At 38.8% G+C, this 144,179-nt stretch overlaps 3 pseudogenes; 2 read left to right on the forward strand and 1 right to left on the reverse strand.

The window, feature by feature from the left end:
* Nucleotides 1-19,089: 19,089 nt before the first annotated feature.
* On the reverse strand, nucleotides 19,090-19,491 carry LOC149229490 (cullin-3A pseudogene; annotated as a pseudogene).
* A 417-nt stretch (nucleotides 19,492-19,908) lies between these two features.
* Nucleotides 19,909-86,428, forward strand: LOC149229491 (protein disulfide-isomerase pseudogene; annotated as a pseudogene).
* A 3,456-nt stretch (nucleotides 86,429-89,884) lies between these two features.
* On the forward strand, nucleotides 89,885-91,886 carry LOC149229492 (ABC transporter G family member 14-like; annotated as a pseudogene).
* Nucleotides 91,887-144,179: the final 52,293 nt, after the last annotated feature.

Below are 144,179 nucleotides of genomic sequence, written 5' to 3' on the forward strand. Positions count from 1 at the left end.
GTCACACATCGCAAAAGCAGAGTTATGGTTCATTTCAAGGGGAAAATTTGGTGTTGATGGGTCCTATTTATCATATAGACATGTGTTAGACCCATTCCAAAAGTTTCACGCACTGTCACACAAGTGTCGTCACTGTCATCGCAAAGTGTATCATAAGTGTCGCACTTGGAGGAGTATGTTGTTTTGTCGTCACACTAAGGGGACCATTTTGTTTCTAAGTGTTGAGTGTTCGATGTTGTGTCATCATTTGTTCTAAGTGCATGAAAATGTTCAAGTCCACCCTTGGTTTCATATCGACTTCATCAATCCCACACTTAGACAAATCCTGGAAATCTTCCTGCCCGACCAACTTGACCAAGCTCAACCTCCTTAAACTGCACATTGCACAGTGGAAATCCTCAAGAATGCCCCCTTGCCTCATGAAAATACACAATGCACAGTTCCTGCCTCCAAGAAATACGCATTTTGCAGCCACAATGCTCAATCCTAGCCCCCCTGACCCCCAAAAATGTGCAATCAAGCCTCCATGTTAGTTCCCTTTTACACATTGCACAATCCCAATCTGCAGGCTGCCTCCCTGGATCCTTGAACCATGAAATCTACTAGCCTTTCTCTCTCTTGAATTGCACATTGCACAGTCTCAGTGAGAAAGTCTGCCCCACTAAGATCCTCAACTAAGCAAACTTACTGCCTAGGACTTTAGAACTAGACATTGCACAGTCACAAGTCCCATTCCTCCATTCCTGGCCTCTAGAACTGTGCATTGTGTAATCCCTTAGCCTTCCTCCCTATTTAGTACCCAGTTCTAGCTCCATCGGTGATTTTCATGAAGCATGTTAGATTAGGAGTTTTTTGGGCTAATGTCGTCTTATCATGAGTGATTTCCAATTGCAGGTACTACATCTTCACATGAAAGGATTATGATCAAGGAAAATATACTATACTAGAGGACACTTATGAAGCGACAAGGACAATTTTATCATTAAACGAGAAGATGAAGGGACACTAGATTGCAACAACAACTGAAGATCAAGATCATAGTGAAGACTCCCTACCTTCAAGCCTTATGGAGGAGGAAGAGGGAGAGCATGTACCATATTTCAAGGAGACACAAATATAGAAGCAAAAAGAGTGGCCTAACATTGCCACATTATCATCAAGTCCATGTCATCAATGTCATGTGGTGTTTTTTCAAGTTGTCACTTCAAGGTGTCATATGAGTCATCATTTTCCACATCATTTGTGGATGTAATTATGTAATTTCAATAATATGAGAAATGTAATGTAAAGTGGAAGTCCAAGAGTCACCTATAGAATCTGAAAATTCAAGTATAAGTCAAAGAGTCTCATGTAAATTTGAAAAGTTAGATGGAAGTTCAAGAGTCATGAGGGTAGTCCAAGGGTCACAAGGGAGGTGTAGAGTCATCTCATTTTTTATATATTTACCCTCATAGCTCAAGAAAATGTTATGAAACCAACTCAAAAAATAGAAGAAAAGATAGAGCAACGACTTCAAAATCAACCTCTTCGAGGGGGCAACCTCCTTTACATTACACAAATGAACAATCCTTGGATGATACAAATGACAAGACCTCCTTTCTATATATAGAAGTCTAAGGGGTCACAATATAGTCAAAGCCGACATAACAATAATAATGTAAGGGCACACAAATAAGAATAGTGGGCTTCTATGGGGCACAATAATAACAATATGGGTACAACATGGGCACAAAAATAACAATAAGGGGCTACAATGACAATAATAATAAGGGAATACACTAGTATTGTAGGGACCTAACATACCCTTCTCCTTCATAAAAGTGTTGTCTCAACGCTTGATTAGTTTTGGATGCTTCTATATAAAATTCTCATTCTCCCACGTGGAATCCTCAGCAGGGAAGTTCTTCCACTTGATGAGATACTCTGAAATTGATCAATTTCGTAGCTGTCAAGTTCTTGTTTCTGTGACTGCTTCACGTTCCAATATGATTTTTCCTTCCTCTTCAAGTTCTGGCAATATTGTTTGAACTGGGATCTTGTCACCTATAACCTTCTTTAAGCATGAAACATGGAAAACTGGGTGCACTTGGGAAGCTCCAATTTGTATGCCATAGTACCAATATTTTGCAACACCTTATATGGACCATAATATTTTGGCGATAATTTATTATCCTTCTTAGCTCGCTTGAGGGACATTTGTTTGTATGGTTGTAGCCGTAGAAATACCCAGTCACCTACATCAAAACTTCTTTCGCTGCGATGTTGATCTGCCTGTTGTTTCATTTTATTCTGTGCCAAAGTGAGGTTATCCTTTAAGAGTTGGAGAAATTGTTGTTGATTCTCAATGTGATCTTCCATTACTTGAACCTTAGAATTTTATCTTAAATATGATGTGATGGACGATGGATGATATCCATAAAGTTCCATAAATGAGGTCATTTTTGCTGCAGTATGGAAGGAAGTGTTATACCACAATTCAACCAGAGGCAACCATTTGAACCATTATGTCTGTTTATCAAATACAAAGCAACAAAGATATCCTTCCAAACATTTGTTCACTATCTCAATTTTCCCATCAGATTGAGGATGATAAGATGAGCTATGAGCTAACTAAGTACCCAGACAAGAAAATAATTATGTCCAAAAATTTCCAGTGAAAATGTGATCTCTGTTGCTTATAATAATCTTTGGGCTTCCATGTAGCTTTTGAATTATTTCCATAAATTTAGTAGCAACTGTATTGGCTTTAAAGGGATGAGATAATTCACAAAAGTGTGCATACTTGGTAAGTCTATCAACTACCACCATGATGGCACTTTTTCCTTCAGACTTGGGTAAACCTGTTGTTTGGTCAATTTAGAGTGTTCTAAATTGCTATATTAATTGTCAATCCGGGAGTCGTAAACTACTGAAGTGAGGTGCACTATATATGCAAGATAACCGATTTCTTACTTCTTGTTGTTTTTGATTTTTAGTTTGTTTTTGGGTTTATCTTTGTTGATTCCCTAATGTGAGATGGCAATTCTAAAAGTCAAGTATGGATATAAGTGTTCAAGGCAATGGTATCCTTTAAAATGATTTTCAAACTTCAAAATTTTCAAAAAGGTTTTAAAACTTGCAATGATGAAATCAATTCCTAAAAGAGAATGAAAATGTACCACTATTCTAGTTAAACAAACAGTGAGCTAGTGACCATGAAACCCAGTATCCTTGCTGCTGTGTAAATATAAAAGAAATTGAACTCAAAGAAATCCAAAAGTTGCAAGCAAAGAAAAGCTAAGATCGAACTACATCAACTCATATTCTGACCCCTCACCATTTGTCTCGCTCTGGTTTTAGGAGGTAATCATAAACAAATTGAGCAATCTGATATCTAATTTGTAGAAAATGAAACTAATATTAAACTACACACTCATACTCCAATCCCTCACCATTTGTCTCGCTCTAGCTTTAGGAGGTAACTGAAAATGACATGAGCAATTCAATAACTAACTTGCAGAAAAATAAACTAATATCAAACTACGCATTCATACTTCAATCCCTCACCATTTGACTCACTCTGGCTTTAGGAGGTAACTGAAAATGACATGAGTAATTTAATATCTATCTTGCAGAAAAGTAAATGAGCAAAACTGAAATAAATAAAACAGTGCTGGAACTAGAACTAAGAAAAATAATTCAGCAGAAGGACAAGAATAATTCCATGTCATTAGTCATTATAAAACCATGTGTGAATGCCCAGGCTGCCTATTGTAATCTGAAACAAAGACACTGATCAGTTAACAACATTAAAAAGCATAAAAACTATGGACAACAATCAACATGAATACCATAAGCAGTGCAATATATACAAGTAAACAATTATGGCCTCAGGAACGTAAAGGAATAAAGCATGAAATTATACAGCAATGAACAAAACCTTGGTGTGTACAGGAGCCCTTTGCACAACCGCGACCAATCAGCAATCAACCACGAATTGAGCTTATAAATAGTGTCTTCTCATGTATTAAAATGCAGTCATAACACAGAAATAAAGTTACGGCACAGTGGGCTCGTAAACAGTCAAAATTACATTCAAAAAGCTAGCTACTATGCGTATGAGAACACTTTATTTATAACAGAGGATGACATAACCACTTTCCTAAAATCTGCGCTGATAAAAAGACACGTGAATAACCACGTCCAGAAATCTAGCATTATGGTAGCCGTGAAGATTAAATCCGAGGAGGGTGGCTGTTAGATTCGGTTCATGGGGCAGTTCACAGGTGTTAACACATATCCTAAGATTTAGGAACGGCCACGCAAGTCCTCACATGGTGAAAAATAGAGTTCTGCCACCGTAGGACTCTTAGGTTGACCACCGCTTGACTATCTTTGACCACGGCCTTCTGTGAGGGATTCGACTGAACCAATAGGACACGGTCCATGTCCACATCATTTGCAACTTGCCCATGTGGCTGGATTCGCTTGAAGACACCTGTAACATAGACTTCAACAAAAAGGCTGCGGAAAGTTGAACTGGCTGCGGAAAGTGACAAGATTCCGCAGCTGAATGAGCAAAAATCTAGATCAAACAGCAGACACAAGACATAGTTAGGAAACCATTTTATATGCTCTTTTTAAACTAATATGCAATGATTTGACAACTTAGGAGGTCCAGGTAAATGGAAAAAGGCTAGAAAGGTGTATAGGGAAGATGCAAGTTTGGGACTCAACACCTGTGATAAAATCCATTGAAACCTCCTCCCAATGTTGACTTAGAATGGATAAAGTTTGTAATAGACCTCAAGTCTTAATTGTTTCAACTTTATTTTGTTGACAAACTAAACATTCTGCCGCAAACTTTTGAATATCAAATTTAAGGCCATCCAAAAAAAATTCCTTATTAACCCTGTGGTAAGCTTTTAAAAATCCTGAGTGCCCTCCTAAGGGAGAGGTGTGAAATTCCATAAGAATCTTTTGTTTGAGTTAGGAATTCTTACAAAGGTATAAGTGATCTTTGTACCATAACGAATCATTTTTCCAACTAAATGTATCAAATGTACTGGGGTCTTGTTGTAACTTTTGAATGAGTGCCCACACTTCCTCTTCATTCTTCCATTCATCCCTTGCTTCGTTTATCCAATCTGGTTGGATACTAGAAATGGCGCTAAGAAATGCTTCCACATCCTCATCCTTTCTTGAGAGTGTGTTTGCAACAACATTTTGCTTCCCTTTTTTGTAGATGATTTCAGAGTCATAACCCAACATCATTGTGACCCATTTTTGTTTCTCTTGTTACAAAATTATATATTACAGAGCAATGGAACACATAAAATATTGCAAAAATATAAACACAGAAAATGCATAGAACAAGAGAGACACAGATATATGTGGTTCACCCAATTCGGGCTACGTCCACGGAGAAATAGCCAGTCCTTCCTTTTCTATTATCTAGCAAAATGAAGAGATACAACCTACAAAAGACCCACTGTAATTCCCTCTTCACTCTCACACAATCTCCTCTCTCTTTCTCGCTTAGAATACAGATCTACATAGCGCAATGCAATTTGCTCATATATAGTGAGGGATTTCCATCTAGGGAAAAAAACCAAAATTAAACATAAATTCTACCATCATATTTCTTCCTAATGAATGGCCCAGGTTGACTACGTAATTACAACATTTTACAAGGCAATTTTACATCTATTTTTAGCTTCAAGGGCGCTACCCCCGATCCCTCGCCAATCAGCCCCTTGGCGGCACACATAAATGGGCAGCGTTGCCGCCACATTATGAAAATGGGGTCCAATGCGGTGATACCTCTGAACAAAGAAGATAATTAGGCTCCACACCCAACATCTCTTCTGAAGATAATCTTTGTTTGAAAAATTATTTAAGACTATCATGATCTGTTTTACCTTGAAGTGTTTTCCCATTAGGTAAGGTCGCCATTTCTTAAGTGCATGTAGTATTGCCAACATTTCCTTTTCATAAATAGCTATGTGTAAATACTTTCCTTTGATTGGATGAATTTAGAAAGCAATGGGTCTTTCTTCTTGCATTAAAACAACGCCAATTCCATTTCCTGAGGCATCACACTCCACAATGAAGGTTTTTGTAAAGTCTGGCATAGCTAAGACCAGTGCTTGGCACATTGCCTCTTTAAGATGTTCAAAGGCTTTTGCTGCTTCTAATGTCCAAGAAGATGCATCTTTCTTTAGTAATGTTGTTAGAGGTGCTGCTATTCTCCCATAATTCTTAACAAACTTGCGATAATACCCTGTCAACCCAAGAAATCCTCGCAGGTGCTTTATGGATGTGGGGATTTTCCATTCCTTAATGGCTTTAATTTTGCTAGGGTCTACCTTAACACCTTCATGAGATATAATATGACTCAAATATTCCACCTCTTGTACTCCAAAGAAACATTTGGAGGCTTTTGCATATAATTTTTTCTCCTCCAATAGTTTAAGCACTCTATCAACATGTTGAACATGATCCTTCCTAGACTTGCTGTAGATTAGTATATCATCAAAAAAGACTAACACAAATTTTCTAAGGAAGGGTTTTAAAATGGAACTCATCAAACCTTGAAACATAGAAGATGCATTGGCAAGGCCAAAAGGCATGACCAAAAATTCATAATGACCATCATGAGCTCTAAATGCTGTTTTCAGAATATTTTCAGTCTTCATTCTGATTTGATGATATCTTGAACGGAGGTCCAACTTGGTGAAGTAAATTGCTCCATGTAATTCATCCAATAATTCATCAATGACAGGAATGGGAAATTTATGTTTAATAGTGATCTTGTTGAGCTCCCTATAATCTGGACACATGTGCCATGATCCATCCTTCTTGTGCACCAATACTACTAGAGTAAAGAACATTAACTAGGTTGAATTATACCAGCCTCTAGCATTTCTGTAGCCATACGTTCAATTTCACTCTTTTAGGCATAGGGATATTTGTAAGGCCTGATGTTTGGAGGAACACTTCCTGGAAACAAATGAATAGCATGATCATGATCAAAAATAGGTGTGAGGCCTTTGGGAGTCTCAAGTACCTTGGAATGATTGTCCAAGACTGTTTGGAGATTTGGAGAAATATATGATTTTGACATGGGAACCCCTAGCGAACATAATTGTGAAATTATGCCACGTTGTTCTTTCTTTAGAAGATTTGTCATGCCATTAGAGATGATCGATAACCCTTATTCAACTTCCTTTTCTTCTGAAAAAAATTTCAAGAAAAGTTCTTGAAAATTAAAAGCTATTGTACCCAAATATTGTAGCCATTGGACTCCTAGTACAACATCAACACCACCCATTGGAATGTAAAGCATTGGACTATTCAACACATATTCTCCCATGGATAGCTTTATATTATGGCATTTTCCAGAGAAATTTATGGTTCTTCTAATTGCAACCATCACTTGACACTCTGGTGCTGGATATAGGAAGAAATTCAATTCCTTCACTATCTTACAATGAACAAAATTATGGGTACTGCCCAAATCAATTAACATTATTACCTTTTTCTTCTTGATATGTCCTTCTATCTTGACAGTTTGAGGAGTGGTTATTCTGGCCAATGCATTACAAGATATGGTTGGATTCATTTCTTCTTTCTCTAGGCTTTGTTCCTGGTGTGTATCCTCTTATTTTGATGTTTCTTGTTCCTTTTTTTCTTCCTCTTCACAATCTATGTAAAATAATTTCTTCTCAACACACTTACGACCTTTAGTGTATTTGCTATCACAACTGTAACAAATCCCCTTTTCTCTTTTTTCTTCCAATTGTTGTGGTGTCAAACTTGTAGGTTGTGGAAGGCTAGGAGCAACAACACTTCCATTTTTATAGTTGTGATTGGAAGGCTTCCTTGTTGCCATAATTTTGTTTTCAATTTTTCTTGCCAACCTGAATGCCTTCTCCAATGAATCAGGTTCCCAAAGGCGAACCTCATGTTGGATGTTATCCTTTAATTTCCCTATGAACACATCAATCCTATGCTCCTCTGGAATATCTTTTACCCTTATATTCAATTTTTGGAAGTCCTCAATGTGCTCCACCATTGAACCTTTTTGTTTGAGATTTATCAATTGGCTAAAAAATGTGTTGCTTTTTGTATCCTCATAATGTGCTATCATTTCTTCCGTAAAAATTGCCCAAGTGACAATTTTTTTACGAGAGAAAAGCCATTGATACCATACAAACTGATTGGGTTCCAAATATAAAGTTGCAATGCGTACCTTTTGTGTGTTTTGCACATTATGGAGATCGAAATATTGCTCCATCTGTAGTATCCATGTTACGGGATCCTTGCCATAAAACTTCTTCATATTGATCTTTGGAACATGGTGGGTCTTCAATCCAACGTTAGAGTCTATGAAATCATGACTAACATTTCTTTTGTTCTCATCATGAGTTTCCTCTACTACCTTTTCGCCATTAGGAAGCATTTCTTGTAGCAACTTTGCCAAACCTGCTTTCAAACCTTCCATGTATTTCTTCAAATCTTCAATATTTACTTCTAAACCATCCATCTTAGCTTCCACATCTTTCTTTAAAACATCCATATTAGCTTTTGTTACTTTTTGTGAGAGTGAAATTTGTTGCACTTGGTCTCCTAATTTTGATATATCATGTTGCATTTCTTCCTCTTCTTCACGAGTCATGCTATAACTTTCAGGTTGCTTACTAGGTGTTTCCATTTTCTTTCTTCGAGGCATCAATTAATGATAATTATGCTTCACTATGTCTTTTAATTCCTTCAAACTAATTTTTCAAACCAAACTTATGCACAATTTTAAAAAGACTACACACCTTTTTTGGCTTTATAGGAGCTCGATATTGAATCGGTTGTATCTCAGTAATTTCAGATCTCCAAGGTCTGAAATTTCGTCTTGTAGTATAAATTTGCGTCCTCGTTCTAACCCCACAAGTCTGATTATGATTGGATTCTCCAAGAAAGAGTTATTATGAATCTTCCATGATGACCTGATTATAGACTAGTTCAGTAGAACGAACTTGTATGAAGTTCCACGTGTCACTATTTCGACCTTCGTACCAGAAAATGATACACCAAAAACTAAAGTCCATCCTCTTTCTATGCATTTTTATGAAATTTCAATATGATTCTCATAGAGAAAGTTATGAAGATTTTCCCCAGGTCACCTGTTTGAGATATAATTCGAGAGCCTGCAAAAACCCTAACTTCCTTGGGTCATATCTATGAAAATATAGCGAGAAACGATTTGAAATTCTGACTCGACGTTCATCAAGATTTCAGGTCAAATGGGCTTTAATTTTAGCTTTTGAAATGTCGTAGAAAAAAAAAGTTATAGCGAAAATGCCACGATGACCTATTTGAAGCAACAAAACCCTAGAATCTAAAGCTCTGATACCAATTTTTATGCAACCAACTCACAAAATAGAAGAAAAGATAGAAAAACAACTTCAAAATTATCCTCTTCGAGGGGGAAACCTCCTTTAAATTACACAAATGAACAATCCTTGGATGATACAAATGACAAGACCTCCTTTCTATATATAGGAGTCTAAGGGGTCACAATATAGTCAAAGCTGACATAACAATAATAATGTAAGGGCACAACAATAACAATAGTGGGCTTCTATGGGGCACAATAATAACAATATGGGTACAGCATGGGCACAACAATAACAATAAGGGGCTACAATAACAATAATAATAAGTGAATACACTAGTATTATAGGGAACTAACAAAAAATGACTTCTCACCTTGGATCCTCTAACTAGGAATTAGAGAGGAAGATAATTATTTTGAGGAGAAATTGGTAGCTTTAATGCTCCTATATTAAATCTAGATATGTTCATTGCATCGATGTATCTTGGAACTTTTTCTTAATACTTGAAGCTCATTGAACCAACACACTTTCATTCATACGTCGTAAATGTTGTAAGACTATTCTTTGAATGTTTGCGATATATGTTGTTTTCATTTGTATAGAAATAAATTGAACTATTTTGGTGGCTTTGGTGCTTATCTTGTTGAAGGTGCGTTATATTTCTTTTAACGATCATTACTACTATGTGAAGCTACGTTATATATATATATATATATATATATATATATATATATATATATATATATATATATATATATATATATATATGCTTGTGTTCCTTTACTAGATTAGTACTATTACTCCTCTTAAAGACTCACTTTCTTCTCCCTTTAGTGAAAGAACCTTAACACATTATACAAGTGAACATTTCACAAGGTATACTCACTTGTTCATTCAAAAGTACATGTATAATACTCACTTGTGCTAACCATCGGAGCAAAGGCAAATCTCTAAGAAAAATCGTAGTCGGGGCTTATTTCTAGAAGGGCTCCTATACCAAATGGCGCGAAGTCTAATTGGGACTTTTCATCGGGGAGACCCCCTTGCATGTGGCAGGTTCTAGCATTGTCAAAATTATGGCACTAGAAGGAGGGAAACCATGTTTTTATGATTGATAACTCACCACATATTAACAAGAAAATTTCCACATAAGGTAGTAACATTCCCATTTCCACTCCAACTCATACTCCTGAGAGAGAGGACACTTCTCAGCCTAGTCTGGGATAAGCATTTGATTTTACTTACGATTAGCTCTGAATGATCCAACATGATATTACTCGTCAATTTGTGAGAGCTCTTGGTTTACTCCCTATTGTTTCTATTATACCTCATAATCCTGTAAAGAAAGAAACAACTCCTAGTGACATATTGGTTTCTTCAGTGGAATATTTGGTTATCACAAATGTTGAGGAGTTAGTTTATCCTACGAAAATAAAAAATCACCAAAGGGAACTTCCATCTGTTGAGGAGAATTTGGATACTGAAGGGGAATATTTTCAGTTTTCTAATGAGGAACATCCTGATTATAATGTTGAATTTAATGGTGAAGGCGAAGCCTGCTCAGACTTAGAAGAAGAGGAGGAGGAAGGAGACAAAGACATGACTGATGCAAACTTGGATTGGATGGCCCAAGGGCCACTCGCTGTTCTGAATAATCTTCATAGAATGCCAAAGCACCCAGAAAAGTTGTTTTGAAAGTTCAATCCCGATAAGAAGACCAAAGGGGAAGACCATAATGATGATTTATACATGCATTTACGAATGCTTGAGGTAAATTTTGATGACGTTGCTTGTAGACTCTTTTTGTACACTTTAGAAGGTAGAGCATCTGTATGGTACCACAATCTTTTAGCCAATTCAATCCATAGTTGGAGGGAGTTTAATAAGTTGTTTTTGGAAAAAATTGTTGACAATAAAACCCATGACATGTTATTAAAAGAACTTGGGAACCTAAAAATGGGGGACAAAGAAAGAGTTAAAGATTTCAACCAAAGATTTAATTGTTCATTGAACAAGTTCCCCACTAATGTACAACCGCATGATGACATTTTTAAAGATTATTATACAACTGCATTGCTGACTAACATTTCTGTGTTTGTTAAAAGAGTTCTAAAAGACACTATAGTTTTAAACTTTGTAGAAGCTCTTACTGTCAAAAAATATTTGGTTCTATTGGAGTCATTAAAGACACTAATGATTGCAAAGACTCCAAAGAAATTGGGAAGATGACCCAAGCCTATTCCAGCAAAGCTAAGGAGAAATATTCTTTCAATATGGAAAGCTTGACCAAGTCTTTGAAGTTTCTCATGAATGAAGTATTGGAATTAAAGAGGAGGTCAAGTGAGGCATCCACTACCAGTAGCAAGTATTTCAGGCCACCTTTCTTTAAAAAGAACAATAATTCTCAATCGGCTAAATATGCTCAAAGTTATAACGTGGTGTTCAATGTCAAAAGTTTGGTCTTAGAATTTTTTTGTACTTTTCACTAAGAGAAGAATTTAGAAAAAACATGCCCACATTGGAATCATAATATGAACTCTATGATGGCTAATCTGGTTGATACCTTGTTAGAGGAAGAACAGTCTGAGCAAAGTGAAGAAGTGAATGAACTTGTTGCGGCCAAATAAAGTTCAGGTGTTGGACACTCAATGAATATGTTTAATGTTATATACAACACTAATAAGCAAAGTGCTGATGAACCATCAGTGAGTGAAGCTCCTCCCCAGCAGTCAACCGACTATTATAATTTGAGGCACAAGGGACCTGTTTCTGAGTAGTAACTGAGGAAGCAATTTTTGCAAAGAATTATACCACCTTCTAATTCAGCTTAGAATTCACAGAACAAGTTTGGAAGTGCTCCTTCTTCCAAGAACACTTCCACAAACAGTAAGAACAATTCCATCGCTCCTAAAGCGCCAAATAAACTCACACCACCTGATTCGTTAGCACAACCTGTTAAGATGGAAAGTATTGATTACAATATTGTCAACGACATGAAATGAGATCGAGCCAACATTTTAATCTAGGAGCTCTCAAAGATAATGGGACAATGAGAATTGATGATCCAGGTACTCTCATCTCACTCTTTAGAAGGTAAATAATTTTTTGCTTCTCAGGTAATGTCGAGTAACTCTCACTATGTTATCGAATCTTTAGTTAATGCTGTCAATTTCAATTATAACACTCTTTGCCCTTCATTTCTTTTAACTTTTGAAATCTCTAAAAATAATGTCCATAATTTTTTAGTTGATTTTGGTGCATTCGCAAGTGTCATTCCATTATTTGTTGCCAAGGAAATTAATGCTAAATGGGATAAAATTGATCCACGAATCATACAACTGGACAGATCATTTGTCCAAGCCATTGGTGAACTCAACAATGTTATCATTTGTTTGTCATCAGACTATAGAGTTCACGAGTGCATAGCCATTGTGATTGTAGAAATTCCCAAAGCCTATGGATTAGTCTTGAGTAGAGACTAGTCCAACAAATTACAAGGGTACTTTTCAACTGACTGGACACATTTATGGCTTCCATATAAGGGAAAAAATAATTAGATTCGAATAGAAAGCGAGCCTTATATGAAACATACTGTGACACCTCTTGAGGGACATAATTAGCTAGTATGATTTGCAGACATCATTTTCAAAAATTTCTTTTTGGAAGTAGATCATGAATTTTATCTAACTCAACCTTCACCCGTCCCACTAGATACATAGTTGGATGTCCTTCCTCAAAATCCAACTAGTGCAAATGACCTTTGCAAATTAGATGTAAATAGTTGTAATATAGGACATAGTTCTAATACTGCTAACATTTGGACATTGTATTTTAATGGTTCGAAAACACACGAGGGATTTGGAGATGGTTGCATTTTAGTAGACCCGTGACAATAAAAACATCTGATCTCCTTTCGCTTGGAATTTTAGTGCACCAATAACGTTACCGAGTGTGAAGCACTCATTATGGGTTTAAATAAATCCATCGACATCAAAATTGAAGTGCTTAAAGCAATAGGTGATTCATAAATTGTCACACCACAGGTACACAATATGCTACATTGTGTGTCACTATTGACAGTGCTGGACCCGCCAACATGTCAAGGGGATCTCCCTGGTAAGAAGTCCCAATTAGACCTTAGACTGTTTCGTGTAGGAGTCCCAGCAGTGGGTCGTATGGTAATGCCTTGACCACGATTTCACATAGAGGCAAGCAAGATAAATCTGTTAGTAGCAAGGGTGTGACAATTGCAATGAGTCAAGGAAGGTGCATGAGAGGTTCTAACACCAGTGGATTGAGATGAGTGTGCCCCTTGGCAACCTATAACAGTACTCAGATGGAAAGGGAACACATGAGCGAAGATGCATCACAAGCTGGAAAGCAAGTCAGCTAGCAATCCAAAGTGATGGTTAAACCAATCAACACATTTCAAAAAGATTCATACATGCTCATACAGAACAATCCATACATGCGTGCATAAGAAAGCAAATACATATGCCATTTAGAGTAAACAAGACAGCTGGAATACAATACAACATATGCATGAAACGTGCTGGCTCTTATTATATAAAGAAGTGTAAGTTCCAGTCATACAATACATCCATGTACACCCACTAGCCCCAACAGTGGAACGTTACAGCCACATCCGCCTGCTCCTCCAAAGAGATGTACTAGCTCCGTGCAGTGGAGAAGCCAAGGCGTGTTACAATACTATCCAAGCTCTCTCCAAGATAGTCTTATCAGAAGATTGGCTGACCAAAAGCCTATACAATGAGTTATGAGATTCTATTTATAGAAAAGAGTGGGGTGATCCTTGACATTCCCCTTTGTGATAGTTCATCTACCCTCATGACTCTTCATCTACTCTATGACTGTTACATCTAACTATCGACACTTGACTTAAACTTGACATGACGTTACATTACAATGCACATGTACTCATGTGAGACAACATGTCTTGAGCAAGCGATGCAAGACATCATTGACACTCGATCCGTTGTGATGAGACCAACTCTATGAAATGCTTGTGATGGCGAAGGTGGTGAGCTAATGCCAAGCTTGGTCATTCATGATGGTGTGCATGCACCCCATGGTGACATCTTGCTGAAGTGAACTCTTGCCTCCGTTGCATCTGGTGCATTGGTATGGCTTCTTCATCCAACTCATCTGCTAACATGCGCATGGTCTTCTTGGGTGTGGCTGAACCGACAACACCCTGATGCATAGTGTCCGTGTTGATCTTCAAGTGTGTGTTGGTGGTCATGTGCATCAAATTGTCGAAATACATGTTCAGCTCTAGTTGGACTTGCTTCTTGTTTTCACCTTGGTGAGTGTGTTGAATGGGTTGGATCGCATGTGTGTGCATAATGACATGCATGCTGTTGAATCCCTTGCATGTGATCAACAACACTACTCACCATGTTTGCTTCATGTCGACTGCTGGGATAGATCTATAACTTGTATGGGCACAGTTTCATCCGTGAGTGCATGTTGCGACCACTGTTGTTCCTGTTTCTGCTGCAACTCATTCGTTTATCTGTGTAGCTTCATGTTCGTCCTTGAGTTGCTACTTCAACACATGAAACTCCTTATTTGTTCCATTCTAGGTCTTCGTACGATTTTTATGTCGCGCCATCACCTCATAGCCTGAGTCTCCAAAGTTTCTTTCATCATCAGTGGATCTACTTGAGCTTGCAACTTTGTTCCACCTCTGTGTTGTCAACAACCTTCCTTTTGCATTCATTGCATTTAGTATGCTATCATCAACGGTTGTTCATGATGATGCTCATTGTGATGCTGCTGCTATCATATCTTGATGTCCTTGTCTATGAACAACTTGATATCTTCGTAAGTAGGCAAGCTCATAGACATTTGATCGACTGCATCTCCAAGTGTGCTCTGAACAATGTCTTTGACTCTGCGTTCTTGGAAACCATTGTACCTACACTACTGAGAGGCAAATGAACACCTGTAATAACTGGAGACATGGCAACACTAATGGCAAAAAATCTGTTAGTCGAAAACCAAAATGAAGTTGAGAACTAACTTGCAACATATTTGTGTGACTGATCATGAAGGTTGCGCAATTTCAGCCGGGAGGTCGGGAGACTGACTACCAAGACTACAAAAGGTACAGTCTGGGCTGCTGGGAGACTGATTGACTACTGGAATTGCACAATGCACAGTCCAGTATGGCTGCTGAATGCTGGAATTGCACAATGCATAATCTCAGCTGGCAATGGCTGCAAGCTCAGTGACTGCATTGCACAATTTTCTAGGCCAACAGTCACTGTCCCTCAGAAATGCGCAAAACAGTCCTGGAGGATAGTTCCTGGGCAGAAATGCACATTTCTGGAGAGGAAGACAAAGCCTTCCTTCCCCGAATTGCACAATGTTGTCTCAGTGAACGCAGAGTTTGGGCCAAGGTTGGCCAGGCTCGCTGATGGGCAACTGAAAGCGAATATGACAGTGAATGCATCGCAACACTAAGTGTAAGAAAAAGTGATTGATTGTGCATGAAAACATTGAATGAAAGATTCAGTAAATAGATCAACATGCACGTGGGTGAAGCGAGTCGCCGAATCAACGACCGTTCATGCAAAACAATTTCATGCATGTGACAATAGTGAGATAGCAACGAAAACTAAAAAAGTGCAAGGACAAGCTAGTATACATGTAAACGAAAACAAGTGTTCGAAGAAATCTGGTGGGCTCCAGTATTGTAGCAATAATGCTACAACTCCTGGAGCTTCCTATCTCTAATTTTATCAACCCGGTAGTTCGTAACAAACTTGGAAGCGACGGTGCTGTATGCACAAGTACTAGCTCTTGTCGCAGCTGTCACTTGGTCAACTGGCACAAGTCTGCTAGGGCTCAAGCCAACTTCTATATGCTCTCAGAAGAAGCTTTCTAAATGATGGACGAAGGCTATCTCAAAGGAAATTAACCTACTTTGCAAGAATGAACTGAAAGCCAACCAAAACATGGAAACCCTAGTAAACCCTAATCTGACTAGCTTAATCTCTATGATGCAATGGTGGGAGTGCAAGTGTCTAGAAATGATGCCATTACTTCTAATGATGTGAAATGCATGAACTTAAACTACTTCTATTGAAAAGAACATGTTTTTATATTTTTGCTTAAGTGGTTGGAGTTATTATGATTTTGTTTCTTATTAGGTTTTGACTGTGCAGGGGTAGTGCGAAGGGAAAGAAAGCTTGGGAAAGGTCAGGAGGGCTAGGAGAGGTTCCAGGGGATCCCTAACATCATTCCACAGGAGTCCACAACGTTCAGATGCTCGGCAACCGAGTTTGCAGGCTTCTACAGGATGTCTGCAGGGGATCCTACAGGAAACTCGGGATTTCTACAGGAAGTCTGTTAACTTCTACAGGATGTGCTACAGTGGGAGTTTTGGGTGATGGAGGAGTGAAGGGGTTGTATGGGTGGATGGGTAAGATGAAAGAGGAGCTTGAGATGGCTCAGGGACAGAGATATGAGATGAGGAAAGAGTGGGTACAGTTGGTTGGTGGATAGAAGGGAGGAAGCAAGGGAAAGTTAAAAAGATGGAGCTACGTGAGAAGTAGAAGGGTTGGAAGGCTAATGAGCTGAACAGAGGTCGAGCAAGTGGCTTCAGGCGTGGTTGAGAAGAAGAAGAACACGATAAAGTGATGCTATGCAGTGTAAAAGAAACAAATCCTCTATATCTTGCACAAAACCGAGAATTCCATCAACCTATTCTAACTGTGTTATTAACCCAATGAACAACAATGTAAAGTGTGGAGAAAAATCGTGCATGGTGTTGGAACGAAGCAGTAGTGCTCAAGAGCAGAATGCATGGATGGATCTACAATTGAAATGACTGTGTGGCAGCTTGCATGAAAGCATAAGACTGCGTTTTTTTGGTGGTTGGTACAGCCCACACCCCCAATCTCTAAACAGAGATGGCAGTGAGTGCACTATCAACCTTTTTTGGGGCTCTAATGAATTGCAATCCTCCTACTCTAATCTAAGCAACTAAAAGCACTTTAACCATAAACTAATCCTATCAATCACATTAAAGAAATTAAATCAGCAGACTGTGTTTTTTCAAATGCATGTCAAATAAGGAAATAAAGTGCTGAAAGGAAATAAGTAACAATACAAGGAAGAGGAGGTCTATTGCTCTCAGGTTGGGCCCTAACCTGAGAGCTATAGCTCCCTTAAAAACTCAGAATTGAATCCAAAGCTGCCTGCCTTTATTGAATAATCATGAGTCTAACATCATGCCAAAACTGGCTTACACTGGCTAACCAAATTGACTAACTCAAATGAGGCCTTAAGCCTTCTTATTTATACAATTTGAGGACCCAACAGTCCTCCTAAAATTTAGGGACTCGGCTGCCCAAAACTTGGAGTTAACAGCAGTCCTACTTGACTTGCTTGGCTGCCCTTGTGTTGATTGATTCGGTGGCCCTTGAACTCCGAGCTGATGGTGGAGAATTCGAGGTAAGGGCCCATAAATGAAGGGGACACCTTCCTCCAAATCCTCTAGCTTGTTCTCCCACGAATTTGGCTGCCAAGTGCTCATTAAGACCTTCAATTTTGTCTCCAAGTTGACCAAAGAGGCTACACAAAGCACCCATTAGACTTGTTGGCATAATGACTAACCAAATTCACTCTATTAACATAAATATAATCAAAAACATGCAATAAACTAATGAGAATGGTGGATTAAGTCAACTTAGGAGGTTGAATGAGCCCAAATAATTGTCCATTTTTGGGGCTCATCATCACCCCCCTACTGAAAGTGTTGCTCATCCTCTGAGCAACCAATCTCTCTCCTCGTCTTTGATGGCCCTGGTGGCTTCTTTGGCTAACATCTCGGCTGATTTCTCCTTTGGCTTCCCTCTTTTCAACCTTCCTGTAGAAACAATTCTCTGTCTTCCTGTAGAAACAGTCTGCTAACAGTTCTCTGTCTTCCTGTAGAAACAGTCTGCTAACAGTTCTCTGTCTTCCTGTAGAAACAGTCGGCACTGTCTTAGCCTGCTTGGCTGAGGGTGCTTTTCCTTTCAGCTTGGCTGTGGCAGCCTTCGTCTTCTCGCCCTTCTGCTCTTCTTCCTCACTGTCTGCTGCTTTTCTTAGTGAATCCTCAACCTTGTTATGAGTGCACAAGTATATGCAATCATATGGAAGAAATGGTGCCCTTGGCATTTGTGTTATTTTACCACCCCCTGCTTTGGCCTCAACAGCTTGTCCTTTTCCCTCATTCCTCTACCTGTTCCTTCTGTGGTGGTCTTTCTTGTGTTTGTTACATCATCATTGAGACCCTCACTGTTGCTTCTTTATCATATCCATGAAGTCTACCTGAAGGTTAGATCTCCATGTGTGTCTAAACTGTGATTGCAACCGTGGAATTTTATTTCAAATACCCATTGAGAGATATCAAATTACAGTTCATACTGAGGTATGCAGGCCAATATAAATTGTATGCTGAGATCCTTGATCATAGGACATATCCTTCAACTGCATCTCTTTGATCTCCATCAAGTGGAGTCCAGTATTGCAAATTCGAACAGTTTTACTGAGTATGCAAGCACTGTTAAGTGCACCAAATCCAGATGACCCTCTTTCTGAAAACATTGCAAAACACTGGAAGACAAATGAAATTGAGGCTGTGGAAACATCAAAAGAATGGATAAGGCTGTATGCAAGTGGGGCTTGACATTCTACATCGATTCATTCAATAGCACCTTTTGAGGTCTGCAGCTAGGATATCTGTTGCCTGTTCAATTTCTTTATAGCTCAGACAATCTGCTGAATTAAACAGCATTAGAATACACATCTGATAAGTGGAAACATTAAGTTCATGTTTCCTAGATTTACCAAAGGTTGCTTTTAGGTCTGCAGTTCCCATGTTAGTCTGCCATGTCAATCTCCGACCAGTGTGTGTGTTGAGATAGTATCCCCTAAACCTTTCACACACAGCCCAGATTTCTGTGGGCAGGTTGCAACATGCACCTGGCTGTGTTGGCCATGAACCTGTTGTGAGAACTTGCACGGCCAAAGTAGGCTCTTCGCTGACTTCATTGGAGCCAGCCAGCAATGTATTGAAGCCTTGCATAGTGTCCCTGGAAGTCTTCATATCTGTAAACATACCTTCCAACTTCGAAGTGAACTGATAACCACATTCTGTCTTCAATTTCACAATTAGACTCCTCTCAGCATCATCTGAAACAATTTTCCCTTGTCAAGTATTACTTCTACATCCTCTTCGCTGACTCCTTTTAGACCCTTCCAAAGTTTATCATCAACAAACAAAGAAATATATTCTGGTGACATTGTATTCAAATTAATAAAGAATTCAAATGATGAATTCAAAGCATTTTGGAAATTTTTATCATTGCTAAATGCCATGCTAATAATTTTGTCATACTTATCAAGAAGGTGTTGCACAAAGTCAACTGAATCTTTCAGCGTCTATGGAGTTCCATGAGTACTTGTTCATTTTTCACTTTGTTGCACAGGTACTTGAAAAAAAAATTGTCAAAGCACACAGAGAATGCAGCATGCACGGATTGAAGCAGTTGAGAATTGGTGGTCTTTTTGGGATAACAAGAGAATGACAGTAGACTGGATGATGGAAGGCTTGTTTATGACTGCACCACAGAAAGTAGCCAAAACAAAAAGATCAAAGTTGCAGCGTCTCAGGGTTGGATGTATTGCATTGGTTGTTGTCAAGAACGTGGAAAAATTAATCAGTGGATGGTGAGAGTCAGCCAAGCAACTTTAATTGAGGCGTGATTCGTGGCGAGGTGGCAGAGACGTGTGCTGGCCCATGCAAACTGTTGGTCTCCACTGCAGTGTTTAACTTTTTGTTCTCTGCTTGTAATCTCATCCATCAAGCACGCTGAAGTTTAACTGTCCATCACTACCCGTTTTCAATTTCCTTCCTAAGATGGCTGAGCACGCGTGTCGATTGCACCCACCGAGCGCTGTTTGAACTGGACGAGGGTGGCCAGTTAGCTGGCCACCAATTTTTTTAATCCGACCATCTCATTCATTCATGCAATGCTTAGATTAGATTCATGCAAACAGAGGAACAAGTTTAGTCACGTACCTGCAAGTCGTGCGTGGTTGCTTTGCTGCACGCATGTGTTGATCTTCATTTGCTGCATGCATGTGCTGATGTAGTTGCATGGTGGCTTGATTGATGATTCATGGCTGTTTTTTTCTGTGCAGGTGTCCTCTGGACGGATCCAAGCATCAGACAATTGTTTCCACGTTCAAATCTGCACGTTCAAGCTGCTGCTGCTGCATTGTCACAGAACCAGAACTTGTTTTCGCCGTTTCTCCCAAACGGCAAAGCGGATCGATCTGAAACTTGTTGAGCATGTTTATATCATCATGATGCATCTCCCATAGAAAAATCGTGATCAATGGATGCACGGATTTCGAGAAAAATGGAAAATGGCTGAAGATTTCAGAGATCGATTTCTCGGAAACCGTGCATCGGAACCGGCTGAAACTGCTTGGGTAGGCTACTATCACTCATGTGCATCTCCCCATGAAACAGGTTTTGAAATGGATGCACGGTTATGGAGAAAATGCAAAAATGGCTGATGGTGATGGAGGCTGATTTCTTGGAAACCGTGCACCGGAATTGGCTAAAACTGCTCAAGCATGTTGCCATCACCCTTGTACAATTCCCCATAAAACGGTTTGTCAAATGGATGCATGGTTTTCAAGTTATGGCAAAAACAAATTTTGTTCTATGGATTTTTGCCTCAAGGCTTTTTGCAAGTGTTTGCATGGAAGGGAAAACTGAGCTTGGGCTGTGATGCAGGTATGGAGATGATGGAGGAGGAGTTGGAAGATTTCATGAGGGCTTCTGAACCCTTGAGGAAGCTACCATGTTCGCCAAACCACTTTTTGGAATCCATGTCTAGTTTCCCACAATTTCTACAGGAAGTTCCTGTAGAAGCACAATGAGAAGCACAAGGAGGTGGAAAAAAATGATGGATAAAGGCAAGGGATGGACACACAAGTGCTTGTAGGCCTAATCAACAGATTCCCACCATTAGATTCACTTTTGAAATTGGATTTGGCTCGTCCAAAGGTTCTACAGGATGTTTCCTGTAGAAATACAGAGCTTCCTGTAGAAGGCACAAGAAAAATTCCTTTGATCTTGATTTGAGTGCTCCTCCTGTCATGAAACGTCCTTCTTGCAACCTGCAATTAGCCAATGGAAATTAGTTTTATTTTTATTTTTCTTTTTCTCTTTTTTTTTTTGAAAAACAACTAGGGCGCCTCATGGAGGTTTTCACCCTAATTGCCTGCCTTGGGCGCCTCCAAGGGAGGTTTTCACCCAAAGATCTTATTGCCTTTTTATTTTCTCTTCTTTCCAACCCATTGACCGCCTCATGGAGGTTTTCAATCAATGAGCCAATCTAAGGCGCCTCCGAGGAGGTTTTCACCTGAGATTTTTAGTTTTCTCTTATTTTCATTTTTTTTTTTTTTCTACCCTACCCTACTTGAAAAACAAAATCATTTTCAAGTATAAGAATACTTCCAATGGAGCCATGTGCACATCGAGATTAGAGAAAAAATGATGTGAAGGCTCGAAATGCATGCTTGGATAGGCATCCAGATCTCAGAGACCAAATGTTCTGGCTTTGAAGGGATCAAACATAACTGAGGAAGAAAGTACTGCTGCAACTTAGTGACCTTCTGAAACCATATCTCAATATAGCTTTGATATCCTTGGTTCTTTTGCTGATCTGGATCATTCTTCATGTCACCTTCTATCATGACCTTCTGATCTTCCTCTTTTTGTTGATCTTTCTCTTGAACACATGGAGGATTTGATGATAACCATGAGGGAACTCTCTCGATCTCGGATTCTGATCTCTTCTCTTCATCAAGTGCAGCCCATGGTTCTTTGATCTCCTCTTTTGAATCTTGTTTTTCCAGATGTCGTCCTTCAATGCTTTCAAGATAATCTCTTTTCTGCAAGGCTCTTCCTGAGCTTTGGTAAACATCATTGAGCTCAAAAGGAGTCATTTGCACATGTTGTGCCTCAGCTTTGCAATTTGGTTGAGCTGCTCCATTGCATGGTTTTGGAAATGGTGCTACGGGTAGCTGAGTGGAGGGGTGTAATTGAGATGGAGGTGGATGGCATTGTGGTTGGGCAGGCATTTGGGGTTGCCTTGGTGGAGGAGGAGGCGATGGTTGTGGATGAGCAGGTGGTGGAGGAAACGAAGTGGGAGGAGTGTTGTACTGGGGCCTCCACCCCTGATGAGGTGCATTCCACTGAGGCTGTGGCTGAGCATAAGAGTGAAATGAATGAGCAACTGGTTGGGCATAATATGGATCTATGAAGGAACAAGGAGGAGGTGTGAACCATGAAGGATGAGCAGGGGGACCCCAAGAAGGCATGAAAGTGGCTTGGTAGGGGTCATAATAGGTCTTAGGTGTCCCTTGCAGTTCCTGCTGGTAAGATCTAGGTCCATGTGGCCTCCTTTGGTTCATGTAATAGAGTGATTCAGTGGCTCCTTTGGCTCTCTGATATGCAGCTTTGAATCTGGGTAAGGAAGGGCACTGATCTGTAGGATGGTATTCTTCACAGACAAAACACACTTCTATGGAGTACAATGGACATTCGTTCCTAGGATGCTTTCTAGTGCACCTAGGACAAAAAATGACCAAAGCCCTCTTGGCTTCCTCTTGCTTCTGTTGGATCCGCAAGGTATCCAGTTGCATGGCAAGAAACTGCCTCATATCACTCTTGAAATCTTCTATCTGATCTTCAAATTCATCTTTGGACAAGGGACTGCTCCCAACATTTCTGCTTGTAGCCATTTGCTCCAAAGGAATGTTTTCTTCTTCTTCTCCCCTAGAGGTTCTTTAAATATGCCTTGATGTCCACCCAGGGGTTCTTCTTCATCACAGCCATCGAAGAAGAGAGAACGTTGGCTGTGTGAAGCAGTGGGGGGTGTTGTGCAAATATTTTTCTAAATTATCTCTACTCCTACAAGACATGAAATGAAATCTTTTTGGTTGATTTTTGCTTTTTTCTACTTCTACTTGCAAAACTGAAATAGATTGAACTGCAACTAACTATCTTGCGAAAATGAAAATGCGGAATTGAAATGAAAGCAGGAAAGGACTAATCTATTTTGCTCAAATGAAATTGCAGGAATGAAATGCTAGTCTACGCTTGCGGAATTGAAATGCTAATCTACGCTTGCAGAATTGAAATGCTAATCTACGCTTGCGGAATTGAAATTGCGGAATTGAAATGCTAATCTATGAAAGCAGGAAATGCTAATCTACTTTTGCATAAATGAAATTGCATAATGGAAATGAAATAAACTATTTAGCAGAAGATTGTAGTGGAAAATAGAAGAAAAGCGGCAATCACCAATACTCTGACGCTTCCCCGGCAACGGTGCCAAAAAGATGGTGGGCTCCAGTATTGTAGCAATAATGCTACAACTCCTGGAGCTTCCTATCTCTAATTTTATCAACCCGGTAGTTCGTAACAAACTTGGAAGCGACGGTGCTGTATGCACAAGTACTAGCTCTTGTCGCAGCTGTCACTTGGTCAGCTGGCACAAGTCCGCTAGGGCTCAAGCCAACTTCTATATGCTCTTAGAAGAAGCTTTCTAAATGATGGACGAAGGCTATCTCAAAGGAAGTTAACCTACTTTGCAAGAATGAATTGAAAGCCAACCAAAACATGGAAACCCTAGTAAACCCTAATCTGACTAGCTTAATCTCTATGATGCAATGGTGGGAGTGCAAGTGTCTAGAAATGATGCCATTACTTCTAATGATGTGAAATGCATGAACTTAAACTACTTCTATTGAAAAGAACATGTTTTTATATTTTTGCTTAAGTGGTTGGAGTTATTATGATTTTGTTTCTTATTAGGTTTTGACTGTGCAGGGGTAGTGCGAAGGGAAAGAAAGCTTGGCAAAGGTCAGGAGGGCCAAGAGAGGTTCCAGGGGATCCCTAACATCATTCCACAGGAGTCCACAACGTTCAGATGCTCGGCAACCGAGTTTGCAGGCTTCTACAGGATGTCTGCAGGGGATCCTATAGGAAACTCGGGATTTCTACAGGAAGTCTGCTAACTTCTACAGGATGTGCTACAGTGGGAGTTTTGGGTGATGGAGGAGTGAAGGGGTTGTATGGGTGGATGGGTAAGATGAAAGAGGAGTTTGTGGTGGCTCAGGGACAGAGATATGAGATGAGGAAAGAGTGGGTACAGTTGGTTGGTGGATAGAAGGGAGGAAGCAAGGGAAAGTTAAAAAGATGGAGCTACGTGAGAAGTAGAAGGGTTGGAAGGCTAATGAGCTGAACAGAGGTCGAGCAAGTGGCTTCAGGCGTGGTTGAGAAGAAGAAGAACACGATAAAGTGATGCTATGCAGTGTAAAAGAAACAAATCCTCTATATCTTGCACAAAACCGAGAATTCCATCAACCTATTCTAACTGTGTTATTAACCCAATGAACAGCAATGTAAAGTGTGGAGAAAAATTGTGCATGGTGTTGGAACGAAGCAGTAGTGCTCAAGAGCAGAATGCATGGATGGATCTACAATTGAAATGACTGTGTGGCAGCTTGCATGAAAGCATAAGACTGCGTTTTTTTGGTGGTTGGTACAGCCCACACCCCCAATCTCTAAACAGAGATGGCAGCGAGTGCACTATCAACCTTTTTTGGAGCTCTAATGAATTACAATCCTCCTACTCTAATCTAAGCAACTAAAAGCACTTTAACCATAAACTAATCCTATCAATCACATTAAAGAAATTAAATCAACAGACTGTGTTTTTTCAAATGCATGTCAAATAAGGAAATAAAGTGCTGAAAGGAAATAAGTAACAATACAAGGAAGAGGAGGTCTATTGCTCTCAGGTTGGGCCCTAACCTGAGAGCTATAGCTCCCTTAAAAACTCAGAATTGAATCCAAAGCTGCCTGCCTTTATTGAATAATCATGAGTCTAACATCATGCCAAAACTGGCTTACACTGGCTAACCAAATTGACTAACTCAAATGAGGACTTAAGCCTTCTTATTTATACAATTTGAGGACCCAACAGTCCTCCTAAAATTTAGGGACTCGGCTGCCCAAAACTTGGAGTTAACAGCAGTCCTACTTGACTTGCTTGGTTGCCCTTGTGTTGATTGATTCGGTGGCCCTTGAACTCCGAGCTGATGGTGGAGAATTCGAGGTAAGGGCCCATAAATGAAGGGGACACCTTCCTACAAATCCTCTAGCTTGTTCTCCCACGAATTTGGCTGCCAAGTGCTCATTAAGACCTTCAATTTTGTCTCCAAGTTGACCAAAGAGGCTACACAAAGCACCCATTAGACTTGTTGGCATAATGACTAACCAAATTCACTCTATTAACATAAATATAATAAAAAACATGCAATAAACTAATGAGAATGGTGGATTAAGTCAACTTAGGAGGTTGAATGAGCCCAAATAATAGTCCATTTTTGGGGCTCATCAAAATCAAGCAAACAACACTCACACAAGTGAATACACAAAAAGCGACAGAAATGCAACACAAGGCATGGAAGGTTGGCTTACCCCAAAACAACTGAGTTGAATGTCCCGACAGTTCCTAGATATGATGCGGGACGTCAGAGCTGCAAGGTTGATGTGAGGAATGAGCTCTACGACATTCAAATGATGAGTTTTGATAACATCGAGTTTGTGACGCGCATGCCACAAATCTAGGGAAAGCGACACTTGGTGGGAGGTTTCTGAAATGATCCTTGCATGTAACCTAACACTGCTAAATATAGATCCCTGAAACAAGGGATGCCTTTGCATGACGCCTTGGGAGAAGTAACCCATGCATGAAAGCTAGTTTTGCTCTATCTCAGAGGGAATCGGTCAACTCAGCTGCACATGCAAGAGACTGCTCGACTGCTGGGAGAAAATTCACATTTCTAGCTGGGAGCTGGGCTGGCTGCCCAGGAGATTTGCGTAATTTCTGGGCAGAGCAGCTGATTGTTGCCCAGGTTTGTGCAAATATTTAGCTGAGCAGCCCTGCTCAGGAAAATTGCACAATTTTCACTGTGAGTGTTGACTGCCAGAATTGCACAATTCTAGAGCCCAACAGACTGCTAGTCAGGATTGCGCAATTTCTGGAGGGAAGGCTGGTTTCCCTCCAGAATTGTGCAATTTCTTGGGCGAGCTACTCAACATCCAGCTTTACCACCTGTGAGGGGAATGCATCAAGCTATGATCCAACGACTGCCTTTGTGCAAGAAAAACACTGAAGCTTGTGAACTTGACGAAGAAAGACAAGCTATTGTGAAAATTTGGTAGGGAGGCTCCAAAACAAAGTTAAGGAAAAATTTTGGAGGGTGGTTATAGCCACTACAACACTTGGAAACACACTGGTATAAATCCAACTCTGTGAATGGACCTTGTTCGTGAAAAGAAAGTCTAAAAGCTCCGAAAGTATTGTTCAGTTCTCAACTCATATTGGTTTCACACTAGTTTTATTGTAAGATGTAGCATCTGCCAAACTCTTGGTCGATTGACACACATTCCAAACCAAGGAAACACAGTTGTTTTGATTGGGGTTGAGGGGTATATTGTTGCACAAGCAGTATAGTCATCAGAGTATTAGTTTCATCTCTAGTGTTGCTCCGTTGCCAGCAGGCCTAGACAGGACCCCGATGGAGTCACATAGGAACACAAGCATGGCTCCGCTGCCAGTAAACTTGGTCAGTACCCCGGCGGAGTTACTTGCATCACCTCCCTGTGCAGGAAGCCTTTCTCTTCTTTTGGCTTATTCATTTTTTCAACTGTTCATAGCACTTATTCATTTCAGAGGCAGAAGAAGGATCTCGACTTATTGAGGGCAGAAGAGGTTGTTCTAGCAGAGAAGTAGTTTATTATATCTCTAACATTCCTGTTAAGGTTCCCCTCCCCACCTTACTCTACTTGAGTGAGTTGACAAGGGTTAACCCAAAAACAACCAACTAGAGAAGGTGACACTAGTTAGCGCGCAAGTGTTGTGTTTTCACCAAGGTTCACTTCGAACAATATGTATTTTCCTTTGACGTATCATGGACTAAAAGTAACAATCTCTTCATACAAAGGAAAGATGACAGATAACCAAGTAGTGATAGATGTACAAGCCCTCTTGTACTTCACCCAACTCGTTTCAAGAGTCATACGTGGTTTCATGCGAAACTAACCAACGAACAAAACGAGCAAACTAAATGAAACAAGCGAAGCAAGAGCAGAAGCAAAAGTGAAAGCAAAGAAAGTAAGCAAACAATCAAGCAAAAAACAAACAAACAAAGCATGTAAGCAAACAAGCATGCAAGCAGACAACTGAAAGTGAACACTACTCCTACTACTACACTAACGATGCATGGGCCTGATCATGTGAAGTGATATTTCCAATGCAGCCACCGATGCATTGGTTAACCCATGTTGGTGAAGGCTTGGTTCACGAGCAACCCAGTTGTGTGAACCAACAAGAAAGAAAGATATAACAATGAAGAAAACCACACTTCATGTTTCAAAGTTCCCATAGGACATAAGTGAGTACAAGTGCATGATGAGCAGTCCATGGACTTATCATAGTGTTGTGTGACACTATGTGCAACTTTGAAACATAAGCATACTCTTCACTGTGACATGGAAGCAAATGAAAGAAACATAGATAAATTACGTCACGAACGAGTGCTTGCAATGTAAGATTCCTCCAACGCATGAGCGATGGGATCGTGCGGTTTGAGTGGAGGAAGTATGATTTGTGTGTGAGATTGATCTTCAATGCATACAGATGAGTGATGATGAGCCTGAGGTGATTGAACAGTTTCATGATCAAAAGTGAGACTAACCCCAAGAGAGTGAGGACTTGACATAACCATCAGCTCGGGCTAAAGTGCCTCGACGGTCTTGGGTGTTTCAACTTCATCATCAGATAGATCATCATAAACCGGTGGCTTCAAAGGATCAACTGTGATAGAGTTATGATCGTGATAAAATATGGTAACAAATGGATCACGACTACCATGAATAGAAAAATCAATGAATTCATCGACATCCTCATGATCATATGAATCAAATAGAGGGGTAGATGAAAAGTGAACAAACTCATCCTTTGTGTTTCTAGAAAAGACAGATGAAAGATTGTTGAGTCTTGAAAATGTCATTCATTTCCATTACACTTTCACTATTATGTCCATTATATCACCTCCATTTCACCTCCATTTCACTACTATGTCACCACATTCATCCCACTTTCATTATCATTGGGCCACATTTATGTTTTTCCAATATTTATTAATTCTAAGCCTTTTAAGTGAATTTGTGGTTAAAAATTAGAAAATAATGTGCATATGCTTATACCTAACAAATGGGTTGAGATTGTTGACATGTGTAGGTTGAAAGGAGGCTTCTAGAAGACTCTTATGTGGCACTCTAAGGCCAAATTCGAATTTGAGTGGAAAGAATCATGGGATCATGAGGATATGTGTCACATCTCCTAATTGTATTGTAACTCTAAGAAGACATGTGTCTTATCAGTTCCTATTTTGATTAGGACGCTAGAGGTAGAGGGAGAAATTCATGGACTCTCATTAATGAGATGGCTTCTCATCTTTTTGTATAAATAGGAGATCTCTCTCCTTCATTTGTTAGTTCTTAAGTATTTTAGCTTGTGAGTTCTCTAGCTTGGAGTTTGTAGTTCTTCCTTGATGGCTTTTGAAAGCTTTGGAGAACTTTGTTGTACTTTGTAATTTTGAAGAATTTGAATAAAGCTTTGATGTTCTCAAAATGGAAGGAGATGTGAAGTAGATGTCATGGAGCATATTAGAATGTAAGGTAGAGTAGATTTCATTTTGTAAATTTTGCTTTGATTTCATTATGTCATTTGATTGCTTTCAAGTTTGATAGATTAGATTTTTCATTCATGAAATTTTAATTCATGCAAGTGTGTTCAACCGGTTGATTGTAGATTAGTAATGCGCATAGCTTTTTAATGACTAATGACATGATGGAATCATCTTGTCCTTCTGCTGATTTATTTTTAGAGTTCTAATTCCAACATTGTTATTTATTTCAGTTTTGTTTTGTTCATTTACTTTTCTGCAAGATAGATATTAGACTGCTAATGTCATTTTCAGTTACCTCCTATAGCCAGAGCGACTCAAATGGTGAGGGATTGAAGTATGAATGCGTAGTTTGATATTATTTTATTTTTCTGCAAGTTAGTTATTGAATTGCTCATGTCATTTTCAGTTACCTCCTATAGCGAGAGCGACTCAAATGGTGAGGGATTGAAGTATGAATGTGTAGTTTGATATTAGTTTATTTTTCTGCAAGTTAGTTATTGAATTTCTCATGTCATTTTCAGTTACCTCCTATAGCCAGAGCGAGTCGAATGGTGAGGGATTGAAGTATGAATGTGTAGTTTAATATTAGTTTCATTTTATGCAAATTAGATATCAGATTGCTCAATTTGTTTATGATTACCTCCTATAGCCAGAGCGAGTCGAATGGTGAGGGGTCAGAATATGAGTTGATGTAATATGATTTAGTTTACTTTGCTTACAGTTTTTGAATTGCTTTAAGTTCAGTTTTCTTTTTATACAGCAGCAAGGATACTGGGTTTCATAGTCACTAGCTCATTGATTGGTTGTTGCATTCTATTTTGATTGAAGTAGCTGCATATTTACACTTTTGTTTAAGTACTAATTCCATCAATAACATGTTTTAAGATCTTTTGAAGTGCTAAGTTTTGGAAGTTACCATTAGGGACATAGACTTTGTCTTGAAATCTACATCCATACTTGTCCTTTAAAAGTATTCTTAAGACCATAGAATAGGATTTCCATTTGCATTAGACACTTTAGGAAACCAAAAAAAACAAAACCCCAAAACAAAATAAAATCTATAAAACAACGAAGTAAGAAAAAGGTTAACTAAGCACATATGGTGCACAACACTTCATCAGTTTACGATACCTGGATTGATAATTTATGTAGAGCAATTTAAGACATTAAATTGACTAGACAAAGATCAAGTGGATTTTCAACGAATAACTTATGGACCAACATTCGGCGAGTCTTGCGAGTGATCAACATTCGGCGAGTCCTGCGAGTGATCAACAATGGGTGCATCCATGGACGAATACACATATGCGAAATCATGCATGGTAGGTTCACCAAAGATGTTAGGAAAGAACGAAGGGGGATCAAATGGAAGAGAGTCATCCTTTGCCAAGTGTTAATGGTCAAGCTCCCACTCATACTCTTCATGAATGAAAACACATGTTGGTTGTGCAACAACAACTCCGTTAGTGGCTTTTTCCTCATTCACAATAAGTGAGGAGTTTGGAATGGTCGAACACAAGACAGTATCATCCGGAGGAACACCCGAGTGCGAAGACGGAGGTCGTAGAACATAATGCATATGAGAACTTGAAGGACTCACAACCAAATCTGCACGAAAATTGAGTGAAGTGATTTTGGGAGGATGTGAAAGATGACCAAGTGTGTGAGCATGATCCTCGACATCACTTGGTAGTGGTAGAGCTGTTAAATGAAGGGGAGGCAGACAGTCAGTCGAGACAATGACTGCATCCACATGAGATTGCGCAGCTCCCTCAATAAAGAATGTTGAGAGAGGCTTGATCTCAAGCTTCTTCTTGGGACGAGATATTTCTTAATGAAATACCCGAATGATCCCAAAGATAGGCGAATTTCATCTGGCTCTTCAGAGCTTGAAATTGCAAGTCACAGAAGCGCTGCCAAAAATATATAACTGATTCATGCAGAGCCTTCCATTGCTATAACAATTTTCAGTCAAGATAGTTTGGATCAAAATGATAGAAAGTGTCTTCAATGAGATCACATAAGTGCTCAAGTGAGTGTACGCTGTTAGCCGGAAGACTGAGCAACCATTGGCGTGGAGATTCGTGAAGTGTGTGTGCAAGCAGCAAGCTGGCCTGTTTGTTAGAACACCCGTCTTCCTCATGAAGCATGGAAAGAAAGGCATGTAAGTACTCAATCTAGGCCACTTCGCCTTCACCATCATACGTGTAAGTGGACAAGAGATCGAAAAGCTCCCCCTTGATGGAGACATCTTCACAGTTTGAGAAACATCACGGAGGGAGAAGAGTGCAAGAATCCATGAAATGTATGCAAAGGCTCAAAACTGGATGAGAGGACACAACTTGTCATCAGGCCCTCCTTCTAGCACCATAAATGTTGACGGTGCTAGACCTGCCAACATGTCAAGGGGATCTCCCCGGTAAGAAGTCCCAATTAGACCTCAGACCGTTTGGTGTAGGAGTCCTAGCAGTGGGTTGTATGGTAATGCCTTGACCGCGATTTCACACAGAGGCAAGCAAGATAAGTCTGTTAGTAGCAAGGGTGTGACCGCTGTAATGAGTCAAGGAAGGTGCACGAGAGGTTCTAACACCAGTGTGTTGATATGAGTGCGCCCCTTGGCAACATGTAACAATACTTGGATGGAAAGGGAACACACGAGCTGATTTGAAAATGAGATCTTAAATCAATATTAAGGTATTACAGACTCATGTGCAGGAATGCCTATATTACTTAGTGTAACAGATCGAAAAGATTGCGAATAATATAGGAAATGAGCAGTTAGAAAACATAACAAACACACACATCAACACAACAAATAATGAAGGAGTTCACCAGACTTCGTGGCTACATCTCTTGGTCTAGCTTTCAGTGTCGACCTCTATATTATTTCTTCAAGAGAAGAGTTTATAGGTGTGAGCTCAATCAGAGCCATTACACAACAACAGTGATATTACACAGGGATTTCACTCGAAAAACCTCGAGTCTAAAGAGTACATAGACTCTCCCTCTTAGTGCCTTTGATCAATTGTTCGTAGCTGCGTTTTCCTTAACTCTTTGTCTCTGAGCAACTGGTTCCCCTCCTCTATCTCTGCCATTGAGTGGATTTTAAGCCCCTCGGCCTTGTCCGTTCACCTTCCTTTTCGGGCTCTCTGCCTCATGGCCTTTGTCCTTTCATCTCCTTGTCGAGCGTTAAACACTCATTGCAAAATGCTTAAGGTACAAGAACAATTTATTGTAGAAATGGAAGGATTGGCAGGCACAGTGAAACCAACCATTTGGTTTTCCTCCGCACAAATCCCCTGATATAATACATATTTGGGCCTTATTTCATTTTATCGGAAATATAAAGAAATACAAAGAATACATTGAAAAACCCGACAAAACGTTGCTTAGCGGATTTCAAATTTTATAGTGCCACATCTATAACCCCGTCGGCTCCATAAAATAGCTCGTTCATCGTCCACCGTCCGATCAGTGATCGATAATCCATGGCTGACAATCATTTCAGGCGGCCCACTTACACAGAGATTACCTGCCCGAAAAGGCAGTTTTCTCTCTCCTGCGGTGTGCTACGTGTCGGCCGTGTGTATGGAATCGGGTGGAGCCTCTCCAATACCGCTTACCACCTGAAGTCTGCCCGAAATACCATTTACCTCGAAACTAAAATAACATAAGGTCGCATTTATAAACCTTTCGAGTCCGCCATTCTATCGCAATATCGCATATCACTTGTGTCTATGGCCTGCGGTAAGTCCTTCCTTTTTAAATCTGTGATGCGATATACGTGGTCTCTGCCATTGATCTGTGCGCCGATCCGACGGTCCACGTTATATTGTTGGATCGCAGTCGCAACTCACTCAGGGTTAGCGCCGATATGCCTGGCTGACGTCCGCCGATGCGATCTGCCAATTTGATCTGGACCGTTGATCTGTCCGATCCAACGACTCTGGTTCAACAAGACTTCATTCTTTGTTTAACTCTGTTTTCCACCATTCCTTAGTATTTTTCCATGCGATAGTGTTTTCGGATATTTGAATACTTAAAGGTTTAGAGGGTTTAGGATCCATTTTGGATCACACCTTCCCACTGAAAATTTTTTGGACCACCAAAAGTTGGTTTTAGGCATCGATCAAGTGAGGGTATAGCTCCCTCACTTGTTTAACTTCTATCCATCGTGCTTTGCTTGGATTTAAACCTTTGAGTCCTACTCTCAGGTACTCAACATCCCCTCGATGCATAGTTCTCACCTTCCTGTCCATAATTGTGTCTTCCTGTAACTCATTGAGATATTCAGGCAACATATTCTCAGTAGAAGGCAATTGACTTTGCTCTTCAGGATCTTCAATAAATGAAGGTTTAGACAATCTCAAGTTTTCTGCATTAACGACTAAATAGATCTGCATATAAGTTGGAAAATCAAGGCGAAAAGCATTTTCACCAATTTTATCAAGTATCTTGAAAGGTCCATACCTTATTGGTTTTAGCTTCTTACCTTCACCTTGCATTCTGTCTTTGCTGATGTGTTATGCCCCTATACCAATAGGTGTCAGATATCATGATTGACTTGATGAACTATGTAATATGCTCATACGTTTACTTGTTGCAAAGGTTTTCCATATTTGTAAAAAATCAAAAAATTTAAAAAATGTAAAGAGGGTATATCCTAAAAGAAAAATCAAAGGGTGAAAAGAATCAAATATGGTCAAAAAATGAAAGAAAATGAACCCCAACAAAAAGAAAGGGCAAGGAAAGTGTGCAAGTCTAAATCCCACTACTTTTTCACTTTGTATAATAAACAATTGTGTGCAACTTGTCACTTATGCCACAATTTATGAATATTCAAACAGTTTAAACTTGGCTAGTTCATATTTCAATTTCATGTTGTAGAAATAGAGAATAAAGATCTGACCAAACAGTGTAATCTTGGCAGATAAGTAGATAGGTAGAGTGAAAAAGGAGCTCAATAGTTTAATCTGAGCCCTTGGATGTAATAAGTGTAGACTTAGATAGGCATTGCCATGTAAAAGAAAAGAAAGTTTCATAAGGGTTTGCCAGTCTAAGTGCACCCTAATAAAGAAGTAAAAATGCTAGGTTAAAGTAAGTAGGGTAGGTAGATGATGGTTGCAGAATAACAGGTGATGAATGATAAGTGTAAATGTGTAAATCTTTTATTTTCATCATGAGGCAAAGGCAGGTAGTACATGAAAGACATATCAAGCAAGAAAAGTCAGAATAATTAACTCCCCTATTCATTTTCCCTAAATTTTCACTAATTTCCCCTAAGTACCAAGGTATCTATCAAATTAGAGGGGCTCAGAGCATTTCTCTGACTTCTGGAGGGACTGGACCCTTAGCCCAATAATTTATAAAGCCTAAGTACTTAAGACCATTCATTAATCATCATACCCCTTCATAAAAATCATTCATTCCCTTGATAAGTTTTTTCCTAAGTAAAATCCTATTTTACTTAGGAAAACTAAAATATTTCCACAAAAACCCTCTTTTTCACCTTAGCCTAAGTTTAAATACACACTTCAAATGTTTTATACTTAGCGCTTTTCCATTTCATAATGTCATATTGACTATTAACATATTAATATATAAATCCCCTATAAAACTTACCCGATCCCGTATTATTGTAACTATATTAAAAAACCCGAAATATTAATATCCCGCCCCTTTGGTTAAAATATAACCATAATCCATTGTAAATAGGGATTAATTAGTTAATCCATAACTAATTAATAGCCCTGACCCCCACCACATTAAAAAAGGGATTAATTAACCCTCACGGTTAATTAACAGCCTCCTCGTCCAATCCCGTCACCCCTGATATGATTAATTAGTCCTTAAATATATCGGGCCCACCTTCATTAAATCCCCATCACTTCATATCCCCGACAGTCATCTGATCAAGTCCCCAAGATCTGATGGCTGTTGTGCATATCACACGACCCTTTGCAACCGCACGTTAGCACGCGATCGTAAAGTGGTTTTGTATACAGTGCCTCCGCCACGCGTCAAGCAGTCTATGGAATTGCTGGCTCGAGGCCAAATACCACCCCTTCCCCATAAGTGGTGCGATATAAACCACTTACCACATCCAAACTAAACCACAAAACATCATGTCATTTGCCATTGACGTCACCCGTCCAAATCCCAAAACCCAGCAAACCTTGACTTTGTATTTAAAACAAAACAAGTCATTTTCATTGTTTTATTCTGTAAACCTATACGCCCATGCAAACAATATGTCAAGGTCAACCAGCTTGAGTTTTCAGCCGCCAACCTACTCCAAACTTCGTATCCGACGCCACTTAGAGCTATCCAGTTACGCCCAGTACCTGCATTCTGTTGCCCGTTCCACAAAAGCAGGTATTTATCAATTCCTCGACAAGAAAACCCTGCAAATACTTGTTTTCACTACAAATTGGTTAAAAAACCAAAATTTGCCATAATTCTGCTATTACATTTGTAAATTCAAGTACCCAGACCTGCTATTTCATCATTTCCACCTAAAAAACCTTAGTCTCCCTCTTGAAACCCACAAGAACCAGTATGGAAACTCTGGTAGCCCTAAATGTTTCTCCCATTACCACTCCTCATTGTGATTTGGACTATCTGCCTCTGGCAGATAAAGATTTCCAAATAAAATACCTAACCACTGATAAAGACCACCTCAAAGTGTTCTGCCAATGTCGAGATGACCACTTGAATGGCTATGATGCCATGGGACTGTGGGAATCCAATCTCCCAATGTACTTTCTTCCCTTTGTCCATGTTTTCCCTGATATAATCCATCAATGCCATGCAAACTATGACCCCATTCACAGAGCAGTCATGTCTCCCAACCAAACAGTCCTATTCACAATAACTGCTGAATCAATCAACGAGATTCTGCAATTCCATCCCAATCAGGCCCTTACCCCCATTTCTATTGGAAATTTGCTAGAGAAATAAACTCAATTATCCCAAGCTGAGCTCAATTGCCTCTGTTAGACTTTCATATTACCATGACATCAAACTAAAGATCCCCCACCTTATATGTCAGTTTTATTCACAGACATAGGAAAAATCATAGTTGACATGATATTCGCAGTCATGGGATTCAACACTAGTGAATATGTAGATGAATTAACCCTAGTGTTAATGACTATCTTTAACCCAGGACAACCTCCTGCTGTGAAGTATGATTATGCGTCTTATATTGCTGAGAAAATTCATGACCAGTTCATGAGACTAGAGAATGAGAAACTTTTTAAGTACTCCACCTTCATATATCACCTCATCCTCTATCACCAATCAGAGAAATTCCCATTTTCTGTCAAAAAACTTGATACTAAGGGTAATCCAAGGTCTGTCATCTTTTGGACTTCCATCTTCCATAAAACTTTTGCTTGCCCTTATTCCTATAATGAGTTCATTGATCAGTTTGTCCACCCAGTGACCACCTTGCTGACAGGAAATTTCCCTCCCAAGATTAATGATGATATCAAGAGGATCCTTCAACTCTCTAAGCAGTGCAGAGTGGGTGATTGGTATTTATACCAAAATCACATAGAAATCAGGGTATATGGGTGTGAGCTTTCCCCATTCAAGATACCTAGGTATGTTCCAATGAGACTGTTTGCATTGGAATATTATAGACATATGATATACTCAGATTTGATACATTTTACTAAGGCCAAGAAGAAAGCACAACTCAGGATCAAGGATCACTTAGGCCCATTTATCTGCAACACTAGGGAAGCATGGAGAGAAGCAGAACGAATCTTAGAAGATGATCTGAAATTAAACAAAAGTTTTAGTTGGACTCCATATGACCCTCATAGTTTCATCTGTGATAGAAGGATGAAAAACATACTATCACCATACTTGCATCACAGAATCCCAAAGATTGAACAATTTGCTAATATGGATGAATGGAGGGAAGAAACCCTAGTAGAAACAGATAGTGAGCAAGTTGATATAGAAAATGTAATGAAGGATCTTGAAAAAACACTTGACCTGGATTCTTTTAGACAGGTATATTTTGAGACTTCTCAAAAGTCAACATCAGGGATCAGTGCCTCAACAGTTGATACCTCACAAAAGCACTCACAAGAGACCAGTGCACCACTAGCAGAAACATCACAAGAAAAGGAAAAAGAGACTAGCACTTAGGCAACAGAACAATCAACCATGTCTAAGCAGCCTGAAACTTCTCAGGAGTAGGCCCAAACAGAGGCTCACCCAACTCAAGTCAATATTGGAGAGCCCCCAATTTTACAGACTCCTATGAATGAGGAAAGAAACAAAAAGAGAGACAGGGAAGTAGCTACCCGTGCCGGTGGACCATTAGAATAGCCTGGTGCTAAGAGGCACAGGCTAAATCCTCTTTCAGAAGATGATTTTTTTGAAGATACTATAGAGAGTCAAAGAAAAGAAGGTGTAGACAGTCATCAAACTTTCCCAGCAGGTGGGACACCTTCTAGCTCACAGAGACAGGAGCTGGAGAGACAACAAAGTGTTGAAGTGTCATCCTTCAGGCCCCTAGGAAATGAGAACCTGGATATTAAAAAGAAATTCAAAGAAATAAAGGCTAAGAATGAGCCATTGAGGATCCAGGTCTACAATTAGTATTTAAAAATGGCACCCACCAATCAGAATAGGTTGATGTCAACCTATGACATCAAGGAGGGAAAAATGCAAATGAGCTTCTTCAAGCCCAAAGTACAACAGCCTCAAACAATTGCAGATTACCTTCAAACAGATTTTGAGGTCATGGCAAAGGACATTCATCCCCTGGACCAGATTGAGTTACACAAACAGACAGGGGAAATGGTGTATTCAACATTGACTAGTAAAGCCATGATGGCCCAAAGATTAGAAAATTCTTTAAATAATACAACTGCCCAACTACAGCTGGAAAAAGCCTCCTCACAGGCTAAAGACAACATAATTAAATCTTTGGAGGAGTTAGTGATTGGATTGGGTCATAACCCAAAGGATGTAAAGGCAGCAGAGGCCTTAATAAAGAAAAAAGATGAAGACATAGCTACCTTGAGAAAGCAGCTAAAGTTACCACCAACAAGACACCCACAAACTGCAGAAGTTGTCCAAAAGAAATTTGAAGAAGAGCTTATGGACTTAGTCCTAAAGCTTAATGAACAGTTGAAGGAGACTGAGCAAGAGTTAGAAAAATCACTGAAGAGCAAGCAGGGAGAGTTGACCTCTCAGCCTCCAAATGTGATACCAGTGGTTTCCACTGTAGTCCCCTCAACACTTGGAACAACTCTGGCACCAAATGTCCCCTTAGTCACAACAAAAGTAATTACAGGAACAACAACAACAGAAACAACACAGGCAGGTACTTCAGGTTTAAGCACAAAAGAATTAATAAAGTCAATGGAGGAGATGAAGCTCCAAGTCTCAGAATTTCAAAAGGTAAAAGAACAATTTGTTACCTTAGAACAGAAATATGATCTTTCCAAAATTAATTTTGTTGAAAAGGTGAGGGAGAATAAAGGATTAGCTCAGTAGGTGAAATCACTAGAGAAGGACCTCACCTTTGACAAGCCCTTATTAGACATTAGGAAAATTCTTTTGACCAACATCACTCTGTCAATAAATGATGCTTGGCCATCAATACAAATAATCTTTGAACAAATTGATTTGGTAAAAGTAGCTCTCAAAGAAATCCAGAGAATTAAGGAAGAATTAGGAAGAAAGCCTGAGGAAGCCATGATGCTAATAATTTTTTTGAATAGCAAAAATAAGTACCAACTAGAAGAGTTGGGCATTGAAGATAGAACAGGGACTATTCTAGAAGTCAAGAAAGTATTGACCAAAAGGTCTCTCATGCAGAATTTGGAAAGGAGATGCCAGAACATACAAGAAGAAATTAATGATTTTATGGAGAAATTTGGCATTTTGCAGAGCAAAGGACTTCCTAGTCCTTTAGTTATTAATGATAAATTGATGAGACACATAGAATATGTTGACAAGTTGGCTCAATATGCAGACTACCAGGCCAGTTCATCAACTAGTGCATCTGCACCAAAGGCACTACCTACAGGCAAAGTTCTCTACGACAGTCTAGAGAACCTTTTCTATGTTGAGCATGAAATAAAACCTCTGTTTCCAATTCAACCTAATTTTGTCAAATACATCGAGGCTGATGAGATCTTCACGAAACTTCAAAGGACCAGAATACCACAGGAAAAATGGTGGACAAATATGACAGAAATTTTGTGATTTATCCTTGGTAAAAAAGTAAATTTTCATTATTTACAATAGTCAATAGTGGTAATAGAAGGTAAACAAGGATCATAACAGGTCAAAGAGTATCAGTAAGAAGATGAAAAGTAGAACAGCCAGCACAGAATTACAAATAAGACAACAAGATGCCCAATCATAGGGCCTGCCTCCAGCTCATTCACAAAAATAGGGACAACAAGCCATCAGTTTACCTTTATCTTCTATATTCGAGAGTATCTGTCTCTACTTTCATGTAACATATAGTTAGTCATCCTAGAATATATCTCTCTTTGTTATGAGATATTTTATTGTAAATTTTTGTATAAATACTCCCTCATTCGGAGTATTGGAGGTGGATTCTTAGACATCTCTGTAAGACTGATTATTTTGGAAAAGAAGTACTGTTGGACAATTTTTGTATGGCTGGCTGGATGAAGGAATAATACAAAGGACTTTTCACAGGATTCATGTGTCAAACACCGGACAAATAAGTATCTATATCTCATGTGTTATTGTTTTCTTGTTTAATATTTCAACTGTGTTCCATATCTGAATATTAAAACGAAAAAGTGTAATTCAGAAAGTGCTTAAGTGCAATCTATCTTTAAAATCGTTTTTATTCTAAATGTTTTCTTCTAAACTATCATAGGTAAGGAATTCTTAATTGCTCCTACTTCTTAGTTTATCATTTTGGTCATTTGATAAGAAATTCTTAACTGCTTTTTATTAATGATCATTCAAGTTCCCTCCTCTTAAAACATGTTGAAGGATTCTTAATTTCCCTTCTTCCCTTTTAAGTCCATCCCATCCTTTCAAGTTACCATTTGTTCCCTGTTTAGCTATCTTGCCCTGTGAAGCCATCATTTTGTTGAAAAACCAAATCCAGTTAAGCCATCCCTAGTTGACTCCATAGCCCAATGGCCTGAAATCCTCAGTTTTATCCATTTGCTCCTGAATTCCACCACCAAACACAATCAAAACCCCCAAGCTTTCATAACTAGCCTAATATCTATCTAAACAAAGCTAAATCTTAAAGAGAGAGCCCTCTCTGGGTACAGATTGGCTAGATTTTGTACCTAAAAGTTGGTTTGTGGTTACCTTGGACCCCTTTCCCTCTTCTTACAACTTTAGGGAAAATCTGAGTGTTAACATAGTGGTGACTCTACTGGGGAACCAATTCCTCAGTCAAATAAATCTTTAAGAAAGTTTAAATCTCATATCTAAAGCCTCTTAAAGAAATCATAGAAGTTGTTTGTTGATACCAATTAAGAAAAAACCAAAAACAAAACCTAAAAACCTAGCTTCAGAAAGGACTCGTTACACTAGAGCTAATCCTAATCCCAATCCACCACAAGTGTTTGAGAACCCCAATTTGATCCCCAGAATTCTTAGGAGACAAGAAAGTCAAGAAAGTTCTGCCAGTTCTCGGCCCACCTACAGATCAAGATCTTGTCCTCTTAGGTGGATTTATCTTGAAGACCAACCTCATTGTTTAGGACTTCATCTGATTCTGAATTAATTGACTTAGTCCCAGACCCAGTGTTCATCGAAGACTTACAGCTTGAAGCTATCAATTTGTCAATTGATAGACATTTGCAGAACTCACTACAATCTGATCTTACCACTGAAGGAACACCCAATCCCTCTGTAATCACTACTACCTCTACAAGCTCATCAACATTTCCCCATACATCTCAACCTCAAACCACTCCACATCAAACCACCCCTTCTACTCCTCCATCCACAACTCAGACACCCATTGTTATCCCAACCCCAGCTGTTGTTTCATCACTACCTACTGCAATGGCAAACAGATATGCCCCTCTGGTACTACCAGCAAACCTAGGTGCCATGCCCCAGGATTACCAAAGTAAAATCACTCAATTTGATGGTACTGGTACCTATACAACCCAACAACACACCAAAAAAATGACTGATTATTTTGAAATTTATGAAATAGATGCTGATGATGTGCGAATGAGAATATTTGTTTAGAGTTTAACTAGGGAAGTCAGAACCTGGTTCAGAGCTTTACCAGCAAATAGTATAGATAGCCTAGAAACTCTCTATAGACAATTCCTGAACCGATGGGAGAAAAAGAAAGATCCTCTTCAGATTCTATTTGAGTATGAAAACCTAAAGAGAGGAACACAGGAAACTGTGCAGGATTATTGCACTAGATTCAACAGTATCTATAATGCCATCCCTCAAAACCTCAGACCTCCACCTAATTTAGCCTTAATCAAATTCCCTAATTGTTGTGGGGAAAAACGCCTATGCAGGACGATCCTATCCACCTAAGGTGTGACAGTGCCTTAGCAACAAACAGAGACAGCTATTCTAGTTTTCTTCCTTTATGAAATGTGAAAGAAGAGAGATCAATAGACTTACCGGTGTCTTCCGTTTGTCCCTCGATCCGGTCTCTCTTCTCTTTGGGAGTTCACAGCTACTTGCTTTCTCACTCGCCCAGCTTCAACAGGTTCATGCAAGATCACAAGAGAACAGCTACTTGCCTTCTTGCTTGTCCAGCTTCAACGGGTTCCTGCAAGATCACAAGAGAACAACTACTTGCGACAAGAGAAGAACTCTACACAAAGACAGATATTCACATTCATAACTAGTTTAGGATTATAAATAAACCAAATACACTAATGCAATCATACATCAAAGACACATCAGTATATAGGAGAAACCAAGATAGCTTTATTGATGAATAACAAGGTTCAGGAAGAGATACAACCCAGAGGGCTCCAATCCAACATCTCCTTCCCAGCAAATGGAATTCCTATCTTCACCCCGTTCAAAGCATTAAGCACCCAATGATTCCAATCTCAAACCAACAGCAATTCTTTGCAATAACAAAATTCCAGCCTCTAGATCTCATGGAGGAGAGATCCATATATAGATGTTTGGAGAGAGGATGAGTCAGCTTGAGATCTGACTAGTGTCCTCTCCCTCTGTCAGTTCTTGATTCCACTTGGAGGTTCTTGCTTCCACTTGTAGATTTGGAACCTCTTACTCATCACCAGTCGAATTCTCTGAGGCAAGTGTCATTGAGGAAGATTTTGGAAGCTTCCTGGGTTTTGACACCTTGTGAAATGAACTTGCCACATGTCAACTCTCGCTCAGCGCAGGTAGCCAGTGTTGGCTTTGACATTCAGCGCAGGTAGCCAGTGTTGGCTTTGACATTCAGCGTAGACAGCTAGTGGAGCCACTGAATTGATCCTGAATTGACTTGTTTTTGAGCAGTTTCTGGTGGAGAACTTCTGTGAATTGCTGTGGTTTGTTAGCCTTGTTCCTCTAGGGGTAGGAACAACATGTTTAGGGACTTTGGATCCCTTAGATTATGGACATTTCATGCTCAATGCTGTAAGGCAAAAAAATGTCTATAATAGTTGCCCCCTAAAGTATGAGGCCGTTTATCGGGTGAAATGCTTTATCCAGGAGGGTCCGAAGTTCATCCAATGCTGGGAGGAGACCTGTAATAAGATACAATACAATACATTATTTTTCATACTGCTTTCATGATCTAGCTGAGGTGGGCATTCCCATGCTCAGCTTTATAAATTCATTTTTCTGTACATAGAACAGACAATCGTCTGATGGTAGACTGATAATTTTGATGAAATTATCATCCTTTGGGTAGGATGATCATCTGCTGCAATGATGTACATGTCAAATGTCTTTATCTTTCCTGAATATATATCGCAGCCCGGATGGATGAAACTAGATCCAGGGTCTTCAAACTCGTTCGATCTTCACTCTAAGTACAAGTCGATCCATGTGAGAAATGTTCTGAAGTCGAACATGGAAAGACATCGCTTGATTACCGGTCAATGAGGTAAACCGTTAACAAGCGCGAGAGGAATCACCGATAATGATAATGACCCTCAAGGTACTGCAGTACAATTCACGTGGTGTGAATAAAGGACTTGGCGTCGAACACCACGCAAAATCTTTCGGTCGAAGGTCATTGATGTATACCTGTCGCCGAAAGTGAGAAACTTGCCATTGAGGTATGCAAGCTTCAAAGTACTGAAGGGGGTGTTCCTAGATCAACTTCTTGGATAATGAGCTGATGTCGACAAGAAGCGATCCGTCAAAGGAGGGCCTTAATGAATCCCACATCAATGACACGGAACGGAGCTAATGATTTTGATGGAGGTGAAAACGATCTGTGACATATGATTTAGGGTGGCGGTCATGAAAGGATGAAGGATAATGTACGGCAGTGGATGGGACACGGTTGACTTCTTTGAACGACTTCTCTTGAACATATGGCGACACTGATGCGATGGATCGGTAGCATTACCCCAAATATGGATGGTATGGCGAGACCATGGTGATGTGACCGGTGAATGAAACAACCCAACCCGATTGTGGTACGGAGGAAAAGTGTCATGTTCAAGAGCGACTTGCTACCATCAAAGTTTTCTTTAGTTTCTCCCAATTTTTCCCCAGTCATTGCTGACCAGTACCTCTTTATTTTTGTCAAGCTTGAGGAGGATAACATATGCTTGTTCTATAACCTACCCTTCGGGCAAGCCCATCGCTATGTTTTAACGAGCCTAGTGATAGTGAAACTCGTTCTCGTCTAAAGACAAGTTTGTCGCTATTTAATGATTTTAACGAGTCTAACGACAAAGACAACTCGGTCCCTTTTTCATTTTTAGAGAGTCTGAAAAGGTACGTAAAGATAACTCCAAAGTTCCTTTTTCGTCATCTAATCCCTTAAGTCCGAAAAAGTATAAAACAATACAGAAGGGATGAGTTTTCGATAGTTTTAACGAGCCGAACAAAACAAGCGCTCGATCTTTTTGTGCAATAATCCCTCAGGTCCAAAAAGATTAAAATCTAGAGGAGGGATAGCACTTCCTGTCGCTTTAACGAGCTGGAAGGCCAAAACTCGGCAATCTTTTCATATTTTACGAGTCAGTTGAAAAGAGCTTAAAGAAGACTCGTCTTTTGAGGAACGAGTGATAAACAGGGTTAGCAGTTGATTCCAGGTACAGGTTGGAATTTTCCAATCACGGCAGTGTCACAAGGATGGCTAGGTGAAATCACTCTTCGCAGCTGTTCCTCAAAATGGGTAAACAATCATATGGAGGTGAACGATCGGCCAATGAAAAGTGGAGGTGACGGTGCAAACACGACCAAGGCTTTAATGGCTGATAATGTTACATTCACGGTGGTTATTTACCGGAAGATAGTTCATTTTTTAACGAGCTTAAACGCGGAAAAACACTGCTCAGTCTTATGTTTATTTTTTAACGAGCATGAACTATGCGCTAAAACTGCTCGGATCTTGCGTTTATTTTTTAACGAGCATGAACTGTGTGCTAAAACTGCTCGATGATAAGTTTGCATGCCCCCAGCATAACAACGCAAATCGAGGTGCATGCCCCCAAGCTTCATTGCATTCAACTTGGTGGTTGGAATGAAGGTTTACCTTTGAGATTTGGAAAGGAGATTGTTTCATTTTTTAATGAGGTTGACACAGTAAAAGAACTATCCTCATGACTCCTTGTTTCATTTTTTAACGAGGTTGACACGAGATTAGAACCGTCCTCGGAGCCCACTGTATTTACAGTATTTCTATTAGGGCGATGATCCACGCTGACAAAATGTTTAGGAATCTTCCGAATCCATTAGGTATAGAAGATTTCATATTGTAGGTTTCCACTGTGGCCACTTCCGCCAGATTACTTGCAGGCGGTAGGGAAAAAGTACCCATTAAGGCAGGGTCTTTTAGGAGACCTACTCCAATATTTTGAAGCGAATGATTGCTTCCATGGATCATTGGAATGCTTCCCGTAACTTGTGAACTGTCGGGAGGAAAGTTTGTTGGTCGACGACTGTAATTCCTCCTTGAAAGGGAAATGCAATCTTCCTGAAGTAGGTCGACACAACTGCGGCCATGGCATATATCCAGGGCCTTCCCAGTAGGATGTTGTAATCGAGGTTTCCATCAATTACTTCAACATCAATTCCTACTGTTTTGCCCCCTAGTTCAACTTGTAAGTTACTTAAAATCCCGTATGGAGTGTATGATCGTCAATCAAATGCTTTTAACGTCGTTGACGATCTCGACAAGGGTGGTGAGCCTAAATTCTTCCAGCAACTCATCGACATAATACACGTAGATGCCCCCTCATCAATAATTGTTTGATGAACAGTTTTGTTGAGGGCTTTCACTTGAATAAGGAAAGCTAGTTGAGATGGTAACTAAGGGTCATATCCTTTATGATCAAAGGCCACAAGATTGGAGTCCATTGCGTCAATTTCACCTATTCTTGATAATAAAGCTTGCTCTTGGGAGAGGCAATTTTGCGGTACCTCAAGCGTCGACATAGCGGACGGCGATTGGGCCAGGTCCTCTATTATATTATAATTCTGTGCTATTTTTGCACGAGGATTAAATGTCGACTTGTACACTACTCCCTTTGGCGACTTTATCATTTGTTCAGGAATGGTGGGTGGCACAACTTTGGTCAAAGTTGTTGTCGAACTACTAGGTTGTTCATTAGCCTTGTTATTCGACACCTGTGGATTCCCGTAATCTTTATTCCTTGCCAAAGCATCATTTTGCTGCTTTGAGATAGACAACATAAGCACTTGGGATCGGGAAGCATTTTGATTAGCAACCAGTTTGGTACCCGGGCTTGGAAACGGATCAGTCAATACTGCTGAGGTTTTTGAACTCTTAAAGAGTTTCTTAACTTCAGCTATATGTGGACAATCTCTCGTCCAATGATCCTCATCGCATATATGACACCCCGCAGGGGGTTTCCTTTTTCTCCCTTTCTTTTTCTTCTTGCCCCCTGGTTGCTTCAGTTGTTTGCCCTTGTTGGTCGACGCAGCATTTACTTCCGAGGCAAGAAGTTCCTCATTTGCATTTTGATTGGAAATCTTACGGGCCCTTGTAGATGTAGCCTTTGTCGATTTTGTGTCTGTCGTGCCAATCACGCCATCGATGGCATGAGAGTCATTGTTTGATTTAGGAGGAGGAGGAATTGAGAATTCCGGTCTAGGGGCGTCAGGTATTTGGTCGTAGAGTGTGCCAGACTGAGTATAGACCAAGTCCAGATATTGCACACGAGCGATGACTTGCTCTTCCGTTACGACTCCCCCCTTTGCAACATCTTCCGTGATTGTAGGAAGTAAGGATTTGATAAACCATTCAGCTAATAGCTGATCGGGAACGTACGTTTTTACCATCCTACGACGACGTCACCACTCATGTATATGATCAGATATGTGAGTGGCCGTTGTCTGTTTGAAGTTGGTTAGGAGTTCCGTTCCCGTTTCATACCTTATCGGTAATTGAAAATGGGTTAAGAAAGTCGTGGCTAAGGTACTGAAGTTGTTGAACGAAGCTCTAGGCAATTCAATATACCATTTTGCCGCTGGACCAATTAACGTCCTCTGAAAAAGGCGAAGCCTAATCGAATCATCGTTTGGGGTGTTTTATGAACACCACAGATGAAATGTCATCACATGATTCAACGGATCTTCACCCGGATTTCCATTAAATTTAGGAATATCTGACGGAAGTTTATGCGGAATCGCTGGCCACCAAGGGGCATAAGCAATTGGATCATTCATCAGCCGATTTAGATCTGGTAATTCTAGAGTTGCTACAAAGGGCAACTGTTGATTCAGGTTAGGCGAAGCATACCCAGGATAAGATGGAATCGCCTGAGCAGTGGGTCTTTGCATACCAGCATAATGTATTTGATGCTGGCAACTTTGACAAGGTTGATGGGCATAACCATTATAATATGGTTGTTGATTACCGCTTTGGAAATGCGATTGCCCATTACTTACAAAGACTTGTTGCTCAGGTCCTTGATATGATTGCTGGAATGGGGGTTGTTGAGTTTGAACCAGCTCTGGTTGCTGAACCATTTGCTGTTGACCAATACTGGATGATTGACCAAGATGAGGAGTCACAGTACTTGTTTGATCTTGAGTCGCTCCAGATAAGGAGGCACTAACCTGAGGTTGTGATTGAGTCGTTGAGACAAGAGGCTGTTGTATTGCAACCTGAGGCTGTTGGGGTTGACATACAACAGGTAGCGCTTGTACTTGCGACGCAGTAACCATAGCAGGTATAGTGGGAATATTCGACACAGGGTGGACTGGTTGCATTGAATATACAACCCTTGGTTGCTGAGGCAGTATTGGTACCCAACCGCTAGATGTAATTCCAGTTTGACCTGAACTTTGTTGTAAACTCCCATATGGTTGTTCTCCGGGAGGGAACAATGAAAAGGCATACTGCCCTCCATATGGTGGCAATCCAGTACTTAAAGGGCAGATTGGCCTTTGAAGACACATTGGATCAATTTGTTGAGTTTCAACATAAGAAATACCAGATGATAATCCGGATGAAGAAATAGGAACTAACCATGTCGTCGAAGCAGTCCCTGATGGGACTCCGGCTTGTTGTTGATAACTTGCCAGGACAGATGGTATACCATCGAACATCGTTGGGGTAGCAGCAGGAGGCTCTGCCGCTGATGTGTCGGATGACACAGTCCTGGATGTCGACGGTTGTTCAGACATATCTAGTCTATCCAAAAGATTTTCTAGCGATTCTACAAGAACTTACGATGCAAAGAGACTAACTTCGAAGATCAACGAGGGAATGGTGATGATTATTCCGTTTAAAATAAATTTTAACGACGCTTAGACACAACCTGCTTTTTCAATTTTAAAGAGTCGAGAAAAAGCAAAAGATGACTCTAGTCTCCTTCGATGTTTTAACGAGCCCGAAGTGACAAATGCTCGGATGGACTTTTTCCGTTATAGAGTCTGAAAAAGGCCAAAAGGAACTGCTCTGGAGTTCTAGGTAGAGGGTGTGCCAAACTTTTCGCAAAACCGCAGAATACTTTTTAAGGTACGGGCGGTCGATCTTCCTGAATGCTGTGTTCAGTGCATTGCGATCAGTAGGGCGGCCGACACGGCTTCCTAAGGATAAAGGTTATATTCCTATAGGGGTCTCCCAATACATACGCAACGGTATGTGGGAGCACAATCCGTACTGGCGCTATCATCCCTTCGGAGGAATCACCCACCTTCAACGAGATCGACAGTCACCAGGCTTTACGACGCCGGAACACGTCTCTAGCCTAGACCTCTATGTTGTGCGTTATGTTGCAAAGCGTTGTTAAGTTCATTCAGTTTATTTTAAGTTGATCTTTTTAGAAGTTTGCCTTTCTGGATCACCACGAGATGTGTGATACAATTCCTAAATGCAGTCTAAAGATGATAAGCAAGCTTTATATCTTTTCAACTTTGAAAATCCTAGCTACAAAGGGAAAAGAAAGACACCATCTTTTCTCAAAGAGCAATCAGCACACTCTAATGCACTTTTCCTAAATCAAGCATGCAAACTATCAAGATGCAAATGCACAATGCAGGTGTTTGTTTTCCGCTTTCTTAGTATTGATGCCTACAAAGAAAGCTTTTTGTACAACTTTGAATTTGCTTTTAAATGACAAGTACAAACAAGTTTACTTTTTCGAAATCAGAAAGGGTAGAAGAGAATACAACACTTTACGACTTTCGAAATGAACACTTGTTTCGACACTTAAAAGAGACAAACTCAAACCAAAAGCAAAAGTAAATGTATAATCAACTGTAAACAGCCAATGAACTCTCTCCTAAGATCACGATGAACAGATATGAATCAAGGGCTACAGGATGATTATTTCACTCATGCAAAGGAAAACTGCAAATGATGCCACAAACACATAAAAACACTCACAGTCTTTTTGTACAAAAGGAGGCGGAATTTAAGCAGAGAAAAGGAGTTATCAGACTGGTACCTATGCTTGTTACAGGCTGCAAAAATCAGAGATCAAAACAAGGCAAAACAGAGCAGAGAACCCCAGCTGCACAAGGCCAAACTGGTTCAGCGCAACCTCAACACAGGGGTTTTGACATTCAACGCAGGTAGCCTTCACGGGACCTGCGTTGAAATGCAGAATCCCTTCACTGGATCTGCGCTGAAGGAGAAACTCTCGTTTCTCACTGGTTCTGGGTCACAGATTGCTATTTAATCTACAGTTTCAGGCCAAATCAAAGCAACAAGCAAGGTGTAATCAAAGGGATGCTTTGAGGGGGTACTAAGATCTATCACAAAGGATCATCAAATCATTTGTGAGTCCATTGTTCAGATCATAGACAAATCTAGTGATTGGATCAAAGCAGCAACTGTCTACTTTGCATCTGAGAAGAGCAAATGCAGTTCGATTGTTGCTGTTGAGTCTATGAAACAAACAATGATAGAGACACAAATAAAATTACTAAACAGATTTCCCCAGCGGAGTCGCCAATTTGTTGTGGGGAAAAATGCCTATGCAGGACGATCCTATCCACCTAAGGTGTGACAGTGCCTTAGCAACAAACAGAGACAGCTATTCTAGTTTTCTTCCTTTATGAAATGTGAAAGAAGAGAGATCAATAGACTTACCGGTGTCTTCCGTTTGTCCCTCAATCCGGTCTCTCTTCTCTTTGGGAGTTCACAGCTACTTGCCTTCTCACTCGCCCAGCTTCAACAGGTTCATGCAAGATCACAAGAGAACAACTACTTGCCTTCTTGCTTGTCCAGCTTCAACGGGTTCCTGCAAGATCACAAGAGAACAGCTACTTGCGACAAGAGAAGAACTCTACACAAAGACAGATATTCACATTCATAACTAGTTTAGGATTATAAATAAACCAAATACACTAATGCAATCATACATCAAAGACACATCAGTATATAGGAGAAACCAAGATAGCTTTATTGATGAATAACAAGGTTCAGGAAGAGATACAACCCAGAGGGCTCCAATCCAACATCTCCTTCCCAGCAAATGGAATTCCTATCTTCACCCCCTTCAAAGCATTAAGCACCCAATGATTCCAATCTCAAACCAACAACAATTCTTTGCAATAACAAAATTCCAGCCTCTAGATCTCATGGAGGAGAGATCCATATATAGATGTTTGGAGAGAGGATGAGTCAGCTTGAGATCTGACTAGTGTCCTCTCCCTCTGTCAGTTCTTGATTCCACTTGGAGGTTCTTGCTTCCACTTGGAGATTTGGAACCTCTTACTCATCACCAGTCGAATTCTCTGAGGCAAGTGTCATTGAGGAAGATTTTGGAAGCTTCCTGGGTTTTGACACCTTGTGAAATGAACTTGCCACATGTCAACTCTCGCTCAGCGCAGGTAGCCAGTGTTGGCTTTGACATTCAGGACAGGTAGCCAGTGTTGGCTTTGACATTCAGCGCAGACAGCTAGTGGAGCCACTGAATTGATCTTGAATTGACTTGTTTTTGAGCAGTTTCTGGTGGAGAACTTCTGTGAATTGCTGTGGTTTGTTAGCCTTGTTCCTCTAGGGGTAGGAACAACATGTTTAGGGACTTTGGATCCCTTAGATTATGGACATTTCATGCTCAATGCTGTAAGGCACAAAAATGTCTATAACACTAATGGATTTGATTCTGACATGGCCTTCCAGCTAAGAGAACGAGCTGCTCGCACTTCAGAAGATATGCAGAGCATAGTTGTCAGTGTTAAAGCCAACCTGATGTCTAAAAGAGCCAAGGTTAGAAGTGAAAGGAGAATACCATTGAAAGAAGAGTCCTCACCCTTTGAACAAAAACTAGATGCCATAATTAAAGGGATCGATAGGCTAGGGGATAGAGTGGAAACAATTGAAAGGAAAGCTCCCTGGGATGGTCAGCCAACCAACACAGGAAGAAATCCCAATTTTAGAAAAAATCAAAACCAGAACACTAGGAAGAATGGTCCAAACCAAAACATTAGACCTCCTTTCCAGGAAAATTATGCAGAAGGCTCAAACTCTGAAGAACCTGAAGAGGACACTCAAATAAATCTGATGGGACTCAGTAATGAAGGAGAAGTTTTCTTGACCCAAGAGGATCAAGAGGCCCACATTCTTAAACAATTTCAAACTCAGTCAGGTGAATCATTCGACTTTAGGGAGGGATATGACACAACCATCTATGAGGTGCATAAGCAATACAATTTAAGGAGTAGGAGAATTGATGTTCCTGAAACAAACAAGCAGAAGGCTCCAAAACAGCCTATAAAAGGTAAGACAGTCACTACACCTGTACATATTCTTTCTAGATCAGACCCTAATCCTTCTAATCCAATAATTGAAGATGTCTCTGATAATCAACCAAACATTAAATAGCCCTCCACTGCTCTTCCTTCCAAGGGAAATGTGGAAGAACCACCAGAAGTTGATTTAGGAGAAACTGCTAATTTTAATTCCACTCCTGAAAAGGAGAAAAACACAGAAAACCCAGAAAACAGAGAGAATCCTACTGTTCGAAACCCAAAAGTCCAAACTAAAAAACTCTTTAATCTAGAAACTGAGGTAGGTAAAATGAAAATTGCTGTTCCATTATCAGAATTAGCTAAACATGAAGCCTACCGAAGTCAAATCAACAGATCTAAGAATAACTGGAACTGAAGACTTAGTTAATGTCTTTGATGACCAACCTGAACTAATCTTTGGCCCAGAAGTGAATGGAAAACCATTAGAAGGAGGAATTCTTCCCTTTTATGTGAGCCTAAATATACATGATAAAATCCTTCACAATGCCATGTTTGATTCTGGGGCATCTCATAACCTTATGCCCAAGTATGTAATGTAAAAACTAGACCTAGACATCACTAGACCATACAAATATCTCTTTTCTTTTGATTCTAGTTAGGTGATATGTTTAGGATTGATAAAAGACTTGTGTGTCTCATTGGTTCAATACCCTGCAAAAACAATCTTAATGGATATAATAGTAGCAGATATACCACCAAAATATGGCATGTTATTGTCTAGATCTTGGGGTGCTAAGCTTCAGGGATCTCTTCAATTAGACATGTCCTATGCTACTATCTCAGTTTTCGGCCAACCTAAGAAGTTATACAGAGAAATATTGATGAAATATGTAGTAAGTAGTCAGGAAAAACCACAAAATTTCCCCATCTACTCAGTACAATCTAATATGGACTCATTTATTCTTTATAATGTTGAAACCAATCCTCCCATGCTTTAGAAGTTTTAGCAGCAAAACCAAAAGAAATTAAAAAAGGAAAGTCAAGTGTTCACATCCAGGAAATCTCTGAAAACAAAGAAATATTAGATAACCAAGAAAAACCAAATGAGAATGAAAAACCAGATTCCATTGTTAAAAAAAATCCCACCACCCTTGACACTAATTATGAGCATGAAATTTTGTGGCATTTAGAATTTGATGGCTCAGTCAACAAACTAGGGGCAGGAGCAGGAGTTTGGGTGTACAATCTAGAAAATGACCATGTTGAAGGCCATGCCTACAGATTAAATTTTAAGTGCACTAATAATATGGCAGAGTATGAAGCTTTCTTGTTGGGTCTTAAACTGGTCAAAAGATTAGGAGCAACTAGAGTATCTGTCATAGGAGATTCTGAATTAATCATTAAACAGATCAAAGGAAAATATTTAACTAGGGATCCTAGATTAGGATACTACAGAGGAACAATCATATAGATTCTTAATACTTTTCTGGAAACTCAGCGTGCTACAATTCCTAGAAAACATAACTTGCAAGCCCATAGCCTGGCAATGTTTGCCAGCGCCTGCAAATTACCTTTTGAACCTAATCATCAGTTTACTGCTGAGATTAGACACAGACCAACCATACCTAATAATATAAAGAACTGGCAGATGTTTGATAGTGATGAGCAGATTAATAACTTTTTAACTTTAGAGGAAGAGTTTTCTAACAGTTACATAGATGTTGATACCATAGCTAATTCAAATCAAATAGATGAGGTAGAAACAAACATTTTGGAAGAAAGTTCAGCGAATATGCTTCATCCCACAAAAATCACACAAAAAGAAGTGCAAGACCTTAAACAAATGGACTCGATGAGATAATTGAAGAAGAAACAGAGGTCATTGAATTAAAATACAATCATCTGCCTAAAGGATTAACTCCTCTAGAAGACCTCTTTGATTCCAATGACATTCCCAAAAAACCAAAGATGGGACCATTAAAAGCAGACATTGAAGAATATAACTTAGGGACAGAGGAAAATCCAAAATTGATAAAACTATCAAAATCTTTACCCCCTGATCAAAAGATAAAGTACGTTGAACTCATGAGAGAATTCCAGGATGTCTTTGCTTGGAGTTATGAGGATTTGAAATCATATGACACCTCTATAATTCAACATACTATACCTATAAAAGAAAATCAGAAGCTATTTAAAAAAAAGCTCAGAAGAATCAACCATGTATTATTACCATTGATCGAAAAAGAAATTAAACGTATGTATGAAGCAGGGATAATTGCCCCTATTAGATTTTCAAAGTGGGTGTCTAATCTAGTACCTACTAGAAAGAAAACTGGGGAAATAAGATTATGTGTTGATCTGAGAAATGTGAATAAGGTTTCTCTGAAAGATAAGTACCCTTTACCTAAGATGGATCATATTTTGCAAAGGGTAGTAGGTTCTTCTAGAATTTCACTTTTAGATGGGTTCTCAGGGTATAACCAGATTCTGGTTCATCCTGATGACCAAGAGAAAACTGCTTTTACAACACCATGGGGCACTTTTATGTATATCAAAATGAGATTTGGACTTAAAAACGCAGGAGCAACTTTCCAAAGAGCAATGAACATTACATTTTCCAAAGAGATTCATGATTTTCTTGTTATATATCTGGATGATCTAACTGTTTTTTCTAAATCAGATTAGTAGCATTTGGACCATCTTAGACAAGTATTTCTAAAATGCAGAAAATATGGTATTTCTTTGAATCCAAAGAAGTCCTTGTTTGGTCTTGAGGAAGGTAAACTTTTGGGTCACATCATTTCCAAAGATGGAATTCGAATTGACCCTGCCAGAATAGAAGCTATTCTACAGATACCTCATCCAAGAAGTATCAAAGAACTTCAAGCTTTCCTAGGGAAGATAATTTTTTTGAGAAGATTCATTTCTAACCTAGCAGAACTCATTAGATTACTAAATAACATGCTTAAAAAGGATTCAAGTATAAAATGGACAGTAGAGGCCAAGCAATCATTTGAAGAAATTAAAATGGCCTTAACCAAAACACCGGTCCTCACCAATCCTCAATTTGATAGAGACTTCATCATTTTTTCTTTTGCATCAGAACACACCATAGCAGCTATTTTATTACAAAAGGATGATCAAGGATGTGAGAAAACCATAGCATTTTTTAGTAAAGCACTTAGAGATGCATCACTAAAATACAAAATAATGGAGAAACAAGCTTTTGCACTGGTAAAAGCCATTAAGGACTTCAGAGTCTACATATTATACTCTCATGTGATAGCCTATGTGCCTAATGCAGTTGTCAAAGACATCCTGACTCAGGATGGAATTGAGGGCAAAAGAGGTAAATGGATTGCTACCATCTTAGAGTATGATATAGAGATAAAACCTACAAAACTGATAAAAGGACAGGGATTGGCCAAACTTATGGTAGAAACTAATTATCAAGCCTTGGACATAAATGAACTAGATGACGAATAGGAGATGGCGACTCCACAAATCAGCCAGGCCTTTTCAGACTCACCTTGGTATGCTGATGTAATTTATGTTTTACAAAACCTACAGGCTCCTCTAGGGTTATCCAGAACAAAAAATAGGTTTTTAAAAATGAAAGCTTCAAAGTTTTGTATCTTAGATAATACTCTTTTTTGGAAAAATCATGAAGGAATTTTATTGAATTGTTTATTAAAAGATGAAGCTGACAAGGCTCTCCAAGAATTTCATGCAGGAGACTGTGGTGGACACCTCTATTGGAAGTCAACTGCAAATAAGATCCTAAGGGCTGGATTCTATTGGCCAACCTTGTTTGCAGATGTGAAGAAATTTGTAACTTCTTGCCATAAATGTCAAATCTTTGAGGGCAAGAGAAAGTTGTTACCTTTACCCCTGAAACCCATTTCCACCGAGAAACCTTTTCAACAATGGGGTCTTGACTTCATTGGAGAAATCCATCCACCCTCTTCAGGCCAACATAAATGGATACTCACTGCCACTAACTATTTTACCAAATGGATAGAGGCCATTCCCTCTAGAAAGGCCAATGACACAATGATCATAAGATTCCTAGAGACCAATATATTGTCCATGTTTGGCTGCCCTACTAAAATCATAACTGATAATGCTGCAGCTTTCAAATAAAAAAAGATGATCAGTTTCTGTAACAAGTATCACATCACCTTAGGTCATTCCATAGCCTATTACCCTCAAGGGAATGGATTGGCTTAATCTTCCAACAAAAGCCTCATTAATATCATCAAAAAAAAGTTGGAGGAAAACAAGAAGACTTGGCACAAGAAATTGATAAATGCACTATGGGCAGATAGGCTCACAACCAAAAAATCCATTGGCACCAGTGCTTATGAGTTAGTATATGGCATGGAGGCTGTATTTCCTTCATCATTAGGAGTTCTTGTTATGAAAATACTCCAAGAAGCTCAAGTGGAACCTAATGATATACAAAGAAGGATAAACCAGACCATCAATTTACAACAGACTAGAGAGGAGGTGTACCAAAGATCCCAAGTGTTACAAGAGAAATTGAAGAAGATATTTGACAAAAGAACCAAGGCAGAAGATTTCTACCTTGGAGATAAAGTGTTAAGATGGGATTCCAGGAGAGAGGATAAGGGGAAACATGGGAAGTTTGACTTCCTATGGAAGGGACCATATATCATCTATGCTCTCCAAGGAAACAATACATATTTTCTAAAAAACTTGGATGGCACAGAAGCAGAAGAAGGACCAGTCAATGGTCGGATGTTAAAACATTACTTTGATCCTACTTATTAATGTTACCCTGATTATTAACATGTACATACTATATCCTTTGTACTGTCACAGTTTTGATTGGACAGTAACTTGTTGGAGTTGAAGCCCGAAGAGAAGGCCCTAAGCTTCAGGAGTATCACTGTCATACATACAATAAAGGCAACAAGCAGAAGAAGATTGCAGAGTGCAGTCAAAGTCATTCAGAGGCCATCTGATCTACTGTTCTTGACTTTCCACCAGGAAAAGCCATCCCCAAGTGGAGCCACTGTTATGCCCCTATACCAATAGGTGTCATATATCATGATTGACTTGATGAACTATGTAATATGTTCATACCTTTACTTGTTGCAAAGGTTTTCCATATTTGTAAAAAATCAAAAAATTTAAAAAATGTAAAGAGGGTATACCCTAAAAGAAAAATCAAAGGGTGAAAAGAATAAAAGATGGTCAAAAAATGAAAGAAAATGAACCCCAAAAAAAAGAAAGGCCAAGGAAAGTGTGCAAGTCTAAATGCCACTACTTTTTCACTTTGTATAATAAACAATTGTGTGCAACTTGTCACTTATGCCACAATTTATGAATAGTCAAACAGTTTAAACTTGGCTAGTTCATATTTCAATTTCATGTTGTAGAAATAGAGAATAAAGATCTGACCAAACAGTGTAATCTTGATAGATAAGTAGATAGGTAGAGTTAAAAAGGAGCTCAACAGTTTAATTTGAGCCCTTGGATGTAATAAGTGTAGACTGAGATAGGCATTGCCATGTAAAAGAAAAGAAAGTTTCATAAGGGTTTGCCAGTCTAAGTGCGCCCTAATAAAGAAGTAAAAATGCTAGGTTAAAGTAAGTAGGGTAGGCAGATGATGGTTGCAGAATAATAGATGATGAATGATAAGTGTAAATGTGTAAATCTTTTATTTTCATCATGAGGCAAAGGCAGGTAGTACATGAAAGACATATCAAGCAAGCAAAGTCAAAATAATTAACTCCCCTATTCATTTTCCCTAAATTTTCACTAATTTCCCCTAAGTACCAAGGTATCTATCAAATTAGAGGGGCTCAGAGCATTTCTCTGACTTCTGGAGGGACCGGACCCTCGGCCCAATAATTTATAAAGCCTAAGTACTTAAGACCATTCATTAATCATCATACCCCTTCATAAAAATCATTCATTCCCTTGATAAGTTTTTTCCTAAGTAAAATCCTATTTTACTTAGGAAAACTAAAATATTTCCACAAAAGCCCTCTTTTTCACCTTAGCCTAAGTTTAAATACACACTTCAAATGTTTTATGCTTAGCGCTTTTCCATTTCATAATGCCATATTGACTATTAACATATTATTATATAAATCCCCTATAAAACTTACCCGATCTCGTATTATTGTAACTATATTAAAAAACCTGAAATATTAATATCCCGCCCCTTTGGTTAAAATATAACCATAATCTGTTGTAAATAGTGATTAATTAGTTAATCTGTAACTAATTGACAGCCCTGACCCCCACCACATTAAAAAAGGGATTAATTAACCCTCACGGTCAATTAACAGCCTCCCCGTCCAATCCCGTCACCCCCGATATGATTAATTAGTCCTTAAATATATCGGGCCCGCCTTCACCAATCACTTCATATCCTCGATAGTTGTCCGATCAAGTCCCCGAGATTTGACGGCTGTTGTGCATATCGCACGACCCTTTACGACCACACGTTAGCGTGCGATCGCAAAGCGGTTTTGTATACAGTGCCTCCGCCACACGTCAAGCAGTCAATGGAATCACTAGCTCGAGGCCAAATACCACCCATTCCCCATAAGTGGTGCGATATAAACCACTTACCACCTCCAAAATAAATGAAACAACATCATGTCATTTGCCACTGACGTCACCCATCCAAATCCCAAAACCCGCCAAACCTTGACTTTGTGTATAAAACAAAACAAGTCATTTTTGTTGTTTTATTCTGTGAACCTGTACGCCCATGCAAACAATACGTCAAGGTCAACCAGCTTGAGTTTTCAGCCGCCAACCTGTTCCAAACTTCGTAGCCGACACCACCTAGATCCATCCAGTTATGCCCAGTACCTGCATTCCATTGCTCGTTCCCCAAAAGCAGGTATTTACCAATTCCCCGACAAGAAAACTCTGCAAATTGATTAGAAAACCAAAATTCACCATAATTTTGCTATTGCATTTGTAAATTCAAGTACCCGGACTTGCTATTTCATCATTTCCACCTAAAAAACCTCAGTTTCCCTCCTGAAACCCACAAGAACCAGTATGGAAACTCCGGTAGCCCTAAATGTTGCTCCCATTACCACTCCTCATCGTGATTTAGACTATCTGCCTCTGGCAAATAAATATTTCCAAATAAAAGACCTAACCACTGATAAAGACCACCTCAAAGTGTTCTGCCAATGTCGAGATAACCACTTGAATGGCTATGATGCCATGGGACTGTGGGAATCCAATCTCCCAATGTACTTTATTCCCTCTGTCCATTTTTCCCTGATATAATCCATCAGTGCCATGCAAACTATGACCCTCATAGTTTCTTCTGTGATAGAAGGATGAAAAACAGACTATCACCATACTTGAATCACAGAATCCCAGAGATTGAACAATTTGCTAATATGGATGAATGGACGGAAGGAACCCTAGTAGAAACAGATAGTGAGCAGGTAAATATAGAAAATGTAATGAAGGATCTTGAAAAAGCACTTGACCTGGATTCTTTTGTACAGGTACATTTTGAGACTTCTCAAAAGTCAACATTAGGGATCAGTGCCTCAATAGCTCATACCTCACAAAAGCACTCACAAGAGACCAGTGCACCACCAGTAGAAACATCACAGGGAAGGGAAAAAGAGACTAGAACTCAGGCAACAGAACAATCAACCATGTCTAAGCAGCCTGAAACTTCTCAGGAGTAGGCCCAAACAGAGGCTCACCCAACTCAAGTCAATATTGGAGAGCCCCCAATTTTACAGACTCCTGCGAATGAGGAAAGAAACAAAAAGAGAGACAGGGAAGTAGCCACCCTTGCCAGTGGACCATCAGAACAGCCCGGTGCTAAGAGGCATAGGCTAAATCCTCTTTCAGAAGATGAATTTTTTGAAGATACTACAGAGAGTCAAAGAAAAGAAGGTGTAGACAGTCATAAAACTTTCCCAGCAGGTGGGACACCTTCTAGCTCACAGAGACAGGAACTAGAGAGACAACAAAGTGCTGAAGTGTCAGCCTTCAGATCCCCAGGAAATGAGAACCTGGATATTAAAAAGAAATTCAAAGAAATAAAGGCTAAGAATGAGCCATTAAGGATCCAGGTCTACAATCAGTATTTAAAAATGGCACCCACCAATCAGAATAGGTTGATGTCAGCCTATGACATCAAGGAGGGCAAAATGCAAATGAGCTTCTTCAAGCCCAAAGTACAGTAGCCTCAAACAATTACAGATTACCTTCAAACATATTTTGAGGTCATGGCAAAGGACATTCATCCCCTAGACCAAATTGAGTTACACAAACAGACAGGGGAAATGGTGTATTCAACATTGACTAGTAAAGGCATGATGGCCCAAAGATTAGAAAATTATTTAAATAATACAACTGCCCAGCTACAGCTGGAAAAAGCCTCCTCATAGGCTAAAGACAACATAATTAAATCTTTGTAGGAGTTAGTAATTGGATTGGGTCATAACCCAAAGGATGTAAAGGTAGTAGAGGCCTTAATAAAGAAAAAGGATGAAGACATAACTGCCTTGAGAAAGTAGCTAAAGTTACCACGAACAAGACACCCACAAACTGCAGAAGTTGTCCAAAAGAAATATGAAGAAGAGCTTATGGACTTAGTCCTAAAGCTTAATGAACAGTTGAAGGAGACTGAGCAAGAGTTAGAAAAATCACTGAAGAGCAAGCAGGGAGAGTCGACCTCTCAGCTCCAAATGTGATACCAGTAGTTTCCACTGCAGTCCCCTCAACACTTGGAATAGCTCTAGCACCAAATGTCCCCTTGGTCACAACAGAAGTAACTACAGGAACATCGATAGTAGAAACAACACAGGCATGTACTTTAGGTTTAAGCACATAAGAATTAATAAAGTCAATGGAGGAGATGAAGCTCCAAGTCTCAGAATTGCAGAAGGTAAAAGAACAATTTTTTACCTTAGAACAGAAATATGATCTTTCCAAAATTAATTTTGTTGAAAAGGTGAGGGAGAATAAAGGATTAGCTCAGCAGGTGAAATCACTAGAGAAGGACCTCACCTTTGACAAGCCCTTAGCAGACATTAGGAAAATTCTTTGGACCAACATCACTCAGTCAATAAATGATGCTTGGCCATCAATACAAATAATTTTTGAACAAATTGATTTGGTAAAAGTAGCTCTTGAAGAAATCCAGAGAACTAAGGAAGAATTAGGAAGAAAGCCTGAGGAAGCCACCATGCTAATAAATTTTTTGAATAGAAAAAATAAGTACCAACTAGAAGAGTTGGGCATTGAAGACAGAACAGGGACTATTCTAGAAGTCAAGAAGGTATTGACCAAAAGGTCTCTCATGTAGAATTTGGAAAGGAGATGCCAGAACATACAAGAAGAAATTAATGATTTTATGGAGAAATTTGGCATTTTGTAGAGCAAAGGACTTCCTAGTCCTTTAGTTATTAATGATAAATTGATGAGACACATAGACTATGTTGACAAGTTGGCTCAATATGCAGACAACCAGGCCAGCTCATCAGCTAGTGCATCTGCACCAAAGGCACTACCTACAGGCAAAGTTCTCTATGACAGTCTAGAGAACCTTTTCTATGTTGAGCATGAAATAAAACATCTGTTTCTAGTTCAACCTAATTTTTTCAAATACACCAAGGCTGATGAGATCTTAAGGAAACTTCAAAGGACCAGAATACCACAGGAAAAATGGTGGACAGATATGATAGAAATTTTGTGATTTATCCTTGGTAAAAAAGTAAATTTTCATTATTTACCATAGTCAATGGTGGTAATAGAAGGTAAACAAGGATCAAACAGGTCAAAGAGTATTAGTAAGAAGATGAAAAGCAGAACAACCAACACAGAATTACAAAGAAGACAACAAGATGCCCAATCATAGGGCCTGCCTCCAGCTCATTCACAAAAATAGGGACAACAAGCCATCAGTTTACCTTTATCTTCTATATTTGAGACCATCTGTCTCTACTTTCATGTAACATATAGTTAGTCATCCTAGAATATATCTCTCTTTGTTATGAGATATTTTATTGTAAATTTTTGTATAAATACTCCCTCATTCAGAGTATTGGGGGTGGATTCTTAGACATCTCTGTAAGACTGATTATTTTGGAAAAGAAGTATTGTTGGACAATTTTTGTATGGCTGGCTGGATGAAGGAATAATACAAAGGACTTTTCACAGGATTCATGTGTCAAACACCGGACAAATAAGTATCTATATCTCATGTGTTATTGTTTTCTTGTTTAATATTTCAACTGTGTTCCATATCTGAATATTAAAATGAAAAAGTGTAATTCAGAAAGTGCTTAAGTGCAATATGTCTTTAAAATCGTTTATATTCTAAATGTTTTCTTCTAAAATATTATAGGTAAGGAATACTTAATTTCTCCTGCTTCTTAGTTTATCATTTTGGTCATTTTATAAGAAATTCTTAACTGCTTTTTATTAATGATCATTCAAGTTCCCTCCTCTTAAAACATGTTGAAGGATTCTTAATTGCCCTTCTTCCCTTTTAAGTCCATCCCATCCTTTCAAGTTACCATTTGTTCCCTGTTTAGCTATCTTGCCCTATGAAGCCATCCTTTTGTTGAAAAACCAAATCTAGTTAAGCCATCCCTAGTTGAATCCATAGCCCAATGGCTTGAAATCCCCAGTTTTATCCATTTGCTCCTGAATTCCACCACCAAACACAATCAAAACTCCCAAGCTTTTGTAACTAGCCTAATATCTATCTAAACAAAGCTAAATCTTGAAGAGAGAGCCCTCTCTAGGTATAGATTGGCTAGATTTTATACCAAAAATTTGGTTTGTGGTTACCTTGGACCCCTTTCCCTCTTCTTACAAATTCAGGGAAAATCTGAGTGTTAACATGATGTACAACCAGACTTGATCACCAACTTGAAAAATATGCTCAACTCTATGCTTGTCATGTCTTTCCTTGTACTTGGCTTGACTTCTTTCCAGCTGTTCCTGTACTGCCTGGTGAATTTCCTGGATTTGTTCAATGAACTTGGTTGCATTGTCCACATCACTGTGTCCATCAACTACTATGGCTTTACCAAAGACAAAATCCAAGGGAGACTTTGGTATAAAACCAAAGCAAGTCTCAAAAGGAGATCTCTGAGTAGAAGAGTGCTTGGCATGGTTGTAAGCATGTTGCACATAACACAAATGCTCATCCCAAAGCTTGGGATGCTTGCTGCAATAGCCTCTGAGCAACTGGATCACTGTCCTGTTGACCACTTCTGTCTGACCATCTGTTTGTGGATGAAATGCTGTGCTCTTCTTCAACCTGGTTTCCATCAACTCCCATAGATTTGACCAAAACTTCCCAACAAATCGAGAATCTCGATAAGATACAATAGAAGTGGGTAACCCAAAATGAACCCATACATTCTGAAAGAACAACTTTGCTATTTGTTTAGCGGTAACCTGCTTGTTACATGGTATCAAAATACACATTTTACTGAACCTATCCACATCAACATACAAATAATCATGACCTTTCCTAGACTTTGGCAATCCCCCAACAAAATCCATGGAAACACTTTCCCAAGGACGAGAAGGATTTGGAAGTGGAGTGTACAAGCCTAATTTTCTATTACTTGGTTTGCTTGTAGCACACATTGTACATCCTTTGATATATCTAGAAACTTTCGTATGCATTCTTGGCCAATAACAGAACCTTTGCAATTGTGCAACTATTTTACTTACACCAAAATGACCTGATATGAGAGAAGTATGTGCTTCTCGGTTTATGTTAACTCTTTCAGTTTGTGGAATGCATAACTTTCCCAAATGATATAAGAGTTGGTCCTTTACATAATAATCCAATTCTTCTACTTTCTTTCCATGACTTAAAGTTGCATATACATCTGTAAAATCTACATCTTGAGCATATTGTTCAGTGTAACTTTCATGCATTACTGAGTTATGCTTAAGTATAGTAAATGCATTTATGATTGATCTTGATAACATGTCTGCAACCTTATTGTGTATGCCCTTCTTATATCTGATGACAAGATGAAATTGCTGTAGAAAACCCATCCACCTATAATGTCTTGATTGCTGCAATTTAGTTTGTGAGTGAAAATATTGAAGTGGTTGATGATTTGTATGTATGATTGTTTCTTTACCCATTAGGTAATGCTTCCACCTTTTCACACTTTGTACTAATGCATACAATTCTTTATCATATCTGGGATAATTAACTACTGCAGAATTAAATGTCTCAGAATGATAGCATATGGGTTTTCCGTGTTGCATCAACACTGCTCCCATGGCATAGTTGCAGAGCTATAAAAAGGGTCTCTTTCACCTCTAATTACCTCACATTAATATGTCAATCCAGGAACGTTTTGTTATTTCAAAGAGTGTCTCAGTCTGAGGCTATCATTTGTTAGAGTAATGCTAGTAGTACAGTGTTCAGAAATACAAGAGTAAATGGATGATTGTCTACAGCTTAACTACTTCAAAAGATTAAATCACACATTCAAAAGACTAATCAACTTATCAGTCAAGGGTTCGGTAGCAATAACCCATCCCTTTGGAAACTGATGGGAAAGGAAATCAGAGAACAGATTGTGGATCTGGGAGCCAGATAGTAGATGCCAATGCTCACTACAGCCTAAGATCTTTCTTCACACCAACACCAATAAATGGAACGGCAGATAAGAAATGGAACAACAATTAAGAAATCGAACAACAAGTCTGAAATGGAACAACAAAATCCGAAATGGAACAACAGCTAGGAAATAGAACAACAACTAGTCTCACAAGCAGTAACAATCTTACTCTATCAGATCAAATGCATTAATCGTAATCTAAAGGAATCAAACGACAATCTTTCACTCTTAAGAATAACACACACCAATGGAACAGCACTGATTACTGATAAGTTATGGAACATCGCTTGAAAACCATATACACACACATCACACTTAAATAGTAATCTGATCCAAGTATCGATCTCAGTTAGAAAGAATACGACTGCAATTCAAAATAGAATAGCATTGTTCATAAATCCAACAGTCACAAAAAACATAACTTCCAAAATGAATTCCGTAACGTTAATGAACAAGTATACAACACAAAGGCTCTAGAATGGAACAACAACGTTATTCTGTAAAGACTAGTAGTATTGGATCAACTCCTAAAAGAACATTAATATGATGCAGAGTCAATACAATCGTTCCTTCTGTAGAAACCTTAATGAATTAATCATAACAGAGCATGTGATGTAAACTTATAAAACACACCAGATTACCAAATGACGTCGATAAGCAAACCACGCATAAACCAAACGTAATAATACAGGAGCAAGTGTCCTCCAGGGCCGGGCCCTTAGCCTCCAGGGGTACACCGCTTGAAGTTATTCCAGACTCAGAGATGAAATAGTAACCAAGTTTGTATTAATGCATAGGATAGAATTACAATAAACCAGTTCTTAGCGAGACTTGATGATCAAAGTTTTGATCTTAAAGGAAATTACATAAAAGCATAACCGTCTCTAACTCTCTCCCAAGCTAACAGTGCTGCCCCTTTTATAAGGGTGACGACGGAGATATCTAAGTGCAGAAATAGATAAAACAACTATCCCTCAGGATCAAGGATCCCGAGGGATTCGCTAAACCGTTAGTCCTCAGTGATTTCTTTTCTCTTCTGCGCCGAGCTGATATCTCCACCTCCTTTCCCGGGCTGATTCGCTTTGATTTTCTTTGCCTTGTTTGTATTTGGTCTCCTGTCAAAGGGACAGTGGTTAACCCGTCCTTGTCCTTTCCTTTGGAACGACAACTTCTCTTTTTTCCTCCTTTCTGCATAAGGAAATGACAATTGTCAGCGTCTTTGTCTTGCATATCAATCTCACATGGTCTATTATAATTCTTTATCATTTTCCTAGTTCATGATGCAAAAGGTTTGTAAGTTCTAATGAAAAGATACTGAAATAATCATCAAAAACATACCTTCTTTAGTACTCCACAATAGTCACTGGCGTTTGTCTCAATTTAAAATGGATATTGAAGATCTCGCAGTGCTAGTACCGGTGCTATACTGATTTTCTCTTTTAAGGTGTCGAAGGCTTTCTGCTATTTTCCTCCCCACTGAAACACCTGTTTCAATCCTGTTAAAGCACGTAATGGAGCTGCAATCAAAGAAAAGTTTGAAATAAACTTTCTCCAATATTATGCTGCCCCTAGGAAACTCCTAACCTTTGTAGCAGATTTAGGTTTAGGCTAGTTCACAATGACTTCAACCTTAGAGGGATCTATCTTCAATTCACCACCCCCTACAATATGACCCAAATAATTTAAAGATGTTCTTTCAAATTCACATTTTGACAGTTTTACATAGATATTTTCTCTTCTTAAAACATCTAAAGTCTACTTTACATGCTTTACATGGTCTTCCCATGTCTTACTAAAAACAAGAATGTCATATAAATAAATAATTACAAAGTCATCAATAAAAGGTCTGAGTACATCATTCATAACTCTCATAAATGTAGCAGGAGCATTAGTTAAGCCAAAAGGCATAACCAACCATTCATACAGTCCTTGCTTTGTTTTGAAAGTAGTCTTCCATGCATCCTGTTCTGCAAATCTGACCTGATGATAACCACTTCGCAAGTCTAACTTAGAAAAGTAAACTGCTTCTTTCAATTGATCTAATAAATCATCAATACGAGGAAGAGGATAACGATTCTTGATCATTATTTTGTTTAGTTCTCTATAATCAATGCACATTCTCCACGAACCATCTTTCTTTCTCACCAACACGATTGGAGATCCACATGGTGATGTGCTTGGTCGTATAAGCCCTTTATCGAGCAACTCTTGTACTTGCTTATTTATTTCTGCATTCTCTAAAGCTGGCAACCTGTACATTCCAATGTTAGGTAATGGAGCATCTTGCTGCAAATAAATATCATGTACTATTACTCGCTTGGGTGGCAGACCTTTAGGTTCTTGAAATATAACATCATACTCCAAAACAACTTTAACTAAATTAGCTTTTTGTTTAGAATCATAGCCTTCAAATGCATTGGATTTTTCAGGATCCTTTGCCTTTAAAACCATTAGTAAAAATTGCTTACTTGAATTCACAATTCTTTTCATCTGCCCTGAGTTTACAAGAGAATAGTTATATTTAAGTTTATGAGCTCTTACAATATATACTATTCCATCTTTAGTGAGTTGATACTTATTCTCAGCTCTATAGAAAAAAACTTTCTTATCATACAAGTATGGACTTCCCAAAACAATACCACATATATCCAATGGAACTATATCTAACTCAACCTCATCTACAAATGTTGATCCAATAGAAATCCTAAGTTTACATTGTCTCGTTACTTGTAGCTTTGTTTTATGACACACCCAACCTAATGGATATGGCTTCTCATGAGGTTTTGTTTGTAATCTCAACTTCTTTACAATTGTTTTAGAAATCAAATTTACTTGTGATCCACTATCAAACAAAGTCTCAATCTTATTGTGTTTGGAAATTACTCTAATACGAAAAAGCTCATTTCTTTCCCTCTCATTACTTTCATTATCAACAGATTGTGCAAAATTACTTGTGGATGCTTCAGAATCTTTACCTTTAATACCTGTGGCTGTAACTGTTGTTTCATCGCCTGAATCTGATCCCAAGTCTTGCTGAATAGCAGCAACATTCTTTTTCTTCCTTCCACCGAACTTCTTAGGTCTCCATTCTGGATGCAAAAGCCAGTAGTGTGCCTCATCATGTCCTTCTTTCTTGCAATGAGTGCATGAAGGTTTATCCTTCTGTATAGTGTTTGCTTTCCTCTCCTTCCATTTTAGTTTCTTCTTTTCCTTACTCTTGCTTACAAAATATTTAGATGATCCCCCAACCTCTGGGTTTACATTCTTACCTCTAGCTTCTAGATGTGTGGCTTGAACTGATACATCATCTAAGCTAGTGGGATTAAACATGAGAATAGTATGCTTTAAATAGATATGAAGACCACCTATATATTTGAATAAAGTTTCAGGTGAGTCTAATGATATACCTAGAGTTAAAGCTCTCTTTTTGAATTCCTGAGTATAACTCTGTACACTCTGACCTTTCAACTGACGAAGAGTTTGCCAACTCATCATTTCCTGCTGCATGTAAGCTAAAGGATATAATTGCTTTTTGATAGCATATACAAATTTATTCCAGGTAGAAATGGTTTTAGTATGTTTTTGCAGATCAGCTTGTGTCTTGCCTTCCCACCATACTAGTGCAGTTCCTCCAAGTCGAAGGCTATCCAGCTGAATCTTCTTCCTTTCTGAATCAATGTTCTGTACCCTACAATATACATCAATTTGTCTTATCCAATTATCTAGCTTTTCTGCATTGAGTTCTCCATCATAAATTGGCAAATCAAACTTCACATATAATTTGATTAAGGAAGTTTTCTTCTTCTTCTTAGAAGAGCTAGAAGATGATGAGGATGACGAAGGTGATGATGGAGGAGATGGTGGAGGAGGCATTTCTCCTTTTCCTTTGCATTCTGGAGGGGCAACTAGAAAAGGTTCCTTTGCTCCTTTATCTGGTTTAGGTGTTGAAGTGCTTTCACCTTGACCCTTCTTAAATTCCAGATACATCTCTTCCACCATGGCTTGGAGTGCCTTAAAAATTTCTATAAATTGAGATTCTGATCCCAATGGATTTTCTTTTGCTATTCTCCTCTGAGAATAGACTCTTCCAATCTCTGGATTAGCCTCAACAAGTTCTCTTTCTCCTAGTCTGAGCTTTAATCCAGCTAGCATTCAAAACTAGCACAAGCTTGTCTAACCTTAATAAAACCAAAACCAAATGCTCTGATACCACTTGATCTGAAAATGAGATCTTAAATCAATATTAAGGTAATATAGACTCATGTTTAGGAATGCCTATATTACTTAGTGCAATGGATCGAAAATATTGCGAATAATATAGACAATGAGCAGTTAGAAAACATAACAAACACACACATCAACACAACAAATAATCAAGGAGTTCACCAGACTTCCTGGCTACGTCTCCTGGTCCAGCTTTCAGTGTTGACCTCTATATTATGTCTTCAAGAGCAGAGTTTACAGGTGTGAGCTCAATCAGAGCCATTACACAACAACAGTGATATTACACAGGGATTTCACTTGAAAAACCTCGAGTCTAAAGAGTACACAGACTCTCCCTCTTAGTGCCTCTAATCAACTGTTCGTAGCTGCATTTTCCTTGAATCTTTGTCTCTGAGTAACTGCTTCCCCTCCCCTGTCTCTACCATTGAGTGGTTTTTAAGCCTTTCGGCCTTGTCCGTTCACCTTCCTTTTTGGGCTCTCTGCCTCCCAGCCTTTGTCCTTTCATCTCCCTGCCGAGTGTTAAACACTCATTGCAAAATGATTAAGGCATAAGAACAGTTTCTTTTAGAAATGGAAGGATGGGCGGGCACGGTGAAACCGACCATTCGGTCTTCCTCTGCACAAATCCCCCGATATAATACATATTTGGGCCTTATTTCATTTTATCGGAAATACAAAGAAATACAAAGAATACATTGAAAAACCCGACAAAACGCTGCCTAGTGAATTTCAAAATTTATAGTTCCTCATCTATAACCCCATCGGGTCCGTAAAACAACTCGTTCATCGTCCACCGTCCGATCAATGATTGATAATCCACGGCTGATGATCATTTCGGGTGGCCCACTTGCACATAGATTACCCGCCTAAAAAGGTGGTTTTCTCTCTCCTCCAGTGTGCTACGTGTTAGCTGGTGTATGGAATCGGGCGGAGCCTCTCCAATACTGCTTATCGCCTGAAGTCCGCCCTAAATACCATTTACCTTGGAACTAAAATAACATAAGGCTGCGTCTATAAACCTTTCGGGCCTACCATTCTATCGCAATATCACATATCGCTTGTGTCTATGGCTTGTGGTAAGTCCTTCCCTTTTAAATTTGCGATGCGATATACGTGGTCTCCGCCATTGATCTGTGCGTTGATCCGACGGTCCACGTTATATCACTAGATCGTAGTTGTAACTCACTAAGGGTTAGTGCCGATATGCCTCTGCCGATTTTATTTGGATTGTTGATCTGTCCGATCCAACAGCTCTAGTTCAACGAGACTTCATTCTTTGTTTAACTCTGTTTTCCGCCATTCCTTAGTATTTTTCCATGCGATAATGTTTTCCGATATTTGAAGACTTAGAGGTTTAGAGGGTTTAAGATCCATTTTGGATCACGAGCGAAGATGCATCACAAGCTGGAAAGAAAGTCAATTGGCAATCCAAAGTGATGGTTAAATCAATCAACACATTTCAGAAAGATTTATACATGCTCATACAAAACAGTCCATACATGCATGCGTAAGAAAGAAAATACATATGCCATTTAGAGTAAACAAGACAATTGGAATACAATACAAGATATGCAACATGCTGGCTCTTATTATATAAAGAAGTGTAAGTTCCAGTCATACAATACATCCATGTACACCTACTAGCCCCAAGAGTGGAACATTACAGCCACATCCGCCTGCTCCTCCAAAGAGATGTACTAGCTCCATGCAGTGGAGAAGCCAAGGCGCGTTACAATACTATCTAAGCTCTCTCCAAGATAGTCTTATTGGAAGCTTGGCTGACCAAAAGCCTAACAAGAAGTTACGAGGTTCTATTTATATCAAAGGGTGGGGTGACCCTTGACATTCCCCTTTGTGATAGTTCATCTATCCTCATGATTCTTCATCTACTCTATGACTGTTACATCCAACTATCAATACTTGACTTACACTTGACATGACGTTACATTACAATATACATGTACTCATATGAGACAACATGGCTTGAGCAAGCCATGCAAGAGATTTGCGCTAGGAGCTGGGCTAGTTGCCCAGGATATTTGTGCAATTTCTAGGTAGAGCAGTTGATTGCTCCCCAGATTTGCGCAAATTCTTGGCTGAGCAGCCCTGCTGGGGAAAATTGCGCAATTTTCACTGTGAGTGTTGACTTCCAGAATTGCACAATTCTAGAGCCCAGCAGGCTGCCAGTCAGGATTGCGCAATCTCTGGAGGGAAGGCTGGTTGCCCTTCAAAATTGCAAAATTTCTTGGGGGAGATGCTCAGCCTGCAATTGGACCAAGTCCAGGTGATTAGCCTGTGAGGGGAATGCATTAAGCTGTGATTGACAGGTGAACTTTGTGCAAGCAAAACACTAAAGCTTGTGAAATTGACGAAGAAAGATAAGCTGCTGTGAAAAGTTGGTAGGGAGGCTCCAAAACGGAGCTAAGGAAAAATTTTGGAGGGTGGTTGTAGCCACTACAACACTTGGTGACACACTGGTAGAACTCTAGCTGTGTGAATGGACCTTGTTTGTGAAAAGCAAGTAACAACTCCAGAAGTATTGTTCAGTTCTCAGCTCATATTGGTTTCACACTAGCTTGATTGTAAGATGTAGCATCTGCCAAACTCTTAGTCAATTGACACACATTCCAAGCCAAGGAAACATAATTGTTTCGATTGGGGTTGAGGGGTATATTGGTGCACAAGCAGTATAGTCGTCAGCATCTTAGTTTCATCTCTGGTGTTGCTCCGCTGCCAACAATCCTGGACAGTACCCTGATGAAGTCACATAAGAACACAAGCATGGCTACGCTGCTAGTGACCCTGGTCAGTACCCCGGCGAAGTTACTTGCATCACCTCCCTGCGCAGGAAGCCTTTCTCTTCTTTCGCCTTATTCATTTTTTCAATTGTGCATAACACTTATTCATTTCAGAGGCGGAAGAGGGATCTCGACTTATTGAGAGCAGAAGAGGTTGTTCCAGCAGAGAAGTAGTTTATTATATCTTTGACGTGCCTATTAAGGTTTCCCCCCTCACCTTACTCTACTTGATTGAGCTAACAAAGGTTAACCCAAAAACAACTGACTAGAGAGGGTGACACTAGTTAGTGCGCAAGCATTGTGTTTTCACCAAGGTTCACTTCGAACAATACGTATTTTCCTTCGACGTATCACAGACTAAAAGTAACAAGCTCTTCATACAGAGGCAAGGTGACAGATAACCAAGTAGTGGTAGCTGTATAAGCCCTCTTTTACTTCACCTAGCTCGTTTCAAGAGTCATACATGGTTTCATGTGAAACTAACCTATGAACGAAACAAGCGAAGCAAAAGCAAAAGTGAAAGTGAAAGAAAAGCAAGTAAGAAAACAAGCAAGGAGACAAACAAACAAACAAAGCATGTAAGCAAACAAGCATGCAAGCAAACAACTGAAAGCGAACACTACTCCTACTCCTACACTAACAGTGCATGGGCCTAATCACATGAAGTGATATTTCCAATGCAGCCACCGGCGCATTGGTTGACCCATGTTGGTGAAAGCTTGGTCCGCAAGCAACCCAGTTGTGCGAACCATCAAGCAAGAAAGATATAACAATGAAGACAACCACACTTCGTGTTTCAAAGTTCCCACAGGACATAAGTGAGTACAAGTGCATGATGAGTAGTCCGTGGACTTATCATAGTGTTGTGCGACACTGCGTGCAACTTTGAAACATAAGCACACTCTTGACTGTGACATGGAAGAAAAACGAAAGAAATAAAGAAAACTTGTGTCGTGAATGAGTGCTTGCAATGTAAGGTTCCTCCAATGCATGAGTGATGGGATCATGCAGTTTGAGTGGAGGAATTATGATCTGTGTGTGAGATTGATCTTCAATGCATACAAATGAGTGATGAGGAGCCTGAGGTGATTGAATAGTTTCATGATCGGAAGTGAGACTAACCCCAAGAGAGCGAGGACCTGACATAACCATCAGCTCAGGCTGAAGTGCCTTGATGGTCTTGGGTGTTTCAAATTCATCATTAGATATATCATCATGAAACAGTGGCTTCGAAAGATCAACTGCGATAGAGTCATGATTGTGATCAAATATGGAAAGAAACGGATCACGACTGCCACGATCAGAAAAATCAATGAATTCATCGGCATCCTCATGATCAGATGAATAAAATAGAGGGGTAGATGAAAAGAAAACAAACTCATCATCTATGTTTTCAGAAAAGATAGATGAAAGATCAAGTGGATTTTCAACGAATAACTTATCCTCTTCATTATTAAATGATGGACCAACATCCGGCGAGTCCTGCGAGTGATCAATAATGGGTGCATCTATATATGAAGACACATATGAGAAATTATGGATGGCAGGCTCACCAAAGATGTTAGGAAAGAACGAAGGGGGCTCAGACGGAAGAGGGTCATCCTTCGCTGAGTGTTGATGGTCAAGCTCCCACTCATACTCTTTGTGAATGACAACACATGTTGGTTGTGCAACACCAACTCCATCAGTGGCTTGTTCCTCGTTCACAAGAAATTGAATTAAACTACCTCACCAAAAATAAACAAGCTTATGCAATGTACAAGGCGGTGAAACACTTCAGGCCTTATCTTCTTAAAAATCATGTTATCATCTTTGTGCCCCACCTGGCGGTTAGATCGTTGTTTGTTCAACAAGAGCCAGGTAAAAGAAGAGCGAGCTGGATGACAAACTTACAAGAGTACAATATTGAGTTCAAGCCAATTCACACGATAAAAGGCCATGGTCTATGCCAACTAGCAGGAGAGGTGGTCAATACACTTGAAGATGATTCTTTTGGATGGAAGCAGGAAATTGAAATATATAACATTGAACAAGATACCCTCACTAATGCATCCACCTATTGGTATGCAGATGTGAAATAATATCTTGAGCATGGTACCCTGACCTCACACTTATTGGTGAGACAGAAGATGGCTACTAGACTTAAAGCCTATCATATCAGTGGGTACACAAAGTTCTTTTCAAGAAGCAACATAACGGGGTCTTGTTCAGATGTCTAGAAGCACCTGATTCAAAAATGGTATTACATGATCTTCAAAATGGATTAGTCGATGGACATTATGTAGGTGACACTACTACGCATAAGATTATTTGGGTTGGTTTCTATTGGACCACACTTTTCAAGGATGTTCACGCTTATGCTTGCAAATGTTCAGTTTGTCAGAAATGTGTTGGCTGAGATAGAAAGCCAGCTGCCTCATTGCAACCTATTGCTGTAGAAGAGCCTTTCCAACAATGGGGATTAGACGTCATCAATGAAATATTTCCACACTCATCGAAGCATCACCATTATATTCTCACTGCTACATATTACTTCACACAATGGACAAAAGCAGTTCCTCTCAAACAAGTGAATGATCAAGAAGTCATCAATTTCCTTACAAAATTTCATCACTAGGTTTGGATTTCTGACATCACTTGTTTTTGATAATGCAACTTATTTCTCATCGCTTAAACTTTATGATTTTGCATTAGAGAATGACATTGTATTTAAACATTCATCTAACTATTATCCATAGGGTAATGATCTTGCTGATTCAACCAATAAAAGACTTATTTGCATTATCAATAAGACTGTTTACTCTAAACAGAGGAACTGGCACAATGCTTCGGTGAATGCTCTATGGGTTGACTGTGTCACGCCTAAACCCTCTCTCAAAACCTCTCCTTACTTTTTGGTATATGGAAAAGAATCCATCCTACCTCCGAACATTTACCTCCCTGCCCTTCAAATTTCACAGCAGTCTCGGGGTAAGCCTTGTCTTTTGGTTCGTAGTAAGATAGACACTCTCTTAAAGCTACAGGAAAAAGAAGAAGAAAGAAAAAGAAATTTTTTCTCTTCATCGAAACCGTATCAAGAGATTATTTGACAATAAGTCTATAGGGAAGAAGGAATTCAGTGTGGGAGACCTGGTATTGAAGTGGGATAAATCCCACGAAGAGAAGGAGAAACACACTAAGTTCCAATCCATGTGGATTGGACCTTATCTAGTTCATGAAAAGCTTGGCCACCACACTTATCATCTCCAATATTTGGATGGGAATATGGACTCTCTTCTTGTCAGTGGCCAAGATTTGAAACAATATTTTCAATAGCAGTCAAGGGCTATGGCCCTACCCTTTGTACATATTTCTTTGTTTGTCTCAAGTTTCTTCGTTTGTTTATCATGTTGAGTCTTTCCCATGTCATGCCTAAACCCTCTCTCAAAGCCTCTCCTTACTTTTTGGTATATGGAAGAGAATCCATCCTACCTATGAACATTTACCTCCCTGCCCTTCAACTTTCACAATAGTCTCGGGGTAAGCCTTGTATTTTGGTTCAGAGTAGGATAGACACTCTCTTAAAGCTATAGGAAGAAAGGAAGAAAGCAAAATAATTTTTTTTTCTTCATCGAAACCACATCAAGAGATGGTTTGACAAGAAGTATGTGGGGAAGAAGGAATTCAGTGTGGGAGACCTGGTATTGAAGTGGGATAAATCCCACGAAGAGAAGGAGAAACACTTTAAGTTCCAATCCATGTGGATTGGAACTTATCTAGTTTATGAAAATCTTGGCTATCACACTTATCATCTCCAATATTTGGATGGGAAGATGGACTCTCTTCTTGTTAGTGGCCAAGATTTGAAACAATATTTTTAATAACAGTCAAGGGCTATGGCCCTACCCTTTGTACATATTTCTTTCTTTGTATCGAGTTTCTTCATTTTTTTATCATGTTGAGTCTTTCCCATGATTTTCATCCTTGTGAGTAAACCCCGTGTGGAATTTTTTTGCTTGGTTCCAATGTATGTGGCAATACGAAAAAGGGCTTGTGGCACTACAACATTTGAAAAACCTTGAGTCCTTCTTCCTATTGGTCCATACCTTTTGGTCAATGATGTTTCGATGAAAAATACAATCCTTGTGTAAGGAGAGCTCTGTGTAGAACCATGATACCCATATCTATTATAGGAACCTCATTTCTAAGCTCAGTTATGTATGTTTCGATGTTTTGCATGCTAATCCAATTTAATAGAGAAGGACAAGGGGGAAATTTATAACGAGCATGTTAATAACCTCTTCTACTGTCAATAAGTTGGGATCCCTCTTCCACCCCTTGAAATAATAAGTGCCGAAGCACAGTCCTATAAATAAAATAAATAAAGGGTGAAAAAGGAGAAAGGCTTCTTGCAGAAAGAGGTGAAGCAAGCAACTTCACTAAGGTACTGTCTAGGCTCTTTGGAAGTGAAGTAATGCTTGTGTTCCTGTAGTGACTTTGTCTGGTTGCTGTCTAGGCCTACCAATAGTAGAGCAACATCAAATATGAAAACTCATACTCTGAATATCTTAAAGCTCATGAACTATGTTACCCTTCTCCTAAATCGAAACAATTGTGATGTGGATAGCCTTATGAATGCATTTTAACCAAGAAAGGAATGGAGGGGACTATATCTATAACCAGGTTAATTTGGAAAACTAGAGTAATCCACACCTTGAATCAATACTTCCTGAAGAACTAGACCCTTCACAAAATATTAGACCAAGGTAGTGAAGTTGGAGTTCTACCAGTGTGTCTCAAAGTGTTGTCGCTGCTACAACACCCTCCAAAATTTTGACTTACATTCAAATTTTATATCCTACTTTGACCTTTCAAGTTATGGTTTCTAGTAGTAAGAGTCATCCTATGTATATTCTATAAGTTTTCTAGTCCCTTTGTCAAGAAAACTCAAGTGTTGTCTTTTGGCATGGGAAGTGTTCCTCACCATAAAAGCAGAGTTATGGTTCATTTCAAGGGGAAAATTTGGTGTCAATGGGTCCTATTTATCATATAGACACGTGTTAGGCCCATTCCCAAAGTTTCACGCACTATCGTGCAAGTGTCGTCGTTGTCATCGCAAAGTGTATCATAAGTGTCGCACTTGGAGGAGTATGTTGTTATTTCATCACACTAAGGGGACCATGTTGTTTCTAAGTGTTGAGTGTTTGATGTTGTGTCATTGGCTGTTTTGAGTGTGTGATCATGTTCAAGTCCAACCTTGGTTTCATATCTACTTCATCGATCCCACACTTAGCCAAATTCTAGAAAGCTTCCTACCCAACCAACTTGACCAAGCTCAACTTCGTTGAACTATGTATTGTGTAGTTTCAAGCCTCAAGCATGCCCCCTGGCCTCATGGAATTGTGCAATGCATAGTTCCTACCTCTAAGGACTACGCATTGCGCAGTCATAGTGTTTAATCCTAGACCCTTAACTCCCAAAACTATGCAATCAAGCCTCCCTTTTAGTCTCCATTTGCGCATTATGCAATCCCAATCTACAGGCTACCTCCCTGGCTCCTTGAACTACGCAATCTATTGGTCTCTCTCTTTCCTTAACTGTGAATTGTGCAGTCTTAGTGAGAAAGTATGCCCCACTAAGCTCCTCAGTTGTGTAGTCTTAGTGAGAAAGTATGCCCCACTAAGCTCCTCAGTTGCGCAGTATTCTTTCATAGGCCTCTAGAACTATGCATTGCACAGTCATAAGCCCCAATCCTCCACTCATAGCCTTTGGAATTTTGCATTGCGCAATTGTTGAGCCTTCCTCCTAGTTCAATACCTAGTTCTAGCTCCATCAGTTATTTTGATGAAGCATGTTAGACTAGGAGTTTTTCGAGCTGATGTTGTCTTGTAATGAGTGATTTCCAGTTGCGGGTACTACATATTCACATGATAGGATGATGATTGAGGAAAAGAGACTATACTAGAGGACACTTATGAAGCTGCAAGGACAAGTTGATCATTGAATGAGAATATGAAGGGACAATAGATTGCAACAACAACTGGAGATCAAGATCATAGTGAAGACTCCCTACCTTCAAGCCTTATGGAGGAGGAAGAGGAAGAGCATGTACTATATTTCAAGAAGACCCAAAGATAGCAACAGAAAGAGTGGCCTAACATTGACACATCATCATCAAGTCCACGTCATCAATGTCATGTCATGTTTTGTCAAGGTGTCATATGAGTCATCATTTGCACATCATTTGTGGATATAATTATGTAATTTCAATAATATGAGAAATGTAATGTAAAGTGAAAGTCCAAGAGTCACCTATAGAATGTGAAAAGTCAAAGAGACTCATGTAAATTCAAAAAGTTAGACGGAAGTTTGTAGGATACTTATCGGGTACAGAGGGAGGTACCCAAGGTAATAATGTGATGTAAGGATAATAAATACATGGAACATAGTTGATAAATAAAGTGGTTAACCTGCATTATGCAAGGGACCACAAGTAGTTAGGAATCAATGTGATAAGCCCATAATATTGGATGTATGGTATTGGGAGACCCATGGTAATTACCCATGGTGTTGTATGTATGAAGCCTATATAGAGGCTAGAGACTTTCCATTGAGACATGTTAAGTATTGTGTATTGACACACATATGGCTTATGGAGTATTCTCCTTCCTTAAGGAGTGAGTGTATGGTGTTACCCTACCTCAAGGGTTTTGATATTAATAAAGACCCGAAGTTTTATCTTCAAAAAAGAAATAAAAAAAAATTCTCCCCTCTTTTCCCATGAACGAGATCTGATACCACTTGTAGTAGATCTAACCTGAAAATATATTAAAATTGAAAATATGCCTAATAGCTGCAAATAGTCCCAAGAGAAATACAAGAACAAAACATAGAAGCTTCAAATATTTATTAATATCAAAACCCTTGAGGTGGGGTAACACCATACAATCACTCCTTAAGGAAGGAGAATACTCCACAAGTCATATGCTTGTCAATACACAATACATGACATATCTCAATGGAGAGCATCTAGCCTCTATATAGGCTTCATACATATAATACCATGGGTCTCTCAATACCATACATCCAATACTATGAGCTTATCACATTATTTCCTAACTAATTGTGGTCCCTTGCATAATGCTGGTTAACCACTTTATTTATTAACTATGGCCCATTTACTTATTATCCTTACATCACATTATTACCTTTGGTACCACCCTCTGTACCCTATATTATCCCCCATAGGTATACTATATTTATTGCTCACTCTTGAGGAAAAAATGGATTATGCATGGGAAGTACAAAGCTCAATCCTCTCATTCATGGAGGTTCGTAATGTAATTGATATGAAATTCATTTATTTATGGGAGAGTGGAGGCAATTTGTTCATTTTGACAATTTGGTTCTTTTATCTCCTTGCTTTGAGTCCCCTTTTGAGCTTGCAAAATTTTGGATTGGGGCTTATATAGGGCTTCAACCTATGGCTCGTTGCTCAGTCCTCTGTATTGCCTTTGAAGTAGGAATTTGCAATTGGTATCTCACCCAAAAAAAGAAGCTCTATCCAATTGAGTTGAAGTCTCAGGCCAACTTTGCAGTAGGCTTTTGGGAAAGTGACAACCTGGGTGGCAGGCTTCATCAACGACTTCTGTTTGCATATGGAAGGCACAAATTTGGTAATATTTCCATGGGGGCGTCACTGATGAAACAATACCATACCATGTGCGTTCACATTGGGGCATAAAAAAAGAGGAAAATAATAATAATATATTGACTATATATAAGGGTTTAAAGGGGTTATATACATATAATTAGGTATTGTTTATACCATATATTGGCCAAGTAGAGGCCAAAAATAGGCATAGTATCTTGGCCTTCCCATGGGAGGAATCAAGGGTGCAACCTCTGTTCTTTTGGGCGACAAAGCAACCTTTGTTCAAAACCTCTATTTTGTTGGGAAAATAGAGGCAATACTCATCTGAGTGAAAGGGTTGTGCCAAGTGTTAGATGTGATGTCTCGAGTCGAGGAGAAGTGTCGAGTGTTATATGTCCCTCGATGTCTCGAGCCAAGAGTTAGATTTGATGGTTGAGCAAAGGAGAAGTTGTGAGTGTATGATGTTCTGAGATTTTCCGGTCCAAGTGATAAACCTACAAAGGTGTTGAATAGATAAATACATCCCAAGACAATCCCTCCCAAAGTAGTACCTCCTAAGGTAGTCCTTACTGCATCGCATCAATGCCTGCTATTTGTATGGATGATGATTCTGGGAATAGAAGGAGCTTGTCAAGGTTGTTTCTATTAATGAAGGAGATGAGACAAATTGTATTAGTGGGTTCGTGATGGAATGTTGCAAACAAAATGTGAAGGTTTTGTGGGACAATTATTTTCTTGGACAATAATTTCTACTGAATCTCTAGGCCAATTACCATGGTATGGGATTTGATCTCTAAGCCCATCATTTGAGCTTGGATTCAAGGTGAATTGCACCAACTGCTTCCATCATTGGGGAATAGTTTGAAATACATAGACTGTTATCATAGTCTTTCTCATCCATTTGGCATTGTTTTTTATCTGAAGTGTTTGGAGTTACTGAAGTAGTAGAGATGAGACTAACATATAGTAGAGAAGGGGTTTGTTTACCAACATTGAATGTGGACAAACATTCCAAGTATTTTTACTGGTTTTCATTTTGGGGGCTAAAGAAAATTATTCTTATGCTTTAGATAATGATTAGGGTTTTGTTATTTTCGGCTGAGCAAGGATTTGTTGATGAAAATTATGGGATATAGTGGAGAAGGTTTTGTTTAAATACATTAAGTGTGGAGAAGTATTCCAGGTAATTTGACAAGCTTTTAAATAAGAGGCATTCAACTAAAATTCATTTGACTATGTTCTTACTTCTCACTAGTATTATAACTAGCATAACCCATAATCTTTGATTGACATCTTATGATCCAATTTAAGAACAAGAGATAGAGATAATGTGATGTCTATGATTCCAACAAGCTGAGAGAAATTTGCAAAGGCTCAAACAAAAAAATATTACCTCCCTCTTGCACGATTGTGTCTCACTGTTCTTATAGTCAACCATGTTTCTTTTGATTCCTTTCCTTTTACAATTTTTTGGCACTCGGAAGGATGCCCAAATTTCCTCTTTTTCCTTTATTTTCCAATGCATTCTTCTCTCACTTGGGAAACGTCCATATTTCCTAACCATTCATAGTTAAAAGCCTCAGGTTGTGTTACCATTACCAAACCCATTTATAAGTTTTAAATCTCATTTAATATTTATTCTTAAGCCCCTAGAATGTTGCAGACTAATGCTTTCCCTTCAACCAAACCTAAAAGAAAACTTGAGTGTTGACCATCTCATGATTTAATAAGGAGAAACACATAGTTAGGTTATGACTTGTAAAACATCATAGTATGGTTACCCATATATTGAGGCATCGTAAAACCCTACTCCACAACATCTGACACCTTACAACAAGCATTTCACTTGAACACTGTATCTCATTTCACGAGAAATGAACTTGCAAGTATAACCCCTAGCCTCTAGTACATAAACAATATCCTATAAAAGAAAATCAAGGCCTGGATCCAAACATGCAAAATAGAATGACTGCAAAGGAGGAAAAATTAAGGCAGAAAACATACACCAGATGTCAAATATCATGTACATGAAAGATGGACTCTAAATGAGTCTTGATAACAAGTTTAAGCTAGCAGTAACGACGTTGAGAAAAATGTTCCAATATTTTTACTTTTTTTTTCATCTATAATTGTCAACTAATAGAATTGACACTAGCACCCAAGTAGAAAATTAAACAATATGGAAACACCATATGCTCCATATCGTAATATCTTATATAAACTTAGATGTCCTTGAAAAAGGTAAAAATCTCAATGTGCTTGTCCTAAAGGTTGAAAATGACACAATCTATCCAGTATTTCCTTCAACATAGCTCGAGAGCACAATCCCACTTTTGTTTCCAATTTGATGAATCCTATGATATATAAAATCTCAATATTAAGCCCACAACATCATCATTAGCATCTGTACTTAAACCATAAGTTTACTCAACAAGCTCATAGCTCAAGTCCTAAGAGGGAGGCTAGGACATATGATGCTTGCAAACAAAGATTATATGCTAAACATTTGGCCACATAAAGCATCATAAACTCTTCTTTCTTCAACATCAGACTTTGTAGTAGAATTTCGCTCATTGAGAATTGAAAGTTCATAACACCCCAGGACTATAAGTCAGTGTACTCTCACCCAACCCAACAAGATGAGAAAAAGTCACATGTTATAACTATGAAGGAAGTAGTGTGGATAATTGTTGTAAAGTCTAACTTGTCTAATTTGATATCACCCAACTTAACATAACATATATAAGTTGAATGAACCACTACAATAAATTCCAACATCTTATCATGCACAAGCATGAGAGAAGGAATCAGGATTAACCCAACAGATTTCAAATGCCTTTCCAGCTATGGATGTGCCTCCAATGATTTTCTCCTTCTAGAAAGGCATTCCATCAAAGGCCCTTTTATCACATTAACTATGTTTTTAAAAATTTTCAGGAAATACTAACAGTTTCAGCGTTCACATTTTATTTGTAATAAACAGGGAAATCCTTGTCAGTGAGATTATCAACTTATTGATGGTTTCACAGTTTTTCTTCAGAACTATGTGCTAACAATGAGGCTATCAGCACCTTCATGTTCCGATAATGTTTTCTGAAGAAATTCGCTAACAATGGGCTTATCAGCGTTTTCGATAAAATTGGCTAGTTAAAACTCTGTTTTTCCTGTACAACACAGTAATTTCGAGCACGCTTTCGAGAAAAATGAGAATGAATTTTACGAAACCAAAAGAGGTTTTTGTCCACAACGGACCCATTTAGAAAAACCTCTCTCAGTTTTCTAACAGGTGTTACGGTTTGAAATATTCAAAGAGATATTTGAAAGGTTGTTTTTCAGGATTTTGTAATCATGTTTTAGTAATTGTTTTAAAAATCATATCCCGAACAAATGAGAATGAATATTTCAAAACCGAAAGAGGATTTTGGCCAAAACAGACCCATTTATAAAACATATCTTGGTTTTCTAACAACTACCACAGTTTTGGATTTTCAAAGGGATCACTGGACCCTATTTTTCAAGATTTTGTGAGGAAAAAGCTCATGGACAGTTGTTGACTTGGATGCCACCTCACCAAATTCGACTTGATGATCCTTATATCCAGCCATGAATCTAAAAACAACATGATCTTTAGATGCAGATAGGATTAGGAAGTTTTCTATATGCATGTATTTGATAAAGTACATTATTATTTTTAAATTTTGTAATTAAGTTTTGCTAGAAACTTGTTTTAGTTTGTAGTATTTCCTATAAAGACAATTTTTGAAGAAGGGAAAAAAGATGGATTTTATTGTAAGAACATTAGAATTCTGTTGTATTTGAGCAGATCTTAAATATATTACAACTTGATGAGCATTTGCAGAAAACTCATGTGTTGTAGTTCCTTGTCTGTTATTTCTCTGTTTATGAAAAGTCTTCTTCATGTCTGGAAAATTTAGTATTTGAAATTGGGATTCTTTATGCTCTGGTTTTGTTATTTCTCAGTCATTAATACTTATTTGTTCTATCAGTTGTAATATTGTTTTCTTCAGTTCTCTTCTTCCAAATTCCACAAATTGTCAAAGGAGTTATTGCTACCCTACTTTTTGTGTCTTGCTCATTAGATCTATAACATCATTTGATAAAACTAGACTCCATGCCGAATGGTGTGTTTATATACATCCCAACCAAATTTCACACTACAAACTAAATCTAGCCATAGAACTTAATTGAAAAACCTACTACTACAGTGACTTGGAGTAGTTGAGTTTTAGGGAGAGATCCCTCTCCAAGTTGAAGGGCCAACTTTCAACCTAAAAGAGGTTCGAGGTTACATTGAAGGTTTTCCCACATCCAGGTTTCCTCTTAGTGATAACATGCCTAATCATCTCACATAAACAAAAATTTGCCTCATCAACAAGAAATTAACTTGAAACCACTCTTGAGCCTTAAGTATGTTGAGAGCACTTAAAGGTACACTCTGGGCTCAAAAATTCAAATTATATCTGAAATGAGTGAAAATGTATTGTATCTTGAATGAGTGAAAATGGGAATTACCAATACAATATCATGACTTTGAGATGAGTGTAAAGTTTGAAGATTACTTTAAATAGGAGATAGGACAGTCAATATATATGAACAATTGGAACTAATTCCTTGCCATTTTTCTATTTATTAATGTACAACTGGCCCACACACTTTCTCTTATCTCTCTCTAGCTTTCCCCTTGAGCACATTATACTTGTAAGAAAATGAAAAATCCAGACATGACGCCGAGAATCAAATATAACTGAAAAAAGTTTGAAAAACACTTCAATGAAGTGGTATTATAAACTTTAATAAGGTTACCATAGAGAATTACCAAGAAGCTGTTGGAATAAGGAATTACTGAGGGCGGGGGGGTGAATCAGTAACAACGAGGTTATTAAAATTTAAGCTCAATTCTTATATGTACTTTGACTTGTGCCAGTTATTTGCAAGAGCATACAAACTACAATATAGATGTACAATAAAGAAAACTATTCACATAAGTACACAATTCATCAATTGAGAAACACACGCATATTGACACAGGTATTTTTACGTTGAAACCGAAAGGGAGAAAACCCCCAAATTGTTTGTTATTATGATATAAATTAAGCAACCACTTAATTACATCAATTTTTTTATGAGCACCCACTCATAGGAGGCCACAACCCCCTTCAGATAGCAAGCCACCACTTTCCGAGAGGCACCAACCTCTTATGAATGCAAGCCACTACTTTCTCTATCCATTGTTATGATTTTCATACAATTTTCAAATTGAAAATAGAGGCCAATACAAATGCTCAGAAATGTAAACCCGATCTGTCGCTGCACTATCTCATTCCCTTTTGCTCTGCAGTTCCACTTCCTACTGCCTTCTCCACTTCTCAATAGGATTTATTCTCGATCATTTGATGACTTCCACATATTGTTCGAAAGATCTTTCCAAGCATGACTTTCCAACTATGCCACTTTCATGAGAAACTAATCTGATCTCTTGAGACTTAATATCCTCCAAAGTCTGAGACTCCACAACCATCATAGTCATATTTTTATAGGTTCTCCACTAAGCTTGCTACTACGATGATTCTCTACAAAATATTGTAGCAACCATGAGACTCCAACTGAACACCATGCTCATCAATGCCAACATTTGTTGCCTCTAACCTCAATGCTAGTTTGGTTGACATCAATGCCAACTTACCAAGTGCCAACAACCATTCGGATAATTCTAACTATCCAACAGAAGCGACTAACTAACAAATAGAATGGAGCATAGAGCATTCAATAGACTTTCATTTAAACAACTAGATAATTCTTTGCTCCAATTTTCGCCAACCAAGTACCTTGTACTCCGAAGTGTTTTTGTAAGGGTTTCACCCACATCAGGATTCTTCCCTTTTATTTTTGTTCAACTGAATCTTCATATTCATTATTTGGTTTGGAGAATTGAACCATATAATCATTGTATTTATGTAAACAACATCCTTGTCATATAAGAGATCACCCAAGTATGTATTGGTGCATAAATAACTTTATCTTTTCACGCAATCCCTTCTTTTTAACATCATTTAAATCAAAATGTGTAAGAACACTCATAACTTTGGGAAATCCATGAACTTGAAGAATGTTCAAGAGCTCAAAGGTTTCCATTTCAAAACTATAACATCCATCTATGAGAAGCAAGACAAAGCCAACAAATTTGGTTGCATCAATCATAGAATCCATATCATTTGAACACTCCACAAGCTATAGAAGTAGTTGTTTACCTGATATAATAGTTATTGGACCACACATGTATGAAATATTATGTTGGATGTAATGCTTTACAAGTGATTTTATAACTAGAGACCTTCCCAACCTTTGGAGGACCCTGCACCACAATTACATAGGGAGATGATTCTCTAGTAGAATGGTCGACTATAGGTATGAAGTCGATGTTGATTTTTCTCTGATGCAATTGATTGTAGATGCTTTGCCTTTAATGAAGACTTAAAAAATAAATTTCTTGGGATTATGCTTGTCACCTAATAATCCATGCTTCTTTTTGTTTATTTTCTCTTTTTCTTTGAAGATAGCCCAGATTAATGAGCTCTATGGTCCTTGTGAGATTGTTATTTCTTTTATAGAATATTTTTTTTTTCTACAAAAAGAATTCTAAATCCTTGTTATATCAAGCTTCTTTCAACATTGTGATGGCTTGCTATGAAACTTCTATAGTAAATATGGTGTCTAAAGTCGCAAAAAATTTCTTTAGGCTCCTCTAACCATCTAGATTTTAGAAAATTGGATCTGAACAAAAATGGAATCACTGCAAATGCCAAGTGTAGAAATCTTAATGAAAGAACATAAAAGAGATCCAAGATAATTCTTTCTAAGTAAAATATTTCATTTGACAGTTTAGACACATTTCCATCATAACGACACAAATCAGTTAGTCTTAAAAATCACGACCTACCCATTGTCTTGTCTAAAGTTGATGCTAATGAAGAAACAAATAAAGATTTGGCTAGTGAATATGATGTCAAGGGATTTCTGACTCTAAAGATCATTTAGAAGGGAGGGTCAAGTGTTTAAGACTATAAAGGTCCTCGTGAAGTAGAAGGTATTGTGAAGTACTTGAAAAAGTAGGTTGGTCCTGCATCTATGGAAATCAGATCTTCAGAAGAGGCCACTAGCCTTATTGGTGACAAGAAAGTATTTATAGTTGGAGTGTTCTCAAACTTTGAGGGTGATGAATATACCAATTTCAATACTGTTACAGAGACATTATGTTCATATTATGATTTTGGTCATACATTTGATGCTACAATCCTTCCTTTGAAGGATTCTGCAATAAACCTACCATTCGTTTGACTATTTAAGCTTTTTGATGAGTGATATTCTGACTCTTAGGATTTCAATGTTGATTCATTAGAGAATTTTGTCAAAGAAGCTAGTATGCCCCTTGTAGTAGTTTTGACTAAGGACCCTGATAGTCATCCTCACGTAATCAAATTCTTCAACAACCCAGATGCCAAGGCCTTTTTTTTTTTAATTTTACTACAGATAGTGGAAAGGAATTTAGAGCTACATATCAAGAGTTAGCAAAATCTCATAGAGGAAAAGGATTGAAATTTCTCCTTGTTGATCTTGAGGCTAGTCAAGGTGCTCTATAGGTGTCAAAATGCACATTGTCAATATTACTTGTTTGTTTCCTTTATAGGGTTCTCTTGAAGCTCACATGAACTAAAAGCATTCTTAGTTTAGAATAAGAATGACACATTCACTATTTCACTTATTCCAATTACATAAGTTTCATTAGTAAGAATTTATTTGAACTTTGTAGACTTGTGGGAACTTTTTCATTCTTCGTTGCATGATATTTTTATTCTATTAATATGAGTCTGTATTGTATTTTCTGGTATGCTCATGTAGGAGCATATTGGGAACCAAGGTTATGCTTATCTCAACATGTTGGGTGTCCTTGGTTTTGTTACATTTGTTTTCAAACCATCCTCTGACGCACTTAGTGTGTTAAAACTTCTTTTTATAATGTGAGAACAATCTTATTTGTTGTGAGTTCGTAAAATTATGGTTCATGTCATTCACTCTATTTGCATAGAGGAAAGTGAGGTTCTCTTACAACCTAGGGTAGAATATATGTGACCTACGCATGTATATTGCTAATAAACTAAAATGAAAAAAAGGTTGACATACAGTGTCTAATTCTATATTTAGCCTAGTGGGTTAGCTAGTGGTTAAGTGTTGTGGCATGCAAGAGGTCTTGGGGTGAATTAAACCATCACCATATCAACCAGGGATCACCATACTATCATGACCATTAAACATGGCTTATGCCACCCAATGTTACTCACATAATTGACAAATTACCTAGCCATTATCTTGTTGGTGGTGCTGAAAGGTCCTACACTAGGGTCAATTAGGGACTATGAAACTCAATGAAATGACCATTTACCTTTTAGGTCACCATTGTGATTTTTTATCCCAAGTGATCTTTCAAATGAAAAGATCTGCAAGGTGTCAAGAAGCACATTACAAAGGATTTTTATTCTATTTTATTTTATTTTAACATGCTTAGAAGGTGATTGTTTTGTTGAAATTAATATAAATTTCCATTTATTTAAGCCAATCATTTTCTGATAAGCACCTTTGATGATTGTTCTCTTCCAATTCCTCTTTCGCTCAATGTTGAACCAAATTCAAGTAGTGATATTAGGCCTCTTGTCTCTTTCCTAAGTAACACATTAAATTATGTTGGCCACCCTGTACTTGTTGTGAATATTGTTGTAAGCGAGAGTTGTGTTTGCTCGAAAGAACCTTGCTTTTTGGCATGAATTTTCTTTGCACAAGTAGTAGTGATAGAACTAAATGCCCGTACTAGGGTTAATCATTTCCATCTTATACTCCGAAGTCTAGACAAAATGGAAGTGAATGAAACATTTGGTATGCTTTTTTGTTCATAATCTATATCTCTATAATGCTTATAAAATTTCATCTTCCAGCACTAATAAAAGTTGGGAGCTTGTTATGTGAAGTTTTTGAGGCATATCAAATGTTTCCTTCATATGGTTTCCTATACAATTCCTTTGGCCTTTTCTATCCTACTTCAGGTTGCAATGAATCTGTCTCTAAATAGAGAATGGAGATTTTGTTCTCCAGTTTCACCTTTCTAGATATGCAAATGTGTGTACCAACGTTGTATGTACTTCCTTGCCCTTATGAGTTGTGATTGAAAATAATGTTTTGACTTTATCAATTTTTCGAGCACAACCTTTCCATTGTTGGGATGTAGAGTGTATACTAGTGTCATAACCAATTGAAGAAACCTCATTTGATTATTATTTTATGTCTGAAATCTGCATACACAATTAATTTACAGATTTTTTTTTCCACAAGTTTTCCTCTTTTTCAATGGCATGTATCCAACTTTAGGTCAAAGCTTACCATAGGGGTAAAATGAATTCTCTTGTGCCTTTGCTTGCATTTGAATTTCATTCTTGCTTTTGGGGTTTATTTTGTGATATTAGTAGTATAATGTTTTTGTACAATATGAGGGTAGATTGTAAATCCAAATTGGACTAAAATTTCCGGCTGTTATGTGAATTTTGCAATAGATTTGGAAGAGCCCTAAGACCACAAGGTACCATATAGTTAATTTTAGCAAAGTATTGTAAATTTGATGGCCTCTTTCAAGTAGAAAACATAGTATTTTATGGAAATTTGGAGACCACGAGACAACCATTTGCACCCCCAAATCAGGGTGAGATGTGACAACCATACAAATCTATGCAATTCAATCATATGTTATTATATGCGTTTGAATACAGTAAAGCTACCTCAAGCAGTGTGTCGCCTCAAGAGGATCCATTTCAATAGGGAAATAACATCATTTGACCCAGAATTGCTCCCCCTATGAAGCCTAGAGTTGGTGGATAAGAAAATGTTATAGTTCACCATGACCCAGATGGAGATTGTAGTCATGATGATGATAATTCTCAAACACTACCAATTGAAATGGAGCCTCTTGTCCAACAATCTCAGAGTACACGAGCCTCCAATTCCCAATCCATTTTGTATCATCCATTGTATCTAGTGACTCTAAATGTTCAATAAATGTATCTCCTATGTTGGGATTATCTAGTTAATCCATCAAACTAGAACATGCATATTGCTACTTTTTGCTGCAACTAAGATTGTCAGATGTTACTATGTTTTATGTCATTGATTCAATTCATAATATCTGATGCCTTTCTTGTCATGAGTTTTCTCTTGGTAGCATATAAGTGAAGTGCTAATTTTCCAGTTTGGTATATGTTAATTAACTAGATCTATATTTATTGAAATCTATTTTTTCCTAACCTCTTGTTACGTGGGTGTGTGTGACCTATTGGAATTAATTCTATTATTATAAAATATATTTTCTTCTCCTCTTAATAACAAATGGATTGTCAGTTTTTATAAGGATTATAGTAGTGTCTTTTATATTTTATGGGAAGTATATATGAATTAGCTAGTTCTATATTTGGAGAAATCCATTTTTGGTTACAGAGCAAGTCTTTTCAGGGCTATTAAACAGGTTCATGAGTCCAAATGTTGTTGCTTCATATGTTTTCATTATGAAAGTTATGTATATTTATGGAATTTTAGAGAAAAATATATGAGCCAACTTAGAAGAGGTATAGATTGAAAACAACATGCCAAATACTTGGGGTGAAATATTGGAGCCTTTTGGTGTACTTAGCGATATTAATGACTATTTTACTTATTTTCAGCATCAGATTATGTGATTACTTAACCTTGATCTGGTCCACCTATTGTCTACATCTGTTTTATCGTCAAAAACATCCAAATGAAGGCAAGGGGGATGGAACAAGAGCTCCCTCTAGAGAATTCTCATCTCCAAAATCCATTCTTGCATCTTTGCTTCTATCTTGGTTTTGTAGAAACTTGTCTAGCAATAAATAATTTTGATGTATTTTCCATTATCATTATGGGTTAATTTTGTAAAGCTTGCTTTTCTATTTTACATGGTGGTTGGAAATGATTGTTACAATTTATGATCTTGTAAATTATAATGTTTATAGATTATGATGTTTACAATTAGATTTGTGTTTTGCAGTTTCAAGATATATATTACAAGCTAAAGTTACAACCCAAAGCAGAATTGTACAGAATGCTCTGCACTAGAGAAGAGAACAAAGAGTTGAAAAGATCATATTGAATGGCATAACAAGAATTGTGTGCCCTGGAGAAATCTTGGCCATATTAAGACCCTATAGGAGTGGAAAAAACACTCTGCTCAATGCATTGTGTGGAAGGATTCAAGGCAAAATCTTTGGAAAAATTCTTTTTAATGGAAAACATTTCAGAAAGTCAATGAAAAGGAGAACTAGGTTTGTCGCTCAGGAAAATGTTCTATATCCTCATCTAACTATCAAAGAAACACTAATATACACTGCTCTCTCAAGCTACCCAAAAACTTATCCACATCACAGGAGGTAGAGAAGCGCAGTCTGTCATAGTAGAACTTGGATTAAGTAGATGTAAAAACACTATAATTAGAGGACATATGCTTAAAGGAGATTTTGGAGGCGAAAGAAAAATAATTAGCATTGGTAAATAAATGCTAATAAATCCCAACTGCCTTCTTCTAGATGAGCCAACTTTTGGTTTGGATTCAACTACTACACAAAGAATTATATAAACATTGAAAAATCTTGTTAAAGGAGGGAGGAATGTGGCTACCACAATACACCAACCCACTAGTAGATTATATCATATGTTTAAAAAAGTCATTTTTCTTTCAGAGGGGAACCCTATTTATTATGGGCAAGCTTCTGAAGCTATTAATTATTTTTCTTCCATTAGGTACCCGCCTTCTTTAGCTATGAATATTGTTGATTTCATGCTTGATCTTTCCAATGGGGTGTTCCCGTGACTTGTAATAGATGAAGGAGAATTGCAATAATTCAATGTTGTAAGAATAAATTGAGTCTAGTGCTTTTGTTGTAATGCTATCCAATAATTGACTGTAACATATATAATCTTAATTCTGTAGGGGTTAAATCCGATATTAGGATTTTGTACTCATCATAGGAGGAGGCAGAATCACAGTCTCAAATAGAACTTGAGCATAAAAAGTCAATTAGAAAAACTCTAATCATATCATAACAAAAGAACCTGGCTACAAGTCTAAAAGTAGAGGTCAATATTGAGCAGAATACTATAGACACAAAATGTAGAAGTAAGATTCTCATGGATGATTGTTGGGTGTGGAGCTTGATTATCTTCTTTATTCAGAGGTATCGCTGTGTTGGACCCCAGTTCCTAATGGGGCATAACGCCACCCGTTTAATCACCGCCAGGGGTGTCCGGGGGGGGGGGGTACGATGATTTTATGAGCCCCCCTCTGGCAGGGGTTCGGGGGCAGTACCCCCGAAGCTAAAAATAGATGAAAAATTTCCTTGTAAAATATTGTAATTTCGTAGTTAATCTAAGCCATTCATTAGGCAGATGATCTAATGGTAGAATTTATGTTTAATTTAGGGTTTTTTTCCCTATAAGGAAACCCCTCAATTTATATGAGTGAATTGTATTGTGACTGTGTATATGTGTATTCTGAGCGAGAAAGAGACATGAGACTATGTGAGAGCAAAGGAATGGCTGTTTCTCCATGGACATAACCCAAATTGGGTGAACCACATATATCTATGTCTCTTGTTTTATGCATTTTCTATGTTTGTGTTTCTGCAATATTTTATGTGTTCCATTGCTCTGTAAAATTTAATTTTCTAACAACTGGTATCAGAGCCGAATGTCTATTTTGATGATAAACTTGCAGGAGAGAAGGGTTCTTGGTTCAAGTAGGAGCAATGGAGGAAGATGGTAGGTTTAGGGTTGAGAAATTTAATTGCCAAAACTACCAGCTGTGGAAGATGCAGATGGGAGATTATTTGTAGCAGAAATATCTCTACCTACCATTGAGATGAAAAACAAAGAAGTCGACGAGTATGAAAGACACAAAATGGGAGATTCTCGATAGAATGACACTTGGAACAATAAGGCTGTGCCTAGTGGCATTGGTAGCCTTTAATATTTCAAAGGAAATGACAACAGAGGGTTTAACTATGACATTGGCCAAAGTATATGAAAACCCCTTGGCCTCAAACAAGGTATTTCTTATGAAGCGTTTAATTAATATGAAGATGTCAGAAGGTGGATCTATTGCTGATCATTTTAATGAATTTAATACGATTACCAGTCAGTTAAGTTATGTAGGGGTAAATTTTGATGATGAAGTTATGGATCTCTTATTTTTGTGCTCATTTCCAAGAAGCTGGAATGGTTTAGTTATGACCATTAGTAACACTAACTTTGGATCTAGTCCTTTAAATTTTGATGATGTTGTCGGTGCCATCCTTAGTAAGGAAATGCGACATAAAAGCTCCGGTGAGACATCAGGTAATGCTTTGACTGCAGAGAATAGGGGAAGAAAAATGGAAAGAAGAAAGAGCCTAGGATATTGCAGTAAGTCAAGGAAAGGAAAATCCAAGTACAGATTGGGGATAGTGTGTTGGAAATGTGGGAAGAAAGGACACCTCAAGAAAGACTGTAAGTCTCAGAAGGGAAAAGAAGGAGACACACAACAAGAAAACAATCATGAAGCAAATGTGACAGGCGATGTGTTGCAAGATGCTTTAATTCTTTCATTAGAAAATATTATTGATGCCTGGGTGGTAGATTCAGGGGCCTCATTCCATGGCACACCTAATAGGAAACATTTTCATGATTATGTTCAAGGAGATTTTGAACAGGTTCGTTTGGGTGATGATAAAACCTGTAAAATCATCAGAATGAGTAAAGTTTTCATAAAACAGTAGAATGGAAACCAATGGCTATTAAAGGAGGTAAGGCATGATCTAGATCTGAAGAAAAATATAATTTCAACAGGGCACTTGGGAGGTGAAGGCTGTGTAACTACTTTTACAGATAAAACTTGGAAGGTCACTAAAGGAGCCCTGGTAATAGCAAAAGGAGAAAAGGTTGGTACATTGTATTTATGCAATGATATTTCTAATTTTGTTAATGCTTTAACCTCCAAAAGAGCAGATATAACATTGTGGCATCATAGGCTCAAACACATGAGTGAGAAGGGGATGCAAATTCTTCACTCAAGAAATTTGTTGCCAGTTTTAAATCATGTTGATTTGGATTTATGTGAGAATTGTGTTTATGGAAAACATAAGAGAGTTAGATTCCTCAAAGTTGGGAAAGAAAAGAAGGGCGAAAAATTAGAGATTTTGCATACAGATTAATGGGGACCTTCGCAGGTATCATATCTTGGTGGCTCTCGTTATTATGTTAATTTTATTGATGATGCAACCAAAAAAACCTGGATTAATTATATTCAAAATAAAGTTGATGTATTTGATACTTTCAAGAAATGGAAAGCTTTGGTTGAGAATGAGAGAAGAAAAAAGTTGAAGTGTCTCAGATCAACAATGGAGGTGAATATTGCAGAAAAGATTTTGATAAGTACTATTCAAAGCATGGAATTCACAAAGAGAAGATAGTTCCAGGAACACCACAGGAAAATGGTGTGTCAGAAAGGATGAACAGGACAATCATGAAGCATGCAAGGTGCATAAGATTGCATGCATGATTGCCTTTACAATTTTTGGCAGATGATGTAGATACTATTGTTTATTTAATAAATAGAGGGCCTTCAAGTTCCTTGGATGGCGGTGTTCTAGAGGAGGCATGGACAGGTAAAAAGGTAAACTACTCATTTTTAAAGACTTTCAGTTGTGAAGCCTTTGTCCACATTAATAAAGAAAATAGAACAAAGCTTGAGGCAAAATAAAAGAAATGTACCTTTATTGGATATGGTGTTAATTATTTTGGTTATCACTTATATGATTATGAAAATCACAAAATCATTAGAAGTAGAGATGTCATATTCAATGAAAGGGTCTCGTATAAGGATCAGATGCAGGAAAAGAAGCAGGAAAAATAAAACAAAAAATACATAATGCTTGATGAGATCACAGAAAAAGTAAAGGTGTCTGAAAATCATAATGATCAATAGACACTACAACAACAACAACCAAAATAACAATAGGCACCTCAAACACCTGAAAGTGGTGTTAGAAGATATACCAGGATAAGTAGACCCCCTGAATGATACTCTCCTTCATTATATTATGTATTGTTGACTGATTCTAGTGAACCATAATGTTATGAAGAAACAACACAGGTAGAAACCTTGAAGAATTGGGAGCTAGCCATGAAAGAATAGATGGACTCCTTGGTACATAACCATACTTGGGACATAGTTAGGTTTCCTACAGATAAAATAACATTGTAGAATAAATGGGTTTACAGGTTGAAGGAAGAATATGGAGGTAGAAAAAGGTATAAAGCTAGACTTGTGGTGAAGGGGTTTGCGCAGAAGAAAGGTATAGACTTAGATGAAATGTTTTCTGCTGTTGTTAAAATGACTTCAATCAAGACTATTTTAAGTCTAGTAGCAGTAGAAGATTTTCATCTTGAGCAGTTAGATGTAAATACGACCTTTCTCCATGGGGATTTGGAGGAAGATATTTGTATGCACAAACCACAAGGGTATGAGATCAAAGGGAAGGATAAACTAATGTGCAAGTTGAAGAAGAGCTTGTATGGATTAAAACAGGGTCCAAGGTAGTGGTATCTAAAATTTGACAGGTTTATGTCTAAACAAGGTTATACTGGATGTCACCCTGACCATTGTGTTTATCTCAAAAGGCAAAATGATGGCAACTATATTATATTGTTATTCTATGTAGACGACATGCTTGTTGCATGGTCTAACATGTAGGAAATAAATGTGCTCAAAGGAAAATTGGTAAATTCATTTGCAATGAAGGATTTGGGTGCTACAAAACAAATCCTTGGTATGAGAATAACTAGAGACACGAAAAAATTGCAAATTAACATTGTCTCAGAGTGAGTACATACAAAAGGTGTTGGAAATATTTAATATGGAGAATACAAAACCAATTAGTACACCTTTGGGTAGCCATTTCAAACTAAGTAAGGAGATGTGTCCCAAGACTCAGAAAGAGATGGATTATATGTCTAAAGTTCCATATGCATCAACGATTCAAAACTTAATGTATGCAATGGTCTGCACAAGGCCTGATATTGCACATGCAGTGGGACTTGTAATGAGGTACATGAACAATCCATGAAAATAACATTGGATGGTAGTGAAATGGATTCTCAGGTATTTGAGAGGTACCACAAATCAAGCATTATGCTTTGGTGGTTCAAAAATTGCTTTACACGGATATGTTGATGCAAATATGGTAGGTGATAGAGATAACATGAGGAGTGCCACAGGGTATGTGTTTACTGTAGGTGGAACAACTGTTAGTTAGGTTTCAAAAATGTAGAGTGTTGTTGCACTTTCAATAATGAAAGCAGAGTATGTTGCTACTACAGAGGCTAGTAAAGAAATGATTTAGTTGCAAATATTTATGGATGAATTGGGTAAGAAGCAGTAGATGGGTAGGTTATACAATGACAGCTAGAGTATTCATCTTGCAAAGAACTCAACATTTCATTCCAAGACTAAACATATACAACTCAAGTACCATTTCATACGGTTAGTGTTGGAAGATGGACAATTGAAGCTGGAAAAGATACACACTAGCCAGAATCCTGCAGATATGTTAACAAAAGTTGTAACCAGGGAGAAACTGAGATTCTTCTTAGTTTCAATTGGTCTTCAAGTATGATGATGAAGATGAGAAACAACTAGGTCCAAAGTGGAAGCATTGTCCAACAAATGAAGCAGCGGTATAGTTGCAATAACCAATCTCCAAGTGGGAGATTGTTGGGTGTGGAGCCAGATTATCTTCTTTATTCAGAGGTATTGCCACATTGGAACCTAGTTCCTAACCGGGCAACAATGCCGCTTGTTTAATCACCGCTAGGGGGGACCATGGGTGGTGGGGGGGGGAGTAACGACGATTTTATGAGCCTCTAGGGTAGTGCCCCCAAAGCTAAAAATAGATTAAAAAATTTCCTTGTAAAATATTGTGATTTCATAGTCAATCTAAGCCGTTCATTAGGCAGATTAGATGACTGTAGAAGTTATGTTTAATTTAGGGTTTTTTTCCCTAGAAGACAACCCATCAATTTATATGAGGGAATTGTATTGTGACTGTGTATATGTGTATTCTGAGTGAGAAAGAGACAAGAGACTGTGTGAGAGCGAAGAAGAAATTACCGCGGATCTGTTGTAGGTTGCATCTCTTAATTTTTCTGGATAATATATGGGAAGGAATGACTGTTTCTCTGTGGATGTAGCCCAAATTGGGTGAACCACGTATATCTGTGTCTCTCTTGTTTTATGCACTTTTTGTGTTTGTGTTTTTGAAATATTTTATGTGTTCCATTTCTTTGTAATATATAATTTCTAACAATGATTTCCTGGTTTAAACTTCAATTTTCATTTATGTGCTTATCCATAATTAGACCTATCTGGAAACTTGACTTAATTTGTTGGCGCCTTTTTTCTTTTTTTTCTTTCTAGTCAGGATCTAAGGACAAGATTGAATGGACAACTGGTTGGTATTATCGATTTTCTATGCTCCTTCGAAGATGTTTGAAGGAGAGAAGATATGAGTCCTTTGTAGGGTTAAATTTTTTCCAAGTGGCATCAATATCCATTTTGTCAGGCCTCCTATGGTGGCATTCTGAAACCACTCATCTACAAGATTTAGGTACAATTAATTAATTTATGTTTAATGTGGATGAATCCATTTTTTTTTCTCATGTTTAATGTGAGTATGGGTTCATTTGATTAAATATTAAAATTTCATTTAGAGAGCTCACAATTTAAAACATTTGAAGCCTAAGGACCACCCCTGAGTTTTCTTTTGAAAAAAGGACCACCCATGAGTCAATGTTCTATAAACAACAAGGCAAATGTATTTAAATATTCTGTTTCCATGGTCATGACTTTTTGGTTGGATCATGCTTCTCTAGTTGGGTTTAAAGCGCGCGCGCACACACACACACACACACACATAAATTAATAAGTTTATTTTCTGTCCCTTTTAAATTAAAATATAAAATAAAAATTATTTCAGGTGATATTGGTTTCCTTGTTAAAAATATTTAATTTAGTAAATTTTAAAAATAATGATTTTTTAATTAAGCATTAATAAATATGTTATAATAAATTTTACCATTAAATTTTTTTAACAACTCGACAGTTAAAGTTAAATAGTAGAAATGATGAAAAAAAGGGATTCCATCCCCTTAAATTTAGATAGGAGAGTAGAAAAACAATTCCCCTTCTACTCCATTGAAGATATTACACCACATTTTTTAAATATTTGTACCTTTGTTTTTGTTTATTATGCATACATTTGCCATTATTTTGGTTCAAACTCATGCACAATTGTTTTGATGGTTCTTTCAATAGTCTCCATCATTACTATGTTCATGTAGACACTTTAATCTCTCACTGTGTTTAAGAAAATCATCACTGTTCATAAAAGTGTTTTGAGAAGGTCACTGTGTTCATGTAGACACTTTAATCTCTTATTGTGTTCAACAAAATAATCATTGTTCATAAAAGTGTTCTGAGAAGTATAAATATGAGTGTGGTATATATAAAAAAAAAAATTAGATGAAATAATAAAAAATAAATTTAATATATTATTTTAAAATTTTAAAATAATTATATATTTATATTATAATTTTTTTAATTGAAGATTAAATTTAAAATTCAAATAAATTTGCGATCAAGATAAATATTACTATTATTTTATCTTTATTTAAAATATATTATATTTAATAAAAAAAATTAAGTCTATGAACTTAATATTTTAAATAAGGATGAGATAATTTTTGCTTTGAATTTTATTAAAAAATAAATTTATAATAAAGATAGATATGCATTTCATTTGAATTCTTAAAATTTGGAATCAAAAGAAGAATAAGAACATGAGAAGGTGCAACTGAATGTAATGTAAGGAAGGATAATTCCAAGACCAGGTGTGATTGAATAGAGGAAGTGCTTTTCCATGACTAAAACTTGCACTTGGATATGAGATACACAATAGAAGATGCACAAGGTTCATGTCCTCTCTTATCACTTCTCTCCCATAAACTGTGAGTCGACATTTTTTTTACAATCTATTGAATATTGCTAACAAAATCATTGACAAATTATTCATAAGTCAAATCAAAACAAAACACCTTTGACCAGGTGAAAAGTATAGTCCTTGTCATGGTAGGGACTAATAAAATAGGTTGCCTAGTTTGGTTGTGTTAGACTACAAGATTGTAATTCTAGATAATATAGGTATGAGAGGATTTTAATGAAATTGTAAGTTTATCTTTCTTGTATTTAGCAATGTTTTCATATTGTTGTGCTAGAAGAGGAGAGAAAATGTACCCTGTATTGTTTTGATTTTTCAAATTCTCAATTATAAATAAGGGTGGTTGTTCATGTCCATCATAATTCACCATGAATGCATAAGTATAACAAGATTCTTAGATATGCATTGCAATAACACACAAGGAGGTTGCTCTCTTTATTCCTCTCCAAAGACCCAAATAGGTTGTAATAAGTTCCCTTTCTTGAGAGATAGTGAGTGAATGATTAATTGAGTGATGGGGGTATAACACATCACTTTATATGGATTTGAGATTTGGGGCCCCAACCTTGGTTGTAGATAGTGGTCTTGCATCTAGAGGGTCTAGAATTGTGCTTGAACACCTTATTTGGTGCAAATATATTCATAAAGATTCATAAATTGATTTTTCATCATCATATAGATCAATTTATATTTCATTTTATATACATGCACATAATAAATCTTCCTAAAACATGGTTGATCCTTGTGTGCCTTAGACCATTAAATGCCACAAATCTTAGTGAGATGTGCTTAATTGTGGATTGAGTAATTTCATTTTGGGAGAACTAATGCATCTACAATGTATATAAAAAGAAGAAAGGTGCATTTTAGAATGCATGTGGGGTCATAAGAGAGACATCATGTCATTATACTAGGGATATAAATACATAGGGGTATAAAAAATGTTAATGGAAAAATGGATGCGTACAATATTTAGTGAAAGTAGGGGTTTTTAAATTGCGAAGGTGTATTGGGTTCATATTGTTAGGGGATTAAATAAAGTGATTTTTAGAGGTATTTTCTAATATGTAGTCAAATTAAGGGTATTGTTTAGTATGCCATGAATGCACATGCTATGTCAGAGATTCATTGGGTGAAGTTCCCGTGAATATTTCTGCAATTTTCTTTTATCTAATCTTTAACATGACAGGCTAAAGTATCCTTTCAGAAATCTCTTATGCCCTTTTGTTGTAAACTCTCCCATTATATATATAGTTCTTCTTGGCAATTGGATTTGGGTTTCACAGGTATTAGAGGTTCGAATTTGTGGCTTTTGTGTTACCAGGCTCTAATGGACAATAACTGTTTAAAGGAAGGATGTGAGGGTGCCTCAGATTCATACCCCTTCTGCCCTTATTATCCTGTTAGTGAACATCTTGACTATCACTCTCTTAATCAGTTATTTATACTCCTCCCACAAATGATACTTGAACAATTTGAAGGAATGTAGAAGCTTTAGGATCAAATCAACTGACAGAACAATGATATAGATTCTCTTCGCATGCAATTGAACAACCTCACCTCATCACGCCATGCTACAGGTTAGTAGAGTTCAGAAAGAAGCTCAAGTGCAAACCAGGTTGAAGCAATGTCAGTAGATTCCCCTCATTTTGAATGACAATGTACTATAAAACTGTTCTTCTTTGTGGCCAATTTTTTCGGCTATATAGTTGCAAGTATGTTAGTAGTGTGTATGTGTCAGGTAGTTTGTGTGTAGAAGATTATGGATCTCCTATTTTGTTTTCCTCTGATGAATAATTAACCCTCTGAACTCTTTGTAAATCTCTTGGGTTTTTGGTTGTGTTCCGGGCACAAATTTTATAAAATTTTACTTAACAATGTTAATTTTTTTCTTCTTTTTAAGGGTTTTTAATTAATTAATTTATTTATTTTTATAACTTAAAATTGTTAAAATTTTATGTGAATCATTATTTTTGGGAAAAAAACTTCAAATATTATCCTTTTTGGTCATAAAACTCATAAAAAAATTCATAAAATTTTCCATCTTTTCAAGTTTTCCTGTTAAAATTTTTCCATAAAAGTCCTTTATTCGACATGTCATTTTTAGTGAAAAGGTATCGAAATGTGTATTTTTTAATTATATCTATATGTAAAATGCGTATTTTTTGTCAAGTGTTTAAAATTATTATTTTTCTAGTGACAATTAATTTATTTGTATTGAAGTATTGATTAACAATACATAAATATATAACAAATCCTAACTTCAAAATAGTAATTTTATTATTATTTTTTGTAACTTTGCAAAAAAATTGAAATTTTCATTATAAAAAAACATTGCAAAACAAAAAAAACACAAACTAAAACACAGAAAAAAAACACTTGAGGAAGAAAAAGTAGAAGAAGAAGACAACTTGAAAATTGATTAAATAACCAACATATAAAAAATGCACATACTTAAGACATAAAAAATTTAAAGTGTCAAAAATACACCCCCCCAAAAAAAAGGTTGATATCACATCAACACTTTTAAGAATTAGCATGAAATCACCAACATTTTAAATTTTTTTCCAAACTTAATACATACGAAAATTTAAAGTGTTAGAAATATCCCCCCCCCACAAAAAAAAATGAAAATAAAAAAATAAAATAAAAGGTCGATGTTGCATCAACACTTTGCAAAATTAGATGAAAATCACTAACATTAAAAAAAGGGGTCTATAATTAATACATAAGAAAATTTAAAGTGTCAAAAATATGCTTCTTATGCTCCCATGCCCCCCCAAGAAAAGATTGATGCTGCATCAACACTTTTCAAAGTTGACATGAAAATCATGATTCAATGCAATGCTCTAAACAAATGAGAACTTGATTCAATTCTTCTTAAGTTGGTAACTTTGTTTATTTTTTACAAATATGAGAACTCCTTTCCTCATTAGAGCTTTAGATTAGGAAAGTCCCTCTTTTGACTAGTATTGATATCCCCTTGTTTTGCTCTTTTGAACCTCATTTTTGGTAGATCTATTTGAGGCTTGATTGTAGCCCTGAAACCTTTAGCCTTTGCATAAGGTTGGCTATAGGACATCATATCAAATTTAATTTTTATCCTCTATTTGTTTTCCACCAATTAAAGCCTCCTTTTTCCAAATTATGAGCCTCTTTCTCTTTGCAAGAAATTCTCCAAAGGGTGAGTAGTAAATGTTGAAAATGCAGCAAGAAAATCTCAGTTTGACTTTGCCTTGGTCAAACTAGAGAAAATTCGAATTTCCATTTTAGCAGAAGTCTTGGAGGTAGTAAACTAAGGTGACATGGCACTTATCACTCAGTTAAATCAGTTAATTCGTGTTGGGGAAGCTTGATTTCAGTTCAATATTATTGATTTCTAATTTGTAGCAATCTATTTGAGTTAAATTGAGTTATCGTCGATGAAACTAGTTATAACTATTGGAGGAACTAGTGGAGCTAAAGTTGTGGAAGTGTAACTTCAACCACACTCAATGATCAACCAGTTAAGTAATAAATCATCCCAAAATAATTGATGCATGTAGAGAATTCAAGTTACCCATTTGAGATAGAGATTACAAGGCAGTGTATTATCAATTATAGACTATTTTGAAGTGTACAGGTGGTGCATGCAGTTAGAGAAAGAACCTAGAGGAATTGCACAATCCAATTGAGGGAATTTCCTAAATAATAGGGGCTAATTTCCTTAAGGAACCCACAAGGAAATAGGAGCTTAGAGGGCTTGAAAATTTGCTACGTGTTGGCCAAAGTCAGTGAGTCAGGCAGAGAGATAGATTATACACTCATAGGTTGTGCTCAGGCTTGAGTAAGCATATGTATTCATCTCTATTCTTTGATTAATGAAATATAGATAGGAAGGGGTTTTGAGCAGTTTCTTTCCCCTAGATAAATCTTTGTGCATGTGTGATGTTTCCTTTTGCATGTTTATGATTTGTGTTCTAGATTGTGAATTAACTTCCACAAAGAAGTAGAGTAGCTTCGAGTATTGTGATTTAGTAAATTTCATGATTAGTTTCGAATCTATAACCTAATTTCTACATGGTATCAGAGCCAGATTCACAATAGAACAAGAAATTTGAAGTTTGTAGAAATTAGGCTGTAGATTCGAAACTGCTCATGAAATTTATTAAATCACAAGACTCAAAGCTACTCTACTGCTTTGTGGAAGTTAATTCACAGTCTAGAACACAAATCATAGACATGCAAAAGGAAATATCACACATGCACTGTTATAGACATTTTTGTGCCTTGCATCACTGAGCATGAAATGTCAATAATTAAGGGATCCAAAGTCCCTAAACATGTTGTTCCTACCCCTAGAGGAACAAGGCCAGCAAACCACAACAGTTTATAAAAGTTCTCCACCTGAAAACACTCAAAAAAAAGCAATTTCTGGATCATGTCAACTGCTCCACTGAGCATCTGCGCTGAATGTCAAGTGCTCCACTCTGTACCTGCGCTGAATGTCAACTGCAAAGAAGGCCACCTGCGCTGAGCGTACTTGGACAAGTGGCAGACTCATTCCTCAAGGTGTCAATGCCCAGGAAGCTTCCAAAATGACACTTGGATCAGGGAATTCGACTGGTGATGAGTAAGAGGTTCCAAATCTCCAAGTGGAAGTAAGAATCTCCAAGTGGACTCAAGAACTGAAGTGGGAGAGGACACTAGTCAGCTTCATGCAAGCCTCAAGCTGACTCATCCTTTCTCCAAAACTCCTATATATAGAGCTCTCTCATGAGGTCTAAGGAGGTTGGATTGTATTGTAAAGAATTGCTGTTGGATTGTGGTTGGATCATTGGGTGTTTATGCTTTTGAAAGGGGTTGAAGAAGGAATTCCTTGCTACTAGGAAGGAGATGCTGGGTTGGAACCCTATGGGTTGTATCTCTTCCTGAACCCTGTTTATCAATCAATAAAGCTTCTTGGTTCTTTCCTATATGCTGGTGTTTATTGTATGATTTGCATTAGTGTATTTGATTTACTTCTAATCCTGAATCATTTATGAATATGTATATTTGCCTTTGTATTGTGTCCTTCTCTTGTCGCATGTAGCTGCTCTCTTGTCACAGGTAGCTGTTCTCTTGTGATCTTGTGGGTGCAAAAGCGAGGAGGCAAGTAGCTGTGGACACACAAAGCGGAGAGGATCTAGATCGAGGGACAACCGAAAGATAATGGTAAGTCTACCAATCTCCTCTCTTTCATTTTCATAAAGGAAAGAAACTGAAGTAGCTGCATTCGTTTGTTGCTAAGGCACTATCACGCCTTAGGAGGATAGGATCGTCCTGCATAGGCATTTTTCCCCACAACAAATTGGCGACTCCACTGGGGAAGAACTTTGTTTTAGTCATTTTGTTTGAGCTTGCATCATTGTTTACTTCATAGACTCAACAGCAACAATCGAACTGCTTTGCAAAGTAGAATGTTGCTGCTTTGATCCTTTACTGGGTTTTTGTCTATGATCTTAACAATGGACTCATAAATGACTTGATGATCCTTTGTGATAGTCTTTAGTACCCTTTCAAAGTATCCCTCTGTTTATACCTTGCTTGTGTTTCTGATTTGGCCTGAAACAGTTGATTTTTGAGCATTTTATGACCCGGAAACCAAGAGAGACGAGAGTTTCTCCTTTCAGCGCAGGCACTGTGAAGGCAGTCTGCATTTCAACGCAGGTCCTGTGAAGGCTACCTGCGTTGAATGTCAAACTGACAGTGTTCTACCTGCGCTGAACCAGTGTGGCTTTGTGCAGCTGGGGTTCCTTGCTGTCTTTTGCCTGTTTTGATCTCTGTTTTTGCTGCCTTTAACCAGCATAGGTACCACATCTGTAATCCCTTTTCTTTGCTTGTATTCAGCCTCATTTTTGTACAAAAAGACTGTAAGTGTTTTTATGTGTTTGTGGCGTCATTTACGGTTTTCCTTTGCATAAGCGAAACAGTCATCCTGTGGCCTTGATTCAGATCTGATTGAGTTATTGATTGTGATCTTAGAAGAGAGTTCATTGGCTGTTTGCAGTTTGATCTATCATTTGCTTTTGCTTATTGGTTTGAATTTGTCATTTTTAAGTGTCGAAACAAGTATTTCTTTCGAAAAATCGCAAAGTGATTGTAATCTCTTCTACCCTTGCTGATTCGGGAAAAAGTAAACTTGTTTATTTTCAGTCATTTAAAAGCAAATTCGAAGTTGTGCAAAAAGCTTTCTTTGTAGGCATTTATACTAAGAAAGTGAAAACAAACACCTGCATTGTGCATTTTGCATTTTGATAAGTTTGCATGTTGGATTTAGGAAGAGTGCATTAGAGTGTGCTGATTGCTCTTTGAGAAAAGATAGTCGCTCTCTTTTCCCTTAGTAGCTAGGATTTTCAAAGTTGAAAGATTATAAAGCTTGCTTATCATCTTAGACTGCATTTAGGAATTTTTACCAATACATCTCGTGGTGATCTTGAAAGACAAACTTTAAAAAGATCAACTTAAAATATATTGAATGAACCTAACAACGCTTTGCAACATAACGCTCACAGTAGAGGTCTAGGTAGAGACGTGTTCCGGCGTCATTAAACGTAGTGACTGTCGATCTCTACGAAGGTGGGTGATTCCTCCTGAGAGACGATAGCACTAATACGGACTTGTGCTCCCACGTACCGTTGCGTATATATTGGGAGACCCCTATAGGCATATATCCTTTATCCTTAGGAAGCCGTGTCGGCCGCCCTACTGATCGTAATGCAGTGAACACAGCATTCACGAAGATCGACCACCCGTACCGTAAAACGTATTCTGTGGTTTTGCGAAAAGTTTGGCACACCCTCTGCCTAGATCTCCAGAGCAGTTTCTTTTGGCCTTTTTCAGACTCTATAACAGAAAAAGTCCAACCGAGCATTTGTCACTTCGGGCTCGTTAAAATATCGAAGGAGACTAGAGTCATCTTTAGCTTTTTCTCGACTCTTTAAAACTGAAAAAGCAAGTTGTGTCTAAAAGCGTCTAATAAAATTCATTCAATTCGGAAACATAATTCCCCTTTTGTATTTTAGTTGATCGAGTAATCCGCAACCATGGAAGAAAGTCAATTGAAACCCCGTCGTTCGCGGAGGCTTGCGAGTCAACCGTCTTTGTCTCCTGAATCTAAAACTGTAAGGACAAAGCGAACTCGCTTAACCGGTTCAAAATCTCCCATCAAAGTTAGAACAACTGTTCCAACAACATCTGAGATTCCGGTTACTCCAAGCATTTCTGGAAACCCTGCCTCTATTGAAGAAGTTCAACAGCCACAGAGGGACAGTAGCACTGATCCTGGTCTGAGAACAAGTACTTGCGTTACTGAACCAGTTCCATCTGTAACCGGTCCAGAGAGGCTTGTTGCTCAAACAACTGTCGCTGTCGAAACAACCCCTTCTTCGACACCAAAAATCTTTTACGGACCTGACGGTCTTCCTCTTCCACCTGGTTTGATTGCAATTGAGGAAATTGTAGAGGACCCGCAAGCAAGTACTCCAACCCATTTTGGAGTAGGTGTCACTCTTTTTCCTTCTGCATCAGAAGTTTGTCCATCACCAGTGGAAGTTCCTGTAGAATCGCTAGGCAGTTTATTGGATAGACTTAAAATGTCTGAGCAACCATCGACATCTAGGACTGTGTCGAACGACACAGCGACGGCAGAACTCCCTGTCGCCACTCCGACGATGTTTGCCGGCAAACCATCTGTCCCAACTAGCTCTCAACAGCTAGAAGGAGTCCATCCAGGGACTATTTCGACAGTGTGGTCTATTCCAGTTTGTTCTTCCGGAATAATATCCGGTAATTCTTATGTTGAAACTAGACAAATTGATCCCTATGGAGGTCAATTTGGGCCATCCAGTCCTCAAAGGCAAGCCATACCCTTGAGCTCCGGATTGCTACCATATGGGGGGCAATATGCCCTTTCATTACCCCCTCCGGGAGGATACCCATACGGCAGTTCTCAACAGTATTCAGGTTTGGCTGGAGTTACGACAAGTGGTTGGGTACCTATGTTACCCCAACAGCCAAGAGTTGTATATTCTATGCAACAATGTGTACCTATGTCCAGCATCCCGACGACGCCAGCGATTGTAACCGTGTCGCAAGTTCAAACGATGCCTGTTGTATGTCAACCTCAGGTTGTAATGCAACAGCCCCTTGACCCTGCAACACAACCACAATCGCCAACTGCCGGGACGACACAGGTCCAAACGGGTACAATTACCCCACATCTTGGTCCGTCGGTTAGTATAGCACAGCAGAACATGGCTTCACAGCCGTGGATGGTGCAATACCAACAACCACAATTCCAGCAGGTGTACCAAGGATCTGAGCAACAGATCTTTGCGAATAGTGGACAACCCTATATTCAAAACGGGTTAAATCAACCGCTTTACAGTGGTCAAGTCCACCAGCCGTATCAGTCATACCAACATCAATTGCATTATGCTGGTATGCAAAGGCCTACTGCTCAGGCGATTCCATCGTATCCTGGGTACGCCTCGCCGAACCTGAATCAACAGTTACCATTCGTGGCAACTTTAGAGTTACCAGATTTACATCGATTGACGAATGATCCAATTGCTTATGCCCATTGGTGGCCAGCGATTCCTCACAAGCTTCCATCGGACATTCCTAAATTCAATGGAAATCCTGGCGAAGACCCATCGAATCATGTGATGACTTTTCATCTGTGGTGTTCGTCGAACACCTTGAACGATGATTCGATAAGACTTCGCCTTTTTTAGAGGACATTGACAGGTCCGGCGGCTAAATGGTATATCGAATTACCTAGAGCCTCTTTCGACAATTTCAGTTCCCTAGCCACGACTTTCTTAACCCACTTTCAGTTACCAATAAGGTACGAAACTAGAACAGAGATCTTAACCAATTTCAAGCAGACAACAGCCACACATATATCCGATCATATACATGAGTGGCGTCGTCATCGCAGAATGGTAAAGACTTATGTTCCAGATCAGCTATTAGCTGAGTGGTTTATAAAGTCGCTTCTTCCTGCTATAACAGAAGATGTGGCCAAGGGAGGGGTCGTAACAGAGGAGCATGTTATTGCTCGTGCCTAGTATTTAGACTTAGTATATACTCAGTCTGGCACGCTCTATGACAAGATACCTGACGCCCCCAGACCGGAATTTTCAATTCATCCTCCTCCTGGATCAAAAAGTGACTCTCACGCCGGCGATGGTGTGATTGGCACTGCAAACGCAAAGTCGACAAGGGATTCGAATAAGAAAGCCCGTAAGACTTTGAATCAAAAGGCAAATTAAGAAATTCTTGCTTCGGAAATAAATGCCATATCTGCGGATAAAGGCAAAAATTCCAATCAACCAGGAAGCAAGAATAAGCAAAACAAAGGGAAGAAGAAGAAACAGGGTGAGTCATCCCCTCAAAAAACTTCTTCAAACCCTCCTGGAAATAAGAAATTTCCTTGTCTGATATGCGATGAGGAGGATCATGGGACAAAGAATTGTCCATACAAAGCTGAACTTAAGAAGTTTTTCAAAAGTTCACACACCTCAGCTGTGTTGACTGATCCATTTCCTAATCCAGGTCAAAATATGGTTGATAGTGGAAATGCTTCCCCGTCGCAAGTGCTAATGTTATCGATCTCTAAGCAACAAAATGATGCTTTGATTTCGACAAGGAGCAAAGATTATGGGAATCCACAGGTGTCGAACGACAAAGGTAAAGATCAACCTAGTGGTTTGACAACAACTTCGGCAGAAGTTGTACCCCCCATCACGCATGAGTTAACAATAAAACCGCCAAAGGGAGTAGTACACAAGTCGACATTTAATCCTCGCGCCAGGGCGGCGCAACATTATAACATAGTGGAAGATTTGGCCCAATCACCATCCGCTATGTCGACTCTTGAGGTACTGCAAAATTGCCCATCCCAAAGGCAGGCCTTGTTATCAGCTATTGGTGGAGTGGATCCTAAGGATTCCAATCTTGTATCCTTTGATCACAAAGGATACGATCCTCAGTTACCAGCTCAACTAGCTTTCCTTATTCAAGTGAAAGCACTCAACAAAACTGTTCACAGAACAATTATTGATGAGGGGGCATCGACATGTATCATGTAGATGAGTTGCTGGAGAACTCTCGGATCTCCAACCTTGTCGCGATCTTTGACGACACTAAAAGCATTCGACGGAAGGACGTACACCCCGTACGACATCCTAAATAACTTGAATATTGAACTAGGAGGAAAAACAGTGGAAATTGATGTTGAAGTCATTGATGGCAATCTTGACTATAACATCCTACGAGGAAGACCATGGATATATGCCATGGCAGCTGTAGTGTCGACTTATTTTAGGAAGATCGCATTCCCGTTTGAAGGAGGGATTACGGTCGTCGACCAACAGAACTTCCTCCCTAATGGTTCACAAGTTACAGGAAGCATTCCCATGATCCATGGGAGCGACCATTCAATTCAAGATATCGGAGTAGGCCTGTTGAAAGACCCCACAATGATGGGAACTTTCGCGCTGCCACCTCCTATCCACATAGGAAATATACCGTTTGTAGCAACATGCAACATGATATCTTCCTTGAAGGTCGTAGAAGACAGAGTCGTCATGGATCATGCGATGGTTTTGCCCCCAAGCCCTATAGAAATATTGTAGCAATCAATGTTTCAGGCATGGGTGGCGAACCCAAGTCAACGCTCGTCGAGCGTTTGGGTAGATAGGTCTGGAGAATATGGTACCCCATTAGATCCTTGGTCGAAAGTGCATGGGACTGACGAAGGAATCTTACAATCAATGTTGATTGAGGGGGCACCATGGAATGATCACCACCATCGTTCCCTTCTTCCGGAGTGTGAAGAAGATACTCAAAACGACCTTTACCACCCTTCAGTCTTTGAATTCCTAACAAATACTGTAAATACGGTGGATTCCGAGCGAAACTTATCCAATATTGAAGAGACTATAGCCATAAATATCTCGACTAAACCAAATGTTGTAGAGAATATTTATGTCGGCAAAGGTTGTTCCCCTTCAGAACTGGAAGTATATAACGCTCTTTTTCGCGAGTTCAGAGATGTCTTTGCTTGGTCATATGAAGAAATGCCAGGCATTGACTCGAGTATTGTTGAACATGAAATTAAAATGTATCCTGATGTCAAACCAGTAAGACAACGGCTTCGACAGGTACACCCCAAGAAAGCCGCTGCCATTAAGGCAGAAGTTGAGAAACTTCTCCATGCTGGTTTCATCTACCCGGTTCCTCTAACCGATTGGGTATCGAATATTGTCCCTGTTATGAAGAAACAAGGGACAATTAGAGTGTGTGTCGACTATAGGGATGTAAACCAAGCTTGTCCGAAGGACAACTACCCTACACCCTTCATCGACCAGATAATTGATGAATGCGCCGGATGTGAAATCTTTTCCTTTATGGATGGATTTTCCGGGTATAATCAAATAAATATCCGCCCACAGGACCAGTCAAAGACTGCATTTATTTGTCCGTGGGGCACATTCGCTTATCGAAAATTACCCTTTGGTTTAAAGAACGCAGGGGCGATGTTTCAGAGGGCAATGAATTATGCCTTCCACGACATCAAGAACATCATTCAACCATATCTCGACGACCTTCCGGCTCACTCGCGAAAGCGGACTGATCATCCGCAGCATTTAAGAGCGATATTTCTACGTTGCCGACACTACAAGATAAGACTCAACCCGCACAAATGTGTGTTTTGCGTCGGGTCTGGTCGTTTACTTGGCTTTGTAGTCTCTAAGGATGGGATTCGTCTCGACCCTTGCAAGGTTCAGGCAATCATTAATTTGCCTCCACCTTCAAATTTGCTTCAGATTCAGAAACTCCAAGGGAAAGCAAACTTTCTGAGGAGGTTCATTCCAAATTACGCAGAACTTGCTAAAGGTTACACTCGTCTTTTGAAAAAGGATGTACCTTTTGTCTGGGATCAGGTGGCGCAAGCTTCCTTTGATGCTCTGAAAGATTCTCTAGTAAGAGCATCATTAATGTATGCCCCAGACTATCAAAGAGATTTTAACCTGTATCTGGCTGCAGCGGATACGACCATTGCGATGGTTTTAGTACAAGAAGTCGATGGAATTGAAAATCCTATATATTATTTAAGTAAAAACTTAAATGATACAAAAACTAGCGCTTGCAGCTGTTCAAGCAATTCAAAGGTTTCGACATTATGTCCTCTTTCGGAAAACTACCATTTTATCAGATTGCAACCCCATGACTTACATACTGTCGCGACAGTTGCTGGGGGGCAAATATTCAAAATGGATAGCGATCCTTCAAGAGTTTGATCTGGAATTTGTAAAATCCAAATCAAAGAAAGCTCTAGTTTTCGCGGAATTATTGTGCGATCTCCCATCGTCGTCCAACGATGAAACATCGGAAGAGTCAATCGTGTATGAAAATTTGTTTCTGATATCTACAAGCGATGAGTGGTATGGAGATATCATAGTTTATCTCCAAACCCAAAAGTACAGGCCTAACACCTCTCACTCTGAACAGAAACGTATACGATACCAAGCTAAAGACTACATGATCGTCGGTGATACGCTTTACCGTCGTGGTATCGATACAGTTCTGAGGAGGTGCCTTACCCATGAGGAGGCCGAGAAAGCCCTGAATGAGTGTCATTCAGGCACGTGTGGGGGGCATCAATCTGGATATGCAACAGCACAAAAAATCTTACGAGCAGGATACTTCTGGCCAACCATGTTCAAAGATTGCATAATCGCAGTCAGAAGTTGCCATGCATGTCAGATTTTTGATAGCAAAACTAGAAGACCACCCGCACCTTTACAGCCAATAGTTGCTGTTGGGCCTTTCGCCAAATGGGGCATCGATTTCATGCAATGTATCCCCACCTCGACCGAGGGGCATGGGTATATTATAGTCGCCGTCGACTATTTTACCAAATGGGCCGAGGCGATGCCTACATTGGATAACACTGGTGAAACAGCTGCCCTTTTCTTTTTCAATCATGTAGTCGCCAGGTTCGGCGTACCACAGGCTATAGTTACAGATCATGGATCGCATTTTTGTAATCACATGATGGTTGAATTAGCGGCCAAGCTAGGGCTATCTCACAACAGCTCTACCCCGTATTACCCGCAAGCCAACGGACAAGTTGAAGCAATCAACAAGGTCCTGAAGCGTATGTTGCAAAGGATGATCGGGGTTCACAAAAGAAGATGGCACCTAATCCTGTACTCAGCCTTGTGGGCTTACCGAACATCGGTAAAAAATGCCACTGGGTTCACACCGTTTCAACTGGTGTATGGCCTGGAGGCAGTCTTACCAATCCAGTGTGAAATTTCGTCTCTTAAACTCGCAATTGACCTCCTCCCCGGAACTTCAGAAGAAGAGGCCCGTTTCTTGGAATTAATCCAGTTGGATGAAACCCGTCGTGATGCCGCTCTGGCTAACGAAGCCCATAAGAAACGAGTCAAGGCGCAGTTCGACAAAAATGTCAAACCCCGCGTCTTCTCTGAAGGTGACTTGGTTTTGCTTTACGACCAAGAATCCGACAAATTGGGAGCAGGAAAATTTAATTCTTTATGGATGGGTCCCTATATTGTTAAACGAGTGTTAGCAAAAGGAGCCTACGAGTTAATGGATTATGACGGAATACCACTGGCGCAACCCCGCAACGGGTTGTACCTCAAGCGTTACTATGCCTAAGTAGTAACCTGAGTGCTTTTGTTGTATTTTGTTTTCGCTAAAGTGTTTGTTTCGGTCGAGTAATCCACCTTTTTCATTTGTCGCAGATGTCGAACTTTTATGAGACATATGTGGGATATGCCGACGGAGCGAGTCGTAGTTCGCGAAATCTATCCTCCGCCGCCTGGGCCCTTTTTGATCCAAGCGGTGACTTAGTGAGTTTCAGAGGTGTGTGTATTGGGCAATCAACAAATAACATCGCTGAGTATAGCGCGTTGATAGAACTCCTCTCTGATACCATCGCCCATGGTATACGCCGACTAATCGTCAGGCTAGACTCACAACTTGTGATACTACAACTCAATGGTATATATTCTGTCCGCAATCCAACTATTTATCGAATGTTTCTAAGGGTTAAGATTTTGGAAAGACAGTTTGATTCAATTCAATACCAGCATATTTCCAGGAACTTAAACACATTAACCGATTCATTAGCAAACTATGTATTAGATAGACATTTGCGACATTTATAAAAGAAATGCATCAGTGTTATGCAAGTGGATCACGTAAATCAACCAGAATAAACCTCTAAAATCAAAATATATATAAGCTGTTTATTGTTCATACATAATGTTCTGTAACCAAGACAAAATTGGTCATATGACCCAAAAACTCAAAAGTGCTAGGGGGCACCCTAGCCTAGTGGTGCTCATGATAGCACGTCACGGCCTGTGCAATCATGCGCAAGAGACGAGTCCATCGTCTAGGCACACCAGTAGTATGCCGCTGCAGCTGTAAAGGTAACTCGTCGATCCGTACATCCGGAATACCGAGAGTAAGGCTCTCAACCTGCTCCTGCACAGCTGTAAGGGTCTCAGTGTCGTCAAGGTCGTGAAGAATAACTCTCCTAGCAAGCTCCACTGCCGGGGCAGCAACAGGCGGTCTCGGACGAACTGCTGGACGAACAAGACCAACATCTGCATGCACCCAAGAGTTTGATTAAAAGTCTTGACAGAATAAAGCATAGTAACATTATGAATAAAAACAGTAAACAGTGATATGGTCAAAGAATCTACCAATAGCGCCCCACTGTTCGCCATCCGGTAGCACCAAATCCAGATCACCTCGAAAATCCATACCCACATATGGATACTTGGAAAAGACCATCTCCTGGCGCTCGAACCACCTGAAGAAGGCATCAGTAAAAGTAATCTGGGGTTGACCAGCATGCCTAGACATGTGATCGACCCACCTCTGCATGCGCGGCTCGGTCGGAGAAGGCAAGTCAAGTACGATATACTGAGGCTGCATCAGTGGGTTTTTCTCCAAGGCAAAGGTAGTCAGAATAGAACCAAATCCAAAGTTCTTCAACTTCCCGTCCTTTACCTTGGTCAATTGACTTTTCATCTGAACAAGTACTGCATCACACCAGTTGAATACTTTCGGTTGGAGACACTCCAAGGCGTGCTGCACATGAGACCTGTTGGCAACATGTAGAGATGCGCTACCGGCCATCCTGCCAATAGTATACAGAATGGACCTGAGAGACCTATCAGTGATCTCACGGATAACAACCTTGCCGTCTCTGCTCGGCTGGGAACCTTCCTTGCAGTACTGGCGAACATAGTCTCTCACGGAGTCATTCCCCCAGGCCGAACCTGACAAAGAAATGGGGGCACCCCGCCTTGACAACCCAGTCAAGAAGTAAATGTCTACTATGGTCAAGGGGATGGTTTTTCCCCTAATCTGGAATACTTGGTTAATAGGATCCCAAGCATCAAGCATGTACTGCAGCAAAGTAATCTGTGCTCTCATGCTAGAGATACGGAAAAACTTCAGCAGGCCACAGTTCCGCAGCGCGTTCACCGTGACTGGGTCATGGAGAGCAATCATATCTTCTTCTTCATGTTCTCGTTCTCGCCATGTAAGGGACATTTTCTCAAAAGTTCCTGCAAAACAAACAAGAGAATGAGTAAGATCCTGAATTTGATGAGAAACTGGCGAAATTTCATCAAAAAAATGTGCTGGAAACTCAGTTTTTTGAGATCAACGCAGGCAGGCAGTGTCCTACCTGCGTTGAAGGTCAGGCTGCCTTAAGGCAGCTTGACATTCAACGTAGGTTTCGAATGGGCAACCTGCGCTGAAGTTAGGGCGCCCTGGCAAAACCCCTGAGGCTCAGAAAAGCTGGAAAATAGGCACAGAATAAGAAAAGGAAACCATGAAAAGAAAGAGCTAAGGTTTAGCTCCTACTTGGTCCAGACGGCACCGAGAATCGTCCACAGAATCTCCCGAAATCAGCTGGTGAAAATCAAGGGGGAAGAGGCACCTCCAAAGCTCTAACAAACCAAATGCAAATGAAATGGTAAAATGAGAGGTAAAAACACTTTTTAATGGCTTTTTACGTAGTTCAAAGCAAAATATTAGGGTTTTTATCTCATGATTATGTATTTCTAACTAAGTTTGATGCAGCAATTGAAAATGCAGTACTATCTTTGAAAAGAGAAAAGCTAGTAATGGTAAAAAATCAAAATTTGACTATATATTCGAGCAGTTTTAGCAGCATAGTTCATGCTCGTTAAAAAATAAACATAAGCTTTCGAGTAGTTTTAGCAGCATAGTTCATGCTCGTTAAAAAATAAACATAAGCTTTCGAGCAGTTTTAGCAGCATAGTTCATGCTCGTTAAAAAATAAACATAAGCTTTGAGCAAGTTTAAGCTCGTTAAAAAATGAACTTCCCGGTAAATAACCATTAAGAATGTAACCCGATCAACCATAAAAAGACCTTGGTCGTGTTTTGTGCACCTTCACCTCCATCGTTCATTTGGCCGATCGTTTATCTCCATATGATTGTTTACCCATTTTTAGGAACAGCTGCGAAGAGTGATTTCACCTAGCCATCCTTGTGACACTGCCGTGATTGGAAAATTCCAACCTGTACCTGGAATCAGCTGCTATCCCTGTTCATCACTCGTTCCTCAAAAGATGAGTCTTCTTTAAGCTCTTTTCAATTGACTCGTAAAATATGAAAAGATTGCCGAGTTTTGGCCTTCCAGCTCGTTAAAAGATAGGAAGAGCTATCCCTCTAGATTTTAATCTTTTTGGACCTGAGGGATTATTACACAAAAAGATCGAGCGCTTGTTTTGTTCGGCTCGTTAAAAGTACCGAAAACTCATCCCTTCTGTATTGTTTTATACTTTTTCGGACTTAAGGGATTAGATGACGAAAAAGGAATTTTGGAGTTGACTTTATGTACCTTTTCAGACTCTCTAAAAATGAAAAGGGCCGAGTTTTCCTTGTTGTTAGACTCATTAAAATTATTAAATAGCGACAAACTTGTCTTTAGACGAGAACGAGTTTCCCTATCGCTAGGCTCGTTAAAACATAGCGATGGGCTCGCCCGAAGGGCAGGTTATAGAACAAGCATATGTTATCCTCCTCAAGCTTGACAAAAATAAAGAGGTACTGGTCAGAAATGACTGGGGAAAAATTGGGAAAAATCGAGAAGTCTTTGATGGTAGCAGGTCGCTCTTGAACATGACACTTTTCCTCCGTATCACATCGGGTTGGGTTGTTTCATTCACCGGTCACATCACCATGGTCTTTGCCACACCATCCATATTTGGGGTAATGCTACCAATCCATCACATCAGTGTCGCCATATGTTCAAGAGAAGTCGTTCAGAAAGAGTCAACCAGGTCCCATCCACTGCCATACATTATCCTTCATCCATTTCATGACCGCCACCCTGAATCATATGTCACAGATTGTTTTCACCTCCATTAAAGTCATTAGCTCCATTCCGTGTCACTGATGTGGGATCCATTAAGGCCCTCCTGTGACAGATCGCTTCTTGTCGACATCAGCTCATTATCCAAGAAGTCGATCTAGGAACAACCCCTTCAGTACTTTGAAGCTTGCATGCCTCAATGGCAAGTTTCTCACTTCCGGCGACAGGTATACATCAATGACCTTCGACTAGAAGATTTCGCGTGGTGTTCGACGCCAAGTCCTTTATTCACACCACGTGAATTGTACTGCGATACCTTGAGGGTCATTATCATTATCGGTGATTCCTCTCGCGCTTGTTAACGATTTACATCATTGACCGGTAATCAAGCGATGTCTTTCCATGTTCGACTTCAGCGCAATTCTCACATGGATCGACTTGTACTTAGAGTGAAGATCGAACGAGTTTGAAGACCCCGGATCTAGTTTCATCCATCCGGGCTGCGATGATATATTCAGGAAAATAAAGACATTTGTTATGTACATCATTACAGCAGATGATCATCCTCCTCAAAGGATGATAGTTTCGCCAGAACTATCAGTCTACCATCAGACAATCGTCTGTTCTATGTACCAAAATGTATTTATAAAGCTGAGCATGGGAATGCCCGCCTCATCTAGATCATGAAAGCAGAATGAATCATAATGTATTGTATTGTATCTTATTACAGGTCTCCTCCCAGCAAATGGATGAACTTCGGACTCCCCTGGATAAAGCATTTCACCCGATAAACGGCCTCATACTTTAGGGGGCAACTGTTATAGACATTTTTGTGCCTTGCATCACTGAGCATGAAATGTCAATAATTAAGGGATCCAAAGTCCCTAAACATGTTGTTCCTACCCCTAGAGGAACAAGGCCAGCAAACCACAGCAATTTATAAAAGTTCTCCACCTGAAAACACTAAAAAACAAGCAATTTCTGGATCATGTCAACTGCTCCACTGAGCATCTGCGCTGAATGTCAAGTGCTCCACTCTATACCTGCGCTGAATGTCAACTGCAAAGAAGGCCACCTGCGCTGAGCGTACTTAGACAAGTGGCAGACTCATTCCTCAAGGTGTCAATGCCCAGGAAGCTTCCAAAATGACACTTGGATCAGGGAATTCGACTGGTGATGAGTAAGAGGTTCCAAATCTCCAAGTGGAAGTAAGAATCTCCAAGTGGACTCAAGAACTGAAGTGGGAGAGGACACTAGTCAGCTTCATGCAAGCCTCAAGCTGACTCATCCTTTCTCCAAAACTCCTATATATAGAGCTCTCTCATGAGGTCTAAGGAGGTTGGATTGTATTGTAAAGAATTGCTGTTGGATTGTGGTTGGATCATTGGGTGTTTATGCTTTTGAAAGGGGCTGAAGAAGGAATTCCTTGCTGCTGGGAAGGAGATGCTGGGTTGGAACCCTATGGGTTGTATCTCTTCCTGAACCCTGTTTATCAATCAATAAAGCTTCTTGGTTCTTTCCTATATGCTGGTGTTTATTGTATGATTTGCATTAGTGTATTTGATTTACTTCTAATCCTGAATCATTTATGAATATGTATATTTGCCTTTGTATTGTGTCCTTCTCTTGTCGCATGTAGCTGCTCTCTTGTCACAGGTAGCTGTTCTCTTGTGATCTTGTGGGTGCAAAAGCGAGGAGGCAAGTAGCTGTGGACACACAAAGCGGAGAGGATCTAGATCGAGGGACAACCGAAAGATAACGGTAAGTCTACCAATCTCCTCTCTTTCATTTTCATAAAGGAAAGAAACTGAAGTAGCTGCATTCGTTTGTTGCTAAGGCACTATCACGCCTTAGGAGGATAGGATCGTCCTGCATAGACATTTTTCCCCACAACATGCACATAGATTTATCTAGGGGAAATTAACTGCTAAAAACCCCTTCCTGTATGTATTGCATTAATCAAAGAATAGAGATGAATACATGTGCTTGCTCAAGCTTGAGCACAACCTATAAGATTATAGTCTATCTTTCTGCTTGACTGAATGAATTTGTCCAACACTTAGCTAATTTTCAAGCCGTCCAAGCTCCTGTTTCCTTGCGCCATTCCTTGAGGACATCAAACCCTATTATTTAAGAAATTCCCTCAATTGGATTTCTCAATTCCTCTAGGTTCTTTCTCTGACTGCATGCACCACCTATACACTTCAAAATAGTCTACAACTGATAGTACACTACCTTGGAATATCCATCCCAACTGGGCAACTTGAATTCTCAGCATGCATCAATTATTTTGGGTCGTTTGATTAGTTAATAGTTTATCACTGAGTGTGGTTAAAGTTACACTTCCACAACTTGACCTCCAATAGTTCCTCCTACAGTTAGAACTAGTTTAACTGACCATAACTCAATTTAACTGAAATAGATTGCTACAAATTAGCAATCAATCATACTGAACTAAACTCAAGCTTCCCTAAATCAAATTAACTGAGTTAATTGAGTGACAAGTTCTACGTCACCCCAGTTAACTACCTCCAATATTTCTGCTAAAATGGAAATTCAATTTTTCTCTAGTTTGACCAGGGCAAAGTCAAATTGAGATTTTCTTGCTGCATTTTCAATAGTAAGTTGTTTTTGGTGAATGAGTGATTTATATTTTACTATAGAATTATGTTTATTTTTATATTCAATTTATTATCTACAATTTTTATTTAAAGTAACTTAATTTCAAGTTGTATCACACATACACTTGCACACATCTATACACCACTAAGTTAAAACGATAAGTTCAAGATCCCAAGTCAAGCCTCTAAAATCAACCCTAACTTAGCACACATTGATTAAGCTCACTTGGGCATCAAAAAAATCTATTAGTTAGGCTAGGATCGGTGGGATAGGCATCCAAATAATACCCATCGATCACTATACATTGAAACATAGCAGTTGTTCATAGGGTGCTAAAAATCCTTTATCACCCAATGGTAAAAATTGGTATGCAAAAGAAATTCATGAAGAAGGTAATGCATACAGCTCGCTGTGCTTTTGGTTTGGAGGTTAAAGGAAGCCACAACAAGGTTCATTCAACAATCTATAGGTTCTAGAGACTCTCCAGCAAGTAAGTATAGCCTCTCATCAATCCTCATGCAGTGATTTTCCTTCAGAAAATGATGAAATCCCTCTCCTAGGGTTCTTCGTTGTGATTTTGGTTTTCTTAGTGTTTGCTTCATTTCAGTGAAAAAATCCCTAGTTTTCATGCCCTAACACCCTTATACACACTTAATACACCTCCCCCAACCATTTCCCACACTCATCTCCTTCATTTCCATCATTTTCCCAAAAAACCCTAGCCCACGCTACGCTTTTGCTTCATTTCTAGGTGTGGACTGTGTTTTTGACTTTTTCCCCTATTTCCCTCACCCATTTCAAGAAATTCCACTTCCCAAGTATCCCTAACATCTACCCCTACCCCCTGGAATTTCCCTATAATTTTCCCTAATCCCCATCCCCTTCATTCCCTTCCCTAAACTAGCTTCCCTTTTTTCCCCTGTTTTCCCAATCCTACCCTACCCTTCCCTCCTATCAAACTAGGGTTTTATCAAGCATAACCAACACCATGGCCAGTGAAAAGAAGAAATATAACAAAGGAGGGCATGTCTCCAAATATGAGCCAACTCATATGCAGGAGATCAATGCTTCACCATTCATCAAAAGATCATTTGAAGAAGTAGGCTGCCTAGGGTTTTGTGAGAAAATACAAGAGGTGGGCTGCCATGCTAAGTTGACCAGTTTTTTTGCCACCAATTTAAATAGGGATAATACCACCATAGCAGGGATGGATTTCATACTATTAGCAGAGGTCATAGATTCAACCATAGGTATCCTTAACCAAGGAGAAATTTGGTTTAAAGGGATGGATTTGGATATTGAAAACTACAAAGTCTTCCTGAAACTACACTACAAAGATGCTTCCACTCATATCTTTCCTTTCAGGCAATTGTTGGATAAATATGCTCCTTTGATGAAGGTGATTATGAAGTATTTTACTTGTGAAGGGAGGTTTTCTAGGTTGTATTAGTATCACATAAGGTTGCTGATGCATTTCACTGCCATCAAACCATTAAACCTACCCCATTACTTATTCAAGACCCTAGTCAAGATGACTGAGAAAGTGCAAAGAAAAGGGAGAGATCATCAAGCAAGTTTATTTCATCATGGTTTGGTCAAAATCATAGTTCTTTATCATCTTTCATAGATTAACATACCATGGGAGACATTCATGTAAGAAATTGCTCTTATGCCTATTACTGGTCAACCTAATAGTTAAAGCACTCCATTACCACCATGTAGGCCACAGGAGGTTGGCTCATCAAGCAAGCCATCAATGACAAAAATACCAAGAACATAAATTTCAAAGACTTATAGCCAAGGTAAGAGATTCATGTTTTCCCCTAAAATAACTGAGATGCCTAGACCTAGAACTAGGGCTCAAGCTAAGATGCTTCCTAGGGAGACTGTTAAAGAAGAAGGAAATACACTTGGCACTATGAGACAAGAAACATCAAGGGGCAAAGATGATGCACCATTGCATAGTGAAGAACAAGGACCTCCTGATGTTGACATGATTGACCTAGTAGAGCATAATGAAGAAAAACTAGATGAAGGCGTAATTAAAGAAAAAGAGGCAGAGATCAGGGAGCTTAGAGATGATCTTGCCAAGGAAAACTTCATGGTATCCTTCTTGCAACAAGAGAATAGGAAAATCAAAGTGAATCTACTAATGCAAAGCAAAGCTAAAGGGGATCATACCTCATCGAGTAAAGCAGATTTAGTTGTGGAGAAGGATAAGGGCAAGGCCATCATAGATGTGGAGCAACTAGAGGACAAGGAAGTTCAGGTACAACCAAGGAGGCCAAAGAAATGAAGGGCAAGAAAATGAGTCATCTCCTCCTCAAGTACACCAAAACCTAGATGACACTATAGCATCTGCGATTGAGAAGGATAAAGAAAACTAGCTTGAGAGAATCAATGAACATCTGGAGAAGCTACTAAAGAAGGAAAATAGAGACATAAACTTGCAAAGGCACATGGCAAGGCATTTTTTTCCCAGGAAAAAAGAGTAATTTTCATTAAATAATTAAGAAAATTACATGTTGAATCTCCAACATGTATGAGATGCATTCACAAGTAGTCAGAACAGATTATTTTCAAATACGCTATTTACAAATATCAACCTGATATACAAAATTGTCATAACTGTTAATAAACCATATAGTCCATTATAAGTCTAGAAAATAACTAAAAACTGCAAAAAGAAAAAAGAATAATGATCATAAAGATCATTTCGAGAGGTTTTCCTCCCAATCGATGAAAGGACGATGAAAGAATTGGAAGAAAAACCCATCCTTGAATTCCTGAATCAACCATTGACCTCTGTTCAGCTGTGCGGCCTCTTTGGATAGAAGATCAACGACTTCATTCCTTTCCCCGTATATATGAGAGCATATAATAAAATCAAATTGTGATTTTAAAGAGAGGGCATCCTCCAATAAGTCCTTGAGTGTGTGCAAGTGACAATGATAAACAACATTGATCCAATTTATGACACGTTGTGAGTCCCCAAAAATATGAATCCTATGGCAGTTTTGTTCCAGAGCAAAAAGGAGAAGGTGTCTTAAGCTATTTAACTCTGTCAAATTTTTTGTGCCCCTCCCAAGACCCACTTTGATTTTGAAACAAAGGGATTCATTAACATGGAGAACCACACCCCCCACAACCCTCCGCTTGCGCCAAGCCATCGAAGTAAGCCCAAGGGATGCTTTTTTCAATAACTTTAGGAATGATGACCTTGATATTGTGTTGAACCAAATCCTCAGGAATTAGGTTGTAAATGGCCAGAACGTGGTTAACAGTGACAGACCAATGAACCAGTGTCTCCTGAAAAATCAGGTGGTTCCTGTTTAGCTAGATTCCCCAACAAACGGTCAGAGGCAGATTCGTGATTTTTTTGGGAGGCTGCCCCCGTCCACCAACATTGCCAGGCTTCACCAATATTTTGGCCCTCCCATTTTTATCTAAATTGAGAGCTGCTGTAATAAAATACTAAACTTCAACCGAAATCGGGCATTGGAGAAATAAGTGGTATGTATCCTCTTCTTCAGATTTACAGAGACAACATCTGGAGGGACCATGGACAGTACGCTTGCTTAGATTTGCTTCTGTAGGGATTTTGTTAGAGAGGATGCACCACATGAAGAGCCGAGTCTTGTGCGGGGCTTTTAATTTCCATAAATGACGCCATCACCAACATCCCACCCCCAAAGCCTGATCCTCCATGATGGAAACAAAACCTTATTTTGGAGTGTACCCGCCTTTAGGTGCCTTGGCCTAGATGAGCACAACCTCCTAATCTGAGATTTTGATGTTGGCTTCCTCCAGGGCCCCAACAAACCTATGCCAGACCCTGCACCATCTTTCCTCTAAACCCAGAGTCCCGAAATCCAACCATTGCAGCCTCGGCCAGCCAAGGCGCCCTGCAGCTGAAATGTGAGCTATCTGGGTGAAGCCAACCTCCGACAAACATAGACGCATTTCCCATGGGAGAATATGTGAATTCCCTCTTCTAGCCCAAGCATCCATTCCAATTCAAACCTGCTCGCCATTGCCAATCCACCATGCTAAACCATCCTTGATAATGCTAAGGGATTGGGTTATGGCTTTCCAGATGTCGATGCAACCAATATATTTTTACAGGGACTGCGGATCCAATCTATAAAAGATAAGGGGTAGATGTACTTATTATAAATCACCTCCTTCGAGAAACTCTCAAAGATGATAAGTTTCCAACCCATCTTAGCCTCTAGGGCTTTAGCAAAAACCTAGGTTTCCTTTAGCCCCCAGCCACCCCACTTTTTTGGTTTTGCAATCTTGTCCTAGCAAAACCAAGCAAAGGTACGCTTCGTGTTTTGACCCTGCCAAAGGAAACGACAACAAATCTATTGAATCCTGCCAGGAATACCCTTTAGGATCTAGGCCAGGGACATCCAATATACCGGGATGGCCTCCAACATCGATTTTATCAGAGTGAGCCTACCAGATCAAGAGAGCCATCTTTGCTGCAAAATGTTAATGCGACTTACAATTTTTTCTAATAGCCACGACTAGTCTGCAATATGGTAACCATTCAGCTTCAGCCTGAATCCTAAATATTTGAGTCCAGAATCCAACTCTTGCTTGACGAAAGCGAAATGTTGAGAAGCAAATATTTGCTCATTTTGCAGACATGAGTTGAATATGATGGTAGATTTGTCATAGTTTGGCTCCATACATGTCGCTTTAAAAAATAATGATAGAATGATCTTGAAATAAGAGGAATCACGGTATGAGCCATTTAAAAAAATAAGTACATCATCTACAAACAATAGATGCGAGAGGGAAGTCCTGTCTGAAAGTAAGACCCCTCCCAGGGCTCCAGATGAGCGAGCATTTTTTAACAGCCTACTTAAACCTTCCATGATGAAAAGAAAAATTAATAGGGATAGAGGGCATCCCTATCTTAGTCCACGTTCTTCATGGAAGAAACCATATGCAACCCCATTAACTAGAATACTAAAAGAGGCAGAGGTGAAACAACACATGATCCAATTTATGAAGAGATGGGGGAAACCAATATGAGTGATAATGAGCTAAAGGTAGGACCAAATTGCACGGTCATACACTTTGGATAGGTCAATCTTGAGGATAATAGACTTTTTGGATAGAGTTTTGATCAGGTGAAGGCCTTCTTGAGCGGTTCCAATGGCTTCATGGATCTGACAGTGACAGAGGAAGGAAAACTTCTCCTTGGAAATCATCCTGGATAGGATAGGATTTATATGTAAGGCTATGATTTTTGAAATGAGATTGTAAACACAATTGCAGAGGGAGATGGGCCAAAAATCATCAAAAGAGAGGGACTTGTCAATCTTTGGGATGAGGGCCAGGAAGGCTGAGTTGAAACCTTCAAACATCCTACCAGAAGTTCTGCACTCTTCAATGGCCAAAAGAAGATCCAGCCCAATGATGTCAAAAAAGAAGATGTAGAATTCCATGGGCCAACCATCTGGCCCCGGGCTCTTGTCCTTTTTGAAACATTTTAGATTTTCTTCCAATTCCCCTATTGAAACCGCAATGTTTAGACCCTCCACTTCTTCCTCCTCTACAAATCTAGAAAGGACCTCAGCAATACGAAGAATCTTAGTGATGGAGGTCCCCCTTGGAGCCTTGTAAATGTTTGAGAAGTGTTGCATTCCCATGTCAGCCAGCTGATTGAAAGAACTGGCCTCCCTACCTGACTGGTCTCTCAGCTCCCAGATGGTATTAATAGATTTCCTTCCCCTGACATACTGTTTAATTTTTTTGTGTTTTCATCACCTGCCTTTGGCCAAGTTGCTCTACTTTTCAAGCGCCATGTCTCCTCTTTCTGTTGCAACAGTCTAATCTTCTCTCTTTCCAAATGAATTAGTTGGTCCTTTGCATTTGAAGAGGCATAGCTAGATATCCCTGAATCTTCTAACTGTTTGAGAACCTATTCAATCCTTTTTAACTCCTCCCCATATTTTTTCTGTTTTATCCTAGCCCAGCTGATAGTTTTCGACTTCAAATGGGCTAGGTTATTTGCTATAACAACCGTTGGTGAGGGATGAATGACCATTTCCTAGAAATCAACTTCTGCGAGCCATGTCGCATTGAACCTGAAGGGCGAGTGGGGTTTGTGGTTGGAATCCTCAATCTCTAAGAAAATTGGGGAATGATCAGAGTAACCCTCCGATCCCACCCATTTTCGAACTCGGTCCATCTGGTCTAGTAGGGGAGCTCTAATGAGGAAGTGATCTAGCCTTCTAGCCAATGCATCCACCCCATTCTTGTGATTTCTCCATGTATGCATGATTCTTGCCGAGTCAATGTTAAGCAGGTTATGATCATCCAACAAACCTTCAAAGAAACCTATTAAAATGTTTGCCTGGGCTCTGTGACCCCAAGATTCCGCTTGCCCAAGAGAGAAGTTAAGATCTCCTCCAATAATCAAATTCTCTGATTGCATAAAATTGGCTCGCAGAAGGTTTTCCCAATAAATATCCCTATTTTGGCTGGGCCCATAGATGTTTATGATCCTCAAGGGGATGTCAATGTCTAAAGAGGTATTATCCACCCCCAAGAAACCCTCGCCACCCCACACATTTTCCAATATTATCGATCTATTGTTAAGTCCCATTGCACAACCACTCGATCTCCCTCTCACATCCAGAAAAATGAAATCCCATTCCAGAAGAAACTTCTTAAGGACTTGATTGATAAGGTTCCCATCTCCAAGAGTTTCTTGCAGAAAAATAACATCCAATCTCTCTAACTTGCACAATCTTTGAAGCGCCAATTTTTTATCTGGGCTGGCCAGACCCCTGCAGTTAAAGGACAGGCACTTCATGGGGCAACCTTTGCAGGGTTCCCCTTTGCTCTAAGGACCTGATCGATGGGAGTCTGGATGCCCAAAGCCACTACAATGTTATCCCTCTTTATGGATTTTGGCAGGTGAGATTTTTTGCCCCTGGGGGCTTCGGGTGTAAGGATGGGAGAGGGTCCGCATCCATGCCGAAGGAAGAGTGCAAGGAAGGGGGCAGAAAATGAAGGTTGTATCGGTGAGCTACACCGGAGGCAAGACTATTCCTGGAGTCCAGGGAAAGGACATCTTGGTCAAAATATTGGGGGGTGCAGAGGGAGGGAGAAAGAGTAGATGCCACATGACATATTAAGGGACATAGCTTTCCAACCCCAGAACCCAGACCTGAAAAACACATAGAAGTAGATGCAAAAAAAACTAATAATCATTTTTAAATAGAGGAGAGGGAGGAATTGTACTTGAGAACATAGCAGAGTCTCTGGAGTGGTCTCTGATGACCAGCGCCACAGAGGTCCACGAGTCTGTCCTAGGAAGCACTCCCCCAGTAACACCATGGTCTTGAACTACCACATTCAGAAGGGCAGACTAAGAGGATACCTCCATCTCCACTTTTTGGGTGCCTGCTGAAGTAAAGGATTTCGGGGGCTCGACCATCGACCAATTTTCAGGGGGAAAGTATTGAATAGATGGCCAACCTCATGAAAATGCCTGCACTTGAATGAGATACCTTCATAATCCAACTCCTGCCATCTGATGATCTCACCCATTTGAAAGCGATAGCTCTCCACTAATCCTTCTCGGGTATCTAGATGCACAAGGATTTTGGCCATTTCCAGGCATCTCGAGTCCTAGTATGATCTATCATGATCTAGGTAAACTCCCAAGTCATCCCCAATACACCTGAAAATGTCCTCCGCCCAAAACTGAAACGGTAAACCAGGGAGGCACACCCATATCGGCTCAACCCCCAAATTTTCCTTTTCCGGATTAAAAAGAGGTGACCAATGCTTTAGTAGAACAAGAATCATCTCTATGTGTCAATATCTCATCAACACCCAGTCCATAAGCTGTGAAAAGGGAAAAATAAGGGGAAACCAGCCCCGAGACATGGTTATAACTGCCGGGAGTTTCTCCATAACATTACCCCAAACCTCCACTTTCCATTTTTTCAACTGCCCCAGGGAGTAGTTCCTACCACGGACCCTTCCCACCAGCATCATGCTTTCTGTCAGGGCTTCTTTCTCCATACCTATGCCTACCCCAAAAACCAGCAACCTACCACGTTCCCTTGTCTTCGATGTCTTAGACTTCTTTCCCACCCTAGGGCCCGAGTGCGGAGATGCACTTTGCTGAGGACCTTCCACCAGTGGGTTCTCATCCGAGTCAGAAACCCTTAACTCTTCTGGCTCTGAATCCCATCGCGCAATGCCATCGAAAAACCCCGAGGGGTAAGGAATGCCTGCTGAAACCGAGTTTGGGAAACCTTCTGTGTAAACCTTTGAATCTCTAAAGGGAATGTTCGAGGAGTCCTTAAGGCCTGGAACCATTCCACTTGTCCCCTCAATCGAGACCCCTGTACTTCCCAGAATCTCTTCTGCACTCTGATGATGGTTTTCCCATGTCTGAAGGTTAGAAGGTGATGAAATAGAAAGGAAAGGTGAGCTAGAGCCTTCACCCATGTTTAACAGCCCCTCAGTCACCACCGCAGTCGGTTGAGAAAGACCTAAACCCTGCAATGTCACCTCCATGTCTTCCATTACTGACGAGAGAATAACAACCTATGCTTCGTGTAAAGGAGGTGTTTCCAGTTTGAGCCCAGAACTCGACATGGGTCTATCTTCCACCCAGATGTCTGAAGGGTTCAAGCTGTCTGAGGAATAATCAATTAATTCCTCCTCCATAAAAAAAACAAACTGACACAGGAAACGACGTTAAGATGCTGTGGGTAATTCCAATGAAACTGGGTCAAACCCCACCAATAATTGACCCCTGTTGAAACCTTGTGAAAACACTAAAGCCACCTCTATTAAATAGACCAAGACCACCATGGAAACCTCAGAGACCCCAAGAAAGAATATGGTCAAAAAAACTGCATCCGAAACGAGACTGGGAAAAAATATAACACTGTCAGATTACTTGTCAGTTTAAACCGAAAGGAAACCACAAGCTCCCTCATAAGAACTCCATGTGAGTACGAGGAAGTGAGGAGCTACTCCCCATGGAGACCTTCATCCATGATGCTAATATGTAATGAAAACCATTATGAAATGCTAGACCCAATGTCAAATCCCACAACCATTTCGAAAAATCGCCAGACCTCCAAACTCCTCACGATCTTCCCATCGTATACCTTTTCTCATGGCAAGGCATTATTACACTAGAAACTTGATTTGAAAAATTAGGGTTAGGAACATGAAGAGAAGGCTTTAGAAAACCCTAAGAAAGCTCAATAGACACTAATAGCTAGTGCATATCTAGTTGTCTAAGCCATGACTAAAAAATGAAGAAACATAATTTTTTGGGAAATTTTAATGTATAGAAGCGTAGCGTGGCCACACTACGCTTCTTCTCAGAGCATCCAAATGAGGAATGATACACATGTGTGGATATTTTTTGATCTCTAAATTACATATATGCACTTGGTCTCTCATGTTAGCTCACAGTTTTGAAGAAAAAGGCAAAAAACTAGCAATTTTTCATGTTTCTGCCACTATTTTGGACCCAACGTTGTGCTTCTGGAGTAGCCTTGGGAGATTGAATTTTTAGGTTCCTTGGAGGTGGATTTTTGCAGGCTTGAAGATTCAGATGCGTTCTACACATCCTCAACTACCTTCACCAACCATCAGTTCATCTCAAAGGTGCACCAAAGCCATCATAAAAGCTCCTCAAAGACACGCTGTGCTGCTGCTGGACCACAATGCACTTATGTATTTTTTGCTGCACTTCTGTAGAAGAGGTTTGTTTATGAGTTTTCATGGTCAAAAGTCAACTTTGGTCGATGTAATTAGTGTCAAAATATTTTTACCTGATGTAGTTGAATATTATAATGATGGTTAGAGTGGATATTTTGTAATTAAATGTTTTCAAGTCAAATTCAAATCAGTTTATGTAAAAGAGGAAAGTAGTTTCTAACTACTCATGATGTGGCAGGGATTAGGTAGGAGTAGGAAATCAGTTCCTAAGAAGGAGGATTTGAACCCTGAGAGGGGAATGTTGTTTTACATCTATATGTATTCAGAATGAACTCATAGAGGGGGTTGGATTCCTGAAGCTCATCTCTTGGACTAGTGTATTAGACATTTTTGCAGAAATATATGCAATTGCAACTATTTTCATGGGATCCTTGTGATGTGATTTGTGGTACTGTGTTTTGTTCAGTTTTATTTATGAATTTGATGATTAAGTATTTCTAGCATCCATCTATATTCTTCTGGTGATTATGTCTTAAGTTTTAAAGAAGATTTCATCATCAATATGCTTTGTTTTGTTTGAGGTTTTCACATAAGTGTTTTTTCTTCTAAGCAATTGAATTCATACTTATATGATCATTTTGCTTCTTCTTTTTCACTCACCATACTACAATGACAAATTTACCTTGTGCCACTGAATGCATCCACCTTTCCCCATCTTATCTCTGCAACTGATCATTTGGGATATTGACCTAGTTCTCAGACCTAGTGTTTCTATCCAACAAACCCTAAATCAAATCCTACTGTGCTAAATACCTAGCCTAAAATCTAAATCTTCTCCAACAACTTCCATTGATTGTGAGATTGTTTTAGAGAGAGCCCTCTCTGATTTGGTAGGGCTAGCTACCAAGTTTAAAGTTGGTTTGAGGTTACCTCCTTTGGTATCCTTTCTCAGCCTTGGGAAATTGAGGAGTGCTAACAGAAGTGTGGACTGCTCTATTGTAAGAATGTTGTATATATACCAGATTTTCATCTCAGGTCTTCAGATGCTTTTGGTTGTATCCCCTCAGAAGCTACACGAAAGTCTTGTTGACTACTTATGTCTACCCATCTGTCTGTGGATGGAATGATGTAGATATCTTCAACTTTGTGTCCATCTTCTCCCACAATGTAGTCCATAATGCACTGAGAAATATTTTATTCTTGTTTGAAATGATGCTCCTTGGTATCCCAAAGTGCACCTAGACCTGTCCAAAGAACAAGTTTTCTTCTTCTTGTCTGTTGATGGTATTTTTACAGGGCATTAGAACACACATCTTGCTAAACCTGTCAACTACCACGAAGAGGTAGTCACGTCCCTTCTTGGTTGTCGGTAAACCTCCCACAAATTCCATGGAAATTCTTTCCCAAGGATAAGTAGGTACAAGTAAGGGATGATATAGACCCAGTTTCCTATTGCTAGGCATGCTGATACAACAAAGCATGCATCCTCTTATGAACCCAGCTATCTGATCTTGAATCTTGGGCCAGTACACATACCTCTGCAAGTTAGCTAAGGTCTTCCCTACAACAAAGTGCCTTGCAACCTTAGAGGTGTGAGCCTCTCTAATTAACTACATTTTCTCACCTGTAGAGTAACCCATATTGGAGATGGTAGTCAGCGATGTTGTCACCATTGTGCACATGATTCTGACTCTATAATAGCTGATACACCTCCTTGAAGTCCTCAACCTCTAAATATGCCTCTCTATATGCATCATGGATGAATGGCTCCATCTGAAGAAGAGTCCCCAAAGCTGTAATATTTGATGTGGATGGCCTTGAAAGCATGTCAGCCAACTTGTTTGGGCTTCCCTTATTATACTTGATCACCAAATGAAACCACTGTAAAAACCCCATCCACTTGTAATGCTTGGTCCGCTGTAGCTTAATTTGGGCCTGCAAGTACTGTAATGACTGGTGATCTATGTGGATCACTGTCTCCTTTCCCATTAGATAGTGCTTCCACTTCTTCACAACTTACACCATGACATAGAGCTCCTTGTCATAGGTAGGGTAGTTAAGAATTTCCCCATGAAATACTTTAGAATGGTAGCATACATGCCTTCCTCCTTGCTTCAAGACAACTCCCATAACATACCCATTCACATTTGTCTCCACTTCAAAGGGCCGCTACAAGTTTGGTAATGCCAAAATGGTGCTTGAATGATCTTCTTCTTTAACTCCTTGAAAGCCCTCTGCTGACCTTTTCCCCACTGGAAACTCTTTCCACTTGCTATTATGGCGTGGAGTGGTGCTGCTACCACTAAAAATGAGGCTATGAATTTCCTCGGGTACTGTGCTTCCCCAATGAAACTCCTGACCTCATAAACATTAGTAGGCACAAACCATTTCATGATGGCCTCTGTCTTGGAAGGATCTATCTTCAGCTCTTCTCCACTGATCACATACCCCAAATACACCAAGGGTTGCTGCTCAAACTCTCACTTCTTTAGATTTGCTAGCAGCTAATGCTTATTCAATGTTTCCAATGCCTGCATCAAATGTGAAATATGCTCCTCATAGGTAGCACTATATACTAGTATATAATCAAAATAGGAAATAACAAATGAATATATAAAAGGGCATAGTACATCATTCATTAATCTCATAAATGTCACTGGTGCATTACATAGGCAAAATGGCATGACTAACCACTCATACAAACCTTTCCTGGTTTTGAAGGTAGTCTTCCATGTGTCTTATTCTTTGCAAAACTGGTGATATCCAGACTTCAAGTCCATCTTGGTGAAGTGTTTTGCTTGCTACAACTGATCCAACAAATCATCTATCCTGGGCAGGGGGTATCTGTTCTTGAGCGTGATTTTATTCAATGCCCTATAATCTATACACATCCGCTAAGTCCCATCATCCTTTGGCACAATGATGATGGGTGACCCACATGGTGATGTACTCGATCGAATGACACCCTGTTCCAACAACTGTTGCAACTATTTCTTCACCTTACTTGCTTCTATAATAGACTGCCTGTACAACCCAATATTTGGCAATGGGGAGTCTGGAAATAGCTGGATCTTGTGCTCCACTTCTCTCTTAGGTGGTAACCCTTTAGGCTCTAGGAACACATCCATGTATGCTTGTAACAACTCATCCAATTGTTGTTTTTGTTTTTTAGTATGCCCCTCCAGGGATTCCTTGCCTCTCATTAACTCCTCTTTAGACTGATTTTTTCTTAAAAACAATAAAAAATTCTTCATTTTGGAACTGATCAATTTCTTAGCTTGGTTGGCACTTACTAGTGAAATTTTCAACTTGCCTTTGTATGCGTTGATGATGAATGATTTTCCATCCTTGACGAGCTGATACTAGTTGGATCTCCTAATGAATATTTCATCGTGCATGTACATGTATGGACTCCCAAACATGAATCCACATACATCAAGGGGAACCACATATATATCTACTTCATCAATAAAATCAACACTAATAGAAAATATAATTTTCCACTGTTTAGTTACCTTTAGCTTTGCATCCTTATTTACCCATCCTAGTGGATATTTGTTTGGATGATCATGAACTTCAAACCCAAACTTCTTGACCAACTCTACTGCAATGAGATTCACCTGCGATCCTTAGTCAAATAGAGCATCAATCTTTGTTTTTTTGACTTGTATCTTTATATGGAAGAGTTTGGTCATTTCTTTTTGTTCCTACTGATGAAGGCTACTCAAATTCACCTCCTTTTGAGTTGATGTACAATGATCTTCTCATCCATGTATGAGTTGCTTTCAACTTGGTTGCTCGAATCCATGGCCATGAGATTATTCTTCTTATTATCTTTCTTCTTGTTCTTTGGGTTTATCTATGGATGCAACTTCCAACACTTCTCCTCTGTGTGGCCATCAATGTTGCAGTGGTTGCTTGGATCTTTGCACTAGTGTGCTTTGGCTAACATATTTTTATATTTCCCCCTTTTTGCTTCTTCTTCCCCTCCTTAGAAGCATCTTGTTTCTCCTTTTGCTTTGATCCACTTGATTGTGCTCTCTTCAGGCCTATGTTCTCCAAGTACTATGCCTGTACACAAGTCTCGTCCACCGATTTGGGCTTGAATAACATCACTTTCTCACACAAATGGTGGTGCGAACCCCCCAAATACTTGAGGATTACATCTGGGGTTCCTTGGAGAGATACCCAACAATATAACCATCTTTCTGAATTCCATGGTGTACTCTTGCACGCTTTGGCCTAGATTTTTCCTGAAGTAATTCCACCGGATCCACTAGTTCTCCCCACACCCAATGGGATAAAAATTTGAATTAATGGGGTTTTTGAAATCATCCCACTTAGTCACTGGAGGTTCTCCCTCCAACTTCAGGGTTTCCGTGTGGCTCTCCCACCAAGTCAGTGCATGAACCTCTAATTTAACACGTGGAAATGAGATATTTTGCCCTTCCTCGATCTAATGGACGTTGAAATAAACTTCCAGTTGTTGCAACCAGTGGTTAAGCTTCAGAGCATTGATATCACCATGGTACGACTTGATATCCAATTTTTCTTCCATTTTAAACAAGGACTGGTTCACAACACTCAAACTGGTTGAACCTTTTCAGATTCTTTCTTCGACTGGTTCTCCATTTCTCCCTGATATTCTGATCCCCATTCAGATTTTTCCTGTGCATTCGAACCCCCATATTATCCAAATATCCCAAGATTTTTATTCAAGTCTTCCATGAGGAGGTTTACATTGCAGTTTATATCTGTGACTTGTTGTTCAATTGCATAAACCTCACTTCTGTAGGATCCCAAGGTTCATTTACCAATTTGTAGACCATGATTAGGGTTTTACGATTTTCAACCTTACCGATATAGATCCATGAAATCTCCACAAAATACCCAAAGAAACCCTCCCTGATACCAAATTATCTATAAAATTCCGTGGATATTCCACTGGACAGTTCATCACAATATATATGATATTAATATATTAAAATACTGAATTTTTACACTATTACAATTTTATTAAAATTCTAGATTTGTAGATTTAACTGTAATTAGTGCATGCATGCGAATGGAAATTATGCAGAAAAGTAGAGAATAATATCTCACACACACATAAGACACAAGACATGCTCTCTAGGAAACCGTTTTGGGAAAAAGCCAGTTGGAAGGTGAGGCCGCTTCGCTCTCTTTCTCTATCTAGAAATATCGCTGCAGGTACAAAGAAGTAATTCCCATGGCATTTGGGCTGCTATAGTGCACAATTTCTCTCTATGTTCTCTACCTCCTATTTCTCCTAGCTATATTTTCTTAGCTATGGAACAAAATTCTCTCGAACGAATGAAATGCCTCTTCCTCCTAGTGGCCCAGTGATAACACAACGTGCTGGCCTACTAGTGATCAAGTTTGACTACATCAAATCTTAACTAGAGTTACAATATAAACTCTTCTAGAGTATTTTACATCAAAAACATGTGGCTAGCCCCTTTTCCATGAATAATGTGGGCCAACGCGACATCCTCTCAAATTATAGGTGTGAAAACAAGAAGGTCAACTTTTGAGTGGCATAACTTTTGCATACAGAGTCTGATTGGCGAGCTTCTTGTGCCGTTGGAAAGATATTTATGTGTAGAACAACATGAAAAAGTATGGAACTAAAGAAATAAAAAATTACCCCCCAAAAAAATAATTTTATGCCTCAAAACAATCCTAGAAGGTTTCAAACCCCATTTTTCCAAACTGGTTCCCACCGGTAAAAACGGTCTCATGAGCCAATTCATCCACTTTTTCCATTCAGAATGCATCAAGATGGATGAAAAAAAATGTAATGATCCAATCCTGATTAGAATCATAACATTTTTTATTAGGGCTCATTATCCTAGGGTTTTTCTGCTTGGAACAAGTTGTCGTGGAATTTTCAATATATATTTTTTTCTAAGAGGTTTAAGATGTTAAAACTTCGAAAAGATTGAGAATACATATTGAGAAATCTCTTGTTCAATTTTTAGAACTTGTTTCACCATACTTTTGGAGATACGTTCCATGGAAGTTAGGGTTTTTGAATGCTCCTAAAACATGTCTCAAACATGACAATTTGACATTTTCGCTATAATTTTTTTTTTGTGAGGCTTCAGATTGTGAAACTTGGCCGTGTTGAGGAAAAATCATGTTGAACATCTGGTTTAATTTACATATATTTGTTTGCTATATTTTTAGAGACATGCACTAAGGAAGTTATGGTTTTTGTATGCATAAAAAATCAATGTTAAACATGTCAATTTGATATTTCTGCTATAACTTTTTTATTTTTTTTAAGGCTTCAGAAAGTAAAACTTAAAGCTTATTAAGAAGAAATATCAAAGAATAGATAGTTCAAGTTTCAGAATTTTATTATCTATACTTTCATATTTATACCCTATGGAAGTTTTGGTTTGTAAACAATTATTAAATAAATTTTAAAAATGTTAGCTTGGTATTTTTTCTATATCTTCTCGTCTAAGAAATTTCAAATTATGAAATATTCAAGGATTTTAGGAGACATATAGAAGCACCTCATGTACAAGTTTTAGAATTATATTTGAATTATTGGACACATGGAAATTTATATGATTTTTCTTGTGGGAGGAGGCCAGTGAATGTACACGTTTTGGGAAAGTTACTATAAATTTTAGTTGGCACATCAAATTTAGTTCACACCTATTTAATATAGAAAATACATACAAGAGTATTATAGAACAATATTTGGATGCAGGGGGACTCAAATTTTAGAGATATATAAATAAAGATTCAACCATTTTGATATTCTCAAAATTAAGGTGCTTAACTTACTAGTGACCTAACGGTTGATTAGAAGATCCTTTGTTTGGTGATTGAAAGTTGTGATAAAGAGGATCACTATTATTAGTTTATAGCATGCCTTTAATGAAAGCTACCGCACTAATTAAATATACTGAAGGTTCATCCTTGATTCATGAAGCAAGTGAAGACTTAGAATTTAGGTTATCTCAATTATAGAAGACAGTTAATGAAATAGATGGTAGTATGTTGAAAAAGGTGGATTTATCAGCTTCTCATGAAAAAATAAAAGATAAATGGAAAAGAAGATGAATGAAAATAAATAAGATATGCAAAATGTCAAGGAAGATATAGAAAATCTGTCATGGAAGAAATCGAAGAATTACGAAACAATCTATTAAAGGATGTGCCTAAAATGGATGTGGAAATACAAGGAAAGGAGGAACATAATGAGAGCACGATGTTGATAATCAATTTCACATGTGGAGTATGATATCACATTTGGAGAGCACAAATATTGAATTGAAAAACCATAATCATGAATTTTCAATCCAAGATCCATATTATTAGGGCTTCAAGTGAGCACTAAGGAACTATTACAGTCCTAAAAATGATATGAGGAATTGATGAGCCTCATCATTGAGTAATTATATCGGCCTTAATTGGCCTTAATTCACCTCCAGCTTAGTCAAACCAACTATTCTCACAACTTATTGCATACTTTTGATTATATTTTGCTTATGAGATGAGTTAGAGTTGGATATTTTTCTTTGTGGTCTAATATGCATGCAATGCAGGAATAAAGGATAAAAGCAAGGAAAATGCAGGGATAAAAAGATAAAAGCAAGGAACTATGGTAAAAGACCTTGGTAAAAACTCGAATGGGACAAGGGAGAGGAATTATAGGAGGTAAATCCTCCTCATTTACTTCCCCTCCATTCGAATATCCCTCCATCAACTGAAAGTACAAATAGCCAAGCAAGTGAAGGTGCAAACAACCAAATCAGGAGTACTAGAAGGCAACCAAGCAAGTGAAAGTATGAGTTTATCTTGAGTTGGGAGCCAAGCCTCCCTACTAGAAGGCAACCGAGCTAGTGAAAGGGAAAGCACGAGTTTATCATTAAGTTGGGAGCTGTGCCTCCCTAATTTTGAAGGAAGTCGTTGGAAACCTCAGATGTATAAATAGAAGGGCTTAGGACCTCATTTTTTTTAGTCAGTTAGCAAGCATTAGAAGTGTTTGGACTTTTTACTCTACTTTGTGTCCAAGTGCAGACTTGTAACAATTTGGATGTAATACAATGTTCTTTATAATGAAGATGAGTTTTGTTTTGAGCTTGCATCGAGTTAACTCAGAGGGCTGAAGCTCTTGGGTTAGGGCCTGACCCCAGAAGCCAAAGCTCTTCTTTATTATATTGTTAAGTAGCATAGTTTCCTCTTTTCTGTTCATCTGCTTAAGTAGTTCATTTCCATTCTAGAGGTTTTTGTTTAACTGTTCATCTACTTAAATAGTTGTAGTCTAATTACAATAGTGCAGGGTAGATCATTTATGAATTCATTCAGTTAGCAGGTTAGCAAAGAAAAGATCCATAAGATTGTCCACAGGTGTCTTGACCTCACCTCCTCCCTCTGAGACCATGATGTGAGGAAGAAACCCTGTAGCAACCCTAAAAACATGAGTTTCAGTTTTGCATGAAGTTTGTCATTTGACACAGTCACTGGTTCATTACATTGTCACTTGGTTCATTTCATGGTCATTCAGTCATTTCATAGTCACCTATTCCTTCACTCTCTTCCTGTCATTTGATCTCCCTCACATTCCCATTTCATTCTCCTTCAGCGTGAAACACTTAGTGGAAGATGATAATTCATGTTTAAACGGTTTTTATCGGTAGATCGCCTTTCACGAGCAAAACTAACTAATCACCCCCTGAATTCACTTTTAGCGTTTGAATTTGTGCATTTTAAATCCCAACTGTCGATCTACCTTGTCAGATTCGACGGATATCACGCACCCGCTCGCCAACCAGCTCGGTCAAGTCTCCATCATTGATCTGCCTAGATAGATCCGACGGCTATCACGCCATATCGTGTGGATTTCTGTTAGATCATTCTCCACCTGAAGACACGCCATAAGAGCGGTTTCCTTGTGCTAAGTGTCACCTAGGGAGGCTAATCACATAAAATTTTGGAAAACTGCTTACAGCTTTGAGGGTGCGTGATAAACAGCTTACTGCCCTCTAAACCCGCTCCGTCATTTCCGCACGTTCCTTTAGGTGCTCCAATTTCCACCGTCGATATGTCTCCTAATCTGATGGCTGTCGCTTCACTTGATCACCAACCAGCTCAGCCGATCTCCACCGTTCATCTGCCGATTAGTCCTATCCATCCATCTTTTGACTTAGCCTATGCGATATAATCTGAGCCATTCATCTGCTTCGTTACCCTGTTCATTCACCTATTCACCTAAGCCTCCCGTGATCTGATCTTAATCGTTCGGTTACCTCTCACCCACCTGATCCAACGGTTCTCATGGTTTGTTTCTCCCTCACGTCCTTCTTTTGCCACTTTCATCCTCTGACTACTCTTTTGCTTAAACACATACTTAGCTTAGTTTCCTTTGCTTACCCCTTAGTGTAGTTTTGATGCTTTTTGTTGGGTCCCTATAATACTAGTGATTACCCCATTACTATTGTAGTTATACCCCTTATTTATATTTTTGTGCCCCTATTACCCACATATTGTTATTTCTGTGCCCCATAGAATCCCTCTATTATTATTTTTGTGGCTTTATATTATTATTGTTAGGTCGGCTGGATTATATTGTGACTCCTTAGACTCCTATATATAGAAAGGAGGTTTTGTCATTTGTATCATCCAAGAATTGTTCATTTATGTAATGTAAAGGAGGTTGCCCCCTCGAAGAGGCTGAATTCTAAGGCGTTGATCTTTCTTTTCTATCTTTTCTTGAGCTGGTTTCATAACATTTGGTATCAGAGCTTTGGATTCTAGGGTTTCGCTGCTCCAAACAGGTCATTGTGAAATTTTCACTATAACTTTGTTTTTGTGACGTTTCAGAAGTCGCAAAAAAAACCCATTTGAGAAGAAATCGCGCTGAACCTTGGGTCCGAATTTCAGAGTTTTTCGCGCAATATTTTCGGAGATATGATCTGAGGAAGTTGGTCTTTTTGCAGACTCCTGAATTACACTCAAAACAGGTGACCTGGGGAAAATCGTCATAACTTTCTTTCTGAGCATCGGATTGAAATTTCGTAAGAAGGTACAGAAAGAGGATGGACTGTAGTTTTCTTTTATATATTTTTCAGAGTCAAAGGTTGAAACAGTGACACGTGGCACGTCGTACAAGTTTTCTCTACTGAACTAGTCTATAATCAAGTCACTGTGGGAGATTTCGTATAACTCTTCCTTGGAGAATCCAATTTGGGTCAGACTTGTGGCATTGGAAAGAGGACACAGAGGGCTACTACAGGTCATAAATTTAGAACTATATAATCAGAAAGTACAGAGATACATCGGAGGAAATATCGAGCTCCTACAAAGTGAAAAAAGGTGTGTAGATTTTCTTTAATTTTTGCTTAAACTTGGTTTGAAAATTTATTTTGAAGGAATTCAAAGGGCATATTAGAGAATTATTATCAGTAACTGATGCCCCGAGGAAAGAAAATGCAAACACCTAGTAAGGAACCTGAAAGCTCTAGCATGACTCATGAAGAAGAAGAAGAAATGCTACATGATATATCAAAATTACAAGAACAAGTGCAACAAGTGTCACTTGCACAAAAAGCAACAGAATCTAAAATGGATGGTTTAAGGAAAGATGTAGAAGCTAAGATGGACGGTTTAAAGAAAGGTGTAGAAGCTAAGATGGATGGCATGGAAGCTAAGGTGAATGGCATGGACGCTAAAATTGATGGCATGGATGATAAGATGGATAAGTTGCTACAAGAAATGGTCACTAAGGGTGAAAGAGTACTAAAGGAAACTCATGATGAGAACAAAAGAAATGTTAATCATGATTCCATAGACTCTAATGTTGGATCGAAGACTCACCATGTTCCAAAAATCGATATGAGGAAGTTTGATGGCAAGGATCCCGCCACATGGATATTACAGATGGAGCAATTCTTCGATCTCAATAATGTGCAAAACACACAAAAGGTACGTATGGCAACTTTATATTTGGAACCAAATCAGTTTGTATGGTATCAATGGCTTTGTTCTCGTAAACAATTTATCACTTGGGCAATTTTTACGGAAGAATTGATAGCACATTATGAGGATACAAAAAGCAACACTTTTTTTAGCCAATTGATAAGTCTCAAACAAAAGGGTTCAATAATGGAGCACATTGAGGAGTTCCAAAAATTGAACATAAGGGTAAAAGATATTCCAGAGGAGCATAGGATTGATGTGTTCATAGGGTCTTTAAAGGATAATATCCAACATGATGTGCGCCTTTGGGAACCTGATTCATTAGAGAAGGCATTCAGGTTAGCAAGAAAAATGGAAAGCAAAATTATGGCAACTAGGAAGCATACCATTCACAACTATAAAGACGGAAGTGTTGTTGCCCATAGTCTTCCACAACCTACAAGGTTGACACCACAACAATTGGAAGAAAAAAGAGCAAAAGGGCTTTGTTACAATTGTGATAGCAAATACACAAAAGGTCATAAGTGTGCTGAGAAGAAATTATTCTACATAGATTGTGAAGAGGAAGAAGAAAAGGAGCAAGAAAGGTCAAAAGAAGAGGATATATTCCAGGAACAAAGCCTAGATGAAGAACAAATAAATCCGACCATATCTTGTAATGCATTGGCGGGAATTACCACTCCTCAAACCATCAAGATAGAAGGACAAATCAAGAAGAAAAAGGTAATAGTGTTGATTGATTCAGGAAGCACCCACAATTTTATTCATTGTAGGGTAGCAAAAGAATTGAATTGCTTCCTATATCCAGCACCAGAGTGTCAAGTGATGATTGCAAATGGAGGAACAATAAATTGTTCTGGAAAGTGCCATAATATCAAGCTATCCATGGGAGAATATGTATTGACTAGCCCAATGCTTTCCATTCCAATGGGAGGTGCTGATGTTGTACTAGGAGTCCAATGGCTACAATCCTTGGGTACAATAGCTTTTAATTTTCAAGAACTTTTCATGAAATTTTCTGTGGAAGGAAAGGAAGTTGAATTAAGGGGTATTGCAGGGAAACCAGGAAAGATAATCAGCTCTAATGGCATGACAAAGCTTCTAAAAAAGGAGCAAAGAGGTGTAATTGCACAATTATGTTCGCTAGATGTTTCCACATTGGAATCATCTATTTCTCCAGATCTCCAAAAAGTCCTGGACAATCATTCCAAGGTATTTGAGACTCCCAAAGGTCTCCCACCTATGCGTGATCATGATCATGCTATTCATCTGATTCCAGGAAGTGTTCCTCCAAACATCAGGCCGTACAGATATCCATATGTCCAAAAAAGTGAAATTGAACGTATGGTTGCAGAAATGCTAGAGGCTGGTATAATTCAACCGAGTCAAAGTTCTTTCTCAGCTCCAGTAGTATTGGTGCACAAGAAGGATGGATCATGGCGCATGTGTCCAGATTATAGGGAGCTCAACAAGCTCACTATTAAAGATAAGTTCCCCATTCCTGTCATTGATGAATTACTGGATGAATTGCATGGATCAATTTACTTCACCAAGTTGGATCTTCGTTCGGGATATCATCAAATCAGAATGAAGATTGAAGACATTCCGAAAACGGCATTTAGAACTCATGAGGGTCATTATGAATTTTTGGTCATGCCTTTTGGCCTTACCAATGCACCTTCAACATTTCAAGGTTTGATGAATTCAATTTTCAAACCATTCCTTAGAAAATTTGTGTTAGTATTTTTTGATGATATACTAATCTACAGCAAGTCTTGGAAGGATCATGTTGAACATGTTGACAAGGTGCTACAACTATTGGAGGAGAAACAATTATATGCAAAAAGATCCAAATGTTTCTTTGGAGTCCAGGAGGTGGAATATTTGGGTCATATTGTATCTCATGAAGGAGTTAAGGTAGACCCTAGCAAAATTAAAGCCATTAAGGAATGGAAAATCCCCACATCCATAAAGCATCTGCGAGGATTTCTTGGGTTGACAGGGTATTATCGCAAGTTTGTTAAGAATTATGGGAGAATAGCAGCACCTCTAACAACATTATTGAAGAAAGATTCATTTTCATGGACTCCGGAAGCAACAAAGGCCTTTGAACATCTTAAAGAGGCAATGTGCCAAGCACCGGTCTTAGCTACACCGGACTTCACAAAAACCTTTATTGTGGAATGTGATGCTTCAGGAAATGGAATTGGTGCTGTTCTAATGCAAGATGAAAGACCCATTGCTTTTGAAAGTCGTCCAATCAAGGGAAAGTTTTTAAGCAAAGCTATTTATGAGAAGGAAATGTTGGCAATACTCCATGCACTTAAGAAATGGCGACCCTACCTAATGGGAAGACACTTCAAGGTAAAAACGGATCATGATAGCCTTAAATACTTTTTAGAACAAAGATTATCCTCTGAAGAGCAACAAAAGTGGGTCACAAAGATGTTGGGTTATGACTTTGAAATCATCTACAAAAAAGGGAAGCAAAATGTGGTGGCAGATGCACTCTCAAGAAAGGATGAGGATGTGGAAGCATTGTTGTGTGCCATTTCTATTATCCAACCAGATTGGATAAACGAAGCAAGGGAGGAATGGAAGAATGACGAAGAAGTGTGGGCACTTATTCGAAAGCTACAACAAGATTCCAGTACTTCTGATACATTTAGCTGGAAAAATGATTCGTTATGGTACAAAGATCGCTTATACCTCTGTAAGAATTCCCAGCTAAAACAAAAGATTCTTATGGAATTGCACACTTCTCCCTTAGGAGGGCACTCAGGATTTTTAAAAACTTACCACAGGGTTAAGAAGGAATTTTTTTGGGATGGCCTTAAATCAGATATTCAAAAGTTTGTGGCGGAATGTTTGGTTTGCCAACAAAATAAAGTTGAAACAATTAAGACACCGGGTCTATTACAACCTTTATCCATTCCAAGCCAACGTTGGGAGGAGGTTTCAATGGATTTTATCACAGGTTTACCCAAGTCTGAGGGAAAGAGTGTCATCATGGTGGTAGTTGACAGACTTACCAAGTATGCACACTTTTGTGCATTATCACATCCATTTAAAGCCAGTACAGTTTCTACTGCATTTATGGAAACAATTCAAAAGCTACATGGAAACCCAAAGATTATTGTAAGTGACAGAGATCCCATTTTCACTGGAAATTTTTGGACAGAATTATTTTCTTGTCTTGGTACTCAGTTAGCTCATAGCTCATCTTATCATCCTCAATCTGATGGGCAAACTGAGATAGTAAACAAATGTTTGGAAGGATATCTTCGTTGCTTTGTATCTGATAAACAGACACAATGGGTCAAATGGTTGCCTCTGGCTGAATGGTGGTATAACACTTCCTTCCATACAGCAACAAAAATGACCCCATTTATGGCACTTTATGGGTATCAACCACCATCCATCACATCATATTTAAGAGAAAATTCTAAGGTTCAGGCAGTGGAACATCACATCGAACATCAACAACAAGTCCTCCAACTCTTAAAGGATAACCTCGTGTTGGCACAAAATAGAATGAAACAACAGGCAGATCAACATCGCAGTGAAAGAAGTTTTGATGTAGGTGATTGGGTATTCCTACGGCTACAACCATATAAGCAAATGTCCCTAAAGCAAGCTAAGAAGGATAATAAATTATCACCAAAGTATTATGGTCCGTACAAGGTGTTGCAAAAGATTGGTACTATGGCATACAAATTGGAGCTTCCTGCAGCTTCTCGATTGCACCCAGTTTTCCATGTTTCATGTTTAAAGAAGGTTATAGGCGACAAGCTCCCAGTTCAAACAATATTGCCAGAACTTGACGAGGAAGGAAAAATTATATTGGAACCGGAAGCAGTCACAGAAACAAGAACTCGACAGCTACGAAATCGATCAATTTCAGAGTATCTTATCAAGTGGAAGAACTTATCCGCTGAAGATTCCACATGGGAGGATGAGAATTTTATGCAGAAGTATCCAGAACTACTCAAGCGTTGAGGACAACACTTTTTTGAAGGAGAGGGGCATGTTGGGTCCCTATAATACTAGTGATTACCCCATTACTATTGTAGTTATACCCCTTATTTATATTGTTGTGCCCCATAGAATCCCTCTATTGTTATTTTTGTGGCTTTATATTATTATTGTTAGGTCGGCTGGATTATATTGTGACTCCTTAGACTCCTATATATAGAAAGGAGGTTTTGTCATTTGTATCATCCAAGAATTGTTCATTTATGTAATGTAAAGGAGGTTGCCCCCTCGAAGAGGCTGAATTCTAAGGCGTTGATCTTTCTTTTCTATCTTTTCTTGAGCTGGTTTCATAACACTTTTACTTCTGTAACTTAGATAATTAGCATTAGATTAGTGTTTTTCTAGTAATTCGGCTTAGCATAGTTGTTTAATTGGTTAGCTAGGGTCTGGTGTGAGTTAGCATTACAAGTTGTTTCCTTCCTTACTGTAGTAGAGTAGCTCCCCCATAGAATAAATTTGCTCTTCTGACCCTATAGAAGTCTGGCTTGGAACCCCTGGGGTGTCTTCTAAATGAGCAGTGGCAACAAGCAATACCTTCACTTCTACTTGTGCATATACCACTGTCATCTCCAAGTTTGTACGAAGCCAGGGTTGATAAGTAAAGCTGGTAGCTTTGGGAGTTGCAACATTCTTGTTGCAATACCTAGGCTCATCACTTTTTGGCACCGTTGCCGGGGAGGTGTCAGAGTAGGAGTGATTACTGCTCCTTCTATTTCTAGTCTCTAACTTTCTTTTCTTCTACTTCTAGTCTTCAATTTTCTTCCATTAGTTTATTTCTACAAAAGTAATCTAGTTTCTTTCTTTCATTTGTCATTTATTTGCTTTCCTTTCCATTCTGCAAGTAGAATTTCAATTTAGCAAGTAGTTTCCTTCTTATTAGTAGTTTTTCATTCAATTAAGCAATTTCATTCTGCAAGTAGTTTTCTTTCTGTCAATAGTCTTTCATTCAACAATTTCAATTCAGCAGGTAGTTTCCTTTTTGTTAGTGGTTTTCATTCAATCAACAATTTCCTTTCTGCAGAGTACTTTCCAGCTTTAAAGAAAAGTCTTACAAAAACCAACCCAAAAAATTTCCTTTCATGCCTCATAGGAATAGGGATAATTCAGGAAAATTCTTGCCAAATACCCTCACTACATCCAATAGTCAACCTTCTCTCTTCTTCGGTGACTGTGAATTGGAAGAACCTTTAGGTGAGCAACCTGACATATTTGAAGAACCTATAGGGGAGAAGAAGAGGAAGAACCCATTCCCACTGAACCAATGGCTGAAAACCAAGATGACAGAAGAGATAGAGAGAGAATTGAGGGTGCCTTCCCCATTAGGGAACCAATGGGGACACTAAAATGAAGAATATAAGCCCCTCTGCTCTACCTCATTTCCATGGATTGACCATAGAGGACCCTGACACTTTCCTATT

The sequence above is a fragment of the Pinus tabuliformis genome, chromosome J, assembly GCF_031772625.1.
Source record: "Pinus tabuliformis cultivar Carrire ecotype Pingquan chromosome J, CPIR1, whole genome shotgun sequence".
In the NCBI taxonomy this organism is placed as follows: Eukaryota; Viridiplantae; Streptophyta; class Pinopsida; order Pinales; family Pinaceae; genus Pinus; species Pinus tabuliformis.